General features: G+C 42.4%; 1 protein-coding gene and 1 long non-coding RNA gene across 2 annotated transcripts in view; one reads left to right on the top strand and one right to left on the bottom strand.

Moving 5' to 3' along the window:
• Positions 1-61,507: 61,507 nt before the first annotated feature.
• Positions 61,508-138,314, bottom strand: LOC101129171 (zinc finger protein 253). The gene is given in 6 exon segments (XM_019014834.4): positions 61,508-65,138; positions 65,140-66,287; positions 111,647-112,789; positions 123,941-124,036; positions 125,491-125,617; positions 138,142-138,314. Coding segments are annotated over 6 exon segments (2,643 nt in total). The 5' UTR covers positions 138,145-138,314; the 3' UTR covers positions 61,508-65,012.
• Positions 138,315-142,877: 4,563 nt separating this feature from the next.
• LOC115931574 (uncharacterized) overlaps positions 142,878-144,179 on the top strand; it is a 5,079-nt gene continuing 3,777 nt past the window's right edge. Inside the window, exons 1-2 of the long non-coding RNA XR_008674270.2 lie at positions 142,878-143,050; positions 143,262-144,179. The exon at positions 143,262-144,179 is cut by the window's right edge and continues 3,777 nt beyond it. This is a non-coding gene — a long non-coding RNA (uncharacterized lncRNA). The remainder of the gene's footprint in view (positions 143,051-143,261) is intronic.

The raw sequence follows: 144,179 nt of genomic DNA, 5'->3' as shown, positions 1-144,179 counted from the left end.
CCATCAGATAGGACATGTCCAAGAAAGTAGCATCATAAAATGGACATGGTACATACAAGACCAGGCTAAGTCAAAACCAAAGTGAGTATCACTTTTACATAAGGATGTACAAAATCTCCCAGCTCAGGAAACCACCGAGCAAGTCCTGCAGATAGGGAAGGAAACCTCCCTCACCCAATGGGGCAAATCCTTTAAAGAACTAAGCCCAGAGGATCAGAAACATGCTTGGTTTACTGATGCATCCACCAAATACATTGGTGGGAATCAATGCTGGAAGGCTGTGGCTTATAATCCTATTAAAAACATAAGCATTTCTGATGAAGGAAGGGGTGGGAGCAGCCAGTTAGCTGAACTAGTAGCCGTTCCCCTGAGCTATTCAGAAGGAGACCAGAGGGATTTTTCACTTCTGTACCAACTCTTGGTCAATACCAAATGGTCTTACTACCTGGATGCCCCAGGCAACAAAGCAAATGGTTAATTGGGAATAAAGAGGTTTGGGGAAAACAATACTGGGGAGATATCTCAATCCTTTCGCACACTACCATTATCACTGGTTTTTTGTTTTGTTTCGTTTTGTTTTGTTTTGTTTTGTTTTGTTTTGTTTTGTTTTTGAGATGGAGTCTAGCTCTGTCACCATTCTGGAGTGCAGTGGCACACTCTCACTCACTGCAACCTCTGCCTCCGGGGTTCAAGCAATTCTCCTGCCTCAGTCACCCAAGTAGCTGGGATTACAGGCACGCACCACCACGCCCAGCTAATTTTTGTATTTTTAGTAGAGAGGGGGTTTCACCATGTTGGCCAGGATGGTCTCGATCTCCTGACCTCGTGATCCACCCACCTGGGCCTCCCAAAATGACGGGATTACAGGCGTGAGCCACCGCACCCGGCCCTGTTTTCCATATTGATGCTCATGAGTCTCTGCTTTCTCTTGACAGACTACTTAATCAGCAGGAAGAACAGCAGGCCAAAATTTCCACCATAACGGTAAACTTGAATGTGGATGAATGGATTACAACATGTTCAAGCCTTGCAATGAGAGGCATTATAATGTATGGTGCTATAATTGATAGCGATTACCAGGGAGAGTTAAAGGTCATTTTATACACTCCAGATTCTTTTGCTCTAAAACCACAAATGTGGGTTGCTCAATTGTTAGTGGTACCTTGTCAACAACCCCTGAGGAAATCTCTGCCCCAACAGAGGCTACATACAGAACTGGGGGATTCGGATCCCCTGGTACAGGTAGCTTAAATCCTGGAGCCAAAATATGGGTACAGCATCCATCAGATCCTGACCCTAAGGCTGGTGACTTTGTAGCTATGAAAGCAGGAAATGAAGGCATAGTACAATTTCCTAAAGATGAAAAATAATATCTTGTTCCCCTCTGCTTTTGTTATTACAAGAAATAATCTATCTACTACTCGTCAGCGCCTGTGTCTTTGTGTCTGAAGCCAAGAATAAATTCATCAACTTGGTAGCCACTGCTGCAACTGAAGCCAACCGCAGTCAATGTTGGCTATATGTTGAGTTGCCGGAGGCCGCCTGGAATGTGCTACCTTGCAGAATTATCCCTGACAACATTTCTGAATGGCTATATTGTTACCAATAGGGCCACAACAACAACAACACTTGCAATCCAACCTGGACTTCCTTTCACCACACTAAGCAATCTATCTTTGCCAAGTCAGACAAAAATGAACTCCACCCTCACCTTGCATCAAAAGCCTTGGTATCCTGCCCAATAATCCTGGAATGGAATATACTGAAAACCTGCTGTGCTGGTGGCTGGATTCCATACAGTTCCCACTCTGTCTGGAGACCTTAAATGGCTCCTGTAATGTTTCTTTGGGGTTTCTTCAGACATTTGTCAACACATACTCCAAATCAACAACATTGCCCCCAATGAACCACAATCTCTTTCCTATTTTAATAACACATTAGTACATTATGATTACAGTAGCTCCATTGCTGTCCCCTGGGGGGCCCTCTGGGTATGCAGATCCTATGGGTGGTGATACCTGTCCCTGCATTGGATGGGGAGATGCACTTGGGGGTGGCCATTAATTACATTCACCATCCAGGTTAATATTCCCTTCCCCAGTAATCTAGATGCTTACAAACATCGCTGGTTACCAATGCGCTGGACTCCCTGGTGGTGGTACCCTATCACAGTATTCTCCCCTGCTGCCCGTACAATCCTGCTTCACCAACAAATTAAAAGATTTACCTTACATGTAGAAAAAGCTCTTAATGATAGTAGCACTGGACTTATGTTGTTATCTGATGAATTTGCTCATCTGAGTACTGTTGTGTTGCAAAATCAAATGGCATTAGATATGCTTACCGCAGCCCAAGGAGGTGTTTGCACCTTACTGCATACTGAATGTTGTGTGTATATCTCTGGCAGTTCTCACAATATGACTCTCCTTGCAAAGCCATGGTGGGTGTGGTTTTTATTAATTGTGCTTTTAATTCTCCTGTGCTTACCCTGTATCTGTAATCTATATCAATTATGCCTTCCCCTTGTATCTATAAGGGTATTTTCCTACAATTGAGTATCCAATTGAGGCCAAATGTGGAGGAAATGTTAAATATTAAATTTGAACTAAATTGAACATGGACACAAGCAATGGCCACAAAGTCCTGGCACAGGTTGTGTGAGCCCCTTGAGGCGTTCATCCAGCGCTGTTTCAGAAAGAATCTCTGTTTCAATCTATTCCTATACATTAGTTATTGAAAAACAATAGACAATCACAAAAACAACCTGACCTTTTTGTGTTCCCTGAGCCCAGTCACAAAGGGCCCTTGTGACTGGGCCTCATGCCAAACAACTTGTTACAAAATGAAATAGGGTCCAAGACCACACCAAGGCTTCAAGAGACCTCTCCTTGTTTGTGCACGGATGGGTGGCCGACTCTGGAGCCCAGGCTGTTGCTTCCTGGTGTGGTGACGAATCCCCCATAGTCTGATGAGTGTAAATATATCTGATCCTTTTGAACAAGGTACTTTGCTATTCCTTTTATGACCCCACCTCCTACCTCCAGCGAAAATGTCCTTGGCACTGTCTCTTCCAACATCAGAGAGAGACGCCACTTATGGTGGTGTGATGGGACACATGTTCCTGGTGGTGGCACCAGCATACATTAGACGTGCTTGGGCTAAACACCAAAGAGTTACAACAGGCTGTTAAATGGAATATTATGAGGACTACATATTTTTAAATAGGGTGAACTATGGACCACATAGTTTGGTTTTGTACATTTATTTACATATTTTCCCTTCTCCCTTTCCCATTGCAATTTGCTTATGATATCAATTTGCTTATTATATCTGCATTGCCTTTTAGGTGGGATAAAGCTTGTTTACCCTTAATGGTACTGTGTGTGTGTTTTCTTCTCCCCTCATGCATTTCCTGCACTGAACACCATAGTTCTCAGAGGCCTTATTTGTTCCTTTTTATTCTTTTTTCTTTAATCTTGTCTGCAAGCCTCATTTTGGCAAGGTGGTCTTCAAACTCTGATATCCTTTCTTCTGCCTGTCAATTAGGCTATTGATACTTTCGTATGCTTCATGAAGTTCTCATGCTGTGTTTTTCAGCTCCATCAGGTCATTTATGTTCTTCTCTAAACTGGTTATTCTACTTAGCATTTCCTCTCACCTTTTATCAAGTTCCTTAGCTTCTTTGCATTGGGTTAGAACATGTTCCTTTAGCTCAGCAGAGTGTGTTATTACACATCTTCTGAAGCCTACTTCTGTCACTTCATCCATCTCATCCTCTGTCCGGTTCTGTGAATTTGCTGAAGAGACATTGTGATCATCTCTAGGAGATAAGGTCTTTCAGGGGGTTTTGGTGATTCTTTCTCATCTTCATGAGTTTGTCTAATTTCAACATTTTGAGGCTGCTGACCCTTGGATGAGTTTTTTTGTTTGTTTGTGTTGAGACAGAGTCTCACTCTGTCACCCAGTATGGAGTGCAGTGGCACAGTCTTGGGTCAATGCAACCTCTGCCTCCCAGGTTCAAATGATTCTCATGTCTCAGGCTCTCGAATAGCTGGGACTACAGGCATGCACCACCACACCTGTCTAAGTTTTGTATTTTTTAGGAGAGACTGGGTTTCGCTACATTGGCAGGGTGGTCTTGAGCTCCTGACCTCAAGCAATCTGCCCGCCTCAGCCTCCCAAAGTGTTGGGATTACAGATGTGAGCCACTATGCCCAGCCTTGGATGGGGTTTTTGTGGGTACGCTTTTGTTGTTGATGCAGTTGTTGTTTCTTCCTGTTTGTTTGTTTTTCTTTCAATAGTCAGGTCCCTCTTCTCTAGGGCTGCTGCAGTTTGCTGGGGGGTCACTTCAGGCCCTATTCATCTGGTTTACTCCTATACCTGGAGATGTCACTCAAGGAGGTTGGAGAACAGCAAAGAATGGTGCCTGCTCCTTCCTCTGAGATCACTGATGTCAAGAGGCACCAACCTGATTCCAGTATGATTGCTCCTGTATAGGGTGTCCGACAACCCCTATTGAAGGGTCTCACCCAGTTGGGTGGCATGGGGAGCAGAACTCATTTAATGAAGCACTTTGACTGTTCCTTGGTGGAGGGGGGTGTTTTGATGGGGGGAAACCCAGTCATCTGGGCTGCCTGAATTCCACAGAACTAGCAGAAAGAAAGGCTAAGTCTGCTGGTCCACAGAAACTGCAACCACCCCTCCCCCTAGGGGCTCAGGCCCAGGGAGATCACAGATCTGTCTCTGAGCCCCTGGCTGGAGCTGTTGGAGTTCCTGGAGGGAGGCCCTGCCCAGTGAGGAGGGATGGGTGAGGGTCAGGCCTGAAGAGACATTCTGGTTGCAGTCAGCTACAGCTGGTGTGTTGGCTGTGGGGAACACCTCTTGAGACCAAGCTGTCCAGCCTCCCTGGCTCTAGCAGGGGAAAAGTGTGGTCGGGAGCTATAGATATGGCTGCTGCCTTTCCCCACCCAAGGATCTTAGCCTGTTAGGCAGATGTGAGTCCCAGTGCTGGTTGCTGTCCCTCCCCCAAGGAGCTCAAACAGCTTAGACAGCAGCCAGCCACAGCTGTGGTGTTGGTCACCCCTCCCCTGGGAACTTGGCAGGCTTAAGCAGATTCTAGCTGAGAGGCTGTTGAGAATCTGCTTAGCTCCAGGGTTGTGTCAGGCATAATAAGTTCCTCTTCAAAGGATAGCTTCCTTGTTCTTTGTTCTGGAAATCAACTTCCTTGTACCTTCCTGCTCCTAGCTACCTGCTCTGTAAACAACTCTTCCAGCCAGTCCCAATCTGTAACCCACATCTCTTCTTTATTTGGAAGAATTCCTCCTCACTCCTAGTTACCTACTCTGTAAACAACCTTCCTGCCAGTCTTGATTTAGAATGGCCAATCGAGTTAGCTTAGATTGTGTGGTCTGACTCCAGCCAATGAGGAGAGGATGCAGAAGTAGGGACTGCATTAGGGATAAAAACCCCTTCCCTCTCTTGTATGGTGTGCTCTCACAACAGCCAGATACACGAGCAGCACCTCTCTACAGAAGTAAATTTGCCTTGCTGAGAAATTCCTTGTTTGAGTGCTTGTTTTCTTTGTGACTCCAAGCTCTTGTTTCCAACAGTTGGAACCTTAGGCTCCAGTGGCATGTGTTCGCAAATTGAATCTTCTGGTCCATGGGTTTCACAGTTCCATGGAGAAAGCACAACCCTGGAGCTAAGCAGATTCTCAACAGCCTCTCAGCTAGAATCTGCTTAAGCCTGCCAAGTTCCTAGGGGAGGGATGACCAACACCACAGCTGTGGCTGGCTGCTGTCTAAGCTGCTGTCACTGCCTCCCTTGGCTGGGGGTGGGGGCTCTCCAGCCCCATTTGGCTGTCAGGTGGGTTGCCACACCACATTGCTTTTCCTTCCTCTCCATGGGTCACGCCAGCCACCTAGTCAGTTCTGATGAGAGAACCTGGATACCTCAGGTGCTGGTGCAGGATTTACATGCTATTATGGTTCTTTTCTATGGGATGCTGCTTCTAGTCAGCCATCTGGGCCCCACCCCCACCAATTTTTCTTTGAATGTCTGATAGAATTCAGCTGTGAATCCATCTGGTTCTGAACTTTTATTTTTGGTTGGCAATTTGTTAAATTATTATTCAATCTGGCTTGTTATTAGTCTGTTCAGAGTTGTTGTTTTTTTATCTAGGAGGACTGTACATTACCAGGAATTTATTCATCTCCTTTAGATTTTCTACTTTCTGCATGTAAATGTGTTCACAGTAGACCTGAATGTGATCTTTTGTATTTCTGTGGCATCAGTTGCAATATCTTCTCTTTCATTTCTAATGGAGCTTATTTATATCTTCTCTCTTCTTTTCTTGGTTAATTCTGTTAATGGCTTAACAATTTTGTTTATCTTTTCTAAGACCTAGCTTTTCATTTCATTCATCTTTTGAATTATTTTTGTTTGTTTTAGTTTTATTTAGTTCTGGTCTTTCTTTTCTCCTGCTAGGTTTGGGTTTGGCTTGTTCTTGTTTCTCTAGGTCCTTGAGGTGTTATTTTAGCTTGTCTACTTATGCTCTTTCAGACTTTTTGATGTAGGCACTTGATGTTATGAACTTTCCTTTTAGCACTGCTTTTGCTGTATCCCAGATGTTTTGATAGGTTCTGTCATTATTATCTTTCAGTTCAAAGAATTTTTAAATTTCCATCTTGATTTCATCCAGCAATCATTCAAAAATGGGTTGATCTTAAGTTTAATGTTTTATTTAATTTCCATGTATTTATTTAATTTCCAAAATTTATTTAATTTTCATGTATTTGCATGGTTTTGATGGTTCATTTGGAGTTGAATTTCAATTTTATTCCACTGTAGTCTTAGAGAGTAGTTGATATGATTTTGATTGTCTTAAATTTATTTATTTTTTTTTCTTTTTTTTCTTTTGTTATTATTATACTGTAAGTTTTAGGGTACATGTGCACAATGTGCAGGTTAGTTACATATGTATACATGTGCCATGCTGGTGTGCTGCACCCATTAACTCGTCATTTAGCATTAGGTATATCTCCTAAAGCTATCCCTCCCCCCACCCCTCATCCCACAACAGTCCCCAGAGTGTGATGTTCCCCTTCCTGTGTCCATGTGTTCTCATTGTTCAGTTCCTACCTATGAGTGAGAATATGCAGTGTTTGGTTTTTTTGTTCTTGCGATAGTTTACTGAGAATGATGATTTCCAATTTCATCCATGTCCCTACAAAGGACATGAACTCATCATTTTTTATGGCTGCTGTCTTAAATTTATTGAGACTTGTTTAGTGGCCTATCATATGTCTATCTTGAAGAATGTTCCATGTGCTGATGAATAAAATGTATATTCTGCAGTTGTTGGGTAGAATATTCTGTAAATATTTGTCAAGCCCATTTGTTCTAGGGTATAGCTTAAGTCCATTTTTTTTTGTTATTGTTGACTTTCTATCTTGATGACTTGTCTAGTGTTGTCAGTAGAGTATTGAAGTCCCCCATTATAGTTGTGTTGTTGTATTACCATCTATCTAATTTTTTAGGTCTAGTAGTAATTGTTTTATAAATTTAGGAGCTCCAGTGTTAGGCGCATACATATTTAGAATTGTGATATTTTCCTGTTGGACTAGTTTTTTTTTTTTTTTTTTGTCCCTCTTTATCTTTTTTTAAAAAATGTTTTTGCTTTAAAGTCTTTTTTGTCTGATGTAAGAATGGCTACTACTGCTTTCTTTTGGGGTACATTTGCATGGAATATCTTTTTCCAACCCTTTACCTTAAGTGAGTCATTAAGTGTTGGGTGAGTCTCTTGAAGACAACAGATATTTGTCTTCTTATCCATTTTGCTATTCCGTATGTTTTAACTGGATCATTTAGGCCATTTACATTCACCGTTAGTATTGAGGTGTGAAGGGCTATTCTATTCATTGTGCTAGTCATTGCCTGAATACCTTCTTTATTGTATTATTGTTTTATAGGCCTTGTGAGATTTATGCCTTAAGGAGGTTCTATTTCATTGTATTTTGAGGTTTTGTTTCAAGATTTAGAACTCCTTTTAGCAGTTCTTATAGTAGTGGCTTGGTAGTGGTGAATTCTCTAAGCATTTGTTTGTCTGAAAAAGACTGTATCTTTCCTTCATTTATGAAGTTTAGTTTCACTGGATACAAAATTTTTGGCTGATACTTGTTCTGTTTAAGGAGGCTAAACTTAGGACCCCAATTCTTTCTGGTTTTTAGGGTTTCTGCTAAAAAATCTGCTGTTAATCTGATACATTTTTCTTTATAGGTTACCTGATGCTTTTGTTTCACAACTCTTAAAAAATCTTTCCTTCATACTGACTTCAGATAACTTGATGACTGTGTGCCTAGGTGATGATCTTCTTGTGAAGAATTTCCTTGGTGTTCTTTGGGCTTCTTGTATTGAAAGGAGCCGGGCACATTCCTCAGCCCCAGGCTCAAAACAAACAAGCCCAGTACAAACACATCCCATCCTCCCATCCCACCACATATCGCCATATATCTCTCAAACTTCCTGAGCCCAGTACAAACACCACCAGGAAAGTTTCCGATAAGGAGACAGCCATTCAAAGTTTTACTGAAAGTGTGGGAACCAAAAGAATTCCTTTGTTCCCCTGTAACTTTCAGGCTATAAAAAGCAAACACTCGCATTGTTCAGGGCCCTCTTGTATGCTGTGGAATGGAGGGACCAGGTTTGAACTTGTAGTAAAGATCCTTGCCGCTTGGCTTTGACTCTGGACTCTGGTGGTCTTCTTTGGGGAACAAATGGTCTGGGCATAACATCTGGGGGCTTGTCCAGGATTCCCCAAGCCCACCAGACCCCTGGTCAATGGATCTGCTAGGATCGATCTACTGATAGGTGAGCTGGCTCGTCTCCGTTTGTCTGTCTGTTGTCTGTTCTGAATCCGAATCTGTGACTCGCGAGGTCTGAAACTGGAGCTGGCACAGTCCTGGCGGACGCGCTATAGGACAGCCAGCGGAGACCAGTGGGAGACGTCCCCTGGCTCTCATCTGATCTATATTGCAATCTGAGCTGCCCCGGTTTGGTGGGCAGCAGCTGTCTCTGATCTGAGCTGCCCCGGTTTGGCGGGCAGCAGCTGTTTCTGATCTGGGCTGCCCCAGCGCGATCGCGATCCAGGCAGCTAACTCTGACCCGGGCTTCCGGTGCGCGCTTGCGATCTGAACTGCCCCGGTTTGGCGGGCAGCAGCTGTCTCTGATCTGGGCTGCCCCAGCGCGATCGCGATCCAGGCAGCTAACTCTGACCCGGGCTTCCAGTGCGCGCTTGTGATCTGAACTGCCCCAGTTTGGCGGGCAGCAGCTGTCTCTGATCTGGGCTGCCCCAGCATGACCGCGATCCAGGCAGCTAACTCTGACCCGGGCTTCTGGTGAGTGCTTGCGATCTGAACTGCCCCGGTTTGGCGGGCAGCAGCTGTCTCTGATCTGGGCTGCCCCAGCGCGATCGCGATCCAGGCAGCTAACTCTGACCCGGGCTTCCGGTGCGCGCTTGCGATCTGAACTGCCCCGGTTTGGCGGGCAGCAGCTGTCTCTGATCTGGGCTGCCCCAGCGTGACCGCGATCCAGGCAGCTAACTCTGACCAGGGCTGCCAAAGTGCGCCTGCGATTAGATGTCATTAATAAGTCAGATCAGATTTCCTTTACAGGGATTCAAACCCACATTCCTTTATAGGAAGAGACTACAGATTGTTACAGGATGGGTAATACCCGGAGCGCTCCTCTATCTCCCCTTACGAGTAATTTTGGGGAAGTTGGAGCAAGGGGCCATGATCTTGGTATAGAAATCAGGAAAGGAGAGCTAATTACTCTGTGTCGCTCCGAGTAGCCTGCCTTTGATGTGGGGTGGCCGCCCGAAGGGACCTTCCGACTTGCTGTCATCACTAGGGTAAAGTCCAAGATTTTCCTACCTGGGCGTGCGGGCCACTTAGATCAAATCCCATATATCCTCATATGGCAGGACCTTGTTGAGAACCCGCCTCCTTGGCTGTCCCCTTTCCAATTAGCCTCTGAACCCTGTAAGGCACTGGTTGCTCAACCACTAAAATCCAAGCAACCAACTGCCCCCCCCAATCCTGTTCTACCTGACAGCGGGGACCCACTGTTCACAGAACCCCCTCCGTACCCCTCCGGGCCCCAGGCCCCAGCCCCCCTGGCTGATCTGCGGGAGGGAGCAGGCGGACGGGAGGCGGCCGGCACACACGGGCCCGCTGAAAGGAAAAGTAACTTTGAAGGGCTGGCGGGGCAGACGCGAGGGCGCACTTCGCGGACTAGCCCCCCTCAGCCGCCTGACTCCACGGTGGCTTTACCCCTTCGGGAAATAGGACCCCCAGATGACACAGGAATCCCCAGGCTCCAATACTGGCGATTCTCCACCAGTGATCTGTATAACTGGAAGACTCAGAGTGCTCGGTTTTCAGACAACCCCAAAGATTTACTGGCTTTACTGGATAGTGTCATGTTCACCCACCAGCCCACTTGGGATGATTGTCAGCAGCTCCTCCGAATCTTGTTCGCCACGGAGGAGCAAGAGAGAATACAGATAGAAGCTAGAAAGCTGGTCCCGGGGGACGACGGTCAACCGACTGCCAACCCCGACCTCATAAACGCAACCTTTCCTCTGACCAGGCCGGCGTGGGACTACAATATGGCAGAAGGTAGGGGACGGCTACACCTTTATCGCCAGACTCTAATGGCAGGTCTCCGGGCAGCTGCTTGCAAGCCCACTAATTTGGCTAAAGTATATTCTATTCTGCAGGGGAAGACAGAGAGCCCAGCTACCTACTTAGAAAGATTAATGGAAGCTTTTAGACAGTACACCCCCATAGATCCAGAGGCTCCAGGAAGTCAGGCAGCTGTTATAATGTCTTTCATAAATCAGGCAGCCCCAGATATTAAGAGAAAACTCCAGAAATTAGAAGACTTGGAGGGAAGCGGATTCAGGACCTCCTTCAGATAGCCCAGCGGGTTTACAATAACAGAGATACTCCAGAGGAAAAGCAATTTAAGGCCACTGAAAAAATGACCAAGGTCCTGGCAGCAGTGGTACAGAAACAGCATCTACAGCCAGAGTACACCCAACCTAGGCGGCCCCCCCGGCATGATAATCTGAGCAAAGACCTGCAGGACCGCTCACTTCCTGACGCCGACCTCGTCTGGTTCACTGATGGGAGCAGCTTCATGCATCAAGGCCAGAGGTACGCTGGAGTGGCAGTAACTTCAGAGACTGAGGTAATCTGGATGGAACCCCTGCCCCCGGGGACATCGGCCCAGAAGGCCGAACTGATAGCGCTCACCCAAGCTCTTACCTTAGGGGTGGGGAAAAAGCTGACAGTATATACAGACAGCCGATATGCTTTTGCAACGGCGCATATACATGGGGCCATTTACAGGGAGCGAGGGTTACTGACGGCTGAAGGAAAAGAGATAAAAAACAAGCAAGAGATCCTAGCCCTGCTAACAGCCCTATGGAGGCCAGAAAAATTAGCCATTGTTCATTGCCCAGGGCATCAGAAACTAACTACTCCAACTGCTCAAGGCAACTTTCTGGCAGACCAAACTGCAAGAAATGTGGCGAAGGCTCCCAGCCAACTCCTTGCACTCCAGCTCCCTGACCCGGGCCCCCGGGACTTGCCATATTTCCCTGAATATTCAGAACAAGATCTCCAGTGGATTGACAAACTTCCCCTGAAACAAATCCAGAATGGGTGGTGGACTGATACTAATGACCAAACCATCCTACCAGAAAAATTAGGACAACAGGTGTTAGAACACATCCACCGAACCACCCACCTGGGGGCCCGGCGGATGAAAGACCTGATCAGACGCTCCAAGCTCAAAATCAGACATATAGCTGAGACGGCCAGCAGTATCGTGACAAGTTGCAAAGTCTGCCAGCTTAACAACGCATACCCCCAATCTCAAGCTGCAACAGGAACAAGGCTCAGGGGAACCAGGCCCGGTATCTATTGAGAAGTAGATTTTACTGAAATAAAGCCAGGAAAGTACGGGTACCGGTACTTACTTGTCTTTGTAGATACTTTTTCAGGGTGGACTGAAGCATTCCCAACCAAAAAAGAAACTGCTCAGGTCGTAGCAAAGAAAATTCTGGAAGATATCCTTCCCAGGTATGGCTTCCCCATCCAGATAGGGTCAGATAATGGGCCAGCTTTCATCACTAAGGTAAGTCAGGATTTGGCTTCCATCCTTGGGGCAAATTGGAAACTACATTGTGCTTACAGGCCCCAGAGTTCAGGACAGGTAGAAAGGATGAATCGGACCTTAAAAGAGACCTTAACTAAATTGACTATAGAGACTGGCGCTAATTGGGTAGTCCTTCTCCCCTATGCTCTGTTCCGGGCCTGTAATACCCCTTACAAACTGGGCCTTACCCCTTACGAAATCATGTATGGCAGACCTCCACCCCTGGTTCCTAGCTTAAAAGATGATCTGCATAATTCTGAAACAGAAAATGTCTCTGAATTCTTATTTTCCCTACAAGCCTTACAGAAAATTCACCAAGAAATCTGGCCCAAGCTGAAAGATCTATATGAGACCAGTCCCCCACCGACACCCCATCCGTACCAGCCGGGAGACTGGGTCCTGGCTAAGCGACACCGACAAGAGACCCTAGAGCCCAGGTGGAAAGGACCACTCCAAGTACTCCTGACCACACCCACCGCCCTAAAGGTAGAAGGCATTGCGTCGTGGATCCACTACACCCACGTCAAGCCAGTGGACCCAACCTCCAACCTTCTGGGGCCAATCACGGCGGTGGCTGAAGCACCGGACACGTGGACTGTGGACAGAGCTAAGAACAACCCCTTAAAACTCACCCTGCGCCGGCAGCATAGCTCACTGCAAACATGCAGTTAGGTAGTCTAACTCTAACATTAGTCGCCCTAGTGGCCGCTGGGGAAAACACAAAGCCAGCTCCTAATCCCTTAGTCTGGAGATTCTGGCTTTATGAAAACCAAACCCACCCTGCGCAACCTCATAAGCCCGGGAAATTAGTGGCCAGTGCAGATTGCCCCTCCTCAGGGTGCAATAGCCCAATTTTACTAAATTTTACCGATTTCCCAATAGCCAAACCAGTGGCACCAATAATATGCTTCAAGTATGATCAGACTAAATACAATTGTAAGCACTCTTGGTGGCACCAAAGTGCCGGCTGCCCTTATAACTATTGTAACATCCATAAATACCAATGGTGGGGTGAAAAAAGAACAGATAGATCCCAGATGGCCCTTCCATCGCAGACGAGATACAGACCTTTCATATACATGGATAGTTAGAGACCTCTGGAACTCCCGCTGGACCACGCCTCAACACGGGGCTGTATACTACTCCTCCGCCTCCACATGGCCTAGCAGTCACCTCTATCTGTGGCGGGGTCTAGTGCAGGCACGGCCCCTGGTCCATGGAAATATCCAGCGACAAGAAAACCACCTGACACAAGACTTACGTCCTTTTTCCTGGTTAAAATTATTGCAAGAAGGATTAGAACTTGCTAACCTTACAGGACTTCACAGCCTGTCTGGCTGCTTTCTGTGTGCCACTCTAGGGCGTCCACCGCTAACCGCTGTCCCCCTGCCATGGGGATCCTCCACCTCTGCCCAAGCTAACAACCACCGAAACCTCTCATATGCCCCTATCCCTAACGTGCCACTATACCTAAACCCCAGTCAAGAAAAGTTTCCCTACTGTTTCTCAGGAACTAATTCCAGCCTCTGCAGCATCACTGCAACGCCCCCTAACATCACCTTAAGGGCTCCGTCAGGCATATTCTTCTGGTGTAATGGAACACTATCTAAAAACCTATCAAGCCCCTCTGTTACCAACCTACTGTGTCTTCCTGTCACCTTAGTTCCCCGGTTAACTCTACTTACTGCCGGCGAGTTCCTAGGGTATACCGGTAACTGGACTAGTGCTGTTATTCACCCAGACCCTAGACCGAGACCTGCACGAGCCATATTTCTCCCCCTCATTGCAGGAATCTCCCTCACCGCATCCTTCATGGCAGCCGGACTGGCTGGGGAGCCCTAGGTCACACCCTTATAGAAAGTAACAAGCTGTACCAACAATTTGCCTTTGCTATGGAGGAGTCAGCTGAGTCCCTTGCCTTCCTCCAGCGGCAGCTCACGTCCCTAGCACAGGTAACCTTGCAGCACCGGAGGGCCTTAGACCTACTCACTGCTGAAAAAGGGGGTACGTGTATGTTTCTAAAGGAAGACTGTTGTTTCTACATAAATGAATCAGGGCTTGTGGAAGACCGGGTCCAACAGTTACGCAAGTTAAGCACAGAAGTAAGAACACGGCAGTTTGCTTCAGCTGCAGACCAATGGTGGAACTCATCTATGTTTTCTCTGTTAGCCCCCTTCCTTGGACCCCTGCTGAGTCTACTATTTCTGCTTACCGTAGGACCTTGTGTTGTTAACAGAATTTTGCGGTTCGTTAGAGAAAGGTCTGACACTGTACAACTCATGGTCCTCAGAGCCCAATACCAACCTGTAAATGCTGAAACAGAATCAGATTTATAAGACCCAAGATTGGCTCTAAAAATACCTGAAAAGAAAAGGGGGGAATGAAAGGAGCCGGGCACATTCCTCAGCCCCGGGCTCAAAACAAACAAGCCCAGTACAAACACATCCCATCCTCCCATCCCACCACATATCGCCATATATCTCTCAAACTTCCTGTGCCAAGTACAAACACATCCTCTCCTCCCATCTCACCACATATCACCATATATCTCTCAAACTTCCTGAGCCCAGTACAAACACCACCAGGAAAGTCTCCGATAAGGAGACAGCCATTCAAAGTTTTACTGGAAGAGCGGGAACCAAAAGAATTCCTTTGTTCCCCTGTAACTTTCAGGCTATAAAAAGCAAACACTCGCATTGTTCAGGGCCCTCTTGTATGCTGTGGAATGGAGGGACCAGGTTCGAACTTGTAGTAAAGATCCTTGCCGCTTGGCTTTGACTCTGGACTCTGGTGGTCTTCTTTGGGGAACAAACGGTCTGGGCATAACAGTATTTGGGTGTCTAGATCTCTGGCAAGGCCAGGAAAGTTTTTCTCAATTATTCCCTCAAATAAATTTTCCAAACTTTTAGATTTCTCTTCTTCTTTGGGAACACCAATTATTGTTAGATTTTATTGTTTAACATAATTCTAAGCTTCTTGGAGGCTTAGCTCATTTTTAAATTCTGTTTTGTTTGTCTTTGTTAGATTGGAATATTCAAAAGCCTTCTCTTTGGGGTCTGAAGTTCTTTCTTTCACTTGTTTGGTTCTATTGTAATTTTCCTCTATATTTTGCATTTCTTTAAGTGTGCCTTTCATTTCCAGAAGTTGTGACTGTTTTTTATTTATGCTGTCTATTTCTCTGGAGACTTTTTTCATCCATATCCCGTATTTTTAAAATTTTTCATTAAGTTAATATTCACCTTTCTGTGGTGTCTCTTTAAGTAGCTTAATAATGGAATTTATGAATTCTTTCTCTGGCAATTCAGGGATTTCTTCTTGGTTTGGATCCACTGCTAGTGAGCTAGTGTGGTCTTTTGAAGGTGTTAAAAAAATTCTTGCTTTTCATATCACCAGAATTTTGTTTTGGTTCCTTCTCATTTGGGTAGTCTATGTCAGACGTAAGACCTGAGGCTCTAGGCTGCTGTTCAGATTCTTTTGTTTCATGGGGTGATCCCTTGATGTGATGGTCTCCCCTTTTCTCTTGGGATGGGGCTTCCTGAGAGTCAGACTGCAGGGATTGTTATTGCTCTTCTGGGTTTAACCACCCAGTGGAGCTACTTGGCTCTGGGCTGTTACTGGGGATTGTCTGCAAAGAGTCCTGTGATGTGATCTGTCTTCAGGTTTCTCAGCCATGGATAATACCATCTGCTCTGGTAGAGGTAGCAGGGGAGTAAAGTGGACTCTGTGAGGGCCCTTCGTTGTAATTCAATTTAGTGCACTGGTTTTTGTGAATGCAGGTGTTCTAGCAGTGAAGTTGTCACATGGACAGACTGAGGACTTCTGGGTAGCTAGAATGTTACAGTGTTACAGGTGATGAAATTAGCTGTTGTTTTCTCCTTTATTGGAGTGCAGTTGTTCTTTCTTTTTTTTTTTTTTTTTTTTTTTTGAGGTGGAGTTTCACTCCTGTTGCCCAGGCTGGAGTGCAATGATGTGACCTCAGCTCACTGCAACCTTGGCCTCCTGGGTTCAAGCAATTCTCCTGCCTCAGCCTCCCGAGTAGCTGGGATTACAGGCATGTGCCACCACGCCCGACTAATTTTGTGTTTTTAGTAGAGACACGGTTTCTCCATTTTGGTCAGCCTGGTCTCAAACTCCTGACCTTAGGTGATCTGCCTGCCTCAGCCTCCATAGTGCTGGGATTACAGGCATGAGCCACCATGCCCAGCACATTTCTCTATTAAATATTAAAGACTAGTTTGGCTCAGGAATTTGAAGATTAACAGAAAATTTCCTTCCTAGCAGAACATTTTAAGGAGGCACAGAATCCAGAAAGACACACTGACTTCACTGTCTGTCCTTCGTGTATCAGACTCAGCATTTTCTGAGCCCTCCATGTGAGCCTCTTTCTTTCTTCAGAAATCATAGAAGAGAGGAGACTGTTCCAAACTCCTTCATTTCTCTGGAGACACTAGAGGGCTGTCATTGTTTTTCTTGTTTGTTTGTTTTTGTTTTTGTTTTGAGATGGAGTCCCACTCTGTCGCCCAGGCTGGAGTGCAGTAGCAGGATCTTGGCTCACTGCAATCTCCACCTCCCGGGTTCAAGAAATTCTCCTGACTCCACCTCCCAAGTAGCTGGGTTTACAGGCGTGCACCACCACACCCAGATAATTTTTGTGTTTTTAGTAGAGACAGTGTTTTGCCACTTTGGTCAGGCTGGGCTTAAACTCTCAGGTGATCCACCTGCTTCAGGAGGGAGCCACCATGCCCGGCAAAGAGCTGTAATTGTTATTGGTAAATTGTAACTGGAGCAAATTTTTCAAAATATCTCTATTTTTTTCAAGTTCAACAGCTCATTTTACTTTATTCAGCTATGAATAATAGAGATATATCTATACTGACTTAAAACACGTAAGTTATATTTTTTTTCACATAAAAACTCAGGAGTTAGGCATACCTGGGCCAGCATGGCAGCCTCAGGAAGCCTTTAGGGATGTCTCTGCTCCATCACCCCTGATATTTGTTTTTCATTCTTCATGGTCCAAGATGAGGCTGAAGATCCAGAACATCTATTAACATCCATATTTTAGAAGGGCAAAAAAGCTTTTTTAAAAATCGTTGTTTTATCTACTCTATTTCTGAATCTTTTTTATTTGTGGGTTTTTCTTCCAACTTCTATTTTAGGATCAAGGGTGCATGTGCAGGTTTGTGAAATGGGTAAATTGCATGTCACTGGGGTTTGGTGTACACATTATTTCATCAGGCAAGTAGTGAGCATGGTACTTGATAGGTAGTTTATTTATTTATTTTTTCTTTTGAGACAAGAGTTTCGCTCTTGTTGCCCATGCTGGAGGGCAGTGGCACAATCTCTGCTCACTGCAACATCTGCCTCCTGGGTTCAAGCGATTCTTCAGCCACAGCCTCACGAGTAGCTGGGATTACAGGTGCATGCCACCACACCCGGCTAATTTTTGTATTTTTAGTAGAGATGAGGTTTCACCATGGTGGCCAGGCTGGTCTTGAGCTCCTGACCTCAGGTGATCCACCCACCTCAGCCTCCCAAGGTGCTGGGATTACAGGCGTGAGCCACCACACCTGGCAGAAAGGTAGATTTTTGATCCTCACCCCCCTCACACCCTCTATTCTCAAGCAGACCCTGCTGTTTATTGTTTTTCTCTTTGAGTTCGTGTGTACTCGTTGTTTAGCTTCCATTTATAAGTGAGAATATTCAGTATTTTGTTTTCTGTTCCTGCATTAATTTGCTTATATTAATGGCCTCCAGCTGTATCCATGTTGCTGCAAAGGACATAATTTTATTCTGTTTTATGGCTGACTTGTATTCCATGGTGTACATGTGCCACATTTTTCTAATTCAGTCCACTGTTGATGGGCACCTAGATTGATTACATATCATTGCTACTGTCAAAAGTGCTACAGTGAACATATGTGTGCATGTGTCTTTATAGTAGAATGATTTATATCCCTTTGGGTATATATCTGGTAACAGGATGGTTGGGTCAGATGATTTAAAGTTATTTGAGAAATCTTCACATTGTTCTTTCCACAGTGGCTGAGCTAACTTACACTCCCTTTTCCCTGCAACCTCATCAATATTTATTGTTTTTTGACTTTTTAATAATAGACACTCTGACCGGACTGAGATGGTGTCACATCGTGGTTTGTATTTGCCTTTCTCTAATAATTAGTGATGTTGACCATTTTTTAAATATGCTCTTTGGCTGTGCATATGTCTTCTTTTGAGAAGTGTCTGTTTATGTCCTTTGTTCATTCTTTAATGGGGTTGTTTATATGTCGCTTGTTGATTTGTTTATGGTTTGTTTGTTTGTTTGTTTTGAGATGAAGTCTCTCACTGTCCCCCGGGCTGGAGTGCAGTTGTTCAATCTTGGCTCACTGCAACCTCCACCTCCTGGGTTCAAGTGATTTTCCTGCCTCAGCCTCCCGAGTAGCTGGAATTACAGGTGCCCACCACCAGGCCCAGCTAATTTTTTGTATTTTTAGTAAAGACGGGGGTTTCACCATATTGGTCAGGCTGGTCTGAAATTCCTGACCACGTGATTCACCCACTTAGGCCTCCCAAAGTGCAGGGATTACAGGTGTGAGCCACTGCACCTGGCCATTTATGTTTCTTTATAGATTCTGGATATTAGACCTTTTTCAGATGCATAGTTTGCAAATATTTTCTTTCATTATGTAGGTTGTCTGTTTACTCTATTGATAGTTTCTTTCACTGTGTAGAAGCTCTTAAGTTTAATTAGGTCCTACTTGTCAATTTCTCTATTTGTTGCAGTTGCTTTGGGAGTCATCATCGTGAAATCTTTGCCAAGACCTATTGGCAGAATAGTATTTCCTAGGTTTTCTCCTAGGGATTTTACAGTTTTAGATTTTATATTTAAGTCTCTAGTAAATGTTAGGTGGATTTTGTACATGGAGAGAGAGAGAGGTCCAGTTTCAAACTTCTGCGTATGGCTAGTCCATTATCTCAGCACCATTTATTGAAGAAAAAGTTCTTTCCCCTTGCTTGTTATTGTCAACTTTGTCAAAGATCAGATAGTTATAAGTGGGTGGCTTTATATCTGGGTTCTCTAACCTGGTCCACTGGTCTATATGTCTGATTTTTTACCAGTACCATGTTATTTAGATTACTGCAGCTTTGTAGTATAGTTTGAAGTTGGGAAGTGTGGTGCCTCTAGCTTTGTTCTTTTTGCTTAAGATTACTTTGGCTATTTAGACTCTTTGTTGTTTTTATATAAATATTAGAAAAAATTCTGGGGAAAATATTATTGGTAGTTTGATAGGAATAGCATTGAATCTGTAAATTGTTTTGGACAGTATAGCCATTTTAACAATATTGATTCTTTTTATTCATGAGCATGGAATGGTTTTCCATTACTCTGTGCTTTCTCTGATTCCTAGCAGCAGTGTTTTGTGATTCTCATTGCAGAGATCTTTCACCTCCCTGACATAATTTTATTTGATATTTTTGCATTCACAAATACTAATTTTCTCTATATACTTATGGTAATTTAGTTTCTCTATGCAATATTTGACCTTCTACTCATGTTTCAAGTCCCTTTTCTCAATTGCCATTCCATTATGTGCTCCTTCTTGGTTAAGTTAAAAAGTCTTCTAATTCCATGAGGAAACCATTTTTGCATTCAACAAATTCCACTTATTTTAAGATGATGCTAAATCAGAACATTTATATTCTACTTGAATCTTTGAATCATTATAGATATTTGCCAATAAATTATGCAATCATATTTAAATGTAAAATTTTCATATGCATTTTAAAATAAATATGTACAAACATTCTTTAAAAAGCTAACAAGAGATACATGTTTTTAAAATATGTGTCGTTATTTATTTATTTATTTTTTTGAGACAAAGTCTCGCTCTGTCACCCAGGCTGGAGTGCAGTAGCTTGGCTCACTGCAGCTTCCACCTCCTGGGTTCAAGCAATTCTCCTGCCTCAGCCTCCTGAGTAGCTGGGATTACAGGCACGTGCCACCATGCTCAGCTAGTTTTTGTATTTTTAATAGAGACGGGGTTTCACCACTCTCGATCTCCTGACCTCGTGATCAACCCACCTCAGCCTCCCAAATTGCTGGGATTACAGCAGTGAGCCACTGTGCCTGGCCTATGTAGATTTTTAAAAAATATATATCTGAGGTTGAGACAGCATATATTAACTATTGTTAAAAACATCTTCAACTCCTGAAACTGCCTCCTACAAGGAGGTGATTTTAGAAATGTCATTTATTCTATTTGTGTCTAAGCTCTCTCTTCACCTGTAAAATGGGAATAATAAAGCACTTCATAGAGTTATAAAAATTATATGTAACACACTAATACAGTAGTTTTATAGTGCTATGTATACAGTGTTATCACACTACATATATTTATAATAATAAAAAAGCCAATGGCATCTTTTATATTAAAGTTTTTTGCAAGAAAAGCCAATGGAATCTTTCATATTAAAGTTTCATATTTAATTCAAATGAATTTCAATGAAATGATATAGGTGAAAATTAAATTACTAAAATAGAAAATGCCTGACAACATGTGAACTAGGTGTCAACCACTGAAATTTATTTTTAAAAGCACAGGCTAAATGCAAATAATGTGTAAATATCTATATGTGTGTGTATGTGTTTATATCTATGTGTGTGTGTGTAGAAAGAGAGAGAGAATCGAAAAAATCTTAGTGAAAGAAAAGTGGAGTTTAAAAACAAAGTTATAAGTTGAAAACAATAGTATGTGGAAAAATAGTCCATTTTAGTTGCCACCATAAAACAGACCTTATGTGTCTATGCAGAATATTCTCACTCTGAATGAAAATATTAGTAACTGGAAAATAATGAATGGCCTCCAGGGATTTGGTAATAGGAATGATCTTCTTTTCTCAGACAACAGTTGGATTATTGGGGAATTTTGTTTTGTTTTGTTTTGTTTTTTTGGTTTTTTGTTTTTTTGCATTTCGTTACACCAGGTGGATACTAAAGTCCACAGATTTGATTCTCAAGCACCTGGCTATAGCCAACATCTTGGTCATATTATCCAAAGCAGCCTTACAGACAATGACTGTTTTTAATTTAAAGCATTTCCTCGGTGACATTGCATGCAAATGTGTTTTCTATGTTCACAGAGCGGGCAGAGGTGTGTGTATTGCCACCACCTGCCTCTTAGGTATCTTCTTTTTTTTCTTTTTTGAGAAAGAGTTTTGCTCTTGTCACCAGGCTGGAGTGCAATGTCATGATCTTGGCTCACTGCAACCTCCACCTCCTGGGTTCAAGTGATTCTCCTGCCTCAGCCTCTCAAGTAGCTGGGATTATAGGTGCCTGACACCACGCCCAGCTAATTTTTGTATTTTTAGTACAGACGGGGTTTCAACATGTTGGCCAGGCTGGTCTCAAACTCCTGACCTCAGGTGATCCACCTGCCTTGGCCTCCCAAAGTGCTGGGATTCTGGGCATGAGCCACCATGCCCGGCCCTCTTGAGTGTCTTCTAAGTATTATTATCAGCCACATCAGGTGGGCACAGTTGAAACTACAAGCTCCCAAATACATTGGGCCCTCCAACATCTTGTCCTGGATTGTAAATACCATTTTTTTTCTATGCATGTGATTGACAAATTGAACAGCAAAAACAACACAAAAAAGATTTGGGATGCTGTTCTTCATTAGATAATAACAGAATTATAAGATTACTATGTACTGAATTATCATCATTCCATGGTGTTTTGTGTGTTAGATACAGTTAGGTTCACTCTTCAAATACCTTATCCATTTTCCCCATTCTCTATTCTATAATTCCAAATATTCCTTACCTCAACTGTACCCCAACTTATCTAACTATGCCTAGACATGCGTGAACTTCCTACAACCCCAGTCCCAGTCCACATTCCTTTCCTTATTAGGGAATAGGTTACTTTTGTAGTTTCCCCATAAGTGACCCCCTTTCTTTCTCTCTTACCTCCCTTACGTGACTACCTTATCTAAAAAGTTTTAAGTATTTAGCCAACCAGGACTGGTTTAGACTGTGTGGTCCAACCCTAACCAATAGGGGAAAGATACAGAAGTAGAAGCTGTGTCAGAGATAATAAAAACTCCTGCTTCCTTTGTTCTGTGCGCCCTTGCCATTGCTTAATTTGTGAGGCACACCTTTCTATAGAAGTAAATTTGCCTTGCTGAGTGCTATTTCTTGTGCAGCATCAAAAATCTGTTTGTAACATGTGTTTGAGACTCATAATCTGGACCAGTGGCTCCAAGATTTTTATTCTGTACAAGTGGCCAATGAGCAGATGAAAAGATGCACAACATCTTTATTCACTAGAAAGATGCAAGTCAAAACCACAATGATATATCACCTCACACCTGCTGGTACAGGTATATTTCAGAAGACAGATCAGTGTGGGTGAAGATGTGGGGAAATTGAAACCTTCATACAGTGCTGGTGCAATGGCAAAATTAGGCAGCAGTTTTGGAAAACATTTTGGCAGTTCCTCCTGAGGTTAACATAGAGTTACCACATGGCTTAGCAATTCCACTTCTGAGTATATACTCAACGGAAATCAAAATAGGTCCACACAAAAGCTTGTATATGCATGTCCATAGAAACATTTGTTATAGCCAAAAAGTGAAACCAGTGTAAATGCCTATCCATGGAGGACTAGATTGACAAATGTGATGTAGTATACAAGGCAATAGTATTCAGCCAGAAAAAGGAATGATGTACTAATATGGGACACAACATGGATGGATATTAAAGACATTATGCTTGATGAAAAAAACTATACAAGGCCAGGTGCGGTGGCTCACGCCTGTAATCCCAGCACTTTGGGAGGCTAAGGCAGGTGGATCATGAGGTCAGGAGTTTGAGACCAGTCTGGCCAACATAGTGAAACCCCGTCTTTACTAAAAATACAAAAAATTAGCCAGATGTTGTGGTGTGTGCCTGTAATTCCAGATACTCAGGAGGCTGAGGCAGGAGAATCACTTGAACCCAGGAGGCAGAGGTTGCAGTTAGCCGAGATCGTGCCATTGCACTCCAGCCCAGAAGATAGTGTGAGAATCCATCTCAAAAGAAAAGAAAAGAAAAAAGCTATACAAAAAGCATCATATACTTTATGAATCCATTTGTATCAAATGCCCAAAATAGGCAAATCCTTGGAAACAGAAAGTGGGTTAGTGGTTGTCAGAGGCTGGTGGGGAAAATAGAAAGTGGCTGTTTGATGGGTGTGAGGTTTCTTTTTTGGGTAATTATACTGTTCAAAAATTACTTAGTGCTAATGATTGTAAAGCATTGTGAATACACAAAAAGACACTGAACTGTAAACCTGAAAATAATTAAGATATTGAATTTGATGTTACATGAATTTAATCTCAATAAACATAATTTTATAAACAAACTTCAAGCCACTGTTGCCAGTGATAAAGACTAGATAATATGCTCTAAATGCAGCAGAAAAACACAGAAACACTAAATAAGCTGAAAAGAAAATTGAAAATAAAATCAAAATGAAGTCAACAAAGTTCTACTGAAGCTTTAGTCACCTAGATATCTAAATAACAACAAAAGATAGGCACACATATTAAAATATTTATTTAACTTCTAAGGAATCAGCATATATGATAACCAGTACAAAAAAATTCAAATATACAGCAAAAGCAATATAAATTGGAAATATTTAAATAAATATGTAAATGGAGGGAGACTTGTATTATTGTATTATGAGAGAAGAAACAATTTACACTCTACTGCACAAGACATTGTGAATGTCTTTCAGTGACCTAAACCTTAGAAAAAGTTGTAAAAGCACTCAAAGAGAGTACTGGCTAGAGTGTGATAATCTGTAGTGGTGTCCTCTAGACAGGGCAAAGTGTTTTATTGATGGCACATTTTTTTCTACAACAAAGTCAATTGAATAGCTAGAGTTTCTTTAAAAAGAGGGTTCAGTCATTAGAGTGACTAGATTCTAATCATGGGCACTTCTAGGCCTAGGCCAGTTCATGGCCAAGTTGACACGAGTGGCATTCAAAAGTCTAGAGTATTACAAAGATGAGTGAAGGACAGGCCCACATGGACACAGTGGGTGTGACTGAGCACTGGGGTCTTGAGAGGCCAAGGCCAGGTTGAAAATCAGGTTGATTAATGCAAAGCTCACTGGCTTAGTCCTTTTTGTGATATAGGAGAACCTGAGACTGGGTAATGTATAAAGAGGTTTATTTAGCTCATGGTTCTTCAGGCTGGGAAGCACAAGAGGAATGGAGCTGGCATCTGTTTGGCTTTTGGTGAAAGCCTCATGTTGGGAGAAAAGCTGAGTGTTGGGAGAGAAGCTGAGGCAGGGCTTGCATGTCTGCTAGACTTGCTGGCTCCTTGCTTCTAGCACTCTCGTTATCTCAAGCAGCCATATGTTTCTCATTCACTTGATACACTGTTTCCTTTCAACCCCCAAATCCTCATCATCTGTTTGTTTGGCACCAATAAATAGCGTGGGCTCCCAGAGCTCCAGGCCTTCACAGCCTCCACACTCGTGATGGCCCTCTGGTCCCACTTTCTCTCTCAAACTGTCTTTTTCTCAGTCCTTTGACTCCACTGGACTTCGTCACCCCCACGACCTGGTGTTGGGTCTGATCACCCCAACACCTCGTGTTACTTCCACTCATGGTAGAAAGCAGAAGGGAAGCAGGTATGTGCAAAAAGATTATATAGCAAGAGGTGAAGCAAAAGGGAGATAAACTTGAGAAAGCCGGATTTTTAAAAATCTATTCTTGCTGGAAACTTTGAGAGTGAGAACTCACCTCTGCAGGAGAGCATTAATCTATTTATGATCTAAAATCTCACATGAGGCCCCCCTCCCAGCACTGCCACATTGGGGATCAAATTTCAACATGAGTCTTTTTCCGGGACAAACTACATCTAAACTATACCATTCACAAAAGCCCATGTCTAGGATAAGAAGACTTTGAAGCTCTGATAGACATAAAAAGCAGACTTCAGGCCGGGCACGGTGGCTCATGCCTGTAATCCCAGCACTTTGTGCAGGTGAGGTGGGTGGATTATGAGGTCAGGAGTTCAAGACCAGCCTGACCAACATAGTGAAACCCCGTCTCTACTAAAAATACAAAAATTAGCTGGGCGTGGTGGCGCATGTCTGTCATCCCACCTACTCAGGAGGCTGAGTGAGGAGAATTGCTTGAACCCGGGAGGCAGAGGTTGCAGTGAGCTGAGATCATGCCACTGCACTCCAGCCTGGGTGACAGCGTGAAACTCCATCTCAACAACAACAACAAAAAAACAGACTTTACACTCTTAGCAAGAGCAGAACTACAGTTCCCCATGGTATATTTGGACACCTCTTGTGGGAGATCTGCTGTGCCCAGTGCCTGGACTCTTCCATGCTTATGTTTCCTGCTGCCACTCTTGAGTACCTGATGCCCCATATCCTGGAGCTTGCGAGCAATGAAGCTCATAATAGCCACAGAAGGTACAGTTATATTACATATGATTATATATGTATGTATGTATTATATATATACATATTATATATTATCTAGAATGTATATAGACATATATATGTTTTGGAAAAAGACGTATTCAAACAGTAGTTAATGGTTATTAAATATTCAAGATTAAAATTATTTATAAATATATATTTTTAAAACACAGTTACTCATCTTATTCTTAGCCAAAACACCTGATCTGTCTAATAAGCACATATTTCACAGAGCTACATAGAGTTATCAGTGGCTAAATACATTTTATAGGGAAAAGCATACTCTATAGAAATTCTGCCTTAATTGATGAACTTAAAGCCCCAAGTGTTATAAGCACTTTCATGGCTGCACTAAGTTAAAAATAAGTGTTCCATCAAGTATTCGGTCAATCTAACTCCTTCCTCCTGATTATTAATATTTGAAGTTTTCACCTATTCACCAAAGACTCAAATGGCACTCTCTGGCGTCTCTGGTCTTTTCATAGACAGAAGGTAAGAAGCTTCCCAGCCCATTTGAAGTTCAGGGTCAGATGGCCTGTACTAGAAGTTCCAGTTTACCATGTACCACCCATGCGATTGTGTGTATTTATTTATTCTCTCTATGCAGCCATCTCCGCCTATGTTTTTTTTTTTTTTTGAGATGGAGTCTCGCTCTGTCACCCAGGCTGGAGTGCAGTGGTGCAATCTCGGCTCACCACAACCTCCTCCTCCCGGGTTCAAGCAATTCTCCTGCCTCAGCCTCCTGAGTAGCTGGGATTACACGTGCCCGCCACCACACCCAGCTAATTTTTGTATTTTTAGTAGAGACGGGGTTTCACCATGTTGGTCAGGCTGGTCTCGGGCTCCTGACCTCGTGATCCACCTGCCTCGGCCTCCCAAAGTGCTGGGATTACAGGGTGAGTCACAGCGCCTGGCCATCTCTGCCTATGTAAAATAAGGATGATGAGTTCCTCTATCTTTGGGTTATCCCAAAGAATAAGTCAATTTGAGCTTAAGTTTGAGCTTAATGCGATGCTTGGCACCCCAGGGCATAACACAGGATGCTAAATTGAGCACCTGTATTTTACAAAACTATAAAACTTTGGGTTTCTTTCCTCTCCTGCATTGCCACACGTATTTGGTTTAAACTCTAAAGCTGTTAAAGTTGAATATTAAAATCTCATTTACAAAAGCATCAAAAAGAATAAAATACACATAAATAAATTTATTCAAAGAGGTAAAAGATCCATACACTAAAAACTCTAAAACATTAACAAAATAAATTGAAGACACTAAAAAATTGAAAGATACACCGTGCTCATGAATGGAAAGAATTAATATTGTGAAAATGTCCATACTACCCAAAGTGATCTACAGATGTAATGCAATCCTTATAAAAATTCAATATATTTTTTACAGAATTAAAAAGTAATTCACAAATCTTTATCAATTCATGAAAGACCCAGAATAGCCTAAGCAATCTTGAGGAAAAAGAACAAAGTTGGCGGCATCACACTACCTGGTCTCTGAATATACTACAAAGCTACAGTAAGGCCAGGTGTAGTGGCTCACACCTGTGATCCCAGTACTTTGGGAGGCCAAGGTGGGTTGCTTGAACCCAGGAGTTTTAGACCAGCCTGGGCAACATAACAAAACACCATCTCTACAAAAACTACAAAAATTAGCAGGGAATAATGGCACAAACCCGTAGTCTCAGCTGCTTGAGACACTGAGGTAGGAGGATCCCTTGATCCTGTGAGGTCGAGGCCACAGTGAGCCATGATCAAGCCACTGCACTCCACCCTGGGCAACAGAATGAGACCTTGTCTCAAAAAAAAAAAAGCTACAGTAAGCAAACAGCATGGTACTGGATGAAAATAAACACATACTAATGAAGCATAATAGCAAGTCAAGAAATAAATGTATCTACTTCACTTCTGGTGAGAGAGGAACAACATTTTCACCAGTAGGCTTCAACTTTCAGCATTCTATCAGTGAATATTTATCTGTAGATTATTTTTAATCTAACCTCAAGCATTCTGTAGAAGGCCATATGAGGGCAGCTCAGATAAATGTGTACATAAAATTTTTATGTATTTATAGTTAATGAGTAATCATCCATGAAAAACTTATCTTATATTTCTGCAGTTGAATTTTTTGCAATTGGTCTAGTTGTGGGCACACGCAGTAAGAAACAGATAAATACATAAATGTATAATAAGAAACTAAATCAGTGGCCTGAAGAAAAATTAGAGTTCTGTTTAAAACAATAAAGTGAGAGAGCCAGGTGCAGTGACTCACGCCTGTAATCCCAGCATTTTGGGAGGCCCAGGCAGGTGGATCACCTGAGGTTGGGAGTTTGAAACCAGCCTGACTAACATGGTGAAACACTGTCTCTACTAAAAATACAAAATGCCTGTAATCCTAGCTACTCACAAGGCTGAGACAGGAGAATTGCTTTAATCTGGCAGGCAGAGGTTGCAGTTAGCCGCGATCGCGCCATTGCACTCCAGCCTGGACAACGAATAAAACTCCTTGGCAAAAAAAAAAAAAAAAAGAAAAAAAAAAAGAAAAAGAAAGAAAAGAGAGAGAAGTCCTACTTAACAGTTTTTTTTAAATCTCTGATGAAGAGTCAATCAATATCTTTCTCTCAAAAGGCAAAAAGAAAAAATGGTGGCTAGGAGACAGGACTAACTTGTATATCCCACTTGGATGGACCGAACAGCATGTGGAGACTCTCATCATGAACTTTTGCTCCAAGAACTACCATAGGAACATACCAGGAAAACCAAGAGAATGCACAGACTCTTTGACAGAAGTGGCTTGCCACTGCAACCTCTGCAAGACAACTGTAAAACAGAAAGTGCCAAAAGTGTAAGAGACGGAACATTCACCTCTAAACACACATACTCAAAACCTGAAAATCCAGATCACCAGAGAAGGATTTAGCCTTACCTAGAGCCGAAATGAACTTAGAGAGCCAAGCAAAATATGAAAGCAGAAGAAGCAGTGGTAAGAGCCCTACAGGCACTCTTGGTCCTCAGTGAAGCTGTTTCTGACTTTATCTCACAGGGGTCCTTGGGACGGGCTGCCAGTGGAATTGGGGAAGAACCACAAGGAGAAGCAAACTGCCAGCTAAACTTTGTAATAGTTTTGACCTAGTGTTAATTTTCCTTGGCAGAATTGGCGAGGCGACAGTGAATGGGAAGCACAGATATGGGCACAGAAGCCATGGCAGGTGGTGAGGGGTGGGGCCTGAAAGCCCAGGTTGCTTTCTCAATGGGGAGGCTTATAGCCTGGGGCAAGAACTCAGTACTGCTCACCTACTGGATATAAACTTGGTGCTGTTGGTGGGGTAGGGTGTGAGTGAAACTGGCCTTGCTGGCTTCATGGGAGCTGAGTGAGGCCTGTCACTGCTGGCTTTCCTTCACTTCCATCCTGACCTGTATGATACAGCAGAGGCAGCCATAATCCCCCTGGGAACATAACTCCATTGGCCTGAGAACCATACTCCCAACCCCACAGCATCTGCAGCAAGCCCCACCCAAGGAGAGTCTGAGCTCAGACATGTCCAACCCTGCCCTCACCTGATGGCCTTACTCTACCCACCCAGGTAGCTGAGGACAAAAGACATACCCTCTTGGGAGCTCTATGTTCCCACTCATTGCCTGAAAAACATGAATACTTATCCAGGTGACCCGGTGGCAAGCTTGCATACCCCCATACTACCACAGCTGATGTTGTCTTAAAGCTGCCACCTCCAGGTTGGAGGCCAACCAACTCAAGCCCTTACAGTAACTCACAAAATAACAACCCCTGCCAGGTGGGGTGTCTCACACCCATAATTACAGCACTATGGGAGGCTGAGGTGGGTGGATCACCTGAGGTCAGGAGTTTGAGACCAGCCTGACAAAAATGGAGAAACCCCCTCCCTACTAAAAATGTAAAATTAACCAGGCATGGTGGAACATGCCTGTAATCCCAGCTACTCAGGAGGCTGAGGCAGGAGAATCACTTGAACCCAGGAGACCAAGGTTGCAGTGAGCCAAGGTCGTGTCTTTGCACTCCAGCCTGGGCAACAAGAGTGAAACTCCATCTCAAAAAAAAAAAAAAACCCCACTGCAGTAAAGGAGAAAACAACAGCTAATTCCACCTGTAACATTGTAACATCCTGGCTGCACAGAAGTCTTCAGTCTGTCCATGTGACAACTTCACTGCTAGAACAATCTGCATTCAAAAAAACCAGTGCACTAAACTGAATTACAACCAAGGACCCTCACAGAGTCCACTTTACTCCCCTGCTACCTCTACCAGAGCAGGTGGTATTATCCATGGCTGAGAAACCTGAAGACAGATCACATCACAGGACTCTTTGCAGACACTCCCCAGTACCAGCCCAGAGCCCAGTAGCTCCACTGGGTGGTTAAACCCAGAAGAGCAATAACAATCCCTGCAGTCTGACTCTCAGGAAGCCCCATCCCAAGAGAAAAGGGGAGACCATCACATCAAGGGATCACCCCATGAAACAAAAGAATCTGAACAGCAGCCTTGAGCCTCAGGTCTTACTTCTGACATAGACTACCCAAATGAGAAGGAACCAAAACAAAATTCTGGTAATATAAAAAAGCAAGAATTTTTTTTTTTTTTTTTTACAGAGTCTCACTCTGTCATCCAGGCTGGAGTGCAGTGGCACGATCTCGGCTCACTGCAAGCTCCGCCTCCCAGGTTCATGCCATTCTCCTTCCTCAGCCTCCCAAGTAGCTGGGACTACAGGTACCCACCACAACACCTGGCTAACTTTTTGTTTTTTTAGTAGATATGGGGTTTCACCGTGATAGCCAGGATGGTCTCGATCTCCTGAACTCATGATCCACCCGCCTCAGCCTCCCAAAGTGCTGGGATTACAGGCGTGAGCCACCATGCTTCGCCAAAAGCAAGAATTTTTTTTAACACCTTCAAAAGACCACACAAGCTCGCTAGCAGTGGATCCAAACCAAGAAAAAAATCCCTGAATTGCCAGAGAAAGAATTCATAAATTCCATTATTAAGCCACTTAAAGAGACACTACAGAAAGGTGAATAATAACTTAATGAAATTTTTAAAAAATACAGGATATGGATGAAAAAAATCTCCAGAGAAATAGATAGCATAACTAGAAAACAACCACGACTTCTGGAAATGAAAGGCACACTTAAAGAAATGCAAATTATAGTGGGAAATTACAACAATAGAACCAAACAAGTAAAAGAAAGAACTTCAGACCTCAAAGACAAGGCTTTTGAATATTCCAATCTAACAAAGACAAACAAAAAAGAATTTAAAAATGAGCTAAGCCTCCAAGAAGCTTGGAATTATGTTAAACAATAAAATCTAACAATAATTGGTGTTCCCAAGGTAGAAGAGAAATCTAAAAGTTTGGAAAACTTATTTGAGGGAATAATTGAGAAAAACTTTCCTGGCCTTGCCAGAGATCTAGACATGCAAATACAAGAAGCCCCAAGAACACCAAGGAAATTCATCACAAAAAGATCATCACCTAGGCGCATAGTCATCAGGTTATCTGAAGTCAATATGAAGAAGAGATTTTTAGGAGCTGTGAGACAAAAGCATCAGATAACCTATAAAGAAAGACATATCAGATTAACAGCAGATTTGTCAGCAGAAACCCTACAAGCTAGAAGCGACTGGGGTCTCTGTCTAGCCTCCTTAAACAGAACAAGTATCAGCCAAAAATTTTGTATCCAGTGAAACTAAGCTTCATAAATGAAGGAAAGATACAGTCTTTTTCAGACAAACAAATGCTTAGAGAATTCACCACTACCAAGCCACTACTATAAGAACTGCTAAAAGGAGTTCTAAATCTTGAAACAAAACCTCAAAATACAATGAAATAGAACCTCCTGAAGGCATAAATCTCACAAGGCCTATAAAACAATAACACAATAAAGAAGGTATTCAGGCAAGGATTAGCACAATGAATAGAATAGTCCTTCACATCTCAATACTAACGTTGAATGTAAATGGCCTAAATATTCCAGTTAAAAGATGCAGAATAGCAAAATGGAAAAGAGTTTACCAGCCAAATATCTACTGTCTTCAAGAGGCTCACCCAACACATAAAGACTCACTTAAACTTAAGGTAAAGGGTTAGAAAAGTATATTCCATGCAAACATACCCCAAAAGAAAGCAGTAGTAGCCATTCTTACACTAGACAAAACAGACTTTAAAGCAAAAACAGTCAAAAAGAAAAAGACAAAGAGGGATGTTATGTAATGATAAAGAAACTAGTCCAACAGGAAAATATCACAATTCTAAATATGTAAGCGCCTAACACTGGAGCTCCTAAATTTATAAAACAATTACTACTAGACCTAAGAAATTACACAGATGGCAATACAATTATAATGGGGGACTGCAATACTCTACTGACAACACTAGACAAGTCATCAAGACAGAAAGTCAACAATAACAAAAAAAAATGGACTTAAGCTATACCCTAGAAGAAATGGACTTGACAGATATTTACAGAACATTCTACCCAACACCTGCAGAATATACATTTAATTCATCAGCACATGGAACATTCTCCAAGATAGACATATGATAGGCCACAAAACAAGTCTCAATAAATTTAAGACAGTCAAAACCATATCAACTACTCTCTCAGACTACAGTGTAATAAAATTGAAAATCAACTCCAAATGAACCATCAAAACCATGCAAATATGTGAAAATTAAATAAATTTTGGAAAAAACATTAAACTTAAGATCAACCCATTTTTGAATGATTGTTGGATGAAATCAAGATAGAAATTAAAAATTCTTTGAACTGAAAGATAATAGTGACACAACCTATCAAAACATCTGGGATACAGCAAAAGCAGTGCTAAAAGGAAAGTTCATAGTATCAAATGCCTACATCAAAAAGTCTGAAAGAGCGTAAGTAGACAATCTAAGATAACACCTCAAGGAACTGGAGAAACAAAAACAAGTCAAACCCAAACCTAGCAGAAGAAAAGAAAGACCAGAACTAAATGAACGGAAACAAACAGAAAAAAATACAAAAGATAAATGAAATGAAAAGCTAACTCTTAGAAAATATAAATAAAATTCATAGGCCATTAACAGCATTAACCAAGAAAAGAAGAGAGAAGATCCAAATAAGCTCCATTAGAAATGAAATGGAAGCTATTGCAACTGATGCCACAGAAATACAAAAGATCACATTCAGGGCTACTGTGAACACATTTACATGCAAAAACTAGAAAATCTAAAGGAGATGAATAAATTCCTGGAAACGTGCAATCCTCCTAGATTAAAAAAACAAACTCTGAACAGACTAATAACAGGCAGTGAGATTGAAATAATAATTTCACAAATTGCCAAGCAAAAACAAAAGTTCAGAACCAGATGAATTCACTGCTGAACTCTATCAGACATTCAAAGAAAAATTGGTGGGGGTGGGGCCAAGATGGCTGACTAGCAGCAGCATCCCATAGAAAAGAACCATAATAGCATGTGAATCCTGCACTGACACCTGAGGTATCCAGTTTCTCTCATCAGAACTGACTAGGTGGCTGGTGTGACCCATGGAGAGGAAGGAGAAGCAGTGTGATGTGGCAACCCCCTGACAGCCAAATGGGGCTGGGGAGCCCCCAACCCTAGCCAAGGGGGTCAGTGAGTGAGCATGCTACTCAGTCTGGGAAACTGCACTTTTTCTATGGAACTGTGAATCCCATGGATTAGAAGATTCAACTTGTGAACCCATGCCACTGGAGCCTAAGTTTCCAACTGTTGGAAACAACAGCTTGGAGTCACAAAGAAAATGAGCACTCAAACAACGAATTTCTCAGCAAGGCAAATTTACTTCTGCAGAAGGGGCTGCTCATGTCTCTGGCTGTTGTGAGAGCACACCATACAAGAGAGGCTTCCCTCTTTGGGTTTTTATCCCTAATGCAGTCCCTACTTCTGTGTCCTGTCCCCATTGGCTGGAGTCAGACCGCACAATCTAAACTAACTGGATTGGCTAAATAGAGAAAGGCGGGAAGTTTGTTTACAGAGCAGGTAACTAGGAGTGAGGAGGACTTCTTCCAAATAAGAAGAGATGTGGGTTACAGATTGGGACTGGCTGGAAGAGTTGTTTACTGGCAGGAAGAGCAGGTAGTTAGGAGCAGGAAGGTACAAGGAAGTTGAATTTGAGAACAAAGAACAAGGAAGTTACCCTTTGAAGAGGAACTTACTATGCCTGACACAACCCTGGAGCTGAGCAGATTCTCAACAGCCTCTCAGCTAGAATCTGCTTAAGCCTGCTAAGTTCCCAGTGGAGGGGCGACCAGCACCACAGCTGTGGCTTGCTGCTGTCTAAGCTGTTTGAGCTCCTTGGGGGAGGGACAGCAGCCAGCACGGGGACTCACAACTGCCTGACAGGCTAAGATCCCTGGGTGGGGAAAGGCAGCAGCCATATCTATAGCTCCCGGCCACACTTTTCCCCTGCTAGAGCCAGGGAGGCTGGACAGCTTGGTCTCAAGAGGTGTCCCCCACAGCCAACACACCAGCTGTGGCTGACTGCAGCCAGAATGTCTCTTCAGGCCTGACCCTCACCCATCCCTCTTCACTGGGCAGGGCCTCCCAGCAGGAACTCCAACAGCTCCAGCCAGGGGCTCAGGGACAGAACTCTGATCTCCCTGGGCCTGAGCCCCTAGGGGGAGAAGAGGCTGCATCCTCTGTGAATCAGCAGACTTAGCCTTTCCTCCTGCTTGCTCTGAGGAATTCGGGCAGCCCAGATGAGTGGGATTTTCCCCAGCAAAAAGCCCCTCCGCCGCCAAGGAACAGTCAAAGTGCTTCATTTAATGGGTTCTGCTCCCCGTGCCACCCAACTGGGTGTGACCCTTCAGCAGGGGTTGTCAGACACTCTATACAGGAGCAATCCTACTGGCATCAGGTTGGTGCCTCTTGAGGTCAGAGATCCCAGAGAAAGGAGCAGGCACCCTTCTTTGTTGTTCTCGAACCTTCTTGAGTGACATCTCCAGGTACAGGAGTGAACCAGATGAATAGGGCCTGAAGTGACCCCCCAGCAAACTGCAGCAGCCCTAGAGAAGAGGGACCTGACTATTGAAAGAAAAACAAACAAACAGAAAGAAACAACAACAGCATCAACAACAAAAGCGTACCCACAAAAACCCCATCCAAGGCTGGGCATGGTGGCTCACATCTGTAATCCCAACACTTTGGGAGACCGAGGCAGGCAGATTGCTTGAGGTCAGCAATTCGAGACCAGCCTGGCCAACATAGTGAAACCCTGTCTATACTAAAAAATGCAAAACTTAGACTGCCGTGGTGGTGCATGCCTGTAGTCCCAGCTACTTGGGAACCTGAGACATGAGAATCAATTGAACCTGGGAGGCAGAGGTTGCAGTGAGCCAAGATCGTGCCACTGCACTCCATACTGGGTGACAGAGTGAGACTCTATCTCAAAACAAAACAAAACAAAAAAACTCATCCAAGTGTCAGCAGTCTCAAAGATGGAAACTAGACAAACTCGTGAAGATGAGAAAGAATCAACAAAAACCCCTGAAAGGCCAGAGTGCCTCTTCTCCTCCAAATGATCACGATGTCTCTTCAGCAAGGGTGCAGAACTGGAAAGAGGATGAGATGGATGAAGTGACAGAAGTAGGCTTCAGAAGATGTGTGACAGCACACTCCTCTGAGCTAAAGAAACATGTTCTAACCCAATGCAAAGAAGTTAAGAACCTTGATAAAAGGTTAGAGGAACTGCTAAATAGAGTAACCAGTTTAAAGAGGAACATAAATGACCTGATGGAGCTGAAAAACACAGCACAAAAACTTCGTGAAGCATACGAAAGTATCAATAGCCAAATTGACCAAGCAGAAGAAAGGATATCAGAGTTTGAAGACCACCTTGCCGAAATGAGGCATGCGGACAAGTTTACAGAAAAAAGAATTAAAAGGAGCAAACAAAGCCTCTGAGAAATATGGTGTTCTGTGTAGGAAATGCATGAGGGGATAAGAAAAGACACATACCCAATACCGTTAAGGGTAAACAAGCTTTATTCCATGTAAATGGCAATGCACATATAATAAGCAAATTGATATAATAAGCAAATTGCAATGGGAAGGGGAGAAGGGAAAAAACATGTATATATATTTACACTCATCATACTATGGAGGATTTATCGCCAGACAGGGAAGCGACAGCCTGGGCTCCAGAGTCAGACACCGCACTCACCAGACTATGGCGGATTTGTCACCACAGCAGGAAGAAACAGCCTGGGCTCCGGAGGCAGTCACCCGTCCATGCACAAACGAGGAGAGGTCTCTTGAAGCCTTGGTGCGGTCTTGGACCCTAGCTCTTTTTGTAACAAGTTGTTTGGCCTGAGGCACGGTCACAAGGGCCCTTTGTGACTGGGCTCAAGGAACACAAAAAGGTCAACTTGTTTTTGGGATTGCCTATTGTTTTTCAATAACTAACGTATAGGAATAGATTGAAATAAAGATTTTTTTCTGAAACAGCACTGGATGAACGCCTCAAGGGGCTCACACAACCTCTGCCAGGACTTGGTGACCATTATTTGTGTCCACGTTCAATTTAGTTCAAATTTAATATTTAACTTTTCCTCCACATTTGGCCTCAATTGGATACTCAATTGTAGGAAAATACCCTCTCAGATACATGGAAAAGGCATAATTGATATAGATTACAGATACAGGGTAACACAGGAGAATTAAAAGCACAATTAATAAAAACCACACTCAGCATGGCTTTCCAAGGAGAGTCATATTGTGAGAATTACCAGAGATATACACACAATATTCAGTATGCAGTAACGTGCAAACCGCTCCTTGGGCTGCGGTAAGCATTTTTAATGCCATTTGATTTTGCAACACAATAGTACGCAGCTGAGCAAATTCATCTGATAACAACACAAGTTCAGTGCTACTAGCATTAAGAGCTTTTTCTACATGTAAGGTAAATATTTTAATTTGTTGGTGAAGGAGGAATGTACTGGCGGCAGGGGAGAATACTGTGATAGGGTACCACCACCAGGGAGTCCAGCACATGTGTAACCAGCGGTGTTTGTAAGCATCTAGATTACTGGGGAGGGGAATATTATCCCGGATAGTGAATGGAATTAATGGCCACCCCAAATGCATCTTCCCATCCAATGCAGAGACAGTATTGCAACCCATAGGATCTGCATACCCAGAGGGACCCCCAGGGGACAGCCATGGAGCTACTGTAGTCATAGTGTACTAATGTGTTATTAAAATAGGAAAGAGATTGTGGTTCATTGGGGGCAATGTTGTTGATTTGGAGTATGTGTTGACAATTGTCTGAAGAAACCCCAGAGAAACATTAGAGGAGCCATTTAAGGCCTCCAGACAAAGCGAAGCCTGTATGGAATCCAGCCAACAGCACAGCAGGTTTTCAATATATATTGTTCCAGGATTATTGGGCAAGATATCAAGACTTTTGACGCAAGGTGAGGGTGGAGTTCATCTTTTGTCTGACTTGGCAAAGATAGATTGCTTAGTGTGGTGAAAGGAAGTCCAGGTTGGATTGCAAGTGTTGTTGTTGTGGCCTCATTGGTAATGACATAGCCATTCAGAAACGTTGTCAGGGACGATTCTCCAAGATAGCCCATTCCAGGCAGCCTCTGGTAACTCAACATATAGCCAACATTGACTGTGGATGGCTTCAGTTGCAGCGGTGGCTACCCAGGTGATGAATTTATTCTTGGCCTCAGACACAAAGACACAGGTGCTAACCATTAGTAGATAGGTTATTCCCTGTAATAACAAAAATGGAGCGGAACATGATTTATTTTTCACCTTTAGGAAATTGTACTATGCCTTCATTTTCTGCTTTCATAGCTACAAGGTCACCAGCCTTAGGGTCAGGATGTGATGGACGCTGTACCCATATTTTGGCTCCAGGATTTAAGCTACCTGTACCAGGGTATCTGAATCCCCCAGTTCTGTATGTAGTCTCTGTTGGGGTGGAGATTTCCTCAGGAGTTAATTGTTGACAAGGTACCACTAAAAATTGAGTAACCAACATCTGGTTTTATAGCAAAAGAATCTGGAGTGTATAAAATGACCTTTAACTCTCCCCGGTAATCACTATCAATTATAGCACCATACACTATAATGCCTCTCTTTGCAAGGCTTGAACACATTGTAATCCATTCATCCGCATTCAAGTTTACTGTTATGGTGGAAACTGTGGCCTGTTTTTCTTCCTGCTGATTAAATAGTCTGTCAAGAGAAAGCAGAGATGCATGGGCATCAACATGGAAAACAGGGCTGCACATGGTGGTGAAGGGGGGGGCCTGCCCCTCCACACCTGTGGGTATTTCTCACAAGGTAGAGATGAGAGACTGAGAAAAGAAATAAGACACAGAGACAAAGTATAGAGGAAGAAAAGTGGACCCAGGGGACCGGCGCTCAGCATACGGAGGACCCGCACCTGGCACTGGTCTCTGAGTTCCCTCAGTATTTATTGATCACTATCTCTACCATCTCAGAGAGGGGGATGTGGTACTACTACAGGGTAATGGTGGGGAGAGGGTCAGCAGGAAAACATGTGAGCAAAGGACTTTGTGTCATAAATAAGTTTAAGGAAAGGTGCTGTGCCTTGATGTGCACATAGGACAGATTTATGTTTGACTTTACACAAACATCTCAGTGTAGTAAAGAGCAGTATTGTCACCAGCATGTCTCACCTCCAGCCATAAGGTGGTTTTCTCCTATCTCAGTAAATAGAATGTACGATCGGGTTTTACACCGAGACATTCCATTCCCAGTGATGAGCAGGAGACAGATGCCTTCCTCTTGTCTCAACTGCAAAGAGGCCTTCCTCTTTTACTAATCCTCCTCAGCACAGACCCTTTATGGGTGTCAGGCTGGGGGATGGTCAGGTCTTTCCCTTCCCATGAGGCCATATCTCAGGCTGTCTCAGTGGGGGGAAACCTTGGATGATACCCCGGCTTTCCTGGGGAGAGGTCCCTGCGGCTTTCCGCAGTGCATTGTGTCCCTGGGTACTGGAGACTGGAGAATGGCGATGACTTTTACCAAGCATACTGCCTGCAAAGACATTTTTAACAAAGCACATCCTGTACAGCCCTAAATACATTAAATCTTGAGTCAATACAGCACATGTTTCTGTGGGCACAGGGTTGGGGCTAGGGTTACAGATTAACAGCATCTTAAGACAGAAGAATTTTTCTTAGTACAGATCAAAATGGAGTTTCTTATGTCTTCCTTTTTCTACATAGACACAGTAACAGTCTGATCTCTCTTTCTTTCCCCCACATGGTGGCTCACACCTGTAATCCCAGCACTTTGGGAGGCTGAGGTGGGCGGATCACGAGATCAGGAGATCGAGACCATCCTGGCCAACATGGTGAAACCTTGTTGAAACAGTGAAACAGTGATAATGGCAGTGTGCAATGGATTGAGATATCTTCCAAGTATTGTTGTCCCCAAACCTCTTTATTCTGAATTAACCATTTGTTTCATTGTCACTGGGGCTTCCAGGTAGTAAGACCATTTGGTACTGACCAAGATTTGGTATACAAGTGAGAAATCCCTCTGCCTTCCTCCTGAATAGCTTGAAGGATGGCTACTAGTTCAGCTAACTCGCTGCTCCCACCCCTTCCTTCATCAGAAATGTTTATGTTTTTAACAGGATTATAAGCCACGGCCTTCCAGCATCAGGTCCCACCAATGTATTTGGTGGATCCGTCTGTAAATCAAGCATGTTTCTGATCCTCTGGGCTTAGTTCTTCAAAGGATTTGCCCCATTGGGTGGGAGTGAGGGGATTTCCTTCCCTATCTGCAGGACTTGCTCGATGATTTCCTGAGCTGGCAGGTTTTGTGCATCCTCATGTAAAAGTGATACCCACTTTGGTTTTGGCTTAGCCTGGTCTTGTATGTACCATGTCCATTTTATGATGCTACTTCTTGGGCATGCCCTATCTGGTGGGTTTTGGGGGAACTCATGAGCCAAGTCATAATAGGAGTTTCGGGCCTCATAAAGACATCATGGTTGAAGCAGAGGTGTTCCGTTTCCAGCAGAGCCCAATAAGAAGCTAATAATTGCTTCTTGAAAGGGGTATAAGCTTTTCCGGCCTCTGGCAGTTTCTGGGTCCAAAACCTGAAATGTACCTCTTCCCACCTTGTTTCTGCCTAACGCTCCAATTAGCATGTTGATCTAGGACAGTTACTTGCAGTTCTACTGGCCCATCCCATATGGAGCATAGATCCAAGGCCAGCTGCGCCACTTGTTTAGCTTGTTCAGAAGCCATGCTCTCTTTCTCTCCCCAACGAAAGTCATAGCGTTTTCTAGTGGCTGCATGCAGAGGTTGTAAAATGTTACCCAAGTGGGGAATATGATGTCTCCATAATCTAAACCAGCCAATAAATGTCTGGGCCTCCTTTTAAGTGGTAGGGTTTGCAAATTCTAATATTTTAGCCTTAGCCTTTTGTAAAATGGACTATATCTCTGCATTCCATAGGATGCCAAGGAATTTTACAGTTTATGCAGGTCCTTGAATTTTACTAAGTTTAATTTCCCATCCTGGAGATAGGAGCTGGGTTTTTACCTGCTCCAAGCCCCAGCAAACTAGCTCTTCAGTTTTAACCTAACCGAGCCATTCGGACAGCTGCTTTTTTCAGTAATAGGGTGATAGCTTTGAGCCTGATCAGTCAAGATATAGGCCTGGCATTGGGCCAGGGCCAGTCTGGAAATCACACTAGCATTTTTCTTTTCCAACTTAAAATATCTTGTAGCAACCAGCCCCTCTCTTCATACATTAATTTATTAGCAGTAAGCAAACACCATCCACTCCAGGGGATCCCTCAGCATCTCCTTTGCTGACTGGAATCTCCTGCAGCACTTCCCGCACAGTCAAAGGTTTAAATTGCACTAATTTAATTCTCAATTCCCACAAAGGCCAGTTCCCCTTGACCATTCAGTTGCCATGGGGGAGAACTGGTGGAGTTCCCATCCCAATATATGGGAAGTCCCCAAGCCTCCAGCCCTGTCCTTCTGGCCAAAACCTGCACCTTTTGTTTTCAAATCCTGTTTGTGACCCCAAAAATGTTCTGGGTGGGAAACATGCAAGAGGAGAAGAAAAGACACACACAATACTTTTAAGGGTAATAAGCCTTATACCACATAAATGGCAATGCAGATACGTGGGTGGCAAGCCACCCAGGTGCCAAGGCAAGAGACTGACGGCACGAGCTGTTCCAGTATAATAAAATATATAAAATAAGAATAGTTACACTAGATATAGATCTTAGATATGATTATATATGAATATCATTAATCATTAGTTTATAGCAATTATTCTTTATTCCAATATTATAGTAATCCTCACTCTACAATCATAACCTAGGAAAAACCAGGCCATACAGAGATAGGAGCTGAGGGGACATAGTGAGAAGTGACCAGAAGACAAGAGTGTGAGCCTTCTGTTATGCCCAGACAAGGCCACCAGAGGGCTCCTTGGTCTAGCGGTAATGCCAGCGTCTGGGAAGACACCCGTTGCCTAGCAGACCATGGTCTAGCGGTAGCGTCAGTGTCAAGGAAAAACACCTGCTACTTAGCAGACTGGGAAAGGGAGTCTCCTTTTCCCCGCGGGAGTTTAGAGAAGACTCTACTCCTCCACCTCTTGTGGAGGGCCTGCCATCAGTCAGGCCTGCCTGCAGTTATCCGGAGGCCTAACCGTCTCCCTGTGAGGCTGTGCTTCAGTGGTCACGCTCCTAGTCCGCCTTCATGTTCCATCCTGTACACCTGGCTCTGCCTTTTAGATAACAGTAGCAAATTAGTGAAAGTACTAAAAGTCTCTGATAAGCAGAAATAATGGCATAAGCTGTCTCTCTCTCACCTCTCTCTCTCTGCCTTGGCTGCCAGGCAGGAAAGGGCCCCCTGTCCAAAGGACACGTGACTCATATGACCTTACCTATCATTGGAGATGGCTCACATTCCTTACCCTGCCCCTTTGTCTTGTATCCAATAAATATCAGTGCAGCCTGGCATTCGGGGCCACTACCAGTCTCCGCATCTTGGTAGTAGCGGTCCCCCGAGCCCAGCTTTTTCTTTTATCTCTTTGTCTTGTGTCTTTATTTCTACACTCTCTCATCTCTTCACACAGGGAGAAAAACCCACCAACCCTATGGGGCTGGACCCTACACAGATATAATAAACAAATGATATAATGGGAAAATGATATAATAGGCAAATCAATATAATAAGCAGATTGATATAATAAGCAAATTGTGATGGGAAGAGGAGAATGGAAAAGAGATATATATATTTACACTCACCAGGCTATGGAGGATTCACCGCCAGACTGGGAAGAAACAACCTGGGCTCCAGAGTCAGCTACTCATCTGTGCACAGAAGAGGAGAGCTCTCATGAAGCTTCAGTGCAGTCTGGGACCCTAGCTCTTTTGTAACAAGTTTTTTGGCATGAGGCTTAGTCAGGAGGGCCCTTCACGACTGGGCTCAAGGAACACAAAAAGGTCAACTTGTTTTTGTGATTGTCTATTGTTTCTCAATAACGAATGTATAGGAATAGATTGAAATAGAGATTTCTCCTAAACAGCACTGGATGAACCCCTGAATGGGCTCACACAACCACAACCTGTGCCAGGACTTGGTGACCATTGTTTGTGTCCACGTTCAATTAGTTCAAATTTAATATTTAAATTGCCTCCACACCAGACTATGGAGACTCACCACCAGACCAGGAAGCAACAGGCTGGGCTCCAGAGTTGGACACCACACTCATCGGACTATGGAGGGTCCACCACCAGACTGGGAAGCAACAGCTTGGGCTCCAGAGTCATCCAGCCATCCGTGCACAGACAAGGAGAGGTCTCACAAAACTTCGGTGCAGTCTGGGACCCTAGCTCTTTTTGTAACGAGTTGTTTGGCATGAGGCCCAGTCACGAGGGCCCTTCACGACTGGGCTCAAGAAACACAAGAAGGTCAACTTTTTTTGCGATTGTCTATTGTTTTTCAATAACTAATGTATAGGAATAGATTAAAGTAGAGATTTCTCCAAAACAGCGCTGGATGAATGCCTCAAGGGGCTCACACAACCTGTTCCATGACTTGTTGACTATTGTTTGTGTCCATGTTCAATTAAGTTCAAATTTAATATTTAACTTTTCCTCCACAAATTCCCCCATCTTGATGAATTGGCTCTGTCTAGGCAAAGGGCAAGGTGAACTCCTTGGGCCATTACACAACCTCTGCCTCCTGGGTTCAATTGATTCTTCTGCCTCATCCTCCAGAGTAGCTGGGACTACAGGTGTGCACCACCACACCTGGGTAATTTTTTGTATTTTTGGTAGAGATGGGGTTTCACCATGTTGGCCAGGCTCGTCTCAAACTCCTGACCTCAAGTGATCTGTCCACCTTGGCCTCCCAAAGTGTTGGGATTACAGGCGTGAGTCACCGTGGCTGGCCCTAAATGATTTCTTTCTATCTCCTATAACAGTTTGAAATTACTTAAAGGTTGTTTTGAATTGAAATAATAAAAAGAATATAGGTAAAAACAAAATAGAAAAAATAAAAAAATTACAAGAGATTACAAAATATATATGTAAATCTTGAGAGGTCAAAAATGACAAATTTGATTTATTTATAAGGTTTATTAAAATTAGCTTTAGTATTCAAAATACACTACTACCAAAGTAAAAGTTGATTTTCTCTTGAACAAAAATTTTATGTATTATTAATATGAAAGCAAAATACTTCTGTTCACCTTTTGAATAAATTCAAAAAGAGAGAGTAAAGAAGAGAGAGAATTTCCCCAAGCTCTGGGGTGGGCTTGGCTCAGCTCAGGGAGGAAACCCTGCCTGAAAAGGCTGCAGCTTAGGTTGTCAGTCTTTCTTCACTCAGCCCAGCATCTGATGACATCTTCTGTCACTCAGGGCCTGAAGGGGCGGAGCCTTAAGCATTATCCAGTCAGGGAGGCTGGGCAGGAAATCGTCAAATCAGGCATGAAGCTGGAGCAAACAGGACGACTTCTGGGTTTGGTGGGGCCTTTGTCTCTCGCTGCAGCCGGAGCTCCAGGTCTGGTCTTCACTACTCTGTGTCGTCTGCTCCTAGAGGCCCAGGCTCTGTGTCCCTCTGACCTGCAGGTTTTGGGAGATCCACAGCTAAGACTCCAGGACCCCCTGGAAGCCTAGAAACAGTGACAGTGCCAGTCCGACATCCTGAGAGTGAGGGAGGGGCTAGTTGGAACCGGGGTGATGTGGCTGTGGCGGGACTCAGGCCTCCCCACAGTAATCTCCACAATCTGCACCCCGAGTTCTCCTTGCCCAGCTTGGCCTCAGTCCCCTTCAGCCATAAGACGGCAGCTGTGCTGACAGCCAGAATCCCGGGTGAAGGGGGCCTGCCCTCTACACCCATGGGTATTTCTCGCAAGGTGGAGATGAGAGGCTGAGAAAAGAGATAAGACATGGAGACAAAGTACAGAGGAAGAAAAGTGGGCCCAGGGGATGGCGCTCAGCAAGTGAGGACCTGCGCCCGCGCTGGTCTCTGAGTTCCCTCAGTATTTATTGATCACTATCTTTACTATCTCGGCGAGGGGAATGTGGCATAACTATAGGGTGAATGTGGGGAGAGGGTCAGCAGAAAAACATGTGAGCGAAAGACTCTGTCATATATAAGTTTAAGGGAAGGTGCTGTGCCTGGATGTGCGCGTAGGCTAAATTTATGTTTAACTTTACATAAACATCTCAGTGTGGTAAAGAGTAGCAGAGCAGTATTGCCGCCACCATGTCTCGCCTCCAGCCATATGGCAGTTTTCTCCCATCTCAGAATAGAATGTATGGTCGGTTTTACACCAAGTCATTCCATTCCCAGAGGCATGCAGGAGACCGATGCCTTCCTCTTATCTCAACTGCATAGAGGCCTTCCTCTTCACTAATCCTCCTCAGTACAGACCCTTTAGTGGTGTTGGGCTCGGGGGCTGTAAGGTCTTTCCCTTCCCATGAGGCCATACCTCAGGCTATCTCAGTCAGTGGAAACCTGTGTAATACCCAGGCTTTCTTGGGCAGGGGTCCCTGTGGGCTTCCGCAGCACATTGTGTCTCTGGTTAATAGAGAATGGAGAATGGCGATGACTTCCACCAAACATTCTGCGTGCAATCACATTTTTAACAAAGCACATCCTGCACAGCCCTAGATCCATTAAACCTTGAGTCGACACAGCACATGTTTTTGTGAGCACAGGGTAGGGACGAAAGTTACAGATTAACAGCATCTCAAGGCAGAACAATTTTTCTTACTAGAGATCAAAATGGAGTTTATTTTGTCTTCCTTTTTCTACATAGACACAGTAACGATCTGATCTCTTTTCCTTTTCCCCACACCTGGGTGTCCTGCCTCTTCCCTGCACAGCGACTGTGCCCTGGCCTGGAGCCCTGACTGGGCAGCTCTGCGCCTGCAGTGCGGCGTCTCTCCCAGATTGTGCAGGGACCACGGGAGGGTGGTCAGGGGAGAATCCTGACTCGGAGTGCAGGTCCATGAATGGGAAGAGCTTTGGACCACGGGGTTGACAGTTTCTCTTTTCTCCTATTAAAAATTTATGGGGCCAGCCTAGGTGGCTTACGCCTGTAATCCCAGCATTTTGGGAGGCCAAGGTGGGTGGATCACTTGAGGTAAGGAGTTGTTGGGACAACAAAGTTCCTCTTCAAAGACTTAACTTCCTGGTCATAAGTTGTAAAAACTGTAAATCAACCCTATCCCTTCTTCCTTCCCCTTCTCCTTTTCTTGCAAAATCCAGAGTTTACCCTTTCTGGAAAAAGTTTAAGGGTAAGCCAACCGGGATTGTGCGTCGGACCCCAGGAGGCTCACGCCTGCAATCTCAGCACTCTGAGAGGCTGAGGCGAGTGGATCACGAGTTCAGGAGTTGTAGACCAGCCTGGCCAACATGGTGAAACCGAGTCTCTACTAAAAATACAAAAATTAGCTGGATATGGTGGCAAGCACCTGTAATCCCAGCTACTTAAGAAGCTGAGGCACAACAGTTGCTTGAACCCAGGAAACTTAGGTTGCAGTGAGCTGAGATCATGCCATTGCACTTCAGCCCAGTCAAAAGAGCAAGACTCCATCTCAAAAAAAAAAAAAGTAAGCATCTTAAAATTTCCTTCCCTTATATAAACACTGTGTTTGAGTAATTTCACTGGAATTTTCAAACACTTACTTTCAAAAACAAACTGAATAACTCTGACATGGAAATTAAAGCTTGAACCTAGTGATTCCAAGCTAAGGCTAATATTAAGCCTGCAACAGAGGGTTGTTTGTTTTGTTTTGTTTTTTGTTTTTGGTGTGTGTGTGTGTGTGTGTGTGTGTGTGTGTGTGTGTGTCTGTGTGATGGAGTTGCGCTCTTGTTACCCAGGCTGGAGTGCAATGGTGTGATCTGGCTCACCACAGCCTTTGCCTCCCAGGTTAAAGCAATTCTCCTACCTCAACCTCTGGAGTAGCTGGAATTACAGGCATGCACCATCACGCCCGGCTAATTTTGTGTTTTTAGCAGAGATGGGATTTGTCCATGTTGGTCAGGCTGGTCTCGAACTCCCGACCTTAGGTGATTCACCCACCTCAACCTCCCAAAGTGCAGTGATTACAGGCAGGAGCCACTGAGCCTGGCCAACAGAAGGTTATTAAAGGCCCAGTTAGTTTTTTATGGGGAGCCTCCACTGCAGATGTCCCAGTCTGCTCACCCCAGCCATGGAAGGAGCCTTTATCCTGAGAGAAGCTACAGAGCCCTAGAAAGCTGGGGATCCACAGGCAGATGCAGTTAAGATTAAGGTGAAAGGAAACTGGGAGTTTCTTACTGATGATGAAGTTGTTACTGTTTTGAGGCATTTTTTAGACTGTGTAAAATAAAAACGTTAGATTTATGTAAAAAAAAAATTCCAAAAAATTATTGCAACAGGTGGAAGTACCAACTAACTATAAGGAAGGTCTTTGTGGCTTGCAAAGATGTAGGCTGAAAAGGGCTTTCTTTCCTAGGGAGGAGCAAACAAGATTATTAAGTAGGTGGGAGGGGAATGGCAAATGGAGGGTGAAAAAGTCAGATTTTAGATCAGAGAATGTGTTACCCTGAAATCAGCATGCTCTTAGGAGGGACATAAAATGGGGTTGTATGTTGACTCAGACTGAGGGTAGCTCAAAGTTCAGAAGCCTAAGGGAGGGAGATAAGCTTAAATTTGATTAAGAAATATTTTATTTTAGGCCAAGTGAGGTGGCTCATGCCTGTAATCCCAGCACTTTGGGAGGCCGAGGCAGGCGGATCACCTGAGGTCAGGAGTTTGAGACCAGCCTGGCCAATATGGTGAAACCTTGTGTCTACTAAAAATACAAAAATTAGCCAGGTGTCACAGTGGACACCTGTAATCCCAGATGCTCGGGAGGCTGAGGAAGGAGAATTGGTTGAACCCAGGAGGCAGCCATTGCAGTGAGCCGAGATCAAGCCACTGTACTCCAGCCTGGGCAACAAAGCGAGATTCCATTAAAAAAAAAATAATTTTGATCACTGAAGACAAATTCAGCTGATTTTTCTAAAGAGAAAAAGGAGAAAATCTGCAGAGTGTGTGTCTGGCTGTGTGATAGGTGAAACAGAGGATTAAGTCATAATGGGAAGAGTGTTTCTTTCTATAAACTGTTCCTGGAGCACACAAAGGATGGAGAATTGTATTAATCACAAATATTTTCCAGGATTATCTATGTGTTTCATCTTCCCCCATCTCTTTTCTTTGTTCTATGCATTTCTTCCATTTGGCTTTTCCTGGGCTGCATCTTATATATTAAATCAGTAAACATAACTACAGTGTTTTCCTGAGTTCTGTGAGTAGCTCTATCAAATTATTGAACTTCAGGGAGGTGATGGGAGTCTCCAATTTTTAAATAGTGACTCCGAAGCATAGATGGGCCCGTGGGGTTTGTGACTGGCATCTGCAGTGAGGACAATGTTGTGGAACTGAGCCCTGAATCATGGTCTGTGCTGACTCTGGGTGGTGTCAGAATTCAAATGTTAGACAATGAGTTGGTGTTGGAGAATTGTTTGATGTTCAGCAAACTACAGATTTGGTGCCAGAAAAAAAGATATTATGGAGGCCTGGCCTGGAGTAAAACTCTGGGTTTCTGGAAATGGGAGGCTCTGCTCTCCTGCACACAGGCTGTCACACTGCCCATTTTCCTGTGATTCCAGGTCTTCTCCCAGGGTGACAGAAGACTGAAAACTTAGAGAAAAGGACCTCTGAGAACAGACACGCCTGTCTTGCATCTGCCATCACAGGATTTCCACCCACTCACAAACACACACACACTAGACATTGACGTGTCCACACTCCTCCCATGACTAGGCACCACCCTCAGGAACTTCACCACTGCATTTTTGATCCTAGTGTTTCTTGCCAAGAACCCACAAGTCTCTACAAGCCTCCTGGCATATCACCACCCTCAGACACTGAATCTGCAGCAGCAACTTGTTTTCTCCACCAACCTAAGGTTCTGGGCCACCTGTTCATGATCTCATCTGCCCGCATGCACACAGAAATAAATCAGTACAGCCCCACCTGGGCCACTATCTGTAGTGAAAATCAGTCCTTTCAGCTACATTGCACTCTGCCATCCAGGGATATTTTTTCTTTTAGCTTTTATTTTTGGTTCGGGATATACATGTGTCTTTGTTTTACAGCTAAAATTATATCATGGGGGTTTGGTGTGCAGATTATTTTGTCACTGAGGTACTACCTGTAGCACCAAACAGGGCTGTTTTCTCATCCTCTGAGTCCTCCCACCCTCCACCCTCAACTAGGCCTCAGTGTCTGTTGTTCTTCTCTTTGTGTTCATGTGTTCTTATTATTTAGCTATTACTTATAAATAATAACATGCATTTGGTTTTCTGTTTCTGTATTAGTTTTCTCTTTTTTTGTTGTTTTTTGTTTTGTTTTTTGAGATGGAGTTTTACTCTTTTTGCCCAAACTGGAGTGCAATGGTGCAATCTTGGCTCACTGCAACCTTCGTCTCCCGGGTTCAAGCGATTCTCCTGCCTCAGCCTCCCTAGTAGCTGGGATTAGAGGTGCATGCCACCATGCCCTGCTAATTTTGTATTTTTACTAGTGATGGGCTTTTTCCATGTTGGTCAGGCTGGTCTCAAACCCCCGACTGCAGGTGATTTGCCCACCTCCCTCCCAAAGCACTGGGATTACAGGCACGAGCCACCATGCCCAGGCTCTCCGTTAGTTTTCTAAGAATAATGGTCTCCAGGTTCACTGATGTTTTTGCAAAGGACATGATCACTTTTTTTAATGGCCACAGAGTATTCCATGATGTTTATGTACCATATTTTGTTTTTACTAAATCTTTTATTTTATTTTATTTTTGGAGACAGGGTCACACTTATTGCCCAGGCTAGAGTGTCATAGCATGATATTGGCTTACTTTAGCCTCAATCTCCCAGGCTCAAGCAATTGTCTCCTACCTCATCCTCCTAAGTACTTGGTGGGGGGGGGACTACACATGTGCTTTACCACACCTGGCCAATTTCTCTTTTTGTATTTTGCATGGAGACAGGATTTTGCCCTGTTGCCCAGGCTGGTCTCAAACTTCTAAGCTCAGGCAATCCACCTGCCTCGGCCTCCCAGAGTGCTGGGATTACAGGCATGAGCCACCGCATCTGACCATACCATATTTCCTTTATCCATTGATAGGCATTTAGGGCCTGTCCATGTCTTTGCTATTGTGAATAGGGAATCAACTGTATTGTTCTTTTTGAGTGGGCATGTACTGTAGCTGGAACAGGGAGTTCCTGGTTTGAAAGGACAATGTTAATGTTGGGAGTAAGGTAGACTAGGACGCAAGTGCCTGTCCAGTTAGTAGGGAGACAGAAGTATGTTGTGGACCCGCAGAGAAAGAAGATGCCTGAGGTATTTATGCAAACAGACAGGTGGATTGAGAGTAGGTGTTGCAGTTTGTAGGTTCCCCACTTGGAGGGACTTGGCTCAGCTTCAGCAACCCAGAGTGAGAAAGAGACAGAGACCCCTTTGAGCACTCCTGTCCAAGGAAGGGGTTTCCATGTTTGAGAGGTGGGAGGGAGGAAATGCAGAAGGGCTGAGTAAAGAGACCGTTGACTTCAGGGAAGACTGAATAATCCACTCAGAGTGAGATATGGGAGGAAGGGTGAGAGATGGTTCGGGTTGAGTGACAGGCAGAGGGAAGGAGGGTGCCTATGTGTACGTGTCCATTGGAAGAGGTGATGCGTAAGGGGGCTTGGCCAAGTCTTGTGGTATGGAGAGTTATGAGACCTTGGATGGTGGGGTATGGGAGTTTTGAGACATTATAGTTGGCAATATAGATTGAAGAGAAGCTTGGTAGCTCTGTCAGTGAGGGCAGTGGGATGGTTTCCAGTGAGAGTGAGGGCTCTGTCTACAAAGGCAGGTCCCTTTTGGATGTTGTAAGAGAAGTGAATGGGAACATGGTCCCAGGGCTAAGAAATTGGGATAGCTGAGTAGGCAGTAGAGGAAAGGCAAAAATAGGTCCAGAAACTGGAAGCAAATGTCGAATTGGAGCGCAGTAACAAAAAGTGAGTGAGGTTGAGAGATCATTCGAGACTTGTAGAAGTGAGAAGGAACCCTGAGGAGGTAGAGGCCATGGGGCTGGCTGTCAAAAGAATTAGGAATCTGAGGAAGAATCAGAATCTGTTGTTGGAGAGAGGAGCTGGTAGGATCCATACAGGGAGGTGGCTTCTTCTAGGGGTCTATGAGGTGGCTGATAGCGTCCCATGGATGGTCAAATTCTCCTTGCAGATGGGCAAGGTATAGGTGGGTTAAGACTTTTCCTCATGTGGAAATGGGGAGAGAAGAGAGGGATTCTAATATTTGGTATGCTGTAGGGTGAGGCTGTTCCTTGTCATGAGGACCTTGGCATCTGTAGCAGGGGCAGAAGTGATATGTAAAAGAGTTACCGCTCGTGGGCCTTCTTCAGGGATGGGCGTCAGGCAGAGTTTGGTTGGATCAAGGAGGGTGCTGGAGGATTGGTGGAGGACAGTCTGTGGTTCGGTAGGCACTGCAGGAGCCCTTTTTAGTCTGGAAAGATGGTACCAAGAGGCATGTCCTGAGTTTGGCTGCAGTGGGGGTTGTAAGGATAATTTGAAAAGGGCCTTCCCACCTTGGTTTTAGCCTTGTTGGGTTAAGAGTTTTTAGGAAGACATACTGTCCTGGTAGGAGAGTCCAGTCAGTGGGGCCTTTGTGGGGTTTTGGGAGGGCTTGATCGTTCAGAGAGGAGATGATGGATAAGGGAGAAGGTTGGGAGATATTCTCCTAGCTGGGAGTCGAGAGGAGGCCTGTTTTGTAAGAGGAAAGGGCGTCCATACATTAACTCAAATGGGCTAAGGAAGAAGGGCGATTTCGGACTTGCTCTGATGCAGGCCAGTGCTATGGGCAAAAAGGAGGTCCATGGTTTTTGGACTTTAAGCTTGAGTTTGGTTGACTGAGCCTGAAGGATCCCATTTGCCCTTCTGACTTTTCTGGATGACTGGGGCCATTATGGGATACGGAAGCACCTCTGGATGCCAAGGGACTGAAAAACCTGTTGGATGATCTGGGAGATGAAGCTAGGGCCGTTGTCTGATTGTATGGAGTGAGGGAGACCAAATATAGGGATGATTTCTGTTGTAAGGATTTGAGAGACTACTGCGGCCTTTTCTGAAGAGGTAGGTAATGCCTCTACCCACCCAGAGAAGGTGTCTATAAGAGTAAGAAGAAATTTTGTCTTCTTGACGGGAGGCATGTGGGTGAAGTCTACCTGTCAGTCCTCCCCTGGGAGTGTTCCTCTGAGCTGATGTGTAGGAATAGGAGGAGAGCGGAGGGCCCCTTGGGAGGAAGTAACAGAGCATATACGACAGTTTGAGGTTATGTGTCTTAGTGAGATGAATAGGTGGGGGGAGGAGAAATAAGGGCAAAGGAATAGGTACAGGAAGTGTGCACCGATATGGAAGGATTGGTGAAGAGATGTTAGAATTTATTTGGTTTGTTCTTGGGGGAGGATGAGCTTTTGACTTTTGATTATCCAGTCCCCTTGAAAGGAGGCTTCTTGCTGTAGTAGCAAAGCCTTCTTGGTGGGGGAGTACCTGGGTTGGATTGCTGGGGTAACAAGGAGGACAGGGGCAGGGGCTGATGAGAGGGAGGCTTCTTTTGCAGCCTCGTTGGCTTTTCTATTCCCTTTTGATACTTCATCTCGTACTGTTTCACGTCCCTGACAGTATATAACCCCTGCCTAAGTTGGGAGGCATGCGCCTGGAGGAGCTGGTAAATAAGGGGGCCGTTTGTAATGAGGGTTCCTTTGGCAGTAAGGAATCTCTTTTCTGCCAGATGGTGGCGCGAGAATGAAGAATGTGATCAGTATAATTAGAGTCTGTAAAAATGTTGACCCGTTTGCCTTTTGAAAGGGTTAGGGCCCTAGTGAGAGCTATGAGTTCTGCCTTTTGGGAGGAGGTTCCAGGGGGTAGGGGCTTAGCTTTAACTACTCTGTCAAGCATATCCAGCAATTTTATTGGAATCGACTGACTTGGAGGAGGAGCCATCTATAAATAGCTGGTCATCAGGATCAAGAAGAGGTTCTGGGGAGATATTGGGAAAATGATGCAGCAGGTGATCAAGGATTTCAGTACAGGAGTGGATGGGAGAAGAGGAAGATACTGGAAGTAGAGATGCAGGACTGAGGGGAGCATTTTTGGAGAGGCAGAATTCAGGATTCTCAAGAAAAAGAGCATGGAGTAGTTGGATGTGGGAAGGAGAAAAGGTGCTCAGTACTTGGGAGGAGAGAAGATCTTGTAGATTATGTGGGCTATATATGGTGATGTCTTGGCTGAATGTTAGTTTTTTGCTTTCTAAGGCTAGCATGGTGGCTGCTGCTAGGACTCTGAGGCAGGCTGGCCATCCTCAGATGGTGTTGTTTAGTTGTTTAGAAAGGTAAGCTATAGGAGTGAAGGAAGGAGGACTTCCTTTTTGTTGACCGAGGACGCCAAGGGCTATTCCATGGTTTTCAGCTGTGTAGAGGGTGAAAGGCTGAGAGATGTTGGGCAAAGATAGAGCAGGAGCAGTTACAAGAGCTGCCTTTAGTTTGAGGAAGCTGGGGATTATGTTGTGTGAAGGATTTAGGGGCTCATTTGGAGGGCCTTTGGCTGCCTTATAAAGAGGGCAGGCTAGGAGGGCAAAATTAGGGATCCATATTCTGAAGAAGCTTGCTAGTTCTAAGAAAGAAAGGATTTCACTTTTGGAGGAGGGTGGAGGTAGACTGTCTATCTCCCGTGCTGGGGTCATGGCTTGGGCTCCGAGGGAGAGTTGGACTCCTAAGTAAGTTACTGTTGGGGTGGAGAGTTGTGCCTTAGAGGGGGAAACCCTATATTCTTTATCAGCAAGGAAGTTTAGAAGGGCAGTAGTGTGGGTCTGAGAGTCTTTTAGGGAGGGGCTGCAGAGGAGGAGGTCGTCCACGTACTGAAGGAGCCAGCAAGGGGAGAGGTTTAGGGATGTGAGGTCTTGGGCCAGAGCTTGCCCAAAGAAATGGGGACTATCTCTAAAGCCTTGAGGGAGGACTTTCCAAGTAAGTTGTTGAGACTGGAGGGTTTCAGGGTCAGTCCAGGTGAAAGTAAGAAGATCTCGGGAGTCAGGGTGAAAGGGAATAGCAAAAAAGGCATCTTTCAGATCGATGGCAGTGTAGCAGGTTGTGTTGGAAGGGATAAGGGAAAGGAGTGTATAAGGGTTGGGAACTACTGGGTGGATGGGAAGGACTGCCTGATTGATAGCCTAGAGGTCTTGGACTAGTTGATAGGAGCCATTTGCCTTCTTAACAGGAATTACGGGGGTATTATATGGGGAATGAGTTGGACTGAGAAGGCTGCGCAAAAGGAGTTTGTTTATGATGGGCTGTAAGCCTTTTTGATGAGCTACCGAGATGGGATATTGAGAGATGTTAAGGAATTTGGAGGCGTCTTTTAGCTGGATTTTGATAGGATCATGGTGTGTAGCTAGGGAAGGGGTAGTAGTATCCCACACTGTTGTATTAACCAGAGAAGAGGAGAGTGGATACTGGGGAGAGGGGCCCAGGGCTGGTTCAGTAGCAGAAAGGAGTAGGTGAGAGTCTGGTTGTGGGGAACAGAGGAAGGTAATGGAAGCCTTTAATTTGGTTAGGAGGTTTCTGCCTAGGATGGGGTTAGGGCAACAGGGCATGATAAGAAAAGGGTGTGAGAAAACAGTATGAAATAGGGAACAGGTAAGAGGCTTGGTGGTGCGTGGACTCGAGATGAGTCCATTAACCCCTACAACTGAGACCTGGGAGGGATGAGTTGGTCCTGAGAATTCAGGCATAGTTGAGTAGGTGGCCCCAGTATTGATTTAAAAAAGAGATCGGCTTACCTGCTGCTAGTAGAGTTACCCCGGGCTCTGATGCAGTGACGGTAGATGGGGCCAGGGGCCCTGGGCCTTGTCAGTCTTCAGTGGCTAGACTAAGAAGCTGTGGGAATGCAAGTGATACTTCACCTTTTGTCTCTCCAAAAGGGTGGTGGTTTTGCAGTACAGGCTTTTCTGTCTGCCTGTTAACAGGACAGTCAGACTTCCAGTGGCCTGTCTGCTGGCAGACTGGGCAAGGGCTTTTTGGCATTCATGGATTAGGGCATGCTCATGCCCAGTGGCCTTCTTTGCTGCACTTTAAAAAAGGCCTGGGAGAGTTAATGCTATTGGGTGTTTTGTGCCCTTGGGTACTATGGCTAGGTTGGCAGATAGCCACTGCTAGAAGCTGGTATTTAGCAAGATCTCTTTGGGCTTTATCTAATTGATTTTGCTCATCCCTGTTATTGAAGACTTTGAAAGCCAGATTAGGGAGGCCTTGTTGGGGGTTTCAGGGCCATCTTCAGCCTTTTTAAGTTTGTGCCAAATATTGGGGGCAGATTGGAAGATAAAATGGGTATGAAGAACAATAGCACCTTCTCAGGAGGCAGGATCAACATTGGGTATATTTTTGGAGAGCCTCCATAAGACAGGAAAAAAAATTGGGCAAGGTTTTCATTGATCTTTTGGGAGATTTCTTTGAGCTTTTTAAAGTTTACAGCCTTGTGGGCAGCCTTGTTTCGGCCTGCAATGAGGCAAGTAATCACATGATTATGGGATGCCAGGCTGGGGTCTGTGGGTTGGTACTCCCAAGGAGGCTCCTGCCAGGGTACTGCAGCGGCTCCTATGGGCTTGGTAAAATCTTGCTGATGGAGATCATCAGCACGCGCCGGGGCTGTGAGCCACACTCTTTCCTTCTTTTCCAGAAGGAGGGTAAAATAGAGGATAATATAGAGATCATGCCAAGTGAGTTCATAAGACTGGGTAAGATACTTACATTCTTTGATATAGGTATCACGATCGGAGGAGAAAAATCTGAGACATTTTTCAATTTGGAAGAGATCGGAAAGGGAGAAGGGGATGTGGACACAGACGATCCCTTTGGCCCCTGCTACTTCCCAAAGAGGCAACAAGGGAGCTGGCTGCTGGGCCTGAGAGTGGGTAAGGGGTGGTGATGGGGAGGACTCAGAGTCAGAAGGAGGGTTGTTGAGAGAGTGGGAGAAAGAAGTAGAGCCAGAGCGGGGGCATACAGAGGAGGATCATGATGCTCTGGCAGAGGATCATGATGTTGACGGGGAGGGGGAAAATTGGTGGGGTCAAAGGAAGAGGACTCATCAGCTGGGGCGATGGGGAGGGTAGTAGGAGATGAGTCATCGGCTGGGGTCGTAGGGAGGGTGGTAGGAGGCAAATCAGGTTTACAGCAGGCAAGGAGGATTTGGAAAGTAGAACAGGACTGGCAGAGAGAAGGGTGGCTATGGAGAGTGAAGAAAGCCTGAACATAAGGAATCTCAGACCATTTCCCATTGCGGTGGCAAAAGTTGTCTAAGTCTGTAAGCACGCTGAAATCAAAAGTGCCATTTTTGGGTGATTGGGAGCCATTGTCCAATTTGTATTAGGGCCAGGCAGTATTACGGTAGAAAATAAGCCTATTAGGACAGACCCCTGAATGGAGGCTGAGAGGTTGTGCAAAAGATACCCAAGCGGGGTGGTTTTAGGAGGGGTAGAATGAGAAGCTCCCATGGTAAATAGAGGAGGGGGGTAGAGGAAGAAGAGACTGCCAGTTGACAAGGATGGCGGGTGAGGGCGTCCCCTGTCCCACAAACCCTGTCTGGAATGTAGGAGGTAGCTGCCTCCTGAAATGGAGAAACCAGAGGACTGGAGGCTGAAGAAAGCCCTTGGCTCAGCGCTGGGTCTTTTGGGAATGCAGGGACAGTCAAGGGTTCCGGGTAAATGGCAAGACTCTCTCTTATCCCTGTGGAGGCTCTGAAGGTGAATGAAGTCACCAACAATGGGAGAGTCTAGGAGATCCTTTGGGTCTTCAGCAGGTTTGGGAAGGGGAGGGTGGCTAGCAGGGGGTGGCAGGAGAGGGGGAAGGGCACCTAGGCTCCAGCACACAATGACCAGCAAGCCTGGGAGGAGGGAGAGTGTGAGAGAGAGAGTGACAGAAAGTCCTCTAGGGACGCCCGGCCAGAGTCTACCTCTTCCCAGGTTTTGACACCAAAATGTAAGGCTGGCCGAGAGAAAGGACAAGTAGACCCAAAGTCAGGCAAGTAAATTTATTAACCTACCGGGCTGGTCCACAGCAATCAGAGGAGGTAGCCCTGAGCTTACAAAGTGAAGGGGTTATGTGAGATGAGAGGGGCTTAAGGGAGTTAACTTTGCCGCTAGATAGTTTATCAGTTAGGAACAGGCACAAAGGCAGTTTATCAGTTTACCACGAACTTGCAACACCTCATCTTGTGACATTTATGGCGGCAGCTAGCTGAAAAATAGGAGTTTACCGGAATGTGTAATTAAGGTTTGTTCATATTTCCTATGACCTCCCCCCATGCTGCCCATATGGCAGTAATTAGGGTTTGCATGATGTACCATGACTGCAAATTCTACTGTGGCACCTAGATAAGGGCTTAGGAATGCAGCTGCAGAGTATTCAGGGTAAGGGTCAGCTGCATTTTCCTGGGGCAGCTTGTCCCTAACATCTCTATCTGGACTTATCCTGGGAATTCGGTAGTATTTTTTCCATTTCACCATTATAAATAGAAACTGGGGCTGAAACACTGCTTACATTCCCATTCACCTACATTGTGAAGGTGTAATTCTACCCAGGAGGCCTGTAGGCTCTCCTCCTGCAGCTCAGGATTCACTCTCTGATGTGACACTAGAGTGCTGCTGTGGCAAATGGGGTTCACATAAAATGTGAGCTGTGCTCTGGGCTGTGCCTCAGTGGCAGATGGTAGAGGTCAACAGAGGACACTAGTAACCAGGAGAAAGCAAGCAGGAATGCTGTAGCCCAGTGCCAGGGAGTGCAGAGACACTGCTCTAAAATGTAAATAGCCAAATAAAGATAGAACCCTATTCAACCATTTTTGTAGCAGAGTGAAAACCTACCTTCAGCAGGCACCTGGCTTCAAGCTGCTAAACTACCTCCTGTTATGAAGATGTGAAAAGTTTATTTGTCATTGAATATAAGGAATTAGCATACACAGATGGCCTCTTCAATCTCCAGATGAATTTAGGATGAACTATGTATGACATGGTGCTGGAAATTCTTCTACTTGTGGACTAATTTTGGTGGCCATCCTTCTGTCTTTGCAGTCTCTTAAGCAGATTGACTATGATGCATGTCACATTCAAGTTCAATTGTGTAATAAAATGTTTTCTTTCTATTTTATTATTGTGGAGTTTCTCTGAGGCTGGAGAAAATTTTTCTTTTAATTATTGTTTCCAAGCATGGTCTAGAATTAGCAGACATGATATAAACACATAAGGTGAAAACCAGAATTTACTCTAGAGGGGACTTTCCCTCTCAGCCTTCCAGTCAACTCACACTTGTGCTACAAATTGCACACTGTCCCCTAAATATGCAGGCAGAATTGTGTCTCTGCCTATATGGTATCTATAATCCTCTACAGTCACTTCTAGAGAGGTTAGGTCCAGATTTCTACAAACTCCACGGGGCACGAATCAATCATTGTATCTTCATACCTGAAACTGATTCAGACACCATGGGGCCCAAAAACCCAATCAGAGTAACATGTGTGCATTGAGTAGACATGTAGACATGAGAATCTCCACTTTCCCCTTCCTCCTGTTACTGAAATGCTCACAAATCTGCAGTTAACACCCGCTGCTACTCCAACCATTCAGGTTCTAAATCTGCAGCTCCAAATTTTGAATCCAGGTCTTGAGATTTGGGAAATAAAAAACTTTTATCTGGAAAATGCAAGTCCTTTGGTTATCAAACTCAGAGAGACATTAAAATGCAAGTGTAGTTACGTCTATCTTCCCCATTTGAACTATGTATTCATCTCTTGAAACTGTACATTATTGCCCCAAGTAGCTATAAACTAATAATGCCACATTGGACACTATATCCCGTACCCTAAACCATAACCATATATATACAATATATATCTCATCAATAATCAGTTATTTCTGTAAATAAATAAAAATTTCTAACAATCAACTTAGTATCAGCCCACTCTCTGTCCCTCTCTTGTTGTCATTACAAATCCTCTTGTAACTGCTGCTAATCAAACTGTAGATTCCAGGCAACTTGAATCTTTGCTCCCAGGTTATAATTCTTAAGCTTGACCAAAATAAAGTGTCAACTTATATTAATGTTGTGTCAGCTTTTTCTCTTTTTTTCATGTAGATTTATCATTTAGAATGTGCTAGAGCAGACTCTATGAGGGGATCTCTCCTTTGATTGTGCTTCACTTTCTGTAACACCAAAGGATGCAAAGCCAGGTGGATCCTGCCTAGAATCTGCCAGTAAGGTCTGGCCTCTGCCTTGGATTTACAAAACAGGGTCAGACTTTTGATTGAGAACGTACAGAAACAAACAAAAGACATTTTCTGCGTTGTGAAATGTAAACATAGACATAGCCTCCATTTGGGAGTGCGGCTCTTTGAGATTTTTCACATCTTGTTCATTGACCTGCTACAGTTATGTGAGAGGCTCCAGAAGGAAATAGAATCTGAGGGCAGAATCTGTAAGTGTAAATAAGCATCTTAGGAGTAAGAGATCAAGGCCCCAAAGTATCCAGAGCCATGACCACAACTACACTTACCTGTAAAATGTGATACTGGAGTAGAGTATTTTTGTTCTTTCTTTCAAGAGCTAGAAAATCAGAACAGGTGATCCAGGTTCAGGAGCTCCACTAGGGCACTTCCACTTTCTATGTAGAATCAGCCTAAGTCTCCAGCCTGGCTTATTATTGGACCATCAGCCCCAGATCACTGGGAATTCTCTCACAATCACCTAGGTGTCTTTGAGGCATTTGAGGATGTCCAGATGGAGTCTCACTCTGTGTCCCAGGCTGGAGTTCAGTGGCATGATCTCAGCTCACTGCAACCTCTGCTGCCCAGGTTCAAGTGATTCTCCTGACTCAGCCTCCCGAGTAGCTGGGATTACTGGCACATGCCACTGCACCTGGCAAATTTTTGTACTTTTAGTAGAGATGAGGTTTCACCATCTCATCAGACTGGTCCTGTACTCCTGACCTCGTGATCCACCTGCCTCAGCCTCCCAAAGTGCTGGGATTATGGGCGTGAGCCACCGCATCCAGCTGTATAATTTCTATTTCTTTCACCTGTTGAGTGTATGGTATTTATTTTCCAATAAAATTACCCTAGAAAACCTTAAGGGATTTGTTTAAATTGCATATTAGTATATAGTATAAAGTTGACAGGGCAGTGGCTAGAAAATATTTAAATTACAGAAACTGTTGGATTCAAGTTTCTTTTAGGACACTTAGAAGAAACAAAGCTGGTAGTACCCCAGTGACATAGAGAACAGAATTCTACATAGGGTCCTCACACTGCCCCAGACTTGTTTACATATATTCTTTTTGAAGGCCTTATTTAGGTCTGACCATACCCTGGAGTCTTGCCTCACAGAACTGATTAGTAGAGATCAAGAGTTTTGGCTGGTGAATCCTGCTGCCTTTCTAGAGCTGGTGCTCACAATTTCCTGAAACCCAAAAGCAGATGAATGGGAAAAATAAAGTATGTATTAGAGTCTTAGCTTTTAAGTTTTCTATTAAAACCAGTGCTTGCAGAGACATTCTATTTAGCAACTTGTTTTCTATTCCTGCAGATCCAGTAATTGCTCCCCAAGTAACAAAAAAGTAAACATAGAATAAAATTTTCTCTAAACTGCATTAAACTCATGACAGTTGATGTCATACTAGCAGGTAAACATGTGGTACTGACACCTTTAAAGGCATATTCTCCATATGCAGGTGTAATTTGTCTGGAGAATCTCATCTGAGAAGGAATTCCATAGAAGCAGGAGAAAGAAAAAAAAGGCTTTTCTTCAGATAAACATGTGTCAGATGAAGAGCTGTGTCCACTCTGCCTCCTGGACTGCCATGTATGTGTTTAGTACTCACAAACCCTTACTTCTCTACTTGTGTTTTTCCTCCCTAATGAGTTTGGTTTAACTACTTCTTAAAATTCTTATGATAGTCAAGGGTCTCTGGAAAACATTTCTGTCCTATGTCCCACAGACTTCTCTACATTCTGTACGTCATAGCTTCTTATATGCCATGCAGAATTCTCAGCAAGAATTTATGACCTGCAATATTAAAAATGTTCCCTTTGTGGCTATTGAACATGAAAAGATGTGGATGCTCAAGGTTTCTGTTGGGGAAAACTGTGGTCCTTAGTAAAGATGGAGAACATGTAATGTTGAGGCTCCATCTGTGTGTTCCATTAGCTCTATGCAGAATAGGATTAAGAAAATGCTTATTTAAATGGAATGGCATTACCTAGAAAGTTCTGAAAAAAAATTATTAGGAGATACTTGCTCTCTAGGGTGCTAAATGAAACCTACTTAAAATTCCTACTAAAAATTACAGAACATAGGAGTTACCTGTATTTTGAAGTTTGCATAAACTGTTGTTTATGGTTAAATTCAGACTATAGTTTACTGTTTTGGGGAGGAATATTTCAACAGTGATGCTGTGTTCTTCTGTGTGCATTAGCACATCATAAAAATTTGTCCTAGTGCAGTTAATGGTTAATGATTCACTTGGTGAAATAGCTGATAGATTTTTTTCACTATAGAGATAACTATTTTTCTCTTCATAATTATCTTTATGCAGCTGCTCTACACGAGTGATCACATTTAATCTGGCAGTTCTCCTTTTATTTTTTCTACATATTTTTCTTTAGAAAATGAAGGCTCTTATCTTTGTTTACAGGCTAGAAAAACTGGGAAAACACAGGCTCTACCACTTACTGGATGTTTGACAAAATATCCTTATTAGGCCAAAAACGTTAGCATTACTGGTAAGCTTGTTAGAAATTCAAAAAATCAGCGGGGAGCCCTGGCTCATGCCTGTAATCACAGCATTTTGGGAGGCCAAGGCAGGCAGATCACCTGAGGTTGGGAGTTTGAGACCAGCCTGACCAACATGGAGAATACCCTGTCTCTACTAAAAATACAAAAATAGCTGGGCGTGGTGGCACATGCCTGTAATCTCAACTACTCAGAAGGCTGAGGCAGGAGAATTGCTTGAACCCAGGAGGGGGACACTGCCGTGAGCCAAGATCATGCCACTGCACAGAAGCCTGGGCAACAAGCATGAAACTCCGTCTCAAATAAAAAAGAAAAGGAAATAAATACATAAATCAGACTTACTCCAGATCTTCTTGGAAAAAAAAAAACCTGCATAAGGTCTTCAGCTTATTGTACATAATAAATTTGAGAAATGCCTTCTAATGCCTTCTTTTCCATCTGAAAAATATTCACAACTCATTCCGTATGATGTAAATATAGCACTCAAAAATGTACATGTTCGTGTTCAGGCCCTTAATTTTATACTTTATTATCTAGAAAAATAAAATATATGAACTGTTGTTCTGGATCTTATGGTGCTTTTTTATCATAGTTAGAGAAGAATATTTCTGTGTTGAAAATTATTTTATTGGATAATTTTAGTCAGTGCTATAAGTCAGAACCACTTCTCTTTACTCTCTCATTTCACCTTAAGTCAAATTAAAAATTCCACCCCTGGCCACTTGGTAAAAATGTGTGTTCTTCAGGGACCATTGCAATTTAGAGATGTGGCCACAGTATTATCTCTGGAGGAGTGGCATTGCCTGGATACTGTACAGCGGAAGTTGTATACGAATGTGATGTTAGAGAACTATGGAAATATGGTCTTCCTTGTTGACGATAACTTTTAAGACATAATTCATAATATACCCTAAAGGTTTTCTCTTTTATGTAGAACTTTTTAGTAATCTATTCTTCGCATAGAAGAGTTTCAGATCCCCTTTTTTCAGAAAATCTTCAAAATTTGCTCATGCAGAAAAGTCTCTTCAAGATGTCTCATCTTAATCCAAACTTTCCACATTCCTGATTTGAGCTGTATAATTCACTCTAAATTAGTGGTAATTCCAAAAATTTAGTGACAAAGTATTCTTGCCCCCACCTGAAAATCTAATTGCCACCACCAATTTTTGATTCAGTAGTATTAGACAGTAAAATTAAGAAACCTACAAATTGAAAGCATTTTCTAAATATTTAGAAATTTGTTATAAATTAGTATTTTGTAATTAATTTACTAGACTATTTTATCACATCCTCTCTACTGAACACATTACTAGCTTGTAATTGGAGAATATGAGCACGATTCATGTTATTTATTCTTAATACAACAGTACTGTTGTCTCTAAGCCAGACCTGATCACTCATCTGGAGCAAGGAGAAAAACCTTTGGCTCTGAAGAGACATGAGATGATTGCCAACCCCCCAGGTAGGTATGAGTGAAAATCAATACAACGGAAAACACAGGTAAGAAGTCTCAAAGTCAAAGAGAAAACCAGTTCTTAAAATCTAATTTGGGAAGTTGTATTCCAAAGGAAATATTTCCTGAGCAGCTGTTTTCTTTTGTTTCTATTTTTAAATTTTGCTCTCACAAAGGGGCATCTTCTGTCTTATGCTTTTAAATTCTCTAAGGATTCTACTTTTCTTTCAGTGAACTTCCTTCAAGTTCACAGTGAGAGCCAAAGTCCTCTTCATGGTATATAAGAGACTGCACAATCTGGCTGCTTTTCTATTGTTTTGGGGACACACAAATATCTGCATGATTTTGATAAACTATTTTTTAAGTTTTTTTCATCATGTCTGAAATATGTGTTAGTTTCTGTTGCATTTTTGCTCATTTTTTTGCACAATCCATTCGGTTTTTATTAGAATACAGTCTTGAAATACAGCTTGACATTATAAGTATGATATCCTTCTGCTTTTTTTTCCTCAAGATTGCTTTGGCTATTCAAATTTTTAGTTTCACATAAATTTTAAAATAGTATTTTCCATTATTGTGAAAGAAATACCACTGCAAGTTTTGATAGGAAGTTTATTGAATCTGTAGATAACTTTGGATAATATGGCACTTTAATGATATTTACTCTTTCAACCCAGAGATAAAATGTTTTATATTTATTTGGATTTTCTCTAATTTTTTATTGATATTTTTATTGTAAAGATTTCTTACCTTTTTGGTTATTTTCTCAGAGATTTATGTATTTATTTTTTGAGAAAGTGTCTTGCTCTTTCTCCAGGCTGGAGTGCAGTGGCATGATCTCAGTTCACTGAAACCTCCACCTCCCTGGGTTCTAGCGATTCTCCTGCCTCAGTCCTAATTAGCTGAAACTACAGACATGCACCACCATGCCCAGCTAATTTTTTATATTTTAGTTGAGATGGGGTTTCGCCATGGCCAAGATGGTCTCGATCACCTGACCTCGTGATCCGCCCACCTTGGCCTCCAAAAGTGCTGACATTACAGGCATGAGCCACCAGGCCTGGCCAGACATTTATTATTTAATGCTATAGTAAATACGATTTTCTTTTTTTTTCTTTTTCAGATGGAGTCTGGCACTGTTGCCCAGGCTGGAGTGCAATGGCACGATCTCTGCTCACCACAACCTCCACCTCCCAAATTCAAGCAATTCTCCTCCCTCAGCCTCCAAACTAGCTTGGACTGCAGGTGCTAGCCACCATGCCCAGCTAATTTTTGTATTTTTAGTAGAGATGGGATTTCAACATGTTGGCCAGGCTGATCTCAAACTCCTGACCTCAGATCATTCACCCGCCTCGGCCTCCCAAAGTGCTGGGATTACAGGCGTGAGCCAAAGTGCCCAGTGTGTTCCTCTGTTTAATTAGATAGTTTAAGTGTATAAAACCATACATATACATGTATGTTGATTTTATATTTTGTTAATTTACTGAGTGTATTTATTAGTTTAGACGGGTTTTAATGTACTGTTTAAGGTTTTTCAAATATAAGATCGTATGATCTACAAACAGCAACATTTTATTTTTCTTCAATTTCAATGGCTATTTTTATTTCTTTGACTAATTCTTCTGCCACACACTTCCAGTGCTACATTAAAATAGAACCAGACAATGGGCACAATATAGTTTTGTACTGGTGTCTGAATTTGATGGAGCAAATACCTTTTCAAGTTTTCATAAACTGATTTTAGAAGGTAAAGATCTTCTTTCGTTGGGCCCTTAGGGTGATGAGATGCCCTCTGAATTTGTAGTGATGAGGGGTTGTAGCTTGGTCACAAGGTTGCTGGGTCTGCACTATAGTCCACCTTTAACTGGCTTGTTAGAGGGGGTTGGGGAGTTGAAATCTTCATTTTAGTTTTGGACAGACTAAATATCCTTCAGGACTTTGCTCTGTAGGGCAGACACTAGGGCATGTTTTGGCAGTCAGGTCTGCATATGGTGGGCCTTGTATCAGGATGTGGATGAGTATGGCTTTCAGTGAGTACCAGAGAGCATTTCCTCAGGTTAACTGTGTGGGTTTCTATATAGGCAGAACTGACCTTAAGCTGTGGCTCAGGTAACTGAAAGTGAGTCATTGAACCACTTCAGGTACCATAGTAAAGGCCAAGGTCTGCAGGCCTGCCTACATGGCTGTAAATGGGCCACTTCCTCCAGGTCTCCGAAATGGCAGGACCTCTGCCAGACTGTGCCTGGGAGGAGTTTGGGATGGTTACAGAGTAAGTTCAGAACTCAGTGTATAGTAAGGTGTGAGGACCACTTGAAGGCTTTGCCACATTCTTCACATTTCTAGGGTTTCTCCCCAGTATGAATTATCTCATGTCTACTAAGGCTTGAGGGTGAAATAAAGGCTTAGCTACATTTATCACACTTGTATGGTTTGTTTCTCTCCAGAATGAATTTTCTTATGTGAAGAAAGGGTTGCAGAATGGTTAAAAGCTTTGCCACATTCTCTACATCTATAAGGTTTCTCTCCAGTATGAAGTATCTTATGTGTAGTAAGGTGTGTGGATAGGTGAAAAGCTTTGCCACATTCTTCACATTTGTAGGGCTTCTCTCTAGAATGAATTTTCTTATGTTTAATAAGGGTTGAGGACTGGTTAAAAGCTTTGCCACATTCTTCACATTTGTAGGGTTTCTCTCCAGTATGAATTTTCTTATGTTTAGTAAGGGATGAGGACTGGTTAAAAGCTTTGCCACATTCTTCACATTTGTAGGGTTTCTCTCCAGTATGAATTTTCTTATGTTTAGTAAGGGATGAGGACTGGTTAAAAGCTTTGCCACATTCTTCACATTTGTAGGGTTTCTTTCCAGTATGAATGATCTCATGTTTACTAAGGGTTGAGGATGCAACAAAGGCTTTGCCACATTCTTCACATTTGTAGGGTTTCTCTCCAGTATGACTTCTCTTATGTGAACTAAGGGTAGAGGAGTACTTAAAGGCTTTGCCACATTCTTCACATTTGTAGGGCTTCTCTCCACTATGAACTCTCTTATGTCTAGTTAGGACTGAGGACCAAATGAAGGCTTTGCCACATTCTTCACATTTGTAATGTTTCTTTCCCATATGAATGAACTCATGTCTACTAAGGGTTGAGGATGCAATAAAGGCTTTGCCACATTTATTACACTTGTATGGTTTCTCTCCAGTATGAATTCTCTTATGTGTAGTAAGGATACGGGAGTACTTAAAGGCTTTGCCACATTCTTCACAAACGTAGGGCTTCTCTCCAGTATGAATTTTCTTATGTTTAGTAAGTGTTGAGGATTGGTTAAAAGCTTTGCCACATTCTTCACATTTGTAGGGTTTCTCTCCAGTATGAATTTTCTTATGTTTAGTAAGTGTCGAGGATTGGTTAAAAGCTTTGCCACATTCTTCACATTTGTAGGGTTTCTTTCCAGTATGAATGATCTCATGTTTACTAAGGGTTGAGGATGCAATAAAGGCTTTGTCACATTTATCACACTTGTATGGTTTCTCTCCAGTATGAATTCTCTTATGTGTATTAAGGGCAGAGGAGTACTTAAAGGCTTTGCCACATTCTTCACAAATGTAGGGTTTCTCTCCAGTATGAATTTTCTTATGTGTTATAAGGGTTGAGAACTGGTTAAAAGCTTTGCCACATTCTATGCATTTGAAAGGTTTTTTTTCAGTATGTCTTATATTATGTCTGTTTGAATTTGAAAATTTATGAAAGACTTTCCCATATTTATCACATTGAAATACTTTGCTCTGGGTAGTTGTACTACATTGGTTAAGTCCATTATAACCTCCTGTGTGCACCTTACACTCATCCACACTTTCACACCTTTTTATTAACTGTAAATTTCCATGTCCACGTTTTTCATATCTTCTCAGTATCACTTTTTGGAAAGAATCTTTTATGTTCTGCTCTGGCCAAAGGTCTTGGGAAAAATGAGAACATATAACTGAAAGAAACAATAAAAACACATTACTTCAATTGCTAGACTCAGATAAATATACTTTACAAATCTAATCTATAAAATTATACAAACTACATAACTAAGATGACATAGTAAAATACCACAAGCTGTAATGTCTTCCTGAACATATAAACGTAACAAAAACATACAAACCAAAATGGCACAAATGTAACTGGTAAGGAAGGTAAATTTAACTCCATCTCAAAAACAAACAATTGAAAAACAATTAATATTTTGAAGATGTTTTTACTGCTCAATTTAAGCTACAGATTTAATGCAATGTTTTTCAAATGACTCATTGCATTTTCAAAGAAATCAAAACAACAAATTCAAAAGTATATGGAATCCAAACAGATAATAAAGTACCCAGCAATCTTCAAAAACAGGAACAATGTTAGAGGCAATACCATTTCTGATTTCAAAACACATCAAAAAGCTACAGAATTAAAATAATTTGGTATGAGTGTAAAGGTGAAAAAGTAGACTAATAAAACAATGCAGCACATATATTACATTAACTTTCACATAATTATTGTAGCATTGTTACTGCAAGCCAATAGGTAAAAGTAATCCAAATTTGTGTCACCAAATCATTCAGTAGACACAAAAGTACAGGAATTATCACTCAGTTTTCAAAAAGCAGAAAATACTGTAACAACTATTAAGATAAATATTGATGACATTATGCAAAATAAAATGACCCAGCCGCAAAAAGACAGAGATTGGATGAGATATATAAAGCAGTTATACTCTTAGAAACAGAAAACAGAGTGGTGTTTAAAAGAACCACAAAATACAAAGAATTGGTAGTTATTTACTGTGTATTGAGATTTAGCTTTGCAAGATAAAAAACACTCTAGTGATATGTTGTATAACAATGTCAATATAATAAGACCAAACTGAATATTTGGAAATATATATATATTTTGAGATGGAGTCTCACTCTGTCTCCCAGGCTGGAGTGCCTCCTGGGTTCTAGTGATTCCCCTGCCTCAACCTCCTGAGTAGCTGGTACTACAGGCATGGGCCACCATGCCTGGCTAATTTTTTGTATTTTAGTAGAGATGGGATTTCACCATATTGGCCAGATGGTCTCGATCTCCTGACCTCGGGATCCACCCACCTCGGCCTCCCAAAGTGCTGGAATAACAGGCGTGCGCCTGTAGATACACCATATAAAATAATTTTTATATCAATAACTGGAAAATATAGAGGCATAGTTTTTATTCAATTGAAGTTGTTATGAAATTAAAATATATTGTTTTAACTTTAAGATGTATGTAATCTCCAGTTTTTGAGATGATTACAAAGATATTATTTATACAAAGTATGCAAAAGAAAGTAAAATATAATCAAAGCATGCCAGTACAAAATTAAATGAAAATTAAGTAAGTAAAACAGGAAATGAGAAAAATATAACTACTAGAAACACATAAAACAATAACAATATTAGTGGTAATAACAACTTCATTTCTTTAACCAATCATTTTAAATATAGATTAAACTACTAAATAAAATGAAATGTAATCATAGGACTTTGGAAGGTCAAGATGGGCTGATCACTTGATCCCAAAAGTTCAAGATCAGCCTGGGCAACACGGCAAACCTCTGTCTCTACAAAAAATACAAATAAGCTGGCTGACAGAGTGAGACACTATCTCAAAAATAAATGAGGCTGGGTGCAGTGGCTCATGCTAGTAATCCCAACACTTTGGGAGGCTGAGGCAGGCAGATCACCTGAATTCAGGAGTTCAAGACAAGCCTGGCCATCATAGTGAAATCCCGTCTCTACTAAAATTACAAAAACTTAGCTGGGCATGGTGGCATGCACCTGTAATCCCAGCTACTCAGGAGGCTGGGGCAGGAGAATCACTTGAAACTGGGAGGTGAAGGTTGCAGTGAGCTGAGATCATGCCATTGCACTCCAGCCTGGGCAACAAGAGTGAAACTCCATCTCAAAAACAAACCAAATAAAACAAATAAATAAATACAAATATATATATATATAAATAAAATTATATAAAGAAAAAGATATAGAATGCCTAAGTGGTTTTTTAAAAAAGCATACAGTATGCTGCCTACAAGGGACTTACTTTAGCATTGAGTCAAATAGGCAGAAAGTAACAGAATGAAAAAAATGTATATTCCATGAAAATAGTAACCACAATTGAGTAAGGTGGTCATAATTATATTAGACATAATATGCTTTAAATCAAGTACTTCTACAAGACAAAAATTGATATTATATTGTGGGCAGCAAGCCACCCAGGTGCCGAGGCAAGAGACCGAGGACATGAGCTGTTCCAGCATAATAAAATATAAGAATAGTTATACCAGATGTAGATCTTAGATATGATTATATATGAATATCATTAATCATTAGTTGGTAGCAATTACTTTTTATTCCAATATTATAATAATCCTCGATCTATAATCACAACCTAGGAAAAGCCAGGCCATACAGAGATAGGAGCTGAGGGACATAGTGAGAAGTGACCAGAAGACAAGAGTGCGAGCCTTCTGTTATGCCCAGACAAGGCCACCAGAAGGCTCCTTGGTCTAGTGGTAATGCCAGCGTCTGGGAAGACGCCCGTTGCCTAGCAGACCGCGGTCTAGCAGTAGCCTCAGCGTCAAGGAAAAACACCTGCTACTTAGCGGACCGGGAAAGAGAGTCTCCCTTTCCCCGGGGGAGTTTAGAGAAGACTCTACCCGGGTTACAGTGAGCCGAGATTGCGCCACTACACTCCAGCCTGGTGACAGAGTGAGAATCTGTCTCAAAAAAAAAAAAATTATAAATAAATAAATACCTCTCCCTCTCCCTCTCCCCACGGTCTCCCTCTCCCTCTCTTTCCACAGTCTCCCTCTGATGCCGAGCCGAAGCTGGACGGTACTGCTGCCATCTCAGCTCACTGCAACCTCCCTGCCTGATTCTCCTGCCTCAGCCTGCCGAGTGCCTGCGCCACGCCTGGCTGGTTTTCGTATTTTTTTTGGTGGAGACGGGGTTTCGCTGTGTTGGCCGGGCTGGTCTCCAGCTCCTAACCGCGAGTCATCTGCCAGCCTTGGCCTCCCGAGGTGCAGGGATTGCAGACGGAGTCTCGTTAACTCAGTGCTCAATGGCACCCAGGCTGGAGTGCAGTGGCGTGATCTCCGCTTGCTACAACCACCTCCCAGCCGCCTGCCTTGGCCTCCCAAAGAGCCAAGATTGCAGCCTCTGCCCGGCCGCCCCCCCGTCTGGGAAGCGAGGAGCGTCTCCGCCTGGCTGCCCATCGTCTGGGATGTGAGGAGCCCCTCTGCCTGGCTGCCCAGTCTGGAAAGTGAGGAGCGTCTCTGCCCGGCCGCCATCCCATCTAGGAAGTGAGGAGCGCCTCTTCCCGGCCGCCATCACATCTGGGAAGCGAGGAGCGTCTCTGCCCGGCGGCCCATCGTCTGAGATGTGGGGAGCACCTCTGCCCTGCCGCCCCGTCCAGGATGTGAGGAGCGTCTCTGCCCGGCCGCCCCGTCTGAGAAGTGAGGAGACCCTCCGCCCGGCAGCCGCCCCCTCTGAGAAGTGAGGAGCCCCTCCGCCCAGCAGCCACCCCATCTGGGAAGTGAGGAGTGTCTCCGCCCGGCAGCCACCTCGTCCGGGAGGGAGGTGGGGGGGTCAGCCCCCCGCCCGGCCAGCCGCCCCGTCCGGGAGGGAGGTGGGGGTGTCAGCCCCCCGCCCGGCCAGCCGCCCCGTCCGGGAGGGAGGTGGGGGGCTTAGCCCCCCGCCTGGCCAGCCGCCCCGTCCGGGAGGGAGGTGGGGGGGTCAGCCCCCCGCCTGGCCAGCCGCCCCGTCCGGGAGGTGAGGGGCGCCTCTGCCCGGCCGCCCCTACTGGGAAGTGAGGAGCCCCTCTGCCCGGCCAGCCGCCCCATCCGGGAGGGAGGTGGGGGGGTCAGCCCCCCGCCCGGCCAGCCGCCCCGTCCGGGAGGGAGGTGGGGGGCTCAGCACCCCGCCCGGCCAGCTGCCCCGTCCGGGAGGTAAGGGGCGCCTCTGCCCGGCCGCCCCTACTGGGAAGTGAGGAGCCCCTCTGCCCGGCCAGCCGCCCCATCCGGGAGGGAGATGGGGGGTCAGCCCCCCACCCGGCCAGCCACCCCGTCTGGGAGGGAGGTGGGGGGTCAGCCCCCTGCCCGGCCAGCCATCCCGTCTGGGAGGGAGGTGGGGGGGTCAGCCCTCCCGCCCGGCCAGCCGCCCCATCCAGGAGGGAGGTGGGGGGGGTCAGCCCCCCGCCCGGCCAGCCGCCCCGTCCGGGAGGTGAGGGGCGCCTCTGCCCGGCCGCCCCTACTGGGAAGTGAGGAGCCCCTCTGCCCGGCCACCACCCCGTCTGGGAGGTGTGCCCAACGGCTCATTGAGAACGGGCCATGAAGACAATGGCGGTTTTGTGGAATAGAAAGGGGAGAAAGGTGGGGAAAAGATTGGGAAGTCGGATGGTTGCCGTGTCTGTGTAGAAAGAGGTAGACATGGGAGACTTCATTTTGTTCTGTACTAAGAAAAATTCTTCTGCCTTGGGATCCTGTTGATCTGTGACCTTACCCCCAACCCTGTGCTCTCTGAAACATGTGCTGTATCCACTCAGGGTTGAATGGATTAAGGGCGGTGCAAGATGTGCTTTGTTAACCAGATGCTTGAAGGCAGCATGCTCGTTAAGAGTCATCACCACTCCCTAATCTCAAGTACCCAGGGACACAAACACTGCGGAAGGCCGCAAGGTCCTCTGCCTAGGAAAACCAGAGAACTTTGTTCACTTGTTTATCTGCTGACCTTCCCTCCACTATTGTCCTGTGACCCTGCCAAATCCCCCTCTGCAAGAAACACCCAAGAATGATCAATAAAAAATAAATAAATAAATAAATAAATAAATAAATAAATAAATGAGAAGACTCTACCCCTCCACCTCTTGTGGAGGGCCTGCCATCAGTCAGGCCTGCCTGCAGTTATCCGGAGGCCTAACCGTCTCCCTGTGATGCTATGCTTCAGTGGTCTCGCTCCTAGTCCGCCTTCATGTTCCATCCTGTACACCCGGCTCTGCCTTTTAGACAAGAGTAGCAAAATTAGTGAAAGTACTAAAAGTCTCTGATATGCAGAAATAATGGCATAAGCTGTCTCTCTCTCTCCCTCTCTCTCTCTCTGCCTTGGCTGCCAGGCAGGGAAGGGCCCCCTGTCCAGTGGACACGTGACCCACGTGACCTTACCTATCATTGGAGATGACTCACACTCTTTACCCTGCCCCTTTTGCTTTGTATTCAATAAATAACACCGCAGCCAGACATTCGGGGCCACTACTGGTCTCCGCATCTTGGTGGTAGTGGTCCCCCGGGCCCAGCTGTCTTTTATCTCTTTGTCTTGTGTCTTTATTTCTACAATCTCTTATCTCTGCACACAGGGAGAAAAACCCACTGATCCTGTGGGGCTGGTGCCTACATTATATGATGGTAAAGTGAGTTGATTTAGCAGGAATGTATAACTAAAATATTTACCTATCTATATGTATATGTGTACATAACATCAGAGCTCCAAAATATATAAAGCAAATATTGATAAAAGTGAAGCAAGATATACATAGCAACATAATGATTGTAGACATCAAGACCCAGTTTGCAATAATAGAAAATTCAGGTAAAAAATAACAACCAAAAAACTTAGACAACATTATAGACTATATTGATTCTTTTGCATATAGAGAAATACTTGAGAGTGCATAATTTATAAAGAAAAATTGTTTATTTGGCTCACAGCTTGGCAGAGTGTATAAGAAGTGTGTGCCAGCATCTGCTTCTGGTGAGGATTTCAGAAAGCTTAAAATGAAGGTGGAAGGTAAAGAGTAACTGGACATATTACATGGTAAGAGACAGAGCAAGTATGAGGGGAAGAAGCCACGTTCTTTTAATGAACCAGCTCTTATTTGAATTGATAGAGTGTAAACTTTTTGGTTACCGAGAGGATGTACCAAGCCATTCATGAGAAATTTGCCCCCAATGACCCAAACGTATCCCACCAGGTCCCATAGCCAACATTGAGGATTTATATTGCAGCATGAGATTTGGACAACATAGACATCCAAACCATATTATAGACCAACTAGGCTTCACAGACACACACAAAACTCTCCAGTCAAAACCAAGATAATACACAATATTCTTATTTGCATCTGGTATATTCTGTTAGGACACATAACAAGTTTTATTAAATTTAAAAATACTGATTGGGTGCCATGGCTCTTGCCTATAATCCTAACACTTTGGGAGATCCATTGGTGTCAAAAGTTTGAGACCAGCCTGGGCAACATAGTGAGATCCTAACACTACAAAAAAGCAAACAATTAGCCTTACATGGTAGTGCATGACTACAGTCCTACCTACTCAAAAAACTGAGGTGAAAGAACAATCACTTGAGCCCAGGAGGTTGAGGCTACAATAAGCTAAAATTCTGCCACTGCACTGCAGCCTGGGTGACAGTAAGATCTCGTCTCAAAACAACAACAACAAATCAATTTAAAAACACTAAAATTATGCACTAGGTGTTTTCTAATAAAACCTGAATAAAACTAGAAATTAAAAAGCAAAAGTCAAACTGGCAAATTCAAAAATACGTGAATATGAAACACACTCTTCAATATATTCTTGCTCAGGGGTCAAAAATTTCATTTTTCAAAGATATCAATACAACCTACAGTTAAAAGCTACAGTAACATAAACAATATGATACTGACACAAACATAAACAGATGAAAGAACAGAATAGAGAGCTCAGAAATGAACCATTTTGTATACGATCAAATGATTTTCCACAAAGTTGCCATGTTTACAAAATAGAGAAAAATAATCTCTTCAAGAACTGATTATCAACACTGATAAAGTTGGCTTATTTTCTTGAATGATACAAAAACATATTTTAAATAAACTACTTAGACATAAAAATACATAAATGGAAAAAAGTATTCATAAATCTATATCCAAAACATGTTAACACAGGCCAGGTGCAGTGTCTCAAGCCTGTAATCCTAGCAATTGGGGAGGGTGAGGTGGGCAGATACCTGAGGTCAGAAGTTCGAGACTAGCCTGGCCAACATGGTAAAACACCATCTCCACTAAAAATACAAAAATTAGCTTGGCGATGTGGCATGCACATGTAATCCCAGCTACTTGGGAGGCTGAGGTATGAGAATTGCTTGAACCAGAAGGCAGAGGTTGCAGAGAGCTGAGATTGCACCACTGCACTTTAGCCTGGGCAGCAAAGCAAATCCATGTTTATTGTAATCAGTATTCACAAAAGCCAAAAGGCTGAAGCACCCTAGATGTCTCTTGACTTATAAACATATTAAAAAAGGTAACATATACATACAATGGAATATTATTCCACCTTAAAGAGAATAATCTTCTCACCTTTTTAGATGAACCTTGTGAATATTATGTCACCTGAATTAATCCAGTAACAAAATTATGAATACTGTATGATTCCACTTATGAGATATCTTAAGTAGTCAAAATCATAAAAACAGAAAGTAGAAGGCTTGTCTCTCAAGGTATGGAGAGAGGGTAAAATGAGCAGTTGTTACTTAATGGACATTGAATTTAAGTTTTACAAGATGTTAAGTTTCTAGAAGTCTTTTGCAAAACAATGTGAATATACTTAACATGCCTGAAATGAACAGCTTTTTTTGAGATAGGGTCTCACTCTGTCACCCAAGCTGGAGTATAGTGGCACAATTTTGACTCCCTTCAATCTCCCAAGTAGCTGGGACCACAGCTGCACACCACCATGCCTGGCTATTATTAAATTTTTTTCATAGAGAGGGGTCTCCATATGTTGCCCAGGCTGGTCTCAAACTTTTGGGCTCCAGGGATCCTCTTGGCTTGACCTCCCAAAATCCTGGGATTACACATGAGCACCACAACCACACCTGGCCCTGAAATATAAACTTCAATAAATTTAAGATGGTAAATTTTATGTTATGTGTTTTTAAAACAATGTTTTTAAAGAAAAACTGAAAAAAATACAGAATTATAAATCTTTTTGAAAATTACCTTCAAATCACAAAAGTGTTTCTTTCACAAAAAGAAATATATATTAATCATTAAACACATGGTGAAAATAAGACTATCTCCATGACTACTCACTTAGACAAGATAAAACTACCATCGAAAATCAGCTAAGAAAGAATATAAGCCATAACTAAAATTGGAGTCATATTTATAGATATACACATATACATATATAATCTGACTGATAGACATGCATAATTTATCTCTTAATTAAACCTCAAATTGACTTAAAGTGTACCAACAGAATTACAAATTGTCTAAAATTATAATACATAAGTAAAACCAAAAAACACAAGAAACTAATGTTAAGAAACCTACAATGAGGCTGGGTGCAGTGGCTCACACCTGTAATCTTAGCACTTTGGGAGGCTGAGGCACAAACCACAATCCCTTGAACCCCGGAGGCAGAGGTTGCAGTGAGGCAAGATCACGCCACTGCGCTCCAGCCTGTGCGACAGAGTGAGACTCTGTCTCGAAAAAAAAAAACCCTACTCTGAGAAAACACACTAATATGGAACTTTGAAACAATAATAGAAATGTTTACTCATAAAATCTAGTATGCAACATTGATGTATCACAAAAAAAAATAATTGTCAGGCTGGGTGCAGTGGCTCATGTCTGTTATCTCAGCACTTTGGGAGGCCAAGGCGAGTGGATCACCTGAGGTCAGGAGTTCAAGACCTGCCTGGCCAATGTAGTGAAGCCCTGTCTCTACTAATAATACAAAATTTAGCTGGGCATGGGGACACATGCCTTAATCCCATCTACTTGGGAGACTGAGGCACAAGAATGGCTTGAACCTGGAGGTGGAGGTTGCAGTAAGCCAAGACCGCACCACTGCACACTAGCCTGGATGACAGAGATTGACTTCATCTAAAAAAAAAAAAAAAAAAAAAAAAAAAAATTCTAGGTAACTGCAATATTTAGCTTTTAGTTTGTACTCATGAAGTGCAGGTATTTTGAATCATTGGTATGCACTGTATGGCAGTAAAATGTCAGAGAATATGCCGTATAATTATAAATAGAAGATTCTAATAAGAAACTTAATAAATTAGCATTTAAAAGAACCTAGAGTTACTTTTGTTTTAAATATATGCTATTCTTACACAAAATGAAACTGCTGTAATCCAATTTTAGAAGCAAAGAGTAGTCTTACATTTTTAAATAAAGAAAATATATATTTTGCAGAATAGGGTTAGACCCTCTGATATGTAAAACAAATATTAGAAAATAAAGTATATTATTATTTAGATATAGGCTGAAGTGGATGAAAATCCTTTAATTCCTTTTTGCCTGCAGCAAACTGAAATTTACAAGTAACTTTTCGTAAATATGGAGTGCCTACTAATTATCTAATTTACTTGAGGCATACCATGCAAATTCTAGCATATTGTCCTAAATATCTGAATCTCAAATTACAGACAAATTTGAAGTAGAAAATAGAAAGTAAAAATCTACAGGGAGAGTGACATCAGTAAGATGAAAAGATTAAAAGTGCCTTATTTTCATATCCCCTTACAGCAAAAAAGATCTCAACCATCCTTGACAAAAATGCCTTTATGAGAAAACCAGGCATTATGGTTCACAACTGTAATGACAGCTCCACGGTACATTAAGGTTTGAGAATTGCTTCAGGCCAGGATTTTGAGACCAGCCTGGATTATGCAGCAAGATGACATCTCCAAAATAAGTGCCTCTAACAGAAATTTGAGATCCGGGGAGGGAGTTGTGAAATGCAGTTAAAGCTGAAGATTGAGACATGTTCTATTCAGAAGAGAACCTGCCCTCATTCAGGTGGGAAACTACAGGACCCCTGTTCTTGGCTACAGCCTAGGATAGGGTTCAGCCAACTTGGTCTCACTGAGAATTCTGAACTTACTCTGTAACCATCCCAAACTCATCCCAGCCACAGTCTGGGAGAGGTTGTGCCATTCCAGAGACCTGAATAAAGGCATCCATGTACAGTCATGTAGGCAGGCCTACAGACCTTCGCTTTTACTGTGGTCCCTGAAGCAAATCAATGATTCAATTTCAGTTACCTGAACCACAGTTTATGGTCAGTTCTGCCTACATAGAAATCCACACAGTTGGGTCAGACGGGGTGCCTCATGCCTGTAATTCCAGCACTTTGGGAGGCTGAGGCAGGTGGATCGCCTGAGGTCAGGAGTTGGGAGACCAGCCTGACCAATATGGAGAAACCCCTTCTCTACTAAAAATACAAAATCACCCGGGTGTGGTGGCACATGTCTGTAATTCCAGCTACTTGGGAGGCTGAGGCAGGAGAATCTCTTGAACCCAGGAGGTGGAGGTTGCAGTGAGCCTAGATTGCACCATTGCACTTCAGCCTGGGCAACAGGAATGAAACCCCGCCTCAAAAAAAGAGAGAAAAAAAAAAAGAAAGAAAAAAAGAAACCCACACAGTTACCTGAGGAAATGCTTCAAAAATCGGTTTATGAAAACTTGAAGAGGTGTTTGCTCCATCATATTCAGACACCAATACAAAACTATATTGTGCCCATTGGCAATACATCTATTTGAATGTAGCACTAGAAGTATGTGACAGAAAATTATTCACAGAACTAAAAAAAATCCGGCTGGGTGCGGTGGCTCACGGCTGTAATCCCAGCACTTTGGGAGGCAGAGACGGGCAGATCATCTGAGGTCAGGAGTTTCAGACCAGCCTTACCAACATGGTAAAACCTCATCTCTACTGAAAAATTACAAAAAATTAGCCAGGCACTGTGGCAAACACCTGTAATCCAAGCTACTCTGGAGGCTGAGGCAGGACAATCGCTTGAACCCAGGAAGCGAAGGTTGCAGTGAGCCAAAATCATGCCATTGCACTCCAGCCTGGGCAACAAGACTGAAATCCCAACAAAAAACAAAAGAAAGAAGAAAGAAAGCGGGGGAGGGAGGGACGGAGGGAGGGAGGGAAGGAGGGAAGGAAGGAAGGAAGGAAGGAAGGAAGGAAGGAAGGAAGGAAGGAAGGAAGGGGACAGTTCCAAGATGGCCAAATAGGAACAGCTGCAGTCTACAGCTGCCAGTGTGAGCGACACAGAAGACAGATGATTTCTGCATCTCCAACTGAGGTACCGGGTTCATCTCACTGGGAATTGTCAGACAAGGGGTGCAGGACAATGGGTGCAGCACACCAAGTGTGAGCTGAAGCAGGGCGAGGCATCACCTCACCTGGCAAGTGCAAGGGGTCAGGGAATTCTCTTTCCTAGCCAAGGAAAGGGGTGACAGACAGCACCTGGAAAATTGGGTCACTCCCACCCTAATACTGCACTTTTCTGACAGTCTTAGCAAATGGCACACCAGGAGATTATATCCCATGCCTGGCTCAGAGGGTCCTACACCCATGGAGCCTCGCTCATTGCTAGCACAGCAGTCTGAGATCAAACTGTTAAGGCACCAGCGAGGCTGGGGGAGGGGCGCCTGCCATTGCTGAGGCTTGCATAGGTAAACAAAGCAGCCAGGAAGCTCGAACTGCGTGGAGCCCACCACAGCTCAAGGAGGCCTGCCTGCCTCTGTGGACTCCACCTCTGGGGGCAGGGCATAGCTGAACAAAGTTGCAGGAGAAACCTCTGACAGCCTGGAAGACTGTAGTGGTTCTTCCAGCATGGAGCTTGAGATCTGAGAACAGACAGACTGCCTATTCAAGTGGGTCCCTGACCCCTGAGTAGCCTAACTGGAAGGCACCCCCAAGTAGGAGCAGATTGACACCTCACACGGCCGGGTACCCCTCTGAGATGAAACTTCCAGAGGAATGATCTCTGGAGCAGCAACATTTGCTGTTCACCAATATTCGCTGTTCTGCAGCCTCCGCTGCTGATACCCAGGCAAACAGTCTGGAGTGGACCTCCAGCAAACTCCAACGGACCTGCAGCTGAGGGTCCTGACTGTTAGAAGGAAAACTAACAAATAGAAAGGGCATCCACACCAAAACCCCATCTGTACGTCACCATCATCAAAGACCAAAGGTAGATAAAACCACAAAGATGGGGAAAAAACAGAGCAGAAAAACTGAAAATTATAAAAATCAGAGTGCCTCTCCTCCTCCAAAGGAACACAGCTCCTCACCAGCAACGGAACAAAGCTGAATGGAGAATGACTTTGATGAGTTAAAAGAAGGCTTCAGACGATCAAACTTCTCCAAGCTAAAGGAGGAAGTTCGAACCCATGGCAAAGAAGTTAAAAACCTTGAAAAAAGATAAGATGAATGGCTAACTAGAAGAACCAATGCAGAGAAGTCCTTAAAGGACCTGATGGAGCTGAAAACCATGGCATGAGAACTATGTGACAAATGCATACGCTTCAGTAGCTGATTTGATCAACTGGAAGAAAGGGTATCAGTGATGGATGATCAAATGAATGAAATGAAGCAAGAAGAGAAGTTTAGAGAAAAAAGAATAAAAAGAAACGAACAAAGCCTCCAAGAAATATGAGACTATGTGAAAAGACCAAATCTACATCTGATTAGCGTACCTGAAAGTGATGGGGAGAATGGAACCAAGCTGGAAAACACTCTGCAGGATATTATCCAGGAGAACTTCCCCAATCTAGCAAGGCAGGCCAACATTCAAATTCAGGAAATACAGAGAATGCCACAAAGATACTCCTCAAGAAGAGCAACTCCAAGACACATAATTGTTAGATTCACCAAAGTTGAAATGAAGGAAAAAAGGGCAGCCAGAGAGAAAGGTCAGGTTACCCACAAAGGGAAGCCCATCAGACTAACAGCTGACCTCTCAGCAGAAACTCTACAAGCCAGAAAAGAGTGGGGGCCAATATTCAACATTCTTAAAGAAAAGAATTTTTAACCCAGAATTTCATATCCAGCCAAACTAAGCTTCATCAGTGATGGAGAAATAAAATCCTTTACAGACAAGCAAATGCTGAGAGATTTTGTCACCACCAGGCCTGCTCTACAAGAGCTCCTGAAGGAAGCACTAAACATGGAAAGGAACAACTGGTACCAGCCACTGCAAAAACATGCCAAATAGTAAAGACCATCGAGGCTAAGAAGAAACTGCATCAACTAATAAGCAAAATAACCAGCTAACATCATAATGACAGGATCATACTCACACATAACAATATTAACCTTAAATGTAAATGGGCTAAATGCCCCAATTAAAAGACAAAGACTGGCAAATTGGATAAAGAGTCAAGACCCATCAGTGTGCTGTATTCAGGAAACCCATCTCACATGCAGACACAAACAGGCTCAAAATAAAGGGATGGAGGAAGATCTACCAAGCAAATGGAAAACAAAAAAAGGCAGCGGTTGCAATCCTAGTCTCTGATAAAACAGACTTTAAACCAACAAAGATCAAAAGAGACAAAGAAGGCCATTACATAATGGTAAAGGGATCAATTCAACAAGAGCTAACTATCCTAAATATATATGCACCCAATACAGGAGCACCCAGATTCATAAAGCAAGTCCTTAGAGACCTACAAAGAGACTTAAGACTCCCACACAGTAATAATGGGAGACTTTAACACCCCACTGTCAACATTAGACAGATCAATGAGACAAAAAGTTAACAAGGATATCCAGGAATTGAACTCAGCTCTGCACCAAGCAGACCTAATAGACATCCACAGAACTCTCCACCCCAAATCAACAGAATATACATTCTTCTCAGCACCACACTGCACTTATTCCAAAATTGACCACATAGTTGGAAGTAAAGCACTCCTCAGCAAATGTAAAAGAAGAGAAATTATAACAAACTGCCTCTCAGACCACAGTGCAATCAAACTACAACTCAGGATTAAGAAACTCACTCAAAACCGCTCAACTACATGGAAACTGAACAACCTGCTCCTGAATGACTACTGGGTACATAACGAAATGAAGGCAGAAATAAACATGTTCTTTGAAACCAACGAGAACAAAGACAAAACATACCAGAATCTCTGGGACACATTTAAAGCAGTGTGTAGAGGGAAATTTATAGCACTAACTGCCCACAAGAGAAAGCAGGAAAGATCTAAAATTGACACCCTAACATCACAATTAAAAGAACTAGAGAAGCAAGAGCAAACACATTCAAAAGCTAGCAGAAGGCAAGAAATAACTAAGATCAGAGCAGAACTGAAGGAGATAGAGACACAAAAAACTCTTCAAAAAATCAATGAATCCAGGAGCTGGTTTTTTGAAAAGATCAACAAAATTGATAGACCACTAGCAAGACTAATGAAGAAAAGAGAGAAGAATCAAATAGATGCAATAAAAAATGATAAAGGGGATATCACCACCCATCCCACAGAAATACAAACTACCATCAGAGAATACTATAAACACCTCTATGCAAATAAACTAGAAAATCTAGAAGAAATGGATAAATTCCTCAACACATACACCCTCCCAAGACTAAACCAGGAAGAACTTGAATCTCTGAATAGACCAATAACAGGCTCTGAAATTGAGGCAATAATAGCTTGCCAACCAAAAAAAGTCCAGGACCAGACGGATTCACAGCTGAATTCTACCACAGGTACAAGGAGGAGCCGGTACCATTCCTTCTGAAACTATTCCAATCAATAGAAAAAGAGGGAATCCTCCCTAACTCATTTTATGAGGCCAGCATCATCCTGATACCAAAGCCTGGCAGAGACACAACAAAAAAAGAGAATTTTAGACCAATATCCCTGATGAACATCGATGCAAAAATCCTCAATAAACTGGCAAACCAAATCCAGCAACACATCAAAAAGCTTATCCACCATGATCAAGTGGGCTTCATCCCTGGGATGCCAGGCTGGTTCAACATACACAAATCAATAAACATAATCCAGCATATAAACAGAACCAACAACAAAAACCACATGATTATCTCAATAGCTGCAGAAAAGGCCTTTGACAAAATTCAACAGCCCTTCATGCTAAAAACTCTCAATAAATTAGGTATTGATGGGATGTATCTCAAAATAATAAGAGCTATTTATGACAAACCCACAGCCAATATCATACTGAATGGGCAAAAACTGGAAGCATTCCCTTTGAAAACTGGCACAAGACAGGGATGCCCTCTCTCACCAATCCTACTCAACATAGTGTTGGAAGTTCCAGCCAGGGCAATCAGGCAGGAGAAGGAAATAAAGGGTATTCAATTAGGAAAAGAGGAAGTCAAATTGTCACTGTTTGCAGATGACATGATTGTATATCTAGAAAACCCCATTGTCTCAGCCCAAAATCTCAAGCTGATAAGCAACTTCAGCAAAGTCTCAGGATACAAAATCAATGTGCAAAAATCACAAGCATTCTTATACACCAATAACAGACAAACACAGAGCCAAATCATGAGTGAACTCCCATTCACAATTGCTTCAAAGAGAATAAAATACCTAGGAATCCAACTTAAAAGGGATGTGAAGGATCTTTTCAAGGAGAACTACAAACCACTGCTCAACAAAATAAAAGAGGATACAAACACATGGAAGAACATTCCATGCTCATGGATAAGAAGAATCAGTATCATGAAAATGGCCATACTGCCCAAGGTAATTTATAGATTCAATGCCATCCCCATCAAGCTACCAATGACTTTCTTCACAGAATTGGAAAAAACTACTTTAAAGTTCATATGGAACCAAAAAAGAGCCCACATTGCCAAGTCAATCCTAAGCCAAAAGAACAAAGCTGGAGGCATCATGCTACCTGACTTCAAACTATACTACAAGGCTACAGTAACCAAAACAGCATGGTACTGGTACCAAAACAGAGATATAGACCAATGGAACAGAACAGAGCCCTCAGAAATAATGCCACACATCTACAACTATCTGATCTTTGACAAACCTGACAAAAACAAGAAATGGGGAAAGGATTCCCTATTTAACAAATGGTGTTGGGAAAACTGGCTAGCCATATGTAGAAAGCTGGAACTGGATCCCTTCCTTACACCTTATACAAAAATTAATTCAAGATGGATTAAAGACTTAAATGTTAGACCTAAAACCATAAAAACCCTAGAAGAAAACCTAGGCAATACCATTCAGGACATAGGCAGGCAAGGACTTCACGTCTAAAACAACAAAAGCAATGGCAACAAAAGCCAAAATTGACAAATGGGATCTAATTAAACTAAAGAGCTTCTGCACAGCAAAAAAAAAACTACCATCAGAGTGAACAGGCAACCTACAGAATGGGAGAAAATTTTTGCAATCTACTCATCTGACAAAGGGCTAATATCCAGAATCTACAAAGAACTCAAACAAATTTACAAGAAAAAAACAAACAACCCCATCAAAAAGTGGGCGAAGGATATTAATAGACACTTCTCAAAAGAAGACATTTATACAGCCAAAAGACACATGAAAAAATGCTCATCATCACTGGTCATCAGAGAAATGCAAATCAAAACCACAATGAGATACCATCTCACTCCAGTTAGAATGGCAATCATTAAAAAGTCAGGAAACAACAGGTGCTGGAGAGGATGTGGAGAAATAGGAACACTTTTATACTGTTGGTGGGACTGTAAACTAGTTCAACCATTGTGGAAGTCAGTGTGGCGATTCCTCAGGGATCTAGAACTAGATATACCATTGGACCCAGCCATCCCATTGCTGGGTATATACCCAAAGGATTATAAATCATGCTGCTATAAAGACACATGCACACGTATGTTTATTGCAGCACTATTCACAATAGCAGAGACTTGGAACCAACCCAAATGTACAACAATGATAGACTGGATTAAGAAAATGTGGCACATATACACCATGGAATACTATGCAGCCATAAAAAAGGATGAGTTCATGTCCTTTGTAGGGACATGGATGAAGCTGGAAACCATCATTCTCAGCAAACTATCGCAAGGACAAAAAACCAAACACCGCATGTTCTCATTCATAGGTGGGAATTGAACAATGAGAACACTTGGACACAGGAAGGAGAACATCACACACTGGGGCCTGTTGTGGGGTGGGGGGACAGGGGAGGGATAGCATTAGGAGATATACCTAATGTAAATGACGAGTTAATGGGTGCAGCACACCAACATGGCACATGTATACATGTGTAACCTGCACGATGTGCACATCTACACTAGGACTTAAAGTATAATTAAAAAAAAGAAAAAAAAAGAAAGAAGGAAGGAAGGAAGGAAAGAAAGTCACTGAAATTGAAGAAAAATAAGTAAAAAGTTGCTGTTTGTAGATCATACAATCTCATATTTTAAAAACCATAAACAGTATATTAAAAACTGTCTAGCTAGGCGTGGTGGCTCATGCCTGTAATCCCAGCACATTGAAAGGCCAAGGCGGGTGGATCACCTGAGGTCGGGAGTTTGAGACCACTCTGACCAACATGGTGAAACCCCATCTCTACTAAAAATACAAAATTAGCCAGGCGTGGTGGTGGTGAGCTGAGATCGCGCCACTGCACTCCAACCTGGGCAACAAGAGCAAAACTGTCAAAAAATAAAAAAAAATTTAAAAAGCTGTCTAAACTAATAAATACACTCAGTAAATAGTAAATTACCAAAATAGAAAATTAACACACAAGTATATGAATGGTTTCATGCACTTAAAAGAAACTATTTGACAAAATAGAGGAAGAAAAATCTTATTTAATGTAGCATTAAAAAAAACTTCTGGGAAAAAAATTAAGGAGATAAAAAATCTTTACAATAAAAAAATTAGAAGATCCAAATAAATTTTAAAATATTTTATGTCTATAACTTGAAAGAATAAGTATTATTAAAGTGTCATATTATCCAAAGTAATCTACAGATTCAATAAACTTCCTATCAAAATTGCAGTGGTATTTTTTTCACAGTAATGGAAAATACAATTCTAAAATTTACATGAAACTACAATAAAAGTGTGAATAGCCAAAGCAATCTTGAGGAAAAAGAACAAAGCAGAAGCATATCATAATATAATTGCAAACTATACTTAAAAACTATGTAGTAATAAAAATAGAATGGACTATAAAGAAAACTGAACAAAAAAATGCAACAGAAACTACTCTCACACATTTTAGACCTGATGCAAAAATAGAACTAAAAAGTAGTTTTAGTTTTTCAAAATCATGCGGATATTTTTGTGTCCCCAAAAGAATGGAAAAGCAGCCAGATTGTGTATCTCTTATATGCCATCAAGAGGACTGTGGCTCTCACTGAGAACTTGAAGGAAGCTCACCAAAACAAAAGTAGAATACTTAGAGAATTTAAAAGCATAAGACGGAAGATGTCCATTTGTGAGAACAAAATTAAAAAACAGAAACAAAAACAAAAAACAGCTGCCCGGGAACTATTTCATTTGGAACACAGCTTCCCGAATCACATTTTAAGGACTGGCTTTCTCTTTGGCCTTGAGACCTCTTACTGTGTTGTCTGTTGTATTCATTTTCGCTCACACCTACCTGAGGGGTTGGCTACCATCTCATGTCTCTTCATAGTCAAAGGTTTTTTTCCTTGTTCCAGACGGGCGATCAGGTCTGGCTTAGAGACAACAATACCTGTTTTGTTAAGAATAAATAACATGAATCTTGCTCATATTCTCCAATTACAAGCTAGTAATGTGCTCAGCAAAGATGATGTGATAAAATATTCTAGTAAATTAATACCAAAATACAAATTTATAACAAATTTATAGATATTTAAACAATACTTTCAGTTTGCCGGGTGCAGTGGCTCACGCCTGTGATCCCAGCAATTTGGGAGGCTAAAGCCGGTGGATCATGAGGTCAGGGGGAGGCCAAGGTGGGCGGATCACAAAGTCAGGAGTTGGAGACCAGACTGGCCAACATGGTGAAACCCCATCTCTACTAAAAATACAAACGTTAGCAGAGCATGGTAACGCATGCCTGTAGTCCCAGCTACTCGGGAGATTGAGTCAGGAGAATTGCTTGAACCTGGGAGTCGGAGGTTGCAGTAAGCCAAGATCATTCCACTGCACTCCAGCCTGGGTGACAGAGCAAGACTCCATCTCAAAAAAAAAGGAAAAAGAAAATACTTCCAATTTGTAGGTTTCTTAATTTTACTACCTGGTACCACTGAATCAAAAATTGGTGGTGGCATTTAGATTTTCAGGTGGGGGCTACAATATTTTATGTCAGTAAATTTCTGTAATTACCACTAATTTAGAGTGAAGAATACAGCTCAACTCAGGAATGTGGAAAGATTGGATTAAGATGAAACATCTTGAAGAAATTTTTGTTTTTTTCTCGAGAAGTAATCTTGCTCTGTCATCCAGGCTGGAGTGCAACGGCGTCATCTCGGCTCATTGCAACCTCCGTGTCCTGGGTTCAAGCAATTCTCCTGCCTCACCCTCCCCAAGTAGCTGGGATTACAGCCGCATGCCACAATGCCTGGCTAATTTTTTGTATTTTTAGTAGAGATGGGGTTTGACCATGTTGGCCAGGCTGGTCTCGAACTCCTCACCTCAGGCAATCTCCTCCGCCATAGCCTCCCAAAGTGCTGGGATTACAGGCGAGAGGCACTGAAGAAATTCTTTTCTAAATGAACAAAATCTGAAGATTTTCTGGAAAAAATGGATCTGAAACTCCTTTATGCAAAGAATAAATTACTAAAAAACATTCTACAAAAAAGAGAAATAAAACCTTTAGGGTGTATTATGAATTATGTATTAAAGTTATCCTCACCAAGGAAGACCAGGTTACTGTAGTTCTCTAACATCACATTCCTATATAGATTCCGCTGTGCAGTGTCCAGGCAATGCCACTCCTCCAGAGAGAATTCTATGGCCACATCTTTAAATTGCAATGGTCCCTGAAAAACACACACACACATTTTCACCAAGTGGCCATGGGTGGAATTTTTAATTTTACTTAAGGTGAAATGAGAGAGTAAAGAGAAGTGGTTCTGACTTATAGGACTGACTAAAATTATCCAATAAAATAATCTTCAACACAGAAATATTCTCTAATGTATTCTCTGAGAAAAAAGGGCAGCATTAGATCCACAACATCAGTTCATATGATATTTTTCTAGATAATAAAGTATAAAATTAAGGGCATGAACATGAACATGTACATTTTTGAGTGCTATATTTACATCATATGGAATGAGATGTGAATATGTTTCATATGGAAAAGACATGTTGAGTTAGAAGTCACCTCTCAAATTTTAATATGTACAATAAGCTGAAGACCTTGTTATGTGGGGGTTTTTTCCCAGAAGATCTGGAATGAAGTCTGATTTTTTGAATTTCTAACAAGCTCACCAAAAATGTCAATGTTTTTGGCCTGAGAAGGATATTTTGTCAAACATCCAGTAAGTGGAAGAGCCTGTGTTTTTCCAAGTTTTTGTGGCCTGTAAACAAAGATAACAGCCTTCATTTTCCATAGAAAACTATGTAGAAAAAAAAGAAAAAAGGACAACTGACAGATTAAATGTGATGGTTTATGCAAATCCGCTGCTAAGGATGCTTAATAATGAAGAGAAAAATAATTAACTATAGTGAAAAAATCTGTGAGAGAGAGCTACTTCACCAAGTGAATCATTAACCATTAACTGCACTAGGACAAATTTTTCTGATGTGTTAATGCACACAGAACACAGTATCACTGTTGAAATATTCCTCCCAAATAACGTAAATTATAATCTGAATTTAACCATAAAGAAACATCAGTTTTATGCAAACTCCAAAATACAGTTAACTCCTATGTTCTGTCATTTTTAGTAGTAATTTTAAATAGGCTTCATTTAGCACCCTAGCGAGCAGGTATCTCCTAATAATTTTTTTCAGAACATTCTGGGTAATAAATTCTATCCCATTTAAATAAGCATTTTCTGAATTCTCTTCTGCATACAGCTAATGGAACACGAGTGGAGGCTTTTACTTTGCCATCTTTACTAAGGACCACAGTTTTCCCCAATAGGAATCTTGAGTATCCACATCTTTCTGTGTTCAACAGCCACAAAGGGAATATTTTTAATATTGTGGATCATAAATTCTTGCTGATAATTCTGCATGGCATATAAGAAGCTATGACAAACAGAATGTAGAGAAGTCTGTGGGACATAAAAAGGAAGTATTTTTCAAAGACCCTTGACTCTCATAGGAATTTTAAGAAGTAGTTAAATCAAACTCACGGAGGAAAAACACAAGTAGAGAAGTAAAGGTTTGTGAGTACTAAACGCATGGCAGTCCAGGAGGCAGAGTGGACACAGCTCTTCATCTGACACATGTTTACCTGAAGAAAAGCCATTTTTTTTTCTTTCTCCTCCTTCCCTGGAGTTTCTTCTCAGATGAGATTCTCTGTACAAATTACACCTGCATCTGGAGAATATGCCTTTAAAGGTGTACCACATGTTTACCTGCTAGCATGACATCTTCTGGCAGAAAAAGACAGAAAAAGCCACCCATTTCTGTCCTTTAAAACAGAAGAGATTCGGGAACAATGAACTGCTCCATGAAGATAAAAAATATAAGTTTCTCCTTTCCTGTCCTCAGGTGCCCTCCCCTGCCATAGACACCAGCAACTTTTGCTACAGTAATGCAAATATGTGCCACACTTACCTGTCCCTACCAAACCCAAATAGAATAGGCCCTGTGACCACCCTCTAGTGCATAGGTGGAATTTAACTCTCATGAATATATTTTAAAGCCCTTATACTTGATTCTGGAATCACCTTAGAGTCACATGAGGCACTTCATTAAAAAAACATGGATGCTTCCACCCACAACAATAAACAGAAGCTGTGGGGAGGGCAAAAGAGATTTCAGCAAATTGGCCATGTGATCCTAATGAGAAGCCTGGGCTGATAACCACTAAGCTAAGCATTGCCTCTCAAGCTTTAACGAGCTTATAAATCACTTGATAATTGTGGCCACACATTCTGTAATGTGATTCTGCATGTTTGAAGAGGGTTTATGAATGAGTGTTTTAAACAAGTCCCCTGTCAGTGCTGATGTTGCTCCCCCCTGGCTCATTATGAGCATTAGTTAGAGAAAGCAGGAACAGCACAGGGTCCCTTACACTTAGCACTCTTGCCATAACCAAATACTTCTAGTAAAAATAAGGACAGCCCATTCCATTTAAAAGTTTTATATTTTTTGCTGGCTCTTTAAAATTTACAGAGGAAACAGAAGACAGCAATATCTGAATAAGTCTGTATTTTAAAAAGAACATGTACACAGGTACTAATGCAATGTTTATTAAGCAGGCACTATGTGCTAGAGTATGATACAGAGCACAGTGCTGGGCATAACACATTATATGATTTAATTATCTTAACACCCTGGGAGATGGTACTAAGTGTTTCTTAATTTTCAGGATTTAGATAAAGGGCCCATTTTTATTTTTTCTTCTGTTTCTCTGTCATCAAATTTTTTTAAAAATTGTATAGAATAAAAGCTAAATATAGACAGATGAAAGAGATACAGAAGAGTTTAATGTAATCTAGAGAAAATTTCATTCTGTTTATATTTACTTTTTTTGACTTGTGCAGCAACTACTGGATCTGCAGGAATAGAAAACAAGTTGCTAAATACAATGTCTCTGCAAGCACTGGTTTTAATAAAAAATTTAAAAACAAAGACCTTACAATACATACTTTATTTTTCTGATTTATCTGCTTTTGAATTTCAGGAAATTGTGAGCACCAGCTCTAGAAAGGCAGCAGGATTCAGCAGCCAAAACTCTGATCTCCTTTAATGAGTTCTGTGAGGCAATACTCCAGGGTAGGTTCAGACCTAACTAAGGCCTCCAAAAAGGAGAAATCTGAACACATCTGGGGCAGGGTGACAATCCTATGTAGAATTCTGTTCTCTATGCAACTAGGGTACTTCCAGTTTTGTTTTGTTTCTAAGCTTACCTAAAAGAAACTTAAACCCCAGAGTTTCTGTAGTTTTTATCTTTTCTAGTCACTGCCCTGACAACTTTATACTATATACTAGTATGCAACTTAAACAAATCCCTTAAGGTTTTCTAGGGTAATTTTATTAGAAAATAAATATCTACAGTTAGCAAGGTAAAAGAAATAGAAAATATATGGCCAAGCGCAGTGGGTCATGCTTGTAATCTCAAGACTTTGGGAGACCGAGGCGGGTGCAGAATGAGGTCAGCAGTTAAAGACCAGCCTGATCCAGATGATGAAACCCTGCCTCTAGTAAAAATACAAAAATTAGCTAGGTGCAGTGGCAGGCAACTGTAATCCCAGCTACTTGGGAGGCTGAGAAGGGAAAGTCACCTGAACCCGGGTGGCAGAGTTTACAGTGAGCCGAGATCGTGCCACTGCATGCCAGACCAGGTGACAGAGTGAAACACCATCTCAAAAAAAAAAAAAAAAGAATTTATAACAATTATTTTGTTCATAAATCTCCCTTCAGGTGTAGACATCAGAAGTCACAACAATATAAAGAAAGTGGTCTAAAGCCCAAGATTTTTAACACATCTATTTATCATACCAACCATATGATGCACACTTCAATTACTTATCCAGTTGCTAGTCTAGACTAAAAGTTTCTGGATTGTAGGAACTATGACTGCTTCATGTATTTTTTTAATGCCCATATAAAGTGGAAGGAGCTAGTTTATCTATCTGGGTCTCCAGATCTTCTCTTTATTATCCAAGTACCAGGAAACTGGAGAAGCTCTCATCGGGGTACCAACCAAAGATATCTCTTGTATGAGGGAATGAACAAACACAGGATGACTCATTTCTCTTACACTGAGACAGAAGCAGAATTAACCACTCTTGTCAGCCTGACAAAATTCTGCTCTGGACATCCTCAAATGCCTCAAAGACAGCTGGGTGATTGTGAGAGATTCCCAGTGACCCGGGCCTCATGGCCCAATGATAAGCCAGGCTGGAGAGACTCAGGCTAACTCTAAATAGAAAATGGAACTGCCCTGGTGGAGTCCAGAACCTGGATCACCCATTCTGATTTGCTAGCTCTTGGGTAAGAGAAAGATAACATATACTCTACTCTAGTATTACATTTTACAGCTAAATATAATTGTGGTCATGGCTCTGGATACTTTGTGGCCTCGATCTCTCACTCCTAAGATGCTTATTTACACTTACAGATTCTGCCATCTGAGTCTATTTCTCCTGGAGCCCCTCACATAACTGTAGCAGGTCAATAAACAAGATGTGAAAATCTCAAAGAGCCACACTCCCAAATGGGGGCTGTAAGATGTCTATGTTTACATTCACAATGCAGAAAATGACTTTTGTTCATTTTCTGTACATTCTCAATCCAAGTTCTGGTCCTTTCTTGTAAATCCCAGGCAGAGGCCAGACCTTATCTGCAGATTCCAGGTAGGATCCACCTGGCTCTGCATCCTTTGGTGTTACAGCAAGTGGATTACAATCAAAGGAGAGATCCCCTCATAGAGACTACTCTAGCACATTCTAAATGATAAGTCTACATGAAAAAAAAAAGCTGAAAGAACATGAATATAAGTAGACAGTTTACTTGGGTCAAGCTTAAGGATTATAACCTGGGAGCAAAGATTCAAGTTGCCTGGAATCTACATTTTGATTACCAGCAGTTACAAGACGATTTGTAAAGACAAGACAGGGACAGAGAGTGGGCTGATACAAAGTTGATTGTCAGAAATTTTTATTTATTTACAGAAATAACATTGATTATTGATTACATATATATTATTATATATTAGGGTATGGGATATAGTGTCTACTGTGGCATTATTAGTTTAATTTATAATTACTTGTGGCAATAGTGAACAGTTTCAAGAGATGAATACATAGTTCAAAGGGGGGAGAAAGACATAACAGTACTTTCATTTTAATGTCTGAGTTTGATAACCAAAGGGACTTGCATTTCTTAGATAAGTTTTTTTTCCCCAAATCTCAAGACCTGGATTCAAAATTTGGAGCTCCAAGTTTAGGGCCTGAATGACTGGAGAAGCCACAGGTGTTTACCTGTACATTTGTGAGCACTTAGCAAGAGGAGGAAGGGGAAAGTGGAGATTCTCATGTCTCTATGTCTACTCAGTGCACACATGTTACTCTGATTGGGTTTCTGGGCTCCACAGTTTCTGAATCAGTTTCAAATCTGAAGATACGAGAGTCACTGAAAAAGGTTAAATGATTAATTGCTGCACTGTGAAGTTTGTAGAAATTGGGTCTAGCCTCTCTAGAAGTGACAGTAGAGGAACTATCAATACCAAATAGGCGGAGACAAAATTCCACGTGCATATTTAAGGGACAGCATGCATTTTGCTGCGCAAGTGTGAGCTGACTCAAAGTCTGAGAGGGAAAGTCCCCTCTACAGTAAATTCTGGTTGGCACCTTATGTGTTTATATCATGTCTGGTAATTCTAGACACTGTGGAAACAATAATTAAAAGAAAAATTTTCTCTATTTTCAGAGAAACTCCACAATAATAGAACAGAAAGAAAATGGTCTTATTACACAATTAAACTTGAATGTGACATACATCATCATCAATCTGCTTAAGAGACTGCAAAGTCAGAAAGATGGTCACCATAATTAGTCCACAAGTAGAAGAATTTTCAGCACCATGTCATACATAGTTCATCCTAAATTCACCTGGATACTGAAGAGGCCATCTGTGTATACTAATTGCTTATATTCAATGACAAATAAACTTTTCACATCATCATAACAGGAGTTGGTTTAGCAGCTTGAAGCCAGGTGCCTGCTGAAGCTAGGCTTTCACTCTGCTATGAAAATGGCCGAATAGCGTTACATCTTTTTGGCTATTTACATTTTAGAGCAGTGGCTCTGTACTCCCTGGCACTGGGCTACAGCACTCCTGTTTACTTTCTCCTAGTTGCTAGTGTCCTCTCTTTACCGCTACCATCTGCCACTGAGGCACAGCCCAGAGCACAGCTCACATTTTATGTGAACCCCATTTGCCACAGCAGCACTCTAGTGTCACATCAGAGAGTGACGTCTGAGCTGCAGGAGGAGAGCCTGCAGGCGTCATGGATAGAATTTCACCTTCACAATAATCGGAATGTGAGCAGTGTTTCAGCCTCAGTTTCTACTTATAATGATGACATGGAAAAAATACTTCTGGCTCCCTCTCCCTCTCCCTCTCCCTCTCCCTCTCCCTCTCCCTCTCCCCTCTTTCCACGGTCTCCCTCTGATGCCAAGCCGAAGCTGGACGGTACTGCTGCCATCTCAGCTCACTGCAACCTCCCTGCCTGATTCTCCTGCCTCAGCCTGCCGAGTGCCTGCGATTGCAGGCGCGCACCGCCCCGCCTGACTGGTTTTCGTATTTTTTTGGTGGAGACGGGGTTTCGCTGTGTTGGCTGGGCTGGTCTCCAGCTCCTAACCACGAGTGATCAGCCAGCCTCGGCCTCCCGAGGTGCCGGGATTGCAGACAGAGTCTGGTTAACTCAGTGCTCAATGGTGCCCAGGCTGGAGTGCAGTGGCGTGATCTTGGCCCGCTACAACCACCTCCCAGCCGCCTGCCTTGGCCTCCCAAAGTGCCGAGATTGCAGCCTCTGCCCGGCTGCCGCCCCGTCTGGGAAGTGAGGAGCGTCTCCGCCTGGCCGCCCATCGTCCGGGATGTGAGGAGCCCCTCTGCCTGGCTGCCCAGTCTGGAAAGTGAGGAGCGTCTCTGCCCGGCCGCCATCCCATCTAGGAAACAAGGAGCGCCTCTTCCCAGCCGCCATCACATCTGGGAAGTGAGGAGCCTCTCTGCCCGGCCGCCCATCGTCTGAGATGTGGGGAGCACCTCTGCCCTGCCGCCCAGTCCGGGATGTGAGGAGCGTCTCTGCCCGGCCGCCCCGTCTGAGAAGTGAGGAGACCCTCTGCCTGGCAACCGCCCCGTCTGAGAAGTGAGGAGCCCCTCCGCCCAGCAGCCACCCCGTCTGGGAAGTGAGGAGCGTCTCCGCCCGGCAGCCACCTCGTCCGGGAGGGAGGTGGGGGGGTCAGCCCCCCACCCGGCCAGCCACCCCGTCCGGGAGGGAGGTGGAGGGATCAGCCCCCCGCCCGGCCAGCCACCCTGTCCGGGAGGTGAGGGGCGCCTCTGCCCGGCCACCCCTAATGGGAAGTGAGGAGCCCCTCTGCCCGGCCAGCCGCTCCGTCCGGGAGGGAGGTGGGGGGGTCAGCCCCCCGCCCGGCCAGCCAACCCATCCAGGAGGGAGGTGGGGGGGCCAGCCCCCCGCCCGGCGAGCCGCCCCGTCCGGAAGGGAGGTGGGGGGGTTAGCCCACCGCCCAGCCTGCCGCCCTGTCCAGGAGGGAGGTGGGGGTTCGGCCCCCCGCCTGGCCGGCCACCCGGTCCGAGAGGTGAGGGGCGCCTCTGCCCGGCCGCCCCTACTGGGAAGTGAGGAGCCCCTCTGCCCGGCCAGCCGCTCTGTCCGGGAGGGAGGTGGGGGGGTCAGCCCCCCGCCCGGCCAGCCACCCCGTCCGGAAGGGAGGTGGGGGGGTCAACCCCCCGCCTGGCCAGCCGCCCCGTCCGGGAGGTGAGGGGCACCTCTGCCCGGCCGCCCCTACTGGGAAGTGAGGAGCCCCCCCCCCGCCCGGCCAGCCGCCCCGTCCGGGAGGGAGGTGGGGGGGTCAGCCCCCCGCCAAGCAAGCCGCCCCGTCCGGGAGGTGAGGGGCGCCTCTGCCCGGCCGCCCCTACTGGGAAGTGAGGAGCCCCTCAGCCCGGCCAGCCGCCCCGTCCGGGAGGGAGGTGGGGGGGGGTCAGTCCCCCGCCCGGCCAGCCGCCCCGTCCGCGGGGGAGGTGGGGGGGCCAGCCCCCCGCCCGGCGAGCCGCCCCGTCCGGAAGGGAGGTGGGGGGGTTAGCCCACCGCCCAGCCTGCCGCCCTGTCCGGGAGGGAGGTGGGGGTTCGGCCCCCCGCCTGGCCGGCCACCCGGTCCGAGAGGTGAGGGGCGCCTCTGCCCGGCCGCCCCTACTGGGAAGTGAGGAGCCCCTCTGCCCGGCCAGCCGCTCTGTCCGGGAGGGAGGTGGGGGGGTCAGCCCCCCACCTGGCCAGCCACCCCGTCCGGAAGGGAGGTGGGGGGGTCAACCCCCCGCCTGGCCAGCCGCCCCGTCTGGGAGGTGAGGGGCACCTCTGCCCGGCCGCCCCTACTGGGAAGTGAGGAGCCCCTCTGCCCGGCCACCACCCCGGCTTGGAGGTGTACCCAACAGCTCATTGAGAACGGGTCATGATGACAATGGCGGTTTTGTGGAATGGAAAGGGGGGAAAGGTGGGGAAAAGATTGAGAAATCGGATGGTTGCCGTGTCTGTGTAGAAAGAGGTAGACATGGGAGACTTTTCATTTTGTTCTGTACTAAGAAAAAATTCTTCTGCCTTGGGATCCTGTTGATCTGTGACCCTACCCCCAACCCTGTGCTCTCTGAAACATGTGCTGTATCCACTCAGGGTTGAATGGATTAAGGGCGGTGCAAGATGTGCTTTGTTAAACAGATGCTTGAAGGCAGCATGCTCGTTAAGAGCCATCACCACTCCCTAATCTCAAGTACCCAGGGACACAAACACTGCGGAAGGCCGCAGGGTCCTCTGCCTAGGAAAACCAGAGAACTTTGTTCACTTGCTTATCTGCTGACCTTCCCTCCACTATTGTCCTGTAACCCTACCAAATCCCCCTCTGCGAGAAACACCCAAGAATGATCAATAAAAAAAAAATAAATAAATAAAATAAAAAAAAAAAAAAAAAAAATACTTCTGAATTTTCAGCATGAGTCCAGATAGACATACCTTCAAAAGTTCTCACTGTGACAGCCCACCTCATTCAGACACCACGGGATACTAATAGGATTTCTGAAACAGACACCCAAAGCATTAGAGAGAAAACCAAATCTCCATCTGAGCAAGATTTTTTTTTTTTTTTTTTTTTGAGACGGAATTTCACTCTTGTTGCCCAGGCTAGAGTGCAATGGTGCAATCTCGGCTCACAGCAACCTCCGCCTCCTGGGTTCAAGCCATCCTCCTGCCTCAGCCTCTGGAGTAGCTGGGATTACAGGCATGTGCCACCATGCCTGGCTAATTTTTGTGTTTTTAGTAAAGAAGGGGTTTCTCCATGTTGGTCAGGCTGGTCTCGAACTCCTGACCTCAGGTGTTCTGCCCACCTCGGCCTCCCAAAGTGCTGGGATTAGAGGCGTGAGCCACTGCGCCCGGCCAGCAAGATTATTTTGAAAGAAAAAAGTTAAAAAGATCTTAAGAAAAAGCTCAGATTAGACATAAGATTGATCATCAGCCAGAAAATACGCCCCTAAAAGCAATTTATTTCTAAACACCCAAAGTGCACAGCTACTCTCAGTATGAGAAACATGAGCATTATGAAGACAGAGGGCAGATTTTCAGAAAAATTTTATAAAGTTTCTTTTCCATCTCTGCTGCAGTCTCATTTTCTAGCCATTGAATGGGGGTTCTATATGGAAATCATCCGTCAACTTCCAACAACACTTTTTCATGAAGAAATAGAATCTGACTGTGTTCATATAGTGGAACATATTAGAGCTTGTAGCATAGTTAACTGAAGAGCTATTATGGTTTTTGGTGGCCACATCACCTGTCTTTATTTGTCCTGTAATAGCAGCGTTCCAATTTAGTGAAACAAAAGATACTAAAATTGTGTTTACCCATAATGATCCCTATTGAATAAAGTAATAAACATGTCAGACTAACATCCACTGTAACACTTTGGTAGTAAATTTTCTTTGGATATTAGATATAAATAAGTATGAATATTTTAATGTACTAGTAGTAATGTATATAGCATTTTAAAAAATTGCAACTATACTTCAAACACTTTATATTTCAAAAGTATAAATAACAATATTAAAATAACCATTTAAGTGATTCATTCAAAGTAAGTATTGCAGCTTTATATTAATACTATTGTAGAATATACTGTTTATGGCTCACACCTGTAATTCCAGCACTTTGGGAGGCTGTGGTGGGTGAATCACCTGAGGTCAGGAGTTCAAGATCAAGCTGGCAAACATGGTAAGACTCCATCTCTGCTAAAAATACAAAAGCTTAGCCAGGTGTGGTGATGCATGCCTGTAATCCCAGTTACTCGGGAGGCTGAGGCAGGAGAATCACTTGAACCCAGGAGGCAGCAGTTGCAGTGAGCTGAGATCATGCCACTGCACTGCAGCCTGGGCAACAGAGACTCTGTCTCAAAAAAAAAAAAAAACAAGAAAATACTGTTAAATTTATATGAATGCAGGTTGTCTGCAAATACTACACATAACTATACTAATTGTTCTGAAGTAATAAATAGAAAGCAAGGCACAACTACAGACTCCACTGTTCAGTTTACACACTGAACTGTTTTTGCTTTTGCAGTATAAGCACTTCAGCCTGCAAATATTTGATAATTAACTTGAATAATCAGGTTTCTGTCAATGGAACTTAGTATCTTTTAGTCTTTATCATTCGGTATTGCTAAATTTAATCCTATTTTTGTGCTAAGCTTCTGTGTGCTCCTAAAATGAGCTTTTATCTAAACAAATCTGTGTCTACTTTGAATGACTAAAAATGGAAAAAATAAACTTTTCAGAAGCCAAAACAAAGCAATAAATCTGAAGTACTAGATAAAGACAATCTGGGGTCAGAAAAAAATTACAAAAGGTTTATTTAGCTGTTAATATGATTTACATATATGTTTTAAAAAGCAGAAAAAAATCTACATATAATCTAAATCCCTAAGGAGAAGAGAGAATAGCAAAAATTTTTTTGGAACTTTTTAAAGAATTTTTGAACTCTTGGACACCTCAATTTTGCACACTAGATGCACTTGAAAGAATCTTTATGGGGGAAAAAGCAGAAGAGAAAAAGATGTTATAAAAAAACCGTGAGTGCACAAGACCAACAGAATAGAGAGCCCAGAAATAATGACACCCTCCTACAACCATCAGATTTTTGCCAAAGCTGACAAGAGAAATGTGGGAAGAATTACTTATTTCATAAATGGTGCTCAAATAACTACCTAGCACTATGTAGAAGACTGAAACTGGACCCCTTCATTACATCATATACAAAAATCAACTCAGGACAAATTAAACACTTAAATGAAAAACTTAAAATTATAAGAAACCCTGAAAGATAACTAGGAAATACCATTCTAGACACAGAAACTGGCAAAGACTTCATGATGAAGCTACGAAAAGCAACTGTAACAAAAGCAAAAATTGACAAATGGGACCTATTTAAACTAAAGAGGTTTTCACAGCAAAAGAAACAGTAAACAGACAACCTACCAAATAAAATATTTGCAAACTTTGTCTCTGACAAAGGTCTAATATCCAGAATTTATTAAGAACTTAAACAATTTTACAAGAATAACCAAACAACCTCATTAAAAAGTAGGCAAAAAAAAAAACACAAAAGCAGGCATACATGTGACTAACAAGCATATGAAAAAAAGTTCATCACTAATCATTACAGAAATTAAAGAAAAACCACAATGAGATACCACCTCACACCAGTCAGAATGGCTATTTTTAAAAAGTCAAAAGGTAACAGATACTGGCAAGGTTGCAGAGAAAGGAGAAAGGAGATGCTTATACTCCGCTGGTGGGAGTGTAAATTAGTTCAACAACTGTAAAAAGCAGTGTGGCGATTCCTCACAGAACTAGTAACAGAATTATCATTTGACCCAGAAACCTTATAATTGGGTATATACCCTGTCAGGCCAAAGAAATATAAAATATTATATTATAAAGACACATCCACATTCATGTTCATTGCAGCACTACTCACAACAGCAAAGACATGGACAGGCCATAAATGCCTATCAATGGTAGACTGAATAAAGAAAATACAGTATGGTCAGATGCGGTGGCTCATGCCTGTAATCCCAGCACTTTGGGAGGCTGAGGCTGGTGGATTGCCTGAGCTCAGAAGTTTGAGACCAGCCTGGCAACATGGCAAAATTCTGTCTCTACGGAAAAAAAAAAAAAAATTGGCCAGGTGTGGTAATGCATATGTGTAGTTTCAGCTACTTGGGAGGATGAGGTAGGAGAGAATTCCTTGAGCCTGGGAGGTTGAGGCTAAAGTAAGCCAATAGCATGCCATGGCACTCTAGCCTGGGCCATAAGTGAGACCAAAAATAAAAGATTTCGTAAAAACAAAATATGGTACAAAAACATCATGGAATACTCTGTGGCCATTTAAAAAAAAAATCATGTTCTTTGCAATAACATTGATGAAGCTGGAGACCATTATTCTTAGAAAACTAATGCAGAAATAGAAAACCAAATGCATGTTGTTATTTACAAGGGAGAGCTAAATAATAAGAACACATAAACACAAAGAGAAAAACAACAGACACTGAGGCCTAGTTGAAGGTGGGGGGTGGGAGGAGTAAGAGGATCAGAAAATATACCTGTTTGGTGCTATGTTTAGTACCTCAGTGAAAAAATAATCTGCACACCAAATCCCCATAACATAATTTCAGCTGTATAACAAACCCACATGGGTACCTCAAACCAAAAATAAAAGCTAAAAGAAAAAAAAAAAAATCCCTGAGTGAGAGAGAGCACAATGTAGGTGAAAGGACTGATTTTTGCTACAGATAGTGGCCCAAGTGGGGCTGTACCCTGATTTATTTCCGTGCGAATGCAGGCAGGTGAGATTATGAACAGGTGGTCCAGACCCTAGGTTGGTGGAGAAAACAGGTTGCTGCTGCAGATTCAGTGTCTGGGGTTGAGATATGCCAGGGGACTTGTAGACACTTGTGAGTTCTTCGAAAAAAACACAGATCAAAAATGCCACGGTGAGGTTCCTGAGGGTAGTGCGTAGTTCTGGGAGAAGTGTGGACATGTCAGTGTCTATTGTGTGTGTTTTTGTGAGTGGGTGGGAATCCTGTGGTGGCAGCTGTGAGAAAAGGGAGTCTGTCATCAGAGCTCATTTTCTCTAAGTTTTCAGTCATCTCTCACCCTGGGAGAAGACCTGGAATTGCAGGACAATGGGCAGCATGACAGCCTGTATAGAGGAGAGCAGAGCCTCCCATTCCCAAACACCCAGAGTTTTATTCCAGGCTAGGGCTCCATAATATCTTTTTTCTGGCACCAAATCTGTAGTTTGCTGAACATCAAACAATTCTCCAACACCAACTCATCGTCTAACATTTGAATTCTGACACCACATACAGCACAGACCCTGATTCAGGGCTCAGTACCACAACACTGTCCTCACTGCAGATGCCAGTCACAAACCCCATGGGCCCATCTATGCTTCTGAGCTACTGTTTAAAAATTGGGGACTCCTATCACCTCCACGAAACTCAACAATTTGGTAGAGCTACTCACAGAACTCAGCAAAACACTGTAGTTATGTTTACTGGTTTCATATATAAGATGCAGCCCAGGAAAAGCCAAAAGGAAGAAATGCATAGAACAAAGAAAAGAGATGGGGAAAGATGAAACACATAGATAATCCTGGAAAATATTTGTGATTAATACAATTCTCCGTCCTTTGTGTGCTCCAGAAACAGTTTATAGAAAAACACTCTTTTCCTTATGACTTAGTGCTCTCTTTTCTTACCTATCACACAGCCAGACACACTCTCTGCACATTTTCTCCTATTTCTCATTAAAAAAAAAAAAAAAAAAAAATCAGCTGTATTTGTCTTCAGTGGTCAAAATAAAATATTTCCTTTTTTTTTTTTTTTTTTCCAGCCAGAATCTCGCTCTGTTGCCCAGGCTGGAGTGCAGCAGCGCAATCTCAGTTCACTGCAACCTCTGCCTGCAGGGTTCAAGCAATTCTCCTGCCTCAGCCTCCCAAGTTTCTAGGATTACAAGCGCCCACCTAGTTTTTGTATTTGTAGTAGACACAGGGTTCCACCACGTTGGCCAGGCTGGTCTTGAACTCCTAACCTCAGGTGATCCGCCTGCCTCTGCCTCCCAAAGTGCTCGGATTACAGGTGTGAGCCACCGCGCCTGGCCTGAAATATTTTTTTGTTTTTTTGTTTGTTTTCAGAGTCTTGCTCTGTCGCCAAGCTGGAGTGCTGTGGCTTGATCTGGCTCACTGCAACCTCTGCTTCTCGGGTTCTAGCGATTCTCCTGCCTCAGCCTCCTGAGTAGCTGGGAATACAGGTGCGCGCCAACACGCTGAGTTAATTTTTGTATTTTTAGTAACGATGGAGTTTCACCACGTTGGCCAGGATGATCTCGATCTCCTGACCTCGTGACCTGTCCGCCTTGGCCTCCCAAAGTGCTGGGATTACCAGCACTGGTAATCCCAGTGCTGGCCTCCCAAAGGCATAAACCACCGGGCCAGGCCTAAAATAAAATATTTCCTAATCAAACTTTACTTAGGTTTATCTCCCTCCCTCAGGCTCCTGAACTTTGAGCTACCCTCACTCTGAGTCAACATACAGCCCCACTTTACATCCCTCCTAAGAACATGGTGATTTCAGGGTAAGACATTCTCTGATGTAAAATCTGACTTTTTCACCCTCCATTTGCCATTCCCCTCCCACCTCCTTTCTAACCTTGTTTGCTCCTCCCTAGGGAGAAAAGCCCTTTTCTGCCTACATTTTTGCAAGCCATAAAGATCTTAGAGTTAGTTGGTACTTCCTCCTGTTGTAATACTTTTTTGAAAGTCATTTTTTACATAAATTAACGTTTTTATTTTACAAAGTCTAAAATGTTCCTCAAAACAATAACTTCATCGTCAGTAAGATCCTCCCAAAGGCAGGGCGCGGTGGCTCACGCCTGTAATCCCAGCACTTTGGGAGGCCGAGGCGGGTGGAGCATGAGGTCATGAGATCGAGACCATCCTGGCTCACACGGTGAAACCCCGTCTCTACTAAAAAAAAAAAATTTTTTAATTAGCCGGGCGCGGTGGTGGGTGCCTGTAGTCCCAGCTACTCGGGAGGCTGAGGCAGGAGAATGGCGTGAACCCGGGAGGCGGAGCTTGCAGTGAGTCGAGATCGTGCCACCGCACTCCAGCCTGGGCGACAGAGCGAGACTCCGTCTCAAAAAAAAAAAAAAAGATCCTCCCAGTTTCCTTTCATCTTAACCTTAACTGCATCTGCTTGTGGGGCCCCAGCTTTCTGGGGCTCTGTACCTTCTCTCAGAATAACGCCTCCTTCCATGGCTGCGGTGAATAGGCTGGGACATCGGCAGGGGAGGCTCCCCAGAAAAAGCTAAATAGGACTTTAAAACTCCTGTTGGCTGGGCCCTGTGGCTCAGGCCTGTAATCCCAGCACTTCAGGAGGCCAAGGCAGGCAGATCACCTGAGGCCGGGAGCTCGAGACCAGCCTGACCAACATGGAGAAAACCCGTCTCTACTAAAAACACAAAATCAGCCAGGCATGATGGTGCATGCCTGTAATCCCAGCTACTTGAGAGGCTGAGGCAGGAGAATCGCTTGAACCCAGGAGGTGGAGATTTCAGTGAGCCATGATTGCGCCACTGTACTCCACCTGGGCAACAAGAGCAAAACGCAAAACTCTGTCCAAAAAAAAACCTTCTGTTTTAGGCTTAATATTAGCCTTAGCTTGGAGTCACTAGGTTCAAGCTTTGTCATGTCAGTTATTCACTTGGTTTTTGAAACTCAGTGTTTGAAAAATCCGTGAAATTACTCAAACACAGTATTTACATAAGGGAAGGGAATTTTAAGATGTCTATTTTTTTTTTTTTTAGACGGAATCTCACTCTGTCACCAAGGCTGGAGTACAATGGCAAGCTCTCGGCTCACTGCACCTCGCCTCCCAGGTTCAAGCAATTCTCGTGCGTCAGCCTCCCAAGTAGCTGGGATTACAGACGCCTGCCACCAATCCCGGCTAATTTTTGTATTTTTAGTAGAGACGGCGTTTCACCATGTTGGCCAGGCTGGCCTAGAACTCCTGACCTTGTGATCCACCCGCCACGGCCTCACAAAGTGCTGGGATTACAGGCATCAGCCACCGCGCTGGGCCAGGAAGGGGAATTTAACCCTAACGCAGTTCCGGTTTTTGTGTCCTCCCATATTAGCTGGGGTCCCACCGCACAATCTAAGCTGATCCTGGTTGGGATAGACACAAACTTTTTCCAAATAGAGTAAACGCGCGATGTTTTGAGAAAAGGAGAATGGGGAAAAAGAAGGGGTAGGGTTGATTTACAATTTTTACAACTTATGACCAGGAAGTTGAGTCTTTGAAGAGGAACTTAGTTGCCCTAACAACTCCTCAAGTGATCCGCCCGCCTCGGCCTCCCAAAGTGCTGGGATTACAGGAGTGAGCCACCTTGCCCAGCCCCGTAAATTTTTAATAGGAGAAAAGAGAAACTGTGAACCCAACGCACTAAAGCTCTTGCCATTCGTGAACCCGCACTCCGAGTCAGGATTCTCCCCTGACGACTCTCCCGTAGTCTCTGCACAATCTGGGAGAGAAGCGGCGCTGCGGGTGCGGAGCTGCCCAGCGAGGGCTCCAGGCCAGGGCACAGTCACCGCACAGTGAAGAGACAGGATGCCTGGGGGCTGCGCTATGAGCGCAGCCGCCATCTTATGGCTGAAGGGAACCGAGGCCGAGCTGGGCAAGAACTCCGGCGCAGATTGTGGAGCTGACTACAGGGATACCTGAGTCCCGCCACCGTCACTTTCCACCGGTTCCAACCAGCCCCTCCCCGTCGCTTGGGATGTCGGACCGGCACTCTCACCATTTCTAGGCTTCCAGGGGTCCTGGTGTCTTAGCTGTGGATCTCCCAATACCTGCAGGTCACAGGGCCACAGAGGCTGGGCCTGTAGGAGCACAGGACACAGAGTAGTGAAGAGGAGACCTGGAGCTCCGGCTGCACCAAGAGACAAAGGACCCGCCAAACCAGAAGCCGCCCTGTTCGGTCCGGCTGCGTGCCTGATTGGACGTTTCCAGCCCAGCGTCCCTGATTGGATAATTCTTAAAGCTCCGCCCCCTCAGGACCTGAGTGACAGAAGATGTGATCACATGCTGGGCTGAGTGAAGAAGAGTAACAGCCTAAGCTGCAGCCTTTTCAGCCAGTGCTTCCTCTCTGAGCTGAGCCACGTCCACCCCAGAGCATGGGAACATTCTATCTCTTTTTTACTCTCTCTTTTTGAATGTATTGAAAAGGTGAACAGAAGTATTTTGTTGTCATATTAATAATACTGTTGGAAGTAAAGTGTTCGGTGTAGCAAAGTGAAACCAGTACTCAGGCAAAAGTTTTTTTAGTAAGGCAATTTACTTCTGCAGAAGGTTTTTGTTTGCCTTAATCACGATCGCAAGAGCACCCTGAACAAAGGAGGGAAGGGGTTTTTATTTTTAACGTAAAGTCTCTACCTCTGTGTTACTCCCCCATGGGCTAGGGTCGGACCCCGCAATCTAAACTGACCCGATTGGCTATTTGTAAATATTTTTCCAAATAAGGAAGGGAAGGGGCATGTATAAGTCACAGTGGTGGGACGTGTGGTTTTGAAGGGTGGGAAGGCTGCAGAGTGAGTAATCAAGGGAACAGATGTGAATTATTGATTAGAGCCGTTGGGAAGGAAGGTTGTTACAGTAACTAGGGGCAAGGAGGCATGGAGAACAAGAAAGTTGAGTTTGAGAACAAAGAACAAGAAAGTTAAGACTAAACCTTTGAAGAGGAATTTCATTGTATTTTACAATTTCCCCCTTTTAATTTTTATAATTAAAAAAACTTTTTTTTTTTTTTGAGATGGAGTTTGGCTCTTGCTGCCTAGGCTGGAGTACAATGGCACGATTTTGGCTCACTACATTTGCCTCTCAGGTTCAAGCAATTCTTCTGCCTCAGCCTCCCGAGTAGCTGGGAGTACAGGCATGTGCCACCACGACCAGCTAATTTTGTATCTTTAGTATAGATGGGGCTTCTTCATATTTGTCAGGCTGGTCTCTAACTTCTGACCTCGGGTGATCCGCCCGCATCAGCCTCTCAAAGTGTTGGGATTACAGGCGTGAGCCACCGCGACCACAAGCTTTTTAAAACTTTTTAAACATACCTTTGCTTTGTTGTTTGACTTGATCTTTTAAAAGGAAAATTTATCTGAATAAGGTGGAGGAGAACTAAGGGAGGTTTTCGTAAGTGTTGTTTTTATAAATCTTCGTACTAGCCCACGGATGCATGGTATGACACAACACCCAACAAGAATTAGTACACCTATTACAACTATAAGAGAAGTAAGAATTGAGGCTATGATTTTTTTCATTTACTGAACCACCTCTCTAGCCATTCTGAAAACGTGTTATTGACCCCAGAATTTTTAGCTAATTCATTGGATAAAGTGGTAAGTTCGTGTAAGGCCCTTCTTATGTTCCTATTGGGGGCAGTATTGTTTGGGATGAAGGTAAAACATTGAGTTTTAATCATAACACAAACTCCACCTTTTTCAGCTAATATTATGTCCAGGGCCATTTTGTTTTTCTAAGTTATCTGGCTAGTAGGCCTTAATTGGTCGGCTATTTCTTTGACAGCATTTCTGGTGTAATTAATAAACCAATATTGATTATAATAGATGTGATTCATCTATCTAATCTACATTTTTATTAATAGTTACCCATGGAAATATTGATTTAAATCCTGCAGCAATTTGATCTTGGGCTTTGAATTCATCAGGTACCACCCGTGAGACTCCAGTTGTGTCTAAATAAACTTGAAAGTCAAAAGACACATAAGGGGCTTCTCTTATTTTACAGTGTTGTGGTTTTTCTTTTTCTAGTTCATGAAATGCCAGAGTGAAAGGGATAGCCAACTGGACAACAGTGCAAGTGCCGTTCCAGTTACTTGGCAGAGTGTCCAGTAAGGGTCCACGACAATACCACCATATATTTGCTCAAAGATGAGCAAGGGCAGACTGACTGGTAAGATCTTGGAAAGGCTTAAGCTCACTCTATCCCATTAGGTCTCCAAGAAATGCCAAGTTTTCCCCTTGTCGTGAGAGACACGAGGTAAAATTGACGCTAGGAGATGGAGGCTGGATGGCTCTTGGGGCCTGACCCACAGGGTGCTGGACTTTAAGAAACAGCAGAGAGAGAGCTCAGCAGGATTTATTACCCTAGGCTGTGGGATCTTGGAAAAGAGCTACTATACACTTTATGCCTGGTCAACTAGAAGACCATCTGAGTGGGAAAGGGACAATTTGGGCCACTGGCTGGCCACGTGCACAAGCATAACAATTGCTTTTGCTTAATGTGTGCACAGAATATTTGATCCATTTTAACCAGGCATTTGTATCTTGGTATCTTGTTTTACTTGTTAAAGTTTGCCTTAAATTAGTTACTTTTACAATATCTATTTTAGTCTTATCACTGGGCATAGAAGATATGACAGTCTGGTTAGAAAAGAGCTTAGGAGAAGAGAGGGAAGGGAGCGAAGAGCATGAGGGATGATTAGACGCATTTTGAAAGACCCTGTGAGATTTGTGCCAGCCAAGTTGGGTCTTATGCCATAGAAGCAGCTCAAATCAAAGTGGGGTTAGGATCCATAGAAGTGGGGGTGAGAATAGACATTTGCACCAGATTACATTGGTTAAACTGGCAATTGGAAGGAGTGTTTCCTTTAGCAAAGCAAATATATGGCTTTAAGGACATACAACCACTTGTTGATGAGGTCCAGCCCTGATATTCGGTTGTTTATGAAACATCATTCCAGCTGTGGCAGGCCTGTTTTTTTTACATTTGTTAAGAACAGGAGTCGTGTTAGGGGGAGCCTCTTGTCCAAAAGTGACAGAGATATTTCTCTGAGGCTGAGAGCTGTTTTTGACTCTGGAGATTTTCACAGGGTATAATGAGGCAAGCACTAAAGGAAATAGTTTGGGGTGAGCCCAACCTAGTTACATTAATAACGAGAGGATTAGCAATAGAAGGGGAAAAGGAGAAGGAGTAACAGAACAGATGGAAGACAGGTAAACTTTTCTTAGCTTTAGTTTGGTAGGGTTCTCCCCTGGAACTATGGCCCATGATTCTGGAGAGGGTGTAGCAGGATGAGCCACAGACAAAACTCCTCAGACACCGAGTTAAAGAAGGAAGGGGTTTATTCAGCCAGGGGCATTGGCAAGACTCCTGTCTCAAGAGCTGAGCTCCCCAAGTGAGCAATTCCTGTCCCTTTTAAAGGTTCACAACTCTAAGGGGATGCGTGTGAGAGGGTCATGATTGATTGAGCAAGCAGGGGGTACATGACTGGGGGCTGCATGCACCAGTAGTTAGATCAGAACAAAACAGGATAGGGATTTTCACAGTGCATTTCTATACAATGTCTGTAATCTATAGATAACATAACCGATTAGGTCAGGGGTTGATCTTTAACTACCAGGCCCAGGGTATGGCGCTGGGCTGTCTGCTTGTGGATTTCATTTCTGCCTTTTAGTTTTTACTTTTTCTTTCTTTGGAAGCAGAAATTGGGCATAAGACAATATGAGGGGTGGTCTCCTCCCTTATTCCCCCACTTTGAGACTCTCACTCAATAGTGGGAGTTCTCACTTTTATTTTTACTACCTATGTTTTCTTGCAAGACAGATCAGTAGTGATTCATATATTACACTTGTGCTGAAGCATTTTGGTGAACTAAGGTAGCGATGAAGCTTTTTATCATCTGAAGAAGTACAGGTAGCAAACAAGGGAGCAGTAAGCAGGTTCCTATTACTATTATAACTTTTATTATGAGAGTTTTAAATCCTCAGCGCTGGGAACCATTTTCTAAACATGGCCCCAGGATCAAATCCATGCCACACTTGCATGGGCACGTGTGCCAGTTTTGTCATATCTCTAACTATGTCTTCAACAACTGGCCCTTGATTATCTATGTGTAGGCAGCAATTAGTAAGGTTAAATTTCCTGCAGACCCCTCCCTTCAGCTGCTGGCAAGTAGTCGAGAGCTAATCTATTTTGATAGATAGCATTTCTCATCTGAGTTTCTTGCCAGGCCAGAATAGTCAAGGCTCTGCTGGTTTTATTAGTGATTATTTTTAAGACAGCTTGTAACCATATGATTCGGTTGATCATGTAAATGGGGGTCCGGTATCCCCATGAGCCATCTTGTGCCTAAGTAGCAGGCCTATAATACTGTATGATTCTCTCAGGGGGCCATTTATCATTTTTTCAATTTCTTATAGCTATGATTCTCTTTTCATTGGAAGCGTACACAGGGAAGCCAAGGAGTTTGCCTGTTTTTATGGGCAGTAGGAAGAAAGATGGTTTAATAGTGCCAATAACACAACTACCTGCCTACTGGTCAGTAATCTGTCATAAGTTCTATGCCTACATATCCAGTATAATCCAGCGGGGGCTGTCCAGTCCCGGTGGGACTCCAGGTGGGTCCACACAGTTTGCAGCTTTGGGGATTTACTAAATTTTCTGTGTGATTTGAACTCCACCAAGTGATTGTTTTTGTGGTACCATTATACAGTTTCTGTCTCCGACAACTAAGTCGTCCTACGGGGTGAGTGAATTATTTTCCTTCTCTAGCTATGCAATATTGTCCAATAATTGAGGCTTTTAGGACTTAGAAATTATCAGGGTGATTCTTTTGAGCCAGGAATTCATTAGGAACTGTAGGTACTAATTCTCGGGCTTCCCATGGCCATTGATCTCTTGTTACAGCTTCTCCACATGCATAACATGAAGTGACATTGAGAGACTGGGCTACATGCTTGGCTAATTGCAAAAACAAATTTCTTGTTTTTCCTGGAATTTCTGGTACTGGCACATTTAGTTCATCATAGAAAATTTGAAACACTGGCTCAGGAGAGTCTTTGTAAACTTCTCGAACCAAGATATTTACTCAAGGATCCAGTCAGGCCCCGTCGATTCCTAAGGTCACATGCTCCTCTTTTTTTCTAGCGAGGATCAAGGGGATTGGTTATTACTAGCTCTAAGGGGTTACATTGTCCCTTAGTACAGGAAGGGCCATTTTTTCCTTTCTGAAGGTGGGCTGGATCTTTTTCATGTTTTTTAATCCAAGTGGCCTAAATGACACAAGACCAGTATTTACATTTATTTCCACACAGTGCTAATTTATGACAGTTGTATTTATTTTCTGCCATATAGCCTCTTTTCTAATTAAGAGAACCACACCTTATTCCTAACTTATTACTATTAATGACAGCACAGGCATCAAATTTTAAGGTGACTTGTTTGGGCACCCCTTTTTCTTCTGTTTTGGCTAACACTTTACTCATATCATTTATGAGCCCCAACCAGTCCTCAGTCCTTAATCTTATTTTAAAAACTGTCCCTCCGGGGTTCAAGCGATTCTCCTGCCTCAGCCTCCAGGCGTGCGTGACCATGTCCAGCTAATTTTTGTATTTTTAGTAGAGACGGGGTTTCACCATGTTGGCCAGGCTGATCTTGAACTCCCGACCTCAGGCAATTCACCTGCTTCATTAAATTATGCACTAAAAGTGTATAATTACACTGTTTGTAATACAAATGATAAATGCTAGAGGTGACGGATATCTTATTTACCCTAATGAAATTTCTACATATTGTATGCCTGAATCAAAATATACCATATAAGGCATAAATATATACACATACAATATACTCACAAATACTAATAATAAATTTCAATAAGAAAAAAATAGGCAGGGTGCGGTGGCTTATGCCTGTAATCCCAGCACTTTGGGAGGCCGAGGTGGGCAAATCACTTCAGGTCAGGAGTATGTGACCAGCCTGGCCAACATGGTGAAACCCCGTCTCTACTAAAAATACAAAAATTAACCAGGCATGGTGGCGCACACCTGTAATCCGAGAACTCCCAGGTTCAAGCAATTCTCTTGCCTCAGCCTCCTGAATAGCTGGGATTACAGGCATGTGCCATCACGCCCAGCTAATTTTTGTATTTTTAGTAGAGGTGGGGTTTCTCAATGTTGGTCAGGATGGTCTCGATCTCCTGACCTCAAGTGATCCATCTGCCTCAGCCTCCCAAAGTGCTAGGATTACAGGCATGAGCCACTGCACCCATCCCATACAACTTTATATTTAAAAAACCGTAAACATTATATTAAAACCTGTCTAAACTAATAAATATACCTGGCTGTATTTTAATATTTTTAACTATAATTAATAATTTCTTTCTCTCACTATAATGTAGAAAAGCATTACTCTGAAACCCTACCTTATTTTTTCTTTGTTTATTAATAAAATAATTCCTTATGATTTTTCAAAAAAAGTTTTAAGATGTTCTGCATACATGTTAATGTAGGTTAGACCATCCAAAAGACATTCAAAGCATCAACATTAAGTCATTGGCTAGGATTATAGAAATGAGAACATGAACCCCCACCTTACACATTACTTAATATCAGTTAACTACAAAGAGCCTCTCCACTTATATTTTCATCATGCATCTTACATTTTAATGTCCTTACTCTTTTATAGAAAAGGTCATACATAATGCCCAACTAATAAAAAACAATCTCTAATATCTCTAACGCAGCAACAATTGATCACATGCTTTCACATGTGAATACAATAGGAATAAAATAATAGCATAAAGCAATGTGAAAGCTGTATTATATCATTATTCACTTTTCAAAAAATTTTTTTCAAGAAAACAAGTATACTTTCAATGTAATTACAGTGCTTCAAAAATCCACTTTTTAAAAAATTATATAGAAATAATTTATCTAACAGCTGTAGCTGTGGATTAGTTTTTATACTGAACATTCTGATTTAGTGTAATGTCTGAAGTGTCAGTGCCTTAATTATTCTATGGAAAATTCTGATATTTACATAGAATCACTTTTGAATTAAATATTTTTTCATATTTACTGCATCTGCAAAAATATATTTTGGTATAAACCCTCTGGTGTTTTCTAAGCTGTAGTTTTTGGAAAAGAAAAGTCTTTCCATTCATTACATTTGCAGTACTATTCTCAATATAAATTCTCTTGATTGCCTGAAACAAAGCTTGAGCAACTGCTTCAGGGTTTTCCTCTAGTATTAAATGTGTGCACTTAGATCTGTGACACAAGTAAAGGCACTACAACCCCCTTTATATTTGTAATGGCTGTCTTCAGAATAAACTTCACTTTAAAGACTTCTATTTTCTGAAAGATTTTTTGACAGTAATTGCACTTTTGATGCTTTATTAACTATGAACCTTCTTCTGTTCAGTAAGATGTGAGTAGGCGTTAATGGTTTTTGCATATTCTTTGTATTTGCACAATTTTTCTCAAGGATAAGAGCTTTCCTGTGAAATAAGGTATAAGCACTAATAAAATATTTTGCCACATTCTTCACACTTACAGGAGTTTTGGCAGTATGACTTATATCACCTACAATCATGTATGACAATCATATAAAGGCTTTGTCACATTTTATACATTTCTAGGGTATTACACTAGTATAATTTATTTTTATGTATAGGAAATGTGGAGGTGTTGGTAAAAGCACTGCCGCATCTTTCAGGTTTCTAGATTTCCTCTTCAGCATGAATTATCGCCATGTCTCTTAAGAATTAAGAACTTGTAGCCAGGCATGGTGGCTCACGCCTGTAACCCTAGCACTTTGGAAGGCCAAGGCAGGTGCATCACCTGAGGTCAGGAGTTCGAGACCAGCCTGGCCAACATTGTGAAACCCCATCTCTACTAAAAATCCAAAAATTAGCCAGGCGTGGTGTTGGGCACCTGTAATCCCAGCTACTTGGGAGGCTGAGGCAGAAGAATGGCTTAAACCCAGGAGGCAGAGGTTGCAGTGAGCCGAGATCATGTCATTGCACTCCAGCCTCGGTGACAAGAGTGAAACTCCATCTCAAAAAAAAAAAAAAAAAGGAATTGAGAACTTGTTATAGGTTTATAGGTTTTGCCACATTCTTCACACTTGTAGGGCTTCTGTTTGGTATGAATTATGTGTAATAAGGGTTGAGAACTTCCTTAAAAAGCTTTGTCACATTCTTTATATTTGTAGGGTTTGTGTTCCATATAAACTCTCATATTTACTAAGAGTTGAGGGCTGGTTAAAGGCTTTCCCACATTCATCACATTCATAGGGTTTCTCTCCAGTATGAATTATCTTATGCTAATTAAAAGTGGAGGAACATTTAAAAGATCTTTCACATTCTTCACTATGTAGGGTTTTCGTTCAATATGAATTTTCTTATGTTTATTAAGGTCTGAGGACCAGTTAAAAGCTTTGCCACATTCTTCACATTTGTAAGGTTTCTCTCCAGTATGAATTCTCTTATGTGTAGTTAGAGTTGAGGATGCAGTAAAGGATTTGCCACATTCTTCACATTTGTAGGGTTTCTCTCCAGTATGAGTTCTTTTATGTTTGGAGAGGATTGAGGGCCAGGTAAAGGTTTTGCCACATTCATCACATTTGTAGGGTTTCTCTCCAGTATGAATTTTCTCATGTGAAAAAAGGGTTGTGGAATGGTTAAAAGCTTTGCCACATTCTCTACATCTGTAGGGTTTCTCTCCAGTATGAAGTATCTTATGTGTAGTAAGGTGTGAGGATAGGTGAAAAGCTTTGCCACATTCTTCACATTTGTAGGGTTTCTCTCCTGTATGAATTCTCTTATGTATAGTAAGGTTAGAGCAGTGCTTAAAGGATTTGCCACATTCTTCACATTTGTAGGGTTTCCCTCTAGTATGAATTTTCTTATGTGTGGTAACGTGTGAGGGGTGCTTAAAGGCTTTGCCACATTCTTCACATTTGTAGGGTTTCTCTCCAGTATGAACTATCTTATGTGTAGTAAGGTCTGTGGATCGGTTGAAGGCTTTGCCACATTCTTCACATTTGTAGGGTTTCTCTCCAGTATGAATTTTCTTATGTGTAGTAAGGTTTGAGGACTGCTTAAAGGCTTTGCCACATTCTTCACATCTGTAGGGTTTCTCTCCGGTATGAATTCTCTTATGTGTAGTAAGGTTTGCAGATTGGTTAAAAGCTTTGCCACATTCTTCACATCTGTAAGGTTTCTCTCCAGTATGAATTTTCTTATGGGTAGTAAGGGTTGAGGACCGTTTAAAAGCTTTGCCACATTCTATACATTTGAAAAGATTTATTCCAGTATGTCTTGTCTTATATGTGTTTGAATTTGAAAACTTATGAAAGACTTTTCCATATTTATCACATTGAAATATTTCTTTCTGGGTAGTTGTCAAACATTGGTTAAGTCCATTATAACCTCCTTTGTGCACCTTATGCTCACCCATGCTTTTACAGCCTTTTTTTAACTGTAAATTGTCATGTCTGCATTTTTCATATCTTCTCAGCATCCCTATTTGGAAAGAATTTTGTATGTTCTCTGGCCAAAGGTCTTGGGCAAAATGAGAACTCATAACTAAAAGAAACAATAAAAACACATTACTTCAATTGCTAGACTCAGATAAATATACATTACAAATCTAACCTATAAAATTATACAAACTACATAAGCAAGATGACATAGCAAAATACCACCAGTTCTGATTTCTTCCTGGACACATAAATGTAACAAAAACATACTGACAAAAATAAAATTGTAAAAAATTTATAAATGAGTTAAGTTTGTGAAGGGCCCCAGGTGAGCAGAATGCAAATAGCCACATAGAAGAAAAAGAAAGCCCTGTTAGTTATGGCCAACACAGCTCTTCCTGCTGCCCAGTATAACATTGTGCTTTTAAAAGTAAATTGCCAGTTGGGCATGGTGGCTCACGCCTGTAATCACAGCACTTTGGGAGGCTGAGGTGGGTGGATCATGAGGTCAGGAGTTCAAGACCAGCCTGGCCAAGATGGTGAAACCTTGTCTCTACTAAAAATACAAAAAATTAGCCAGGCATGGTGGCGGGCACATCTAATCCCAGCTACTCGGAGGGCTGCGGCAGAGAATTGCTTGAACCAGGGAGGCAAAGACTGCAGTGAGCCAAGATTGCACCACTGCACTCCAGCCTGGGCAAGAGTGAGACGCCATCTCAAAAAAAAAAAAAAAAAATTTAATTGTTGGCCAGGCATGATGGCTAACGCCTGTAACCCCAGCACTTTGGTAAGGCAAGGCAGGTGGATCACCTAAGGTGAGGAGACTGAGACCAGCCTGACCAACATGGTGAAACCCCATCTCAACTAAAAATACAGAAAATTAGCCAGGCATGGTAACAGGTACCTGTAATCCTAGCTACCTGAAGGCTGAGGCAGGAGAATTGCTTCAACTGTGGAGACGGAGATTGTAGTGAGCTAAGATTATGCCACTGCACTCCAGCCTAGGTAAGAGAGTGAGACTCTGTCTCACACACACACACACACACACACACACACACAAATATAAATTGCCAACTCCTGGTTTCTTTTTTAAAAATAAGAAAAATATTGGCACATACATCTTTATTTCTGGCATCTATGAACTTTTTTAGACACCGGCTAATGTCTCCCATAACATAAAATGCTGAAATAGTGATATGTTAGAATGACAGTTTGAGTCTGCTGAGTCTAAAGGTAAATGTTACAGAAGCAGAGAAACTGCAGTAATCCAAACAGGAATGGCTGTAGCAAGTGATTACTGATTATTAGGAAGAAATATGAATAAGCCGATTTAACTAAACAATAAACACAAAATTTTAGACAAGACACATCCTAAAAACATGTTTGAGAAATTCCCAGAATCTCTAGCCAAAACAATTGATTTCAGACTACACAAGGACAAAACTATATTATAAAGATGGGAACAGGTAGCTTTTTGTTAATGCCTGAATCTCACTCAAAGATTACAATGTATACAAAATATTTGGGCAACATGGCCCATCAAAAAAATTATAAAATTTTCAAAAGCAGCCATAAAAAGTGAATAAAGTAATTTTTAAAATTCAGAATAAATTGAACAGGCCAAGCTTGGAAGCTCATTCCTGTAATTCTAACACATTGGGAAGCCAAGGTAGGAAAATCACATGAGGTCAGGAGTTTGAGACTAGCCTGGCCAACATGGTGAAACCCTGTAACTACCAAAAATACAAAAATTAGCTGGGCGTGGTGGCATGTGCCTGTAATCCCAGCTACGTAGGAGACTGACACACAAGAATTGCTTGAACCCAAGATGGGAAGGTTGCAGTGAGTGACTGTACCACTGCCGGCCAGGCTGGGCAACAGAGCAAGGCTGTCTCAAAAAAAAATAAAATAGGACAGGAACAGTGGCTCATGCCTGTAATCCCAGCACTTTGGGAGGCTGGGGTGGGTGGATCATTTGAGGTCAGGAGTTCAAGATCAGCCTGGCCAACAGAGTGAAAGCCTATCTCTACTAAAAATACAAAAATCAGCCAAATGTGGCAGCATGCACCTGTAATCCCAGCTACTGGGAGGCTGAGGCAGGAGACTCACTTGAACCTGGGAGGGGTAGGTTGCAGTGAGCCAAGATCATGCCACTGCACTCTAGCCTGGGCAACAGAGTGAGACTCTGTCTCAGAAAATAAATAAATTAATTAATTACATAAAAGAAATTGAATGATATTCAGTAAGTGAAATAGGAACACAGACGACTACTGAAGATCAGAAAAATGAGGATAAACAAGAAAAAATATTAAAATAGAAAAAAACAAAAATTATGGATATAAAAAATACAAAAATAACTTAAAAATTTCTTAAAAGAAAAAATAATGTAAAACATGAAGAAGCTGAACAAACTAGGATACACAAAAAGATATTTATCACAAACACACCTATAAGCAAAATTTCAAAAATCACAGATAAGAAAAGAATTTTGGGTGCTGCAAGATAAAAATGATGTGTCATTTATAAGCATAGTCTTATAACCAGTGAATTTATCAAAAAAAATTTTTGCAGAAAATAATACCATCAGCAAAATTGTACTATCATATAAAAGGAGTCCTTCCAAACTAACCAAATCCTAAGAAAGTATATTGGCACTGCGTATGCCCTACCTATCAAAGATGCTGAAAGAAGTTTCTTCCACTGAAAATAACATAATACAAGAAAACAACACATGATCATATGAAAATACATAACTTTCTGGAAAAGATATGCACATACACAAAAATAGAATTCCTTACTTATTATCATAATGGCACAGAAAGCACTTTTAGTTATTCTCTAAAATGCAAAAGATAGAAGTAGAGGAATTATTATAAACATCTGTTAATGAATATATAACATAAGTAGAATTAGCAAAATCAATAACAAAGTTGAAGGCAGATGTAATGAAGAATGTTTGCATGCAACTGAAGTTAATTTTTTACTGCATTAAAGTATATTGTTGGATCTTTTAGAGGTTTTATGTAATCCCCTAGATACCACTAAGAAAATACCTGCCTAGATACACAAAAGAAAATAAGAAAAAAATTAAAAGCATATCAATACAAAAATAAAAAAAAACACAAAAAGACAGAAAGAGAAAAAGAGACAAAGATAAAAGAATGAAATAAAACAATAAAATAACGTTGGCCAGGCGCAGTCGCTCACGCCTGTAATCCCAGCACATTGGGAGACCAAGGCGGGTGAATCACTGGAGGTCAGGAGTCCAAGACCAGCCTGGCCAACATGGAGTAACCCCATCTCTACTAAAAATACCAAAAATTAGCCAGCATGGTGGTCGGTGCCTATAATCCCAGCTACTCAGGAGGCTGAGACAGGAGAATTACTTGAACCTTAGATGCAGAGGTTGCAGTGAGCCAAGATTGTGCCATTTCACTCCAGCCTGAGTGATGGACCAAGATTCCGTCTCAAAATAAATAAATAAATAAATAGATAGATAACATTAGTAAGTTTTTCTCTTTCGGAAAACTATTTAAATATATATAATTATCTTTCCAGTCAAGAAACATACTTTCAATAAAAAGGTTTATTAAAAAATTTTATCAGCCTGATCAACATGGTGAAACCCCATCTCTACTAAAAATACAAAAATTAGCCAGGCGTGGTGGTGCATGCCTGTAATCCCAGCTACTCAGGAGGCTGAGACAGGAGAATCACTTGAACAAGTGCACTGCAGTCTGAGTGGCAGAGTGAGACTTCTTCTAAAAAATAAAAAAATAAAAAATAAAAATCAAGATCCAACTTGCTTTTCTACAAGAGTCACCTGAGATCTAATGACAAAGACTGAAAGTGGCAAGACAGAAGTAGAAATTTCATGTAACTATTAACCAAATGAGAGCAGAAGAGGTCAAAATAATATTACACAAGCTACATCTTAAAGTCAAAAACTGTCATATTTTATAAAATGTACTTTAAGTCAAAACTTCAAAAAGACAAAGAAGGACAATATATAGATCACCTGAGGTCAGGCATTCAAAACCAGCTCGGCCATCATGGTGAAACCCTGTCACTAGTAAAAATACAAAAAAATTAGCCAGGTGCGGTGGCAGATGCCTTTAATCCCAGCTACTCAGAAGGCTGACGCAGGAAAATTGCTTGAACCCGGGAAGCATAGGTTGCAGTGAGCTGAGATCGCACCATAGCACTTCAGCCTGAGCAACAAGAGTGAAATTCCATCACAAAAGAAAATAAATAAATAAATAAATAAATAAATAAATAAATAAAATTATATATAAAAAAATAGAATGCCTGAGTGGTTTTTAAAAAGCATACAGTACGCTGCCTACAAGAGACTCATTTTGCATTGAGTCAAATAGGCTGAAAATAAAAAATGAAAAAAAAATGTATATTCTGTGAAAATAGTAACCACAATTGAGTGATGTGGTCATAATTATTATTAGACATAATATGCCTTAAGTCAAGTACTACCATGAGACATAGACTGATATTATATTATAGTAAAGTGAGTTGATTTAGCAGGAATCTATAACCGTAATATTTATCTATCTATATAAATGTGTGTATATAACATCAGGGCTCCAAAATACATAAAGCAACTATTGACAAAAGTGAAGCAAGACATACATGGCAACATAATAATTGTAGACATCATTTGCAGTAATAAATATAAAATTCAGATAAAAAATAAGAAAAAACTTAGCTAACATTATAGACAATATTAATTATTTTGCATATAGAGGAATACTTGAGAGTGCATAATTTATAAAGAAAAAAGGTTTATTTGGCTCACAGTTTGGCAGACCGTATAAGTGTGTGCCAGCATCTGCTTCTGGTGAGGATTTCAGGAAGCTTAAAATCATGGTGGAAGGTAAAAAGTAACTGGACATATTATATGGTATGAGACAGAGCAAGTGTGAGGTGAAGGACCCAGGTTCTTTTAATGAACCAGCTCTCATTTGAATTAATGGAGTGAAAAGTTTTTGGTTACCAAGAGGATATACCAAGCCATTCATGAGAAATTTGCCCCATGATCCAAACGTGTCCCAACAGGTCCCACAACCAACATTGAGGATTTATATTGCAGCATGAGGTCTGGAGAACATGAACATGGAAACCATATTATAGACCAACTAGGCTTCACAGACACATGCAAAACTCTCCAGTCAAAACCAAGATAATACACAATATTCTTATTTGCATCTGGTGTATTCTGTTAGGACACAGAGCAAGTTTTATTAAATTTTAAAATACTGGGAACAGTGGCTCTTACCTATAATCCTAACATTTTAGGAGACCAAGAAAACAGGATCCCTTGGGGCCAAAAGTTTGAAACCAGCCTGGGCAACATACTGACATCCTAACACTACAAACAAGCACACAATTAGCCAGACATGGTAGTGCACGTCTGTAATCCTAGCTACTCAGGAAACTGATGTGAAAGGATCACTTGAGCCCAGGAGACTGAGGCTACAGTGAGCCAAAATTATGCTACTGCACTCCAGCCTGGATGACGGTAAGATCTTGTCTCAAAACAACAACAACAAAACAATTTTAAAACACTAAAATTATACACTGTGTGTTTTCTAACAAAAACTGAATGAAATTAGGAATTAAAAGCAAAAGTCAAATGGCAAATTCAAAAGCATGTGAATATAAAACACACTCTTCAACATATTCTTGCTCAGGGGTCAAAAAATTTCATTGTTCAAAGATGCCAATACAACAGTTAAAAGCTATAGTATCAACACTGATAAAATAAAGTTGGATTATTTCCTTGAATGATACAAAAATATATTTTAAATAAGATACTTAGACAAAATAAACTAACAAATATTTTAGAAAAAATACAAAACAAGCCGGGCACGGTGGCTGATGCCTGTAATCCCAGCACTTTGGGAGGCCGAGGCGGGCGGATCATGAGGTCAGGAGATCGAGACCATCCTGGCTAACACGGTGAAACCCCGTCTCTACTAAAAATACAAAAAACTTAGCCAGGCATGGTGGCGGGCGCCCATAGTCCCAGCTACTTGGGAGGCTGAGGCAGGAGAATGGCGTGAACCCAGGAGGCAGAGCTTGCAGTGAGCTGAGATTGCGCTACTGAACTCCAGCCTGGGGGACAGAGCAAGACTCCATCTCAAAAAAAAAAAAAAAAAGAAAGAAAGAAAGAAAAAATACAAAAAAAAGACATGACATTGGTCTTGGCACCATTTTTTTAGGTACAACATTAAATGTGTGAGCAACAAATAAAAGAACAAAAAAGTTTAACTACACTATACTTCAAAATTTCTGAAAGAAAAAAATTTCAGGAGTGACAACGTCCCTTAGAAAATAGTTGAAAACATTTACATATTACTTGTTAAAAGAGTTAATATTCAAAATATATAAATGACTTAAAACTAACAGTAAGTTTGAATAACTTGATTTAGAAATGGACAAATTTTTCTCAAAAAAATACACAAAATTGGAAAATGCATTTTGAAAGCACACACAAAATTACTAATTTGTAGAGAAATGAAAAAAAACATAACAAACAAAATCACCTCATACCCATTAGAATGGCCACTATAATTTTTTTAAATATACCAAATCTGTTGATGATGCAATAAAAATGAAACCCATGTTGACTGCTGGTGGAAAATAATGATGCAGCCATCATTTTAAAATGTTAGAAATGTTCCTCATTTATAAATCTATATCTAAAATACATAACACAGGCGAAGTGTAGTGGCTCAAGCCTATAATCATAGCACACTGGGAGGCCGAGGTGGGCAGATCACCTGAGGTCAGAAGTTCAAAACCAGCCTGGCCACCATGGTGAAACACCATGTCTACTAAAAATACAAAAACTAGATGGGTGATGTTACGTGCACCTGTAATCCCAGGAACTTGGGAGGCTGAGGTAGGAGAATCGCTTGAACCCCAAAGGCAGAGGTTGCAGTGAGCCGAGATTGCATGACTACAATCCAGCCTGGGTGACAGCAGGAGACTTGATCTCAAAAAAAAAAATAAATAAAAATAACAAACAACAAAAGAAACAAAATATGTAACACAGGACCTGGAAGACATATTTGAAAATATATGTTTATTGTACCAATATTCACAAAAGTCAAAAGGCTGAAGCAACCCAGATGTCTCTTGATTTATAAACATATCAAAAAATGTAACATATACATATAATGGAATATTATTCCACCTTAAAAATAACAATCTTGTCACATTTTAAGATAAAGATTGAGAATATTATGTCACCTGAATTAAACCAGTAACAAAATTATGGATACTATATGATTCCACTTATATGAGGTATCTTTTTTTTTTTTTTTTGAGATGGAGTTTCACTCTTGTTGACCAGGCTGGAGTGCAATGGCCTGATCTTGGCTCACTGCAACCTCCACCCCCCAGGTTCAAGCGATTTTCCTATCTCAGCCTCCCGAGGAGCTGGGATTATAGTCATGTGCCACCATGCCTGGCTAACTTTTTTGTATTTTTAGTAGAGACAGGGTTTCTCCATGTTGGTCAGGCTGGTCTCAAACTCCCGATCTCAGGTGATCCGCCTGCCTCAGCCTCCCAAAGTGGTGGGATTACAGGTGTAAGCCACCACACCCAGCTATATGAGGTATCATAAGTAGTCAAAAATCATAAAACAGAAAGTTGAAGGTTTGTCTGTCAGAGAGAGGGCAAAATGAGCAGTTGTTACTTAATGGGAATTAAGTTTTAGTTTTATAAGATGTAAAGTTTCTAGAAGTCTTTTGCATAACAGTGTGAATATACTTAACATGCCTGAAATGAACAACTTTTTTTTGAGACAGGGTCTCACTCTGTCCCCCAAGCTGCAATGTAGTGGGCACAATTTTGACTCCCTCTCAATCTCCCAAGTAGCTGGGACCACAGGCGCACACCACCATGCTTGGCTATTATTAAATTTTTTTTATAGAGAGAGGTCTCCGTATGTTCCCCAGGCAGCTCTCAAACTTTTAGGCTCCAGGGATCCTCCTGCCTTGGCCTTGCAAAATCCTGGGATTACAGATGAGAGCCACAACCACACTTGGCCCTGAAATGTACACTTCAATAGATTTAAGACAGTAAATTTTATGTTATGTGTTTTTAAAACAAGTTTTAAAGAAAAACGGGAAAAAATACAGAATTATAAATCCTTTTGAAAATTACCTTCAAATCACAAAAGTGCTTTTCTCACAAAAGGAAATATATATTCATCATTAAACACATGGAAAAAATAAAACTATCTCAATGACTGCTCACTTAAGATAAAACTACCATGGAAAATCAGCTAAGAAAGAATATAAGATAAGCCATTAACTAAAATTGGGGTCATATTTATAGATAAACACACATACATATGTAATCTGATTGTAATAAACATGCATAATTTATCTTTTTTTTTTTTTTTGAGACGGAGTCTCGCACTGTTGCCCGGGCTGGAGTGCAATGGTGCAATCTTGGCTCATTGCAACCTCCGCTTCCCAGGTTCAAGCAATTTTCCTACCTCAGCCTCCCAAGTAGCTGGGATTACAGGTGCCCGCCACCATGCCCAGCTAATTTTTTGTATTTTTAGTGGAAACGGGGTTTCACTATGTTGGCCAGGCTGGTCTCAACTTGTGACCTCTTGATCCACCCACCTCAGCCGCCCAAAGTGTTGGGATTACAGGCATGAGCCACTGCGCCCAGCAATTTATCTCTTAATTAAACCTCAAATTGACTTAAAGTGTACAAACAGAATTGCAAATTGTCTAAAATTGTAATACAAATTAAAACCAAGACACAATAAACTGATGTTAAGAAACCTACACTAAGGCCAGACACAGTGACTCACATCTGTAATCCCAGCTCCTTGCAAAGCTGAGACATGAGAACTGCTTGAACCTGTAAGGATATTCAGTCTGTCTAAAAACAAAATGGAATTACAACTACCCAAGCCCCTGTAGCAAGCCAACTAAAGGTGGACCCAAAGGCAGACCCAGCAGCCTTGTGACCAAGCTACAACCCCTCTTCACTAAAAATTCAGAGTATCGCATCACCCTAAGGGCCCAATAAAAGAAGATCTTTACCTTCTAAAATCAGTTTATGAAAACTTGAAGAGGTGTTTGCTCCATCAAATTTAGATACCAATACAAAACTATATTGTGCCCATTGTCAATGCTTCTTCTTCTTCTTTTTTTTTTTTTTTTTTTATTGAGATGGAGTTTCGCTCTTGTTGCCCAGGCTGGAGTGCAATGGTGTGATCTTGGCTCACTGCAACCTCCGCCTCCCTGATTCAAGCGATTCTCCTGTCTCAGCCTCCTAAGGAGCTGGGATTACAGGTGCATGTCACCACACCCGGCTAACTTTTGTATTTTTAGTAAAGACGAGGTTTCATCATATTGGTCAGGCTTGTCTCAAACTCCTGACCTCAGGTGATCCACCTGCCTTGCCCTTTCAACGTGTTGGGATTACAGGTGTGAGCCAGGGAGCCCAGCCAATTCTTCCATTTTAATGTAGCACTGGAAGTATGTGGCAGAAGAATTAGTCAAAGAAATAAAAAAAACTCCACTGAAATTGAAAAACAGTAAGTAAAAAGTTGCTGTCTGTAGATCATACAATCACATATTTAAAAAACCATAAACAGTATATTAACCCTGTCTAAACTAATAAATACAGTCAGTAAATTAGCAAAACATAAAATTAACATACATAAGTATATGTATGGTTTCGTACACTTTTTTTTTTTTTTTGAGTAGGAGTCTAGCTCTTTTGCCCAGCCTGAAGTGCAATGGGGTGATCTCGGCTCACTGAAACCTCTGCCTTCCAGGTTCAAGCGATTCTCCCATCTCAGCCTAACGAGTTGCTGGGATTACAGGCATGCGCCACCATGCCCAGTGAATTTTTGTAGTTTCAGCAGAGACAGGGTTTCTCTATGTTGGTCAGGCTGGTCTCGAACTCCTGATCTTAGGTGATCCATGCACTTTGGTCTCCCAAAGTGCTGGGATTACAGGTGTGATCTAGTACTTTGGGAGACCCCCCCGGCTATGGTTCCATACACTTAAACTGCGCCCAGCTACAGTTTCATACACTTAAAACAAACTATCTGATAAAATAGAGAAAAAAAATCTTATTTACTATAGCATTACTTAATAAATTTCTGAGAAAAAAATTAACCAGGGATGTAAAAAACCTTTACAATAAAAAAAAGGAAGATCCAAATAAATTTTAAAATATTTTATGTCTTTGGATTGAAAGAATAAATATTAATAAAATGCCATATTATCCAAAGTGATCTATAGATTCAATACACTTCCTATCAAAATTGCAGTATTTTTTTTCACAGTAATGGAAATTCAATTCTAAAATTTACATGAAACTAAAATAAACTTTGAATAGCCAAAACAGTCTTGAGGAAAAGGAACAAAGCAGAAGAATATCATACTTATAATTTCAAACTATATTTGAAGACTTTATAGAAATAAAAACAGAATGGACTGTGCAGAAAAATAAACAAAAAAATGCAAGATAAACTAATACTCTCACACATTTCAGACCCGATGCAAAAAGAGGACTTAAAAAAATAGTTTTAGTTTCTCAAAATTATGCAGATATTTGTGTGTCCCCAAAACAATGGAAAAGCAGCCAGATTGTGCAGCCTCTCATTCTCTCCCTCTCTTTTTTTTTTTTTTGTGAAATGGAGTCTCGCTCTGTTGCCCAGGCTGGAGTGCGATGGCATGATCTCGGCTCACTGCAACCTCCACCTCCTAGGTTCAAATGATTCTCCTGACTCAGCCTCCCAAGTAGCTGGGATTACAGGTGCCCACCACCACACCCAGCTAATTTTTGTATTTTTAGTAGAAACGGAGTTTCACCATGTTGGTCAGGCTAATCACGAACTTCTGACCTCCCGTGATCCACCTGCCTTGGCCTCCCAATGTTCTGGGAGTACAGGGGTGAGCCACCACTCCTAGCCCACGCAGCCTTTTACATGCCATGAAGAGGACTTTGGCTCTCACTGTGAACCTGAAGGAAGGTCACCAAAGGAGAAGTAGAATTCTTAGAGAATTTAAAAGCATAAGACAGAAGATGCCCCTTTGTGGGAGCAAAATTAAAAAAAAAAAAAAAAAACAACAGCTGCCCAGGACCTATTTTCTTTGGAACACAGCTTCCAGAATCACATTTTAAAGACTGGTTTTCTCTTTGACATTGGGACCTTTTATCTGTGTCACCTGTTGTATTCGTTTTCACTCGTACCTACCTGGGGGTTTGGCAATCATCTCATGTCTCTCCATAGTTAAAGGTTTTTTTCCTTGCTCCAGACAGGTAACCAGGTCTGGCTTAGAGACAACAATACCTGTTTTATTAAAAATAAATAACATGAATCTTGCTCATATACTCCCATTACAAGCTAGTACTGTGCTCAGCAGAGAGGATGTGATAAAATAGTCCAGTAAATTAATACCAAAATAATAATTTATAACAGAAATTTCTAAATATTTAGAAAATACTTTCAATTTGTAGGTTTCTTATTTTACTATCTGATACTACTGAATCAAAAATTGGTGGTGGCAATTAGATTTTCAGTTGGGGCAACAATATTTTATGCCACTAAATTTCTGGAATTACCACTAATTTAGAGTGAATACAGTTTTCAGTTTACTTTATGCTGTGATTTTATTCCTATTGTATTCACAGGTGAAAGCATGTGATCAATTGTTGCTGCATCAGAGATACTACAGATTCTTTTTTATTGGGCGTTATTTATGACTTTTTCTATAAAAGAGTAAGGACATTAAAATGTAAGATGCATGATGAAAATGTAAGTGGAGAGGCTCTTTGTAGTTAACTTATTCTAAGTAATGTATGAGGTAGGGGTTCATGTTCTCATTTCTATAATCCTAGCCTATGACTTAATGTTGATGCTTTGCTTTGTCTTTTGGATGGCCTAGCCTACGTTAACATGTACGCAGAACATTTTAAAACTTTTTTTCAAAAACATAATGAATTACTTTATTAATAAACAATGATAAAAATAAGGTGGGGGTTCAGAGAAATACTTTTCTACATTAAAGAGAAAAATTATAGTTAAAAGTATTAAATTTGTATATTATACTAATTGCATTTTTATGTAATAAAATGCAGTACATTTAAATATTATTAGATTATGTGTGAACTTAATTTTATTTAATTTTTTTTACCATGTTAAGACTATTGTTTGCTTAATGAAGCATTATTATGCTACCAACTTTGACATATCCCACCTTACTCAAGCATGTAGGTAAAACATGGTAGCAATATACTATTTGGTACATAGTGGAATATCATGTCTAGTAATCACTTTGCCAGTGACTTTAAACTGCAAATGAGTTGAAGAACATTTTTCCCATCGGTTAAATTTTTATTCTTTGTTCTTACTGAAATTTATTCTAGTATTTGTGGGCATACAGTATATGTATATATTTATGCCTTATATGGAATATTTTGATTCAGGCCTACAATATGTAGTAATTACATTAGGGTAAATAGGGTATCCATCACCTCTAGTGTTTATCCTTTGTAGTACAAACAGTGTAATTATACACTTTTAGTTATTGTGAATGTACAATTAAATTGTTATTGATTACAGGGTTATCTTTGTGGTCATAATAAAAATTATACAGAAATATAAATAAAATATGGCCAGGCGCAGTGGCTCATGCCTGTAATTCTACCACTTTGCAAAGAATAAATTACTAACAAACATTCTACAAAAAAGAGAAATAAAATCTTCAGGGTATATTATGAATTATATATTCAAGTTGTCCTCACCAAGGAAGACCAAGTTTCTGTAGTTCTCTAACATCACATCCCTATATAAATTCCGCTGTGCAGTGTCCAGGCAATGCCACTCCTCCAGAGAGAATTCTATGGCCACGTCTCTAAATTGCAATGGTCCCTGAAAAACACACACACACACATAATTACTAAATGGCATGAGAGGAATTTTTAATTTGACTTAAGGTGAAATGAGAGAGTAAAGAGAACTGGTTCTGACTCGAAGGACTGCCTAAAATTATCCAATAAAATATTTTTCAACCCCAAAATATTCTCTAATGTATCCTCTAACTCTGAGAAAAAAGAGCGGCACAAGATCCATAACATCAGTTTATATATGATACTTTTTAGATAATAGAGCATAAAATTAAGGGCATGAACATGTACATTTTTTAGTGCTATATTTGCATCATATGGAATGAGTTGTGAATATTTTTCAGATGCAAAAGATGTGTTGAGTTAGAAGGCACCTCTCAAATTTTAATATACACAACAATAAGCTGAAGACCTTGTTGTGCAGGGTTTTTTTTTATTCCGGAAGATCTGGCATAAAGTCTGACTTTTTGAATTTCTGACAAGCTCATCTGTAATGCGAATGTTTTTGGCCCAAGAACGGTATTTTGTCAAACATTCAGTAAATGCAAGAGCCTGTGTTTTTCCCAGTTTTTCTGGCCTGTAAACAAAGATAAGAGCCTTCATTTTCCAAAGAAAAATATGTAGCAAAAAAGAGAAAAAAGGATAGACGCCAGATTAAATGTGATGGTTTATGCACATCAGCTGCATAAAAATACTTAATGAAGAGAAAAATAAATAACTCTATTGTAAAAAAAATCTGTCAGAGAGCTATGTCACCAAGTGAATCATTAACCCTTAGCTGCACTAGGACAAATTTTTATGATGTGCTAATTCACACAGAAGAACACTGCATCGGCCAGGCATGGTGGCTCACGCCTGTAATTCCAGCACTTTGGGAGGCTGAGATGGGTGGATCACCTGAGGTCGGGAGTTTGAGACCAGCCTGACCAACATGGAGAAACCCCGTCTCTATTGATAATACAAAATTAGCTGGGCGTTGTGGCGCATGCCTGTAATCCCAGCTACTCAGGAGGCTGAGGCAAGAGAATTGCTTGAACCTGGGAGGCAGATGTTGCAGTGAGCCAAGATCGCACCATTGCACTCCAGCCTGGGCAACGAGAGTGAAACTCTGCTTAAAAAAAAAAAAAGAAGAAGAACACAGCATCACTGTTGAAATATTCCTCCCGAAGAAAGTAAATAAAATCTGAATTTAACCATAAAGAAACATGTTTTATGCTAACTTCAAAATATAGATAACTCCTATGTTCTGTAACTTTTAGTAGGAATTTTAAGTAGGCTTCATTTAGCTCCCTAGAGAGCAGGTATCTTAATTTTCTTTCAGAACTTTCTGGGTAATAACTGCCATCCCTTTTAAATAAGCATTTCCCTAATCCTATTCTGCATAGAGCTAATGGAACACACAGATGGAGCCTCAACATTACATGTTCTCCATCTTTACTAAGGACCACAGTTTTCCCCAATAGAAATCTTGAGCATCCACGTCTTTCCATGTTCAACAGCCACAAAGGGAACATTTTTAATATTGCAGATTATAAATTCTTGCTGAGAATCCTGCATGGCATATAAGAAGCTATGATGCAGCAAATGTAGAGAAGGCTCTAAGGTATAGAAAATAAATATTTTACAGAGACTCTTGACTATCATAAGAATTTTAAGAAGTATTTAAACCAAACTCATTAAAAAAAAAAAGCAAAAGTAGAGAAGTAAAAGTTTGTGAGTACTAGATGCATAGCATTCGAGGAGGCAGAGTGAATACAGCTCTTGATCTGAAACAGAAAAGCCACTTTTCCCTCTCCTGCTTCTCTGGAATTCCTTCTCAGATGAGATTCTCTGTACAAATTACACCCGTATCTTGATAATATGCCCTTAAAAGTGTCAGCACCACCTGTTTACCTGCTAGCATGACATCAAATGGCAGAAAGAAAAAAAACACAGAAAAAGTCCACCCTTTTCTGTCCTTTAAAACAGAAGAGATTCAGGAACAATGAGCTGCTTCATGAAGATAAAAATATAAGTTTCTCCTTTCCTGTCCTCATATGCCCTCCCCTGCCACAGACACCAGCAATTTCTGCTACAGTAATGGAAATACGTGCCACACTGACCTGTCCCTACCAAACCCAAACAGAACAGGCCCTGTGACCACCCTTTAGTGCAAAGGTGGAACTTAACTCTCATGAATGAGAGGACTGCCTGTAAAGTTTTAATGAGCTTATAAATCACTTGATAATTTTGACTCCACTTTATGTAATATGATTCTGCAGGTTTGAAAAGGGTCCATAAATGGGTGTTTTAAACAAGTCCCCTGTCAATGCTGATGTTGCTCCCCCTGGGCTCATTGTTAGCATTAGTTAGAGAAGCAGGCACAGCACAGGGTCGCTTACACTCAGTACTCTTGTCACAACCAAATACTTCTGGTATAAATAAAGACAACCCATCTCCATCCTAAAGTTTTATATTCTTTGCTGGCATCCTAAAGTTTACAGAAGAAACAGAAAGCAGCAGTGTCTGAATAAGTCTATATTTAAAAAACAACATGTACACATGTACTAATGCAATGTTTATTAATCAGGTACAATGTGCTCAAGAATATGATACAGAGCACTGTGCTGGGCATAACACATTATGTGATTTAGTTCTCATAATACCCTGGAAGCTGGTACTAAGGGTTTAATAATTTCCAGGATTTAGATAAAGGGCCCAGCATTTTTATTTCTTCTGTTTCTCCATCATCAACTTTTTAAAAAAATTACATAGAATAAAAGCTAAATGTAGACAGATTTCAAGATAAAGAAAGAAAGAGTTTAATGGCTGGGCGCGGTGGCTCACACCTGTAATTCCAGCACTTTGGGAGGCTGAGGTGGGTGGATCACGAGGTCAGGAGATCGAGACCATCCTGGCTAACACGGTGAAACCCCGTCTCTACTAAAAATACAAAAAAATTAGCTGGGCGTGGTGGTGGGTGCCCGTAGTCCCAGCTACTTGGGAGGCTGAGGCAGGAGAATGGCGTGAACCCAGGAGGCAGAGCTTGCAGTGAGCCGAGATCCACCACTGCACTCCAGCCTGGGCGACAGAGAGAGACTCCATCTCAAAAAAAAAGAAAGAAAGAAAGAAAGAGTTTAATGTAGTTTAGAGAAAATTTTATTCTGTTTATATTTACTTCTTCTTTTGTGACTTGAGGAGCAACTACTGGATCTGCAGGAATAGAAACCAAGTTGCTAAATAGAATGTCTCTGTTAGCACTGGATTCATAGAAAACTTAAAAACTATCACCCTCTAATACATACTTTGTTTTTCTGATTTATCTGCTTTTGAGTTTCAGTAAATTCTAAGCACCAGCTCTAGAAAGGCAGCAGGATTCATCAGCCAAAACTCTGATCTCTTCTGATCAGTTCTGTGAGGCAAGACTCTAGGGTAGAGGCAGACCTAAATAAGGCCTCCAAAAAGGGTGAATCTTAACAGACCTAGGATAGGGTGAGAACCCTATGTAGAATTCTGTTCTCTATGCCACTAGGGTACTTCCAGTTTTGTTTTTTCTAAGCTTACCTAAAAGAAACTTAAATCTCAGAGTTTCTGTAATTTTTGTTTGTTTGTTTGTTTGTTTGTTTGAGATGGAATCTCTCTGTCGCCCAGGCTGGAGTGCAGTGGCGCCATCTCGGCTAACTGCAAACTCCGCCTCCCGGATTCACGCCATTCTCCTGCCTCAGCCTCCCAAGTAGCTGGGACTACAGGCGCCCACCACCATGCCCGGCTAATTTTTTTGTATTTTTAGTAGAGACGAGGTTTCACCGTGTTAGCCAGGATGGTCTCGATCTCCTGACCTCGTGATCCGCCCGCCTCGGCCTCCCAAAGTGCTGGGATTACAGGCGTGAGCCACTGCGCCCGGCCTGTTTCTGTAATTTTTATATTTTCTAGCCACCGCCCTGTCAACTTTATACTATACACTACTATGCAATTTAAACAAATCCCCAAATGTTTTCTAGGGTAATTTTTATTTTCTTTTTGGAGAGAGAGTCTTGCTCTGTCGCCCAGGCTGGAGTGCAGTGGCGCGATCTCGGCTAACTGCAAACTCCGCCTCCCGGATTCACGCCATTCTCCTGCCTCAGCCTCCCAAGTAGCTGGGACTACAGGCGCCCACCACCATGCCCGGCTAATTTTTTTGTATTTTTAGTAGAGACGGGGTTTCACCGTGTTAGCCAGGATGGTCTCGATCTCCTGACCTCGTGATCCGCCCGCCTCCGCCTCCCAAAGTGCTGGGATTACAGGCGTGAGCCACTGCGCCCGGCCTGTTTCTGTAATTTTTATATTTTCTAGCCACCGCCCTGTCAACTTTATACTATACACTACTATGCAATTTAAACAAATCCCCAAATGTTTTCTAGGGTAATTTTTATTTTCTTTTTGGAGAGAGAGTCTTGCTCTGTCGCCCAGGCTGGAGCGCACTGGCATGATCTCGGCTCACTGCAACCTCCGCCTCCTAGGTTCAAGCTGTTCTTTTGACTCATCCTCCCGAGTAGCTGAAACTACAAGCGTGTGCCGCCATGCCTAGCTAATTTTTGTATTTTTAGTAAAGACAGCGTTTCACCATAATGGCCAGTCTGGTTTGGAACGTCTGACCTTGTGATCTGCCCGCTTCGGCCTCCCAAAGTGCTAAAATTACAGGTGTGAGGCACTGCACCAGGCCTTCCTAGGCTAATTTTATTAGAAAATAAATATGTGGCTGGGCGCGGTGGCTCCTGCCTGTAATCCCAGCACTTTGGGAGGCCGAGGCGGGCAGACCACCTGAGGTCAGGAGTTAAAGACCAGCCTGGCCATCATGGTGAAACCCTATCTCTACTAAAAATACAAAAAATTAGCTGGACATGGTGGTGGGCACCCGTAATCCCAGACACTCTGGAGGCTGAGACAGGAACCCGGGAGGCCGAGGTTTCAGTTAGCTGAGATCCCGCCATTGCACTCCATCCTGGGCGACAGAGACTCCATCTCAAAAAACCAAAAATTAATTATAATAACAATTCTTCTGTTCATGAATATCCCTACAGGTGTAGACATCACAAGTCACAACAATATAAAGAAAGTGGCCTAAATAAAGCCCAAGATTTTGGACACATCTATTTATTGTACCAACCATATGACATATAATTCAATTATTTATCCAGTAGCTAATCTAGACTAAAAGTTTCTGGATTGTAGGAACCATGACTGCTTCATTTTTTTTAACGGTTATATGAGATGTAAGGAAATACTTTATCTATTTGGGTCTCCAGATCTCATCCTTGTTTCATTCAAGCACCAGAAACTGGAGAAACTCTCATCTGGGTACCAACCAAAGAAACCTCTTGTATGAGAGGATGAACAAACACAGGATGACTCATTTCTCTTACACTGAGACAGAAGCAGAATTAACCACACTTTTCAGCCTGACACAATTCTGCTCTGGACATCCTCAAATACCTCAAATACACCTAGGAGATTGTGAGAGAATTCCGTGTTCCTGGGCTGATGGCCCAATGATAAGCCAGGCTGGAGAGACTCGGGCTGATTCTAATAAAAAATAGAACTGCACTGGTGGAGCTCCAGAACCTGGATCACCTGTTCTGATTTGCTAGCTCTTGGGTAAGAGAAAGAACAAAAATACTCTACTCCAGTATCACATTTTACAGGTAAATATAGTTGTGGTCATGGCTCTGGATACTTTGTGGCCTTGATCTCTCACTCCTAAGATGCTTATTTACACTTACAGATTCTGCCATCAGATTCTATTTCTTCCTAGAGCCTCTGACATAACTGTAGCAAGTCAATGAACAAGATGTGAAAAATCTCACAGAGCCACATTCCCAAATGGGGGCTGTAAGATGTCTATGCTGACATCTCACAATACAGAAAATGCCTTTTGTTAGTTTTCTGTACATTCACAATCCAAAGTCCGGCCCTTTTTTGTAAACCCGCGGTAGAGGCCAGAACTTATCTGCAGATTCTAGGTAGGATCCTGGCTCTGCATCCTTTGGTGTTACAGCAAGTGGAATACAATCAAAGAAGAGATCCCCTCATAGAGGCTGCTCTAGCACATTCTAAATGGTAAGTCTACATGAAAGAAAAAAAAACTGACACAACATGAATATAAGTAGACAGTTTATTTGGGTCAAGCTTAAGGATTATAACCTGGGAGCAAAGATTCAAGTTGCCTGGAATCTACACTTTGATTAGCAGCAGTTATAAGAGGATTGGTAAAGACAACTAAACAGGGACACAGTGGGCTGATACAAAGTTGTCAGGTATTTTTATTTATTAACAGAAATAACCTTGATTTTATATATATATAGTTATGGTTTAGGGTATGGGATATAGTGTCCAATGTGGCACTATGCTACTTGTGACAATAGTGAACAGTTTCAAGAGATGAATACATAGTTCAAAGGGAGGAGAAATACATAACTGCACTTTATTTTCAACGTCTCTCTGAGTTTGATAATCAAAAGGACTTGCATTTGTCAGATAAAAGTTTTTTATTTCCCAAATCTCAAAAACTTGGATTCAAAATGTGGAGCTGCAGATTTAGGACCTGAATGGCTGGAGTAGCAGCAGGTGTTACCTGCACATTTGTAAGGATTTTAGCAAAAAGACAAAGGGGAAAGTGGAGATTCTCACATCTACACATCTACTCAATGCACACATGTTACTCTGATTCGGTCTGTGAGCTCCATGATGTCTGAATCAGTTTCAGGTCTGAAGATGCAAGAGTCATTCTAAGAGAGATAAAACTATTGATCACTGCCCAGTGAAGTTGGTAGAAATGTGATCTAGCCTCTCTTGAAGTGACTGTAGAGGACTATAGATGCCAAAAAGGCAGAGACACAACTCTGCCTGCATATTTAGGGGACAGCATGCACTTTGCTGCACAACTCTGAGCTGACTGGAAGCCTGAGAGGGAAAGTCCCCTCTAGAGTAAATTCTGGATGGCACCTTATGTGTTTGTATCATGTCTGGTAATTCTAGACAGTGTTTGGAAACAATAATTAAAAGAAAAATTTTCTCCAGCCCCAGAAAATCTTCACAATAAGACAAAAGAAAGAAAATGGTTTTATTACACAATTGAACTTGAATGTGATATGCATCATCGTCAATCTGCTTAAAAGGCTCCAAAGACAGAAAGATGATCACCATAATTAGTCCACAATTAGAAGAATTTACAGCACCATGTCATACATAGTTCATCCTAAATTCACCTGGAGATTGAAGAGGCCATCTGTGTATGTTAATTGCTTATATTCAATGACAAATGAACTTTTCACATCTTCATAACAGGATGTAGTTTAGCAGCTTGAAGCCAGGTGTCTGCTGAAGGCAGGATTTCACTCTGCTACAAAAATGGCTGAGTAGCATTCTATCTTTTTGGCTATTTACATTTTAAAGCAGTGGCTCTGTACTCCCTGGCACTGGGCTACAGCACTTCTGCTTGCTTTCTCCTGAATGCTAGTGTCCTCTCTTGACCTCTACCATCTGCCACTGAGGCACAGTTCAGAGCACAGCTCACAGTTTATGTGAATCCCATTTGCCACAGCAGCACTCTAGAGTCACATCAGAGAGTGAGGCCTGAGCTGCAGGAGGAGAGCCTGCAGGCCTCGTGGATAGAATTGCACCTTCACAATCAGAATGTGAGCAGTGTTTCAGCCTCAGTTTCTACTTGTAATGGTGACACGGAAAAAATACTGCTGAATTTCCAGCATGAGTCCAGATAGAGATAGCTCCAAAAGTTCTCACTGTGAGAGTCCACCTCATTTGGACACCATAGGATAGTAATAGGGCTTCTGAAACAGACATCCAAAGCATTGGAGAGAAAAACAGATCTCCATCTGAGCCAGATTATTTTGAGAGAAAAATGTAAAAAAGATCTTTAAAAAAAGCTCAGGTTAGATATCAGATTGATCAAATGAGCCAGAAAATGTTCCCCTAAAAGCAATTTCTCTCTAACCACCCAAAGTACACAGCTGCCCTCATCATGAGAAACATGAGCATTACGAAGAAAGGGGGCAGATTTTCAGAATTTTATAAAGTTTCTTTTCCATCTCTGCTGTTCTCTCATCTCCTAGCCACTGAATGGGGGTTCTATATTGAAATACATCTGACAACTTCCAACAACACTTTAAGATGAAGAAATAGAATTTGACTATGTTCATATAGTGGAATATATTACAACTTGCAACACAGCTAACTGAATAGCTATTATGGTGTTTGGGCGGCCACATCACCTGTCTTTATTTTTCCTGTAATAGCAGCATTCCAACTTAGTGAAATAAAAGATAATAAAATTGTGTTTACTCATAATTATTCCTATTGAGTAAAGTAATAAACATGTCAGACTAATATCTACTCTAATAATTTGGTAGTAAATTTTCTTTGGACATTAGATATAAATATCTAACAATGAATAATTTTAATGAACAGGTCATAATATATGTAGCTTTTTTTTTTTATTGAGACCCAGTCTCATTCTGTCACCCAGGCTGGAGTGAAATGGTGTGATCTCAGCTCACTGCAACTTCTGCCTCCCAGGAACAAGCGGTTCTCCTGCCTCAGCCTGCCAAGTAGCTGTGATTACAGGCGCATGCCACCACACCCAGTTAATTTTTTATTTTTAGTAGAGATGGGGTTACGCCATGTCAGGCTGGTGTCGAACTCCTGACCTCAGGTAATTAACCTGCCTCAGCCTCTCAAAGTGTTGGAATTACAGGTGTGAGCCACTGCACTCGGCAATGTATGTAGCATTTTTAAAAACTGCAACTATACTTCAGTTAAAACACTTTATATTTTAAAAGTATAAATAACAATATTAAAATAACCATTTAAGTGAATCATTCAAAGTAAGTATTGTGGCATTATGTTCATACTATTGTAGAAAATACTGTTTTTGGCTCACACCGGTAATACCAGCACTTTTGGAGGCTGAAGCAGGTGCATCACCTGAGGTCAGGAGTTCGAGACCAGTCTGACCAACATGGAGAAACCGCATCTCTATTAAAAATACAAAATGAGCTGGGCCTGGTGGTGCATGCCTGTAATCCCAGCTACTGGGAGCTGAGACAGGAAAATTGCTTGAACCTGGGAGGCAGAGTTTGCCTGAGCCGAGAACAAACCATTGCACACCATCCTAGACAACAAGAGCAAAACATCACCTCAAAAAAAAAAAAATGTTTAATTTATATTAATGCAGTTTGCCTACAAACCCTACACATAACTATGCTAATTGTTCTAAAGTAATAAATAGGAAGCAAGATACAACTGCAGACTCCACTGTTTATGCACTGTTCTTGCTTTTGCGGTATAAGTACTTCAGCCTGCAAATATTGGATAATTACCTTGGATAATCAGGTTTCTGTAAAAGAAACTTAATATCTTTTAGTCTTTAGCATTCTGCATTGCTAAATTTAATCCTATCTTTGTGCTAAACTTCTGTGTGCTCTTAAAACGAGCTTTTATCTAAACAAATCTGTGTCTAATTTAAAGGACTAAAAATGAAAAAAATAAACTTTTCAGAAGCAAAAATAAAGCAATAATTCTGAAGTACTACATAAAGATAATCTGGACCCGAGAAAATGACAAAGGGTTTATTTAGCTGTTCATATGATTTACATATATTTCAAAAAAAGCAGAGAAAATAATCTACATACAACCTAAATTCCTTAAGAAAAGAGAGAATATCAAAATATTTTTTAAGCTTTTTATTTATTTATTATACTTTAAGTTCTGGGGTACATGTGCATAACGTGCAGGTTTGTTACATAGGTATACACGTGCCATGGAGGTTTGCTGCACCCATCAAACCATTATTTACACTAGGTATTTCTCCTAATGCTGTCCCTCCCCTAGCCCCCCAATCCCCTTTTTTGGAACTTTTTAAAGAGTTTTTGAACTCTTGGACATCAGAATTTTACACACTGTATGCACTTCAAAAAATGCTTATGGGGGAAAAAGCAGAAGAGAGAAAGATGTTATAAAAAAAATTCATGAGTGCACAAGACCAATGCAACAGAATAGAGAGCCCAGAAATAATGCCACCCTCCTACCATCATCAGATTTTTGGCAAAGCTGATAAGAGAAATGTGGAAATAATTCTCCATTTAATAAATGGTGCTGGAATAACTAGCTAGCACTATGTAGAAGACTGAAAGTGGACCCCTTCATTACACAATATACAAAATCAACTCAAGATTAATTAAAGACTTAAATGAAAAACTTAAAATTGTAAGAAACCTTGCAAGATAACCTAGGAAATACCATTCTAGACACAGAAACTGGCAAACACTTCATGATGAAGCTACCAAAAGCAATTGCAACAAAAGCAAAAATTGACAATGGGACCTATTTGAACTAAAGAGCTTCTTCACAGCAAAGGAAACTATTAACAGAGTAAACAGACAACCTATAGAATAAAAAAAAATTTGCAAACTTTGCCTCTGACAAAAGTCTAATATCCAGAATTTATTAAGAACTTAAACAAGTTTACAAGAAAAAAAATCTCATTAAAAAATAGGCCAAAAAAACATGAACAGATGCTTTTCAAAAGAACATATACATGTGGCTAGCAAGCATATGAAAAAAAAAAGCTTATCGCTAATCATTAGAGAAATTAAGAGAAACCACAATGAGATACCACATCACACCAGTCAGAATGGCTATTTTTAAAAAGTCAAAAAATAACAGATGCTGGCAAGGTTGCAGAGAAAAGGGAATGCTTATACTCTACCTCATAATTGGGTATATACCCAAAGAAATATAAATTATTGTATTATAAAGATACATTCATATGTATGTTCATTGCAGCACTATTCACAATAGCAAAGACATGGACAGGCCCTATCAGTGGTAGACTGGATAAAGAAAACACGGTATGGTCAGATGCGGTGGCTCATGCCTGTAATCCCAGCACTCTGGGAGGCTGAGGCAGGTGGATTGCCTGAGCTTAGAAGTTTAAGACCAACCTGGGCAACATTGCAAAATCCTGTCTCCACAGAAAATACAAAGAGAAAAATTGGCCAGGCGTGGTAACACCAGCGTGTAGATCCAGCTACTTGAAAGGATGAGGTAGGAGAGAATTGCTTGAGCCAGGGCGGTTGAGGCTAAATAAGGCCGCATCTCTCCACAGCACTCTAGCCTGGGCAATAAGTGACACTCTGTCTCCAAAAATAAAATAAAATAAATAAAAGATTTAGTAAAAACAAAATATGGTACATAAACATCATGGAATACTCTCTGGCCATTTAAAAATAAATGATCATGTCCTTTGCAATAACATCAATAAAGCTGTAGACCATTATTTCAGAAAACTAATGCAGAAACAGAAAACCAGACATTCGCCATCACACCCAGCTAATTTTTGTACTTTTAGTAGAGATGGGGTTTCCCCATTTTGGCCAGGCTGGTCTTCAACTCCTGACCTCAAGTGATCCATCCACCTCGACCTCCTGAAGTGTTGTTATTACAGGCGTGAGCCACCGCGCCCGGCCCCATACATTTTTAATAGGAGAAAAGGGAAACTGTGAACCCTGACAGATACAAGAGATTCCTCTTCAAAGGCCTTTCTTGTTCCTTGTTCTTAGGACCAACTTTTTTGTACCTCTTTGTACCCAGACACCCGCTCCGTAAACAACCCAAACCGCCAGTTCCAATCTGCGACCCGAACCCCCTCCTTATTTGGAAAGTAGCCAATCGGGTCAGCCTAGATTGTGAGGTCAGACCCCGGCCAATGGGGGAAGGACACAGAGGCAATAACGGCGTTTAGGGTTAAAAACCTCTTTCAAACTGGGAGGCCGAGGCGGGCGGATCAACTGAGTTCGGGAGTTCAAAACCAGCCTGACCAACATGGTGAAACCGCATGTCTACTAAAAATACAAAATCAGCCGGGCGTGGTGACGCATGCCTGTAACCCCAGCTACTCGGGAGGCTGAGGCAGGAGAATCACTTAAACCCGGGAGACGGAGGTTGCAGTGAGCCGAGATCGCGCCATTGTACTTTAGCCTGGGCCACAAGAGCAAAACTCCGCCTCACAAAAAAAAAAAAAAACCTTCCTTCCTTTCTTCTGTGTGCTCTTGCGAACAGGACGGACGCGAGCAGCATCCTTCTTCAGAAGTAAATATGCCTTCCTGTGAAATTTTCTAAGTGCTGGGTAGTTTTTTGTTTTGCGGCACCAAGCGCTTGTTTCTAACAACCCCACGGACCAAAGCTCTTCCCTTTCATGAACCCGCAGGGAACCGAGTCAGGATTCTCCCCTGACGACCCTCCCGTGGTCCTTGCATGATCTGGGAGAGACGCGGTGCTGCGGGTGCAGCGCTGCTGAAAGAGGGCTCCAGGCCAGGGCACAGTCACTGTGCCGGGCCCCGGATGTCACCGCAGCCGCCATCTTATGGCTGAAGGGGACTGAGGCCGAGCTGGGCAGGGAGAACTCCGGCGGCAGATTGTGGAGCTGACTGTGAGGAAGCAGAGTCCCGCCAGAGCCACTTCCCACCGTTCCAAACAGCCTCTCCCCTCTCTCGGGACGTTGGACCCGGCACTCACCATTTCTAGGCTTCCAGGGGTCCCGGGGTTTAGCTGTGGCTCTCCCAATACTTGCAGGTCACACGGCCACAGAGGACGGGCCTCTATAAGCACAGGACACAGAACACAGAGGATAAACCTGGAGCTCCCGCTGCAGCGAGAAACAAAGGCCCCCAGAAACCATGTGGTTCGCTCCAGCTGCGTGCCTGATTGGACGGTTTCCGGCCCAGCGTCCCTCATTGGATAATGCTTAAGGCCCCGCCTCCCCAGTCGCTGAGTGACAGATGTGATCAGATACTGGGCTGAGTGAAGAAAGAGTGACAGCCTAGGCTGCAGCCTTTTCTTTCTTTCTTTCTTTCTTTCTTTCTTTCTTTCTTTCTTTCTTCCTTCCTTCCTTCCTTCCTTTCTTTCTTCCTTTCTTTCTTTTCTTCCCCCCCTCCGCCCCCGAGACGGAGTTTCGCTCTTGTTGCCCAGGCTAGAGTGCAATGGCACGATGTTGGCTCACCGCAACCTCCACCTCCCGGGTTCAAGCGATTCTCCTGCCTCAGCCTCCCATGTAGCTGGGATTACAGGCATGCCTCACCACGCCTGTCTAATTTTTTGTACTTTTAGTAGAGACAGGGTTTCTCCGTGTTGGTCAGGCTGGTCTCGAGCTCCCGATCTCAGGTGATCCGCCCGCCTCGGCCTCCCAAAGTGCTGGGATTACAAGCGTGAGCCACCGCGCCTGGCCAAGCTGCAGCCTTTTCAAACAGGGCTTCCTCCCTGAGCTGAGGATCCCATCCCAGAGCATGGGAAAATTCTATCTCATATTCTCTCTCTTTTTGAATGTATTCAAAAGGTGAACAGAAGTACTTTGCTGTCATATTAATAATACATGAAATGTTTGTTCAAGAAAAAATCAACTTTTACTTTGGTAATAGTGTATTATCAATACTAAAGCTAATTTTAATAAGACCTTGTAAAGCCAGGTGCGGTGGCTCAGGCCTGTAATCCCAGTACTTTGGGAGGCTGAGGCGGGCAGATCACTGGGTCAGGAGATCGAGACCATCCTGGCTAACACGGTGAAACCCTGTCTCTACTAAAAATACAAAAAATTAGCCGGGCGTGGTGGCATGCACCTGTGGTCCCAGCTACTCAGGAGGCTGAGGCAGAAGAATGGCTTGAACCCAGGAGACAGAGGTTGCGGTGAGCCAAGATCGCACCACTGCACTCAAGCCTGGGTGACAAAGTGAGACTGCGTCTCCAAAAATGAATAAATACATAAATAAGTAAAACCTTGTAAATAAACAAAATTTGTCATTTTTGACCTCTCGAGATTTACATATATAATTTGTAATCTCCTGTAATTTTTTAACTATATTTTATTTATATCTACATTCTTTTTATTTTTTCAGTTTGAAACAACCTTTAAGTAATTTCAAATTGTTATAGGAGATAGAAAGAAATCATTTAGGGACAGGTGCGTTGGCTCACGCCTGTAATCCCAGCACTTTGGGAAGCCAAGGTGAGTGGAATACTTGAGGTCAGGAGTTAAAGACCAGCCTGGCCAACACAGTGAAACCCCATCTCTACTAAAAATACTAAAAATTAGCCGTCTCTACTAAAAATAGAAAAAATTAGCCGGGCGCGGTGGCGGGCGCCTGTAGTCCCAGCTACTCGGGAGGCTGAGGCAGGAGAATGGCGTGAACCCGGGAGGTGGAGCTTGCAGTGAGCCGAGATTGCGCCCCTGCAGTCCAGCCTGGGCGATAGAGCGAGGCTCCGTCTCAAAAAAAAAAAAAAAAAAAAAAATTAGCCTGGCGTGCTGGTGCACATCTGTAGTCCCAGCTACCACGGAGGCTGAGGCAGGAGAATCACTTGAACCCAGGAGGCGGAGGTTGTGTAAGGCCCAAGGGGTTCACCTGGCCCTTTGCCTAGACAGAGATGATTCATCAAGACAGGGGAATTTGTGGAGGAAAAGTTAAATATTAAATTTGAACTCAATTGAACGTGGACACAAACAATTGTCACCAAGTCCTGGAACAGGTTGTGTGAGCCTCTGAGTTGTTCATTCAGAGCTGTTTCAGTGATATCTCTATTTCAATCTATTTCTATACATTAGTTATTGAAAAACAATAGACAATCACAAAAACAAGTTGACCTTTTTGTGTTCCTTGTGCCCAGTTGCAGAAGGCCCTCGTGACTGGACCTCCTGTCAAACAACTCGTTACAAAAAACTGAGGGTACCAGACTGCGCCAAAGCTTCATGAGACCTGTCCTCATCTGTGCAGAAATGAGTGGCCGACTCTGGAACCCAGGCTGTTGCTTACCACCTTGGTGGTGAAACCTCCATACTCTAGTGAGTGTAAATATATATATATATATATATATATATATATATATATATATATATATATATATATCTTTTCCTTTCTCCTCTTCCCATTGCAATTTGCTTATTATATCAATGTGCTTGTTATATCAATCTGCTTGTTATATTGATTTGCTTATTATATCATTTGCTTATTATATCTGCATTGCCACTTACGTGGAATAAACTCGTTTACCATTAAAGGTGTTGTGTGTGTGTCTTTCCTTCTCCCCTCATGCGTTTCCCACGCGAATATTTTTGGTGTCACAAACAGGATTCGAAAACCAAAGTGTGCCACTTTTTGGCCACAAGGACGGGGCTAGAGGCTCGTGGACTTCCCATATCCAGAGATGGGAAATCCCCCACTTCTCCCCCTTGGCAGTTGAATGGTCCAGGGGAACTGGCCTTTGTGAGAATTGGGAATCTAAATTAGTGCAATTTAAACCTTTGACTGTGCATGAAGGGCTGCAGGGGATTCCAGTCAGCAAAGCAGATGCTGAGGGATCTCCCAGAGTAGATGGTGTTTGCTTACTGCTTATAGGTTAACGTGTCAAGATAGGAGCTGGTTGCATCCTATGGAATGGGAGGAAATAGTCCATTTTATCAAAGGCTAAGGCTAAAATACTAGAATTCAAAACCCCTACCGCTAAAAAGGAAGCTCAGAAATTTATTGGCTCGTTTGGATTCTGGAGACATCATATTCCCCACTTGGGTAACATTTTACAACCTCTTCATGCTGTCACTAAAAACGCTATGACTTTCACTGGGGAGAGAAAGAGAGCATGGCTTTTGAACAAGCTAAACAAGTGGTGCAGCTGGCCTTGGATCTATGCTCCATACGGGATGGGCCAGTAGAACTGCAAGTAACTGTCCTAGAACAACATGCTAATTGGAGCGTTAGGCAGAAACAAGATGGAAAGAGGTACATTTTAGGTTTTGGACCCAGAAACTGTCATAGGCCGGCAAAGCTTATACCTCTTTCTAGAAGCAATTGTTAGCTTCCTATAGGGCTCTGCTGGAAACAGAACACCTCTGCTTCAACCATGATGTCTTTCTGAGGCCTGAAATTCCTATTATGACTTGGGTCATGAGTTCCCCCAAAACTCACCAGATGGGGCATGACAAGGGGGAGAACTGGGATATGGGAAGTCCTTGAGTTTCCAGCCCTGGGATCCAGAGTCAGACACCACACTCCCCAGACTGTGGAGGATTCACTACCAGACCAGGAAGCCACAGCCTGGGCTTCAGAGTCGGCCACTCGTCCACGCACAGACGAGGAGAGGCCTCATGAAACTTCGGCGCCATCAGGGATCCCAGCTCTTTTACTTGGCATAAAGCCCAGTCACGAGAGCCCTTAGTGACTGGGCTCAAGGAACACAAAAAGGTCAACTTGTTTTTGTGATTGTCTATCGTTTTTCAATAAGTAAAGTATAGGAATAGATGGAAATAGAGATTTCTCCAAAACAGCACTGGATGAACACATCAAAGGTCTCGCACAACCTCTTCCTGGACTTGGTGATCATTGTTTGTGTCCACGTTCAATTGAGTTCAAATTTAATATTTAACTTTTCCTCCACAAATTCCCCTGTCTTGATGAATCGGCTCTGTCTAGGCAAAGGGCAAGGTAAACCCCTTGGGCCTTACACAACCTCCGCCTCCTGGGTTCAAGCGATTCTTCTGCCTCGGCCTCTGTAGTAGCTGGGACTACAGGTGTGCACCAGAATGCCCGGCTAAATTTTTGTATTTTTAGTAGAGATGGGGTTTCACCATGTTGGCCAGGCTGGTCTATAACTCCTGACCTCAAGTAGTCTGCCCACCTTGGCCTCTCAAAGTGCTGGGATTAGAGGCGTGAGCCACAGTGCGTGTCCCTAAATGCTTTCTATCTCCTATAGCAGTTTGAAATTACTTAAAGATTGTTTCAAATTGAAAAAATAAAAAGAATGTAGATATAAATAAAATATAAATAGTTTAAAAATTACAAGAGATTACAAAATATATATGCAAATCTCGAAAGGTCAAAAACGACAAATTTGATTTGTTTATAAGGTTTTATTAAAATTAGCTTTAGTATTGATAATACACTATTACCAAAGTAAAAGTTGATTTTCTCTTGAACAAAAATTGTACGTATTATTAATATAACAGCAAAGTACTTCCGTTCACCTTTCAAATACATTCAAAAAGAGAGAACAAAAAAGAGAGAATTTTCCCATGCTCTGGGGTGGGCCTGGCTCAGCTCAGGGAGAAAGCCCTGCCTGAAAAAGATGCAGCTTAGGCTGTGACTCTTTCATTGCTCAGCGCAGCATCTTATCACATCTTCTTTCACTAGGGCCTGAGGGGGCGAGGCCTTAAGCATTATCCAATCAGGGACGCTGGGCTGGAAACCGTCCAATCAGACACCCAGCTGGAGCGAACAGGTCGACTTCCGAGTTTGGCGGGGCCTTTGTCTCTCACTGCACCTGGAGCTCCAGGTCTCATCTTCACTACTCTGTGTCCTCTGCTGCTAGAGGCCCAGCCCTGTGACCTGACGGTTTTGGGAGATCGACAGCTAAGACGCCAGGATCTCCTGGAAGCCTAGAAATGGTGAGTGCCGTCGGACATCCCGAGAGCAGGGGAGGAACTGGTTGGAACCGGTGGGAAGTGGCTGTGGCGGGACTCAGGCCTCCCCGCAGTCAGCTCCATAATCTGCGCCCCAAGTTCTCCTTGCCCAGCTCGGCCTCAGTCCCCTTCAGCCGTAAGATGGCAGCTGCGCTCACACCCGGGCCCCCCGGCGTCCTGTCTCTTCCCCTCGCAGTGACTGTGCCCTGGCCTGGAGCCCTCTCCGGGCAGCTCTGCACCCACAACGCCACGTGTCTCCCAGATCGTGCAGGGACCACGGGAGGGTCCTCAGGGGAGAATCCTGACTCAGGATGCAAGTTCATGAATCGGAAGAGCTTTGGTGCGTGGTCTTCACAGTTTCCCTTTTCTCCTATTAAAAATGTATGGGCCCTTGCGCGGTGGCTCACGCCTGGAGTCCTAGCACTTTGGGAGGCCGAGGCGGGCGGATCACTTGAGGTCAGGAGTTGAAGACGAGCCTGGTCAAAATGAGGAAACCCCATCTCTACTAAAAATACAAAAATTAGCTGGGTGTGATGGCAAATGTCTGTAGTCCCAGCTACTTGGAAGGCAGAGGTGACAGAATCGCTTGAACCCAAGAGGCGGAGGTTGTAGGAGCTGATATCTTACCACTGCACTCCAGCCTGGGCGACAGAGCAAAACTCTGTCTAAAAAAAAAAATTATGAGAGTCACCGCAAAAATATCAAATAATTTAATTAAAGAGTGATTCCAGAATTGTTGAGCACCCAGCTATAGTTTGTACTTTATGGTCCATGGTAGGGGCTTGAAGGAAAGACATTTATAAGGTGCATGATGAAGAAAACCATATTCAATAGTTGGTTAGGTATAGTTACGTAGTTTCTTATTTTGTACAATCGAGGTGGAAATGTCCTAGTTATGATTCAGAGCTTAATTGGCAGTTTATAGTTGTTTAAGCTTGAATTTTATTTCCCTTAATGTAGTAATTTAACAAAAAGTGCAATTAATTATTTTCACACCTCACAGGGGACTGAGTTTTCCCTGGCATTTTTCACATGTGTCCCAAGCAGGGCCTCAAGTGTACCCCATGTTCCTCAATTAATCATTCTTTAAAAAGCATAGCATAACACTATTGAA

This window comes from Gorilla gorilla, chromosome 20 (assembly GCF_029281585.2).
Source record: "Gorilla gorilla gorilla isolate KB3781 chromosome 20, NHGRI_mGorGor1-v2.1_pri, whole genome shotgun sequence".
In the NCBI taxonomy this organism is placed as follows: Eukaryota; Metazoa; Chordata; class Mammalia; order Primates; family Hominidae; genus Gorilla; species Gorilla gorilla.
Note: the sequence above shows the minus strand (reverse complement) of the source record. Positions and strands in the feature narration are given on the sequence as shown.